At 35.9% G+C, this 143,720-nt stretch overlaps 8 protein-coding genes across 10 annotated transcripts in view; 4 read left to right on the top strand and 4 right to left on the bottom strand.

The window, feature by feature from the left end:
• The first annotated feature begins 3,337 nt into the window (after nt 1-3,337).
• Nucleotides 3,338-7,711, top strand: LOC146139033 (uncharacterized). Its single transcript, XM_083391999.1, has 3 exons — nt 3,338-4,461; nt 4,990-5,069; nt 5,618-7,711. The coding sequence occupies exons 1-3, from the start codon at nt 3,784-3,786 to the stop codon at nt 7,218-7,220; spliced, it is 2,361 nt and encodes a 786-aa protein (XP_083248125.1). The 5' UTR covers nt 3,338-3,783; the 3' UTR covers nt 7,221-7,711.
• Nucleotides 7,712-23,235: 15,524 nt separating this feature from the next.
• Nucleotides 23,236-24,491, bottom strand: LOC146139032 (aspartate dehydrogenase domain-containing protein-like). Its single transcript, XM_083392123.1, has one exon. The coding sequence runs from the start codon at nt 24,485-24,487 to the stop codon at nt 23,657-23,659; it is 831 nt and encodes a 276-aa protein (XP_083248249.1). The 5' UTR covers nt 24,488-24,491; the 3' UTR covers nt 23,236-23,656.
• Nucleotides 24,492-26,080: 1,589 nt separating this feature from the next.
• On the top strand, nt 26,081-62,326 carry LOC146139031 (unconventional myosin-XVIIIa-like). Its single transcript, XM_083391591.1, has 43 exons — nt 26,081-26,262; nt 27,127-27,211; nt 27,981-28,194; nt 28,834-28,946; nt 29,975-30,086; nt 30,486-30,687; nt 31,291-31,345; nt 33,687-33,728; nt 34,185-34,919; nt 35,735-35,870; nt 36,525-36,625; nt 37,243-37,428; nt 38,020-38,233; nt 38,978-39,120; nt 39,544-39,644; nt 40,251-40,459; nt 40,794-41,008; nt 41,322-41,419; nt 42,110-42,287; nt 42,897-43,092; nt 43,525-43,684; nt 44,017-44,197; nt 44,999-45,152; nt 46,171-46,355; nt 47,298-47,426; nt 47,920-48,063; nt 48,693-48,782; nt 49,665-49,776; nt 50,784-50,906; nt 51,469-51,596; nt 52,303-52,457; nt 53,196-53,319; nt 53,762-53,860; nt 54,865-55,077; nt 55,654-55,908; nt 56,600-56,713; nt 57,110-57,310; nt 58,031-58,111; nt 58,180-58,236; nt 58,630-58,815; nt 59,547-59,633; nt 60,189-60,337; nt 60,880-62,326. The coding sequence occupies exons 1-43, from the start codon at nt 26,141-26,143 to the stop codon at nt 62,324-62,326; spliced, it is 8,031 nt and encodes a 2,676-aa protein (XP_083247717.1). The 5' UTR covers nt 26,081-26,140.
• A 9,489-nt stretch (nt 62,327-71,815) lies between these two features.
• LOC146139030 (uncharacterized) lies at nt 71,816-81,793 on the bottom strand. Its single transcript, XM_083392208.1, has 6 exons — nt 81,669-81,793; nt 80,685-80,878; nt 74,685-74,791; nt 74,096-74,238; nt 73,178-73,381; nt 71,816-72,300 (listed from the first exon to the last, which is right to left on the bottom strand). Exons 1-6 carry the CDS (start codon nt 81,739-81,741, stop codon nt 72,239-72,241), a joined length of 783 nt encoding a protein of 260 aa, XP_083248334.1. The 5' UTR covers nt 81,742-81,793; the 3' UTR covers nt 71,816-72,238.
• A 1,205-nt stretch (nt 81,794-82,998) lies between these two features.
• LOC146139029 (14-3-3 protein epsilon-like) lies at nt 82,999-85,800 on the bottom strand. 2 transcript variants are annotated; one of them, XM_083392237.1, is made up of 6 exons: nt 85,640-85,800; nt 85,096-85,295; nt 84,818-84,924; nt 84,374-84,516; nt 84,064-84,267; nt 82,999-83,461 (listed from the first exon to the last, which is right to left on the bottom strand). In XM_083392237.1, the coding sequence occupies exons 1-6, from the start codon at nt 85,698-85,700 to the stop codon at nt 83,400-83,402; spliced, it is 777 nt and encodes a 258-aa protein (XP_083248363.1). In that variant the 5' UTR covers nt 85,701-85,800; the 3' UTR covers nt 82,999-83,399. The 2 variants fall into 2 exon arrangements, with proteins under 2 accessions (XP_083248363.1, XP_083248364.1); XM_083392238.1 differs by having other exon boundaries at nt 82,999-83,458.
• A 4,163-nt stretch (nt 85,801-89,963) lies between these two features.
• LOC146139028 (UTP--glucose-1-phosphate uridylyltransferase-like) lies at nt 89,964-104,850 on the top strand. Of its 2 annotated transcripts, none has more exons than XM_083392977.1 (12): nt 89,964-90,215; nt 96,669-96,871; nt 97,209-97,316; nt 97,627-97,812; nt 98,212-98,345; nt 98,890-99,089; nt 99,427-99,518; nt 100,368-100,565; nt 101,014-101,092; nt 101,655-101,821; nt 102,358-102,462; nt 104,023-104,850. In XM_083392977.1, exons 1-12 carry the CDS (start codon nt 90,152-90,154, stop codon nt 104,128-104,130), a joined length of 1,644 nt encoding a protein of 547 aa, XP_083249103.1. In that variant the 5' UTR covers nt 89,964-90,151; the 3' UTR covers nt 104,131-104,850. The 2 variants fall into 2 exon arrangements, with proteins under 2 accessions (XP_083249103.1, XP_083249104.1); XM_083392978.1 differs by lacking the exon at nt 89,964-90,215 and adding an exon at nt 93,710-93,779.
• Nucleotides 104,851-105,175: 325 nt separating this feature from the next.
• Nucleotides 105,176-138,455, bottom strand: LOC146139027 (girdin-like). Its single transcript, XM_083391072.1, has 36 exons — nt 138,315-138,455; nt 137,724-137,806; nt 137,327-137,435; nt 136,811-136,939; nt 136,352-136,435; nt 135,472-135,612; nt 134,931-135,091; nt 134,054-134,135; nt 133,407-133,585; nt 132,376-132,502; nt 131,843-131,978; nt 124,111-124,247; nt 123,800-123,877; nt 123,187-123,408; nt 122,760-122,885; nt 122,283-122,404; nt 121,763-121,871; nt 121,348-121,485; nt 120,321-120,440; nt 120,029-120,181; nt 119,675-119,838; nt 119,015-119,170; nt 118,132-118,270; nt 117,422-117,565; nt 116,798-116,959; nt 116,048-116,305; nt 115,579-115,703; nt 115,116-115,248; nt 113,613-113,812; nt 112,228-112,325; nt 110,949-111,149; nt 110,180-110,272; nt 108,959-109,075; nt 108,402-108,479; nt 107,825-107,928; nt 105,176-107,060 (listed from the first exon to the last, which is right to left on the bottom strand). Exons 1-36 carry the CDS (start codon nt 138,378-138,380, stop codon nt 106,482-106,484), a joined length of 5,253 nt encoding a protein of 1,750 aa, XP_083247198.1. The 5' UTR covers nt 138,381-138,455; the 3' UTR covers nt 105,176-106,481.
• Nucleotides 138,456-140,860: 2,405 nt separating this feature from the next.
• The window catches only part of LOC146139026 (tetraspanin-18-like), a 3,808-nt gene continuing 948 nt past the window's right edge, over nt 140,861-143,720 (top strand). Inside the window, exons 1-4 of the mRNA XM_083391590.1 lie at nt 140,861-140,887; nt 141,926-142,135; nt 142,430-142,504; nt 142,899-143,006. Coding sequence (XP_083247716.1) covers nt 140,861-140,887; nt 141,926-142,135; nt 142,430-142,504; nt 142,899-143,006 — 420 coding nt within the window. The remainder of the gene's footprint in view (nt 140,888-141,925; nt 142,136-142,429; nt 142,505-142,898; nt 143,007-143,720) is intronic.

Here is a 143,720-nt window from a genome sequence, read left to right as displayed (position 1 = left end):
CTGCGCTTTAAACATTTTTTGCAAACAACTTGCAAATTGCAAGTTTTCGTTTCTGCTGAGCTAATATTTTGGTGGAAATTGGTTTTTGCCTTTTCAAAGTATTATTTATAAAATCACAAACTTAAGATAAATTGTGCTTTTAGGCTGGTTTTATATTGCACAATGCACATAGATCAGGGGTTCTTAACCTCATTTTACCCACAAAGGAAGAATTTGACGATTAAAATAATGGGCAATGGTTTTATAGATGCTACTAATGAACGCTGAAAAACAAAAAAGTGGTATTATCAACCCTTTTTTGTATATTTTTTGCAAATATTTAGACAATTACAATGTTGTTTACCCATTAATTGATTGCAAGAGGACATTACAACGTTTTAATTTAAATCCACTAAGTTATTGCGCTTAAAAGCTTATGAACAACTAACATAGATCTGGTCACTTTAGCAATTGTCGCGAATGTGTGGATATTGAACGCAGAGGAGCCATTACGAATTCTGGTAATCCATAAACTACAGGGGCAAGCCACACAGCAGTGGGTGTGGGGGTGGTCCGATGATGTTAATATTTAACCGGTGAAGATTTGCAGGATGTCGGGTTTGTACGGCCGACCGAAATGTCAACACAACTTGTGCCGTAGCAAGAGTTAAACCATTAATTTAAGTATTTGCTTTGCGCACTTCGTTAAATTTTACAAGCTTACCAGCTAACATCCCTCTGCACTGAAGGTTTTGTGCTACAACATTATAACAGCAAGTATAAGCACCTACAGTAGGCTACACCAAACACACAAAGTGCTTTCAAAGTTCTGCTATGTTTCTTCAGTGGGCAACCGGGCATGTATGTTGGACACAAAACACGGTTTTGCAGCAATTTTAATACAAACATAAAAATCAGAACATTTGATAAAAGTCCACATATTTCTCTTTAAAACATTTCCGCAAAAATTACGCTTGAAAAACGTTGCTGTGACTTTTGTTGTTTTAATAGACGAAATATGTATAGTCTGTATACAACATATATATATGCTTATCGTTACATTTTAAATGTATTAAACAATCCACAATCCAATCATTTTAAAGGAATAAACAAAAAAATCGTACTTCAGGGTTTAGTCTTACGAGGATAACAACCCTATCATCTGTAGCAGTTTAATTGTACAAATTGCATTATGTTTTATAATTGAGTTGGTTATATTGGGATTCTTAAATAGTCCAAGATTTTCACCAAACATACCCACTCGTGTCGTAAACGTGCAAAAACATGTTGTTTCAGTTTCACTCACTTCACTCAATACAAGATCAGATTATCGCTAGTAAGTCTGAACTCGCGAAGCCCATTGTGATTTCATACTTGTTTTTATGACGTCACTTTAGAATGAAACGTAAGCTCGTCGTTTGAACCGCCAAAGGCAAAATAACGACAAATTCAAGTTGTAAATATTGAAGAAAATGTTTGAATGTTTTTGCGCTTAACGAAACTTAATGAAATGTCGTAAACCAATGTTTTGACACGTCTTGACTTTAGTGACTGGTAAAAATGAGAAAAAGTTGGTTTTAAAGTTTAGTTTTAAGAAAGTATTAAGTTTAAATTCGCGGCATTATTATTATAGAAGGTTAATTTTTGTTGGTGAATTCGTCAGCTTTTCGAAACATCTTTATTTATAATTTCACGTGGAAAAACGTGCAGGTTAAAACTAAATAACCGCGCAGTAAGAGACAAGTACGAGATCTTGCACGGGTATGTATTATTACTCAACTAGTCGAGTTTTGTGAGTTTTTGCTGCGCATATCCTAATGATATCTCAAATAGCATTTCACAATAAGAACGTAGGGCTGTTCAAAAGAACTGTGCATTAATACCTTTAGTGAATAACCAGCTTGCAGAGAAAAACAAGGAGACATATCATAACATTGGATTGTTAGTTGGCGGATCTAGGAAAAATTTCTTATCTAGGAAAAATTCCATCCTTTAAAGTTTAACATTTAAAGTAAACTTGTGAGAGTTTCAAAGTTAAATACAACTTCAGCATCAAGCACAACAACAATAGTCAGAAATCAATCAATCTCTTCAAGTTATATCTAAGCGCCCATAAATGAACGACTAATGCCAACTTTAGTCCAAACATGAATACAACTTCAGCATTAAACATCCCGTATATATGAACATCGAAGTTGCACCTATATGAGAAAATCATAATTAGACTCTTTATCGTCCATAAGAGAAACAGATAGAGTCCCAACATAAAATACACCTTGAACATCCAACACCCTTGTAAGGTCCGCCATCTTGTTACGTCACATCCACTGACGTCATACCTTCCCCTAGCTTCCCACAAACGCACGAAGCTCCCCCGGTAAGTGGTTTCTCCACACGGGAGTGTTTGGGGCAAAACATCACGTTCACAACTTGCAGAAGTGCAACAACAAAGTGGATTAGCGACCTTATAATGTTTGTGTGATGTTACTTGCAGGAAACTACTAGGCCAAACCAAAAGCCGATTATATTTTACCAAATTTTAAATTAATCTTTATCCCTTAAAAGGTTTGGACTTTTAAATTATTTCCTCATAATACCAGACTTTTTAGGGTTTAATTCGAAATCCCATGCAACAATATGAAGCATTTTGAACGTTTCGAAAATATCATTATTCATTATTCATGTTTTTCGAAACGTTCAAAATGCTACTTACTTTTATGTGGGTTTTAAAATTCTTACTACGTCTAACTAAAATCACCATTCAAAATGTTTTAAGAAATGCCAGGTTAAACATTAATTATGTTACGAAATATTGCACTGTTCAATGCGGACATACTGATATCAAAATTACCATTTCTAGTTATCTAAATTGGTAAAAAAGTTTCGGAAATAAAAAATCTTGCTTTTGTGTGGCAATGCTAACTTATCATGGGTGCAATTAAAATTAATCGGATAATTAGCAAATATTCAGCTTCTTAATCCACGAAATTATAAATGCCGCAAGCCACGGGTTTGTAAATAGTTGTAAAGCGCAATATACAAAACGTTATCTTCATCATTATATCAAAATAGAAGCGCAGAGTAATCCTGGCGTCTTAGTAGCATTGATGCGTTTTCCAGGCTTAGAAGAATGACGTTATACTTCACTTTGGGCTGCGCGGTTTAAGCCAAGCCGCTTTTTTATCGACACCGTCGTTTTTTCGTATTTTTCCCTTAAACGTGTTGCCTTACAAAAAGCTCGGCCTTTTTCGGTTCGTTTGCGCGCGCATGCACACACACTCACCTGAGCTGCGCGTCGTCAGATCTGCGCTACTTAAATAAGAAGCCAGACTGGAAAGCAAGCATCAGTTGTAACTAATCCACCAGTGGTTGAGCTCAATACAAGCCCCTAACTTTACTGCAAGGGTTCAGTTAAAATGTAAAAGTTTTGATTTAAGCAAGCTTAGCATATGTTTATTATTAAGTTCAATTTTATTTTAAAGTTTTTAGGTAAAAATTTATGCAAAAATCAGTGGATGTTTGAATTTGGTAATTTAGCGGTTTTCAGCATTTTGTGTATTGTTTATTATTGTTTATATTAACTATAACAAAAGAGCATTTTTCGAACAATAACTAAGTTGCCCTGAGCAGTAGGATAATGCAAATCAATGCATATATTATAATTAAAAAAAAACGTATCTATTTAATGTCACGCCCTTATGAGAAATTGAAATTAATTCGAATTATTTGTGTTTTAGATCAAAACGTTTTTTAGTAAGCGAATTGAGCTTTACCACGAACCATCAAGCCACTTGCAGTTTGGGCATGTCAGTTTGCCTCGGAAACGCTTCGAAACTAGCTGCAATGAACAACGAAATGGCGATTCTCAGCGGAATCTGTGCGAACGGGCTTCTATCTAACCAAACAAACACCAGCAACTTGTGCAACAACTCCTGGCAGGATCTGTCACCCATGTCCCCTGACAAGCGCTACCCTGGTGCAAATGCGCAGAGAAACGAACAAAACTTGTTCCAATTCTCCAAGAAATCGAGCGACGAGGAAAACTACACTTCAGATTCCATGTCATTGTCAAGCCCTTTGTCACCGACAATGAAACATTCAAATAACAACAACAACAAGCCAATCAGCGCACAGCAAGATAACAGCACCACTAATGAGAACTTCGCAGTAGAGAGCCTTTGCACCGTTAAATCAGCAGTTGCAGTCGCGAAAGCAGCCGCTACTTTGCTGGGAGCCGGTGACGAACAAGCTCAGCAGGATTCCAACAGCGATGTGTCGAATAAAGAGGAATGGAACTCAGATAAAGAGTCAAACTCCGAGAAAGAGGGAGATGATATGTCGAAAGATATAAAGGACGCCGTGAGTCAAGTTCTCAAGGGTTATGATTGGACGCTGGTTCCCATGCCCGTGAGAATGAACGGTTCACAGAAGATGAAACCTCACGTGAAACGACCCATGAATGCTTTCATGGTTTGGGCTCAGGTAAAAATCATCCCTGCTTAAAGCTTACACGATATTAGGGGTTTTCTGCTAGTCTGTTCCGCTGAAGCGTATATTAACAATCAAACTCAAACGTTTAAAAACCCAAGTAAAATACAAGAGCAAATATTAGTTTAGCCGTGTTTTTTTAATTTTAAACTTGTTTTATAACGCCAATATAGCCAATAATTCTAGAGTATTCCTAGACCGGTAGAAACTTACGTTTAAATAAGCTAAAAAACCTTTCTTAAAAGTGGTTAATACTCGAACGTTGGCTTGACAAACAAATCCACTTTAAAATCAAACTTTGCCCAAAACTCGTCGCACAGATTAGAGAGAAATAAATAAACAGATTGCTTTGTATTGATAAACACGCCGACACATTCAATCCCGATTATCTGCTCGACTAATCCTAGAATGACGTCATGGTTAAAGTTGAATGACTTAAAACTTTCTAGTTTTAAGATGCGTCACTTGAAGGTGACTGTTGCGCAGTTATTCACAAGTTTTAACAAGTTATTTTGTTTACAGGCTGCCCGCAGAAAGCTGGCCGACCAATATCCACATCTGCACAACGCTGAACTTAGCAAGACGCTTGGAAAACTTTGGAGGTAGATTGGATTTATACTTGACACCGTTACGTTATGTTGTGCACACATATGAAGCAATAACCCTAGTAAATAAATATTAACCTGCCAGTTGTGCTTTTAACGGCCCTCCCTACAAACCAATGAAGCTGTTCAGACGATGGTTAAACAAAGCAACGTTGTAGCGAATAAATTCACAACACTTTAATGTTTGATAAAAATAAATTAATTTCGTATGAAAAGAACGTAAAAATACAAACTAAATGATGCAAGCGATTATAAAAAAAGTTGTTTCTAAGTAAGGAGGACCAGGTAATTGATAGTTTTTATTTACAAAGTGGATTTCAACCCTTTTTAGTTACAACAACCAAATCTTTGTGGTTTAGCTTTATTTCAAACTTTTGTCAAATAAATTGTAAGGTTAGGGCTGCAACTTAATAAATCACTGAAAAAGCGAACGAGCGATAAGCGTGGGTTCAAAACCTCGCGCAAGTTTATTAACACGGGCGAACAAACAGAAGTGACTTGCTGTTCAAATACAAGCAGCCGCTAATCCCTTATTCTACCTTCAGGTTGCTCAGCGAAATCGAGAAAAAGCCCTTCATCGACGAAGCGGAACGGCTGCGCATCAAGCACAAGAAGGATCACCCAGGGTACAAGTACCAACCCAGGCGCAGGAAAAGCAGCAAGACAAACCAAGCGGAACCTGGGCAAGCGGTCGGTGGCAAACAGCAGGGCAATAAATCGAAGAAGGTTGAGGCCAGTGTGAGTGAAGTTGCGCCTTCAATGCAACAAAGCTTGGTTGCAAACCCTATAAAGCAACAAGCTCGCGGTGCGACTTCACCCAAGCATAACAACATGCACCTCCCCACAAACCTGCCGTTTGAAGCGATGCAAGAACACATCAACTTCCAATCCTCACCTGACGCTCTGGTGCCGACCTCCCCGGCTTCAAGGTCATTGGCGGATGAACATTGCGCGCGCGAAGCCACGATTCACTCCGCGGTGGTGAACGGTATGTTAGGCCACAATGAAGTCGAACACACAGACGCCAACATGCTTCCCACCTACCCTTACACAGCGAGTAGCGAGCAGCAGAGCATCCCAGCAGCTACTTACACCGAGTCAGACTTCCACAGTTACGTCTCCCCGCAAAGCAAGAGTCCTGGGAACAGCAGTAGTAGGGTTGAGGAGGCTTACACTTACGACATCTCGCACAAGAAAAGCGACGCTGGCGATTCTTACAAGGGCAGTGAGCCTTCTGTCAGCCCCATTGATTACTCCAACCAGGGCGCAGTGTTTTCCCCGCATAGCACGCCCAGCAGTGTTAGTTACATGCAGCGAAACTGGATTGAACAAACCGACCAAGTCCCTCCAATAACTTCACCTTCAGAAGCCAATCGCCAGCTCCAGCATTTCAACAACACACAGCACCCTCGCTTCGCCTGCGGTGGGATTCGAAGCGGCAACCCCGGGGAGTTTTCACCGAGCCACGCGCAGCAGAAGCCGGTTAAGAAGGAACAGATGTCGCCGATCCAACGCCACTTTATGGCACAACACAACCAGGAAGGTTACTGTGAAGCTCTGGCTCAAGGAGCAGCTCACTTATCAGTACAGGGAGCAAGCTATAGGGCCTACACACCTCAGGAGATGAACAACCACGCAGCACAAGTGCAACAGCAGGTACAACAACAAGCACAGCAGCAGCAGCAACAGGTTGAAGACAGCTTCCCAGGCTTCGAGTGCCCTACTTTCCCCTCTCCCGTCCAGTTCGAGCAATGTGCGACCAAGAGTGGGATAATGACGAGTGTGGAGAGCAACGTTCAAGTGACAAGATGCGCTTCCGACTCGAACCTCACATTCGACGAACCACCAGCAGCTGTATACAACCACCAGGCACTTTCACGGCGCGTCTCCCTTCCCATATCTACCCACTACCACCGTCACCACCCCTACAACCGCCCCTACATGGACGAGGGTAACCCCCTGGGCGCCCCAGACCACCCCTCCCCTGTCCCGTACCCCCCCAAACACACCGACGAACAGGGGGGTATGTACGACTTCGCCTATATGCAATCCATGCAGCCGCAAGTCTACCACGACCCACAACACTACCACGCCAACCCGTGCTGGCCGACTGTGACGTCATCAAACGGCATTTTCACGTCACAGTAGTTGTTGTTGTTGTTACGTAACAGTTTTGTTTTGTTTGTAGAAGTTCCGACGATTTAGAGCGAATTTTGTGCGAAAGTATTTATTTTGCGAATCGTTTTTTCTCGCCACTATTTATTGTTGTAAGTTTGTCGGAATTACTTTTCACGAATCGAACTTCCGCTGCCTTTCGAAAGAACTCGCGTAATTTATTGGTTTGCTCATAAAACCATGTTTTTCTTTTCTTGTCGATATTTATTCTTGCTCTCTGCTGCAATGTCAGTGTCGCAAAAAACTTGTTTCTGTGAATTTTAATTTTATATATTTTTATATCATTGAGTTTTATTTAATTACTTTTTGCTTCTTTTGCTTGTTGATCCCTTATCTTTAACGCCTTTCGCATTTTTTATTTTTAAGTTTCTTTTTATAATTCTATGTATCATGTAAAATAATTGTATTTTGAAATGTTTCATTCCATATTTATATAATTAAGCTTGCAATTAAAAAATGCAACAAACATATCAACTTTGTGATTCATGACTTTATGTTAAACCCATACAAAAGTAGGCAATCGCTTTGTTTGAACATTTTAAGCGAACTTTATTGGTGCGTTAAGCTTTTGTGAAGGTGGCCCAGAGTAGCAAGGTTAAGCTTTAAACATTTACAGCCAGTTCGTGTTAAATATTAATTAATCTTCACTGAAAAGAACAAATATTGTTAAACTTCGCAATTGTAAGGCTTTAAAGTGATTTCCAATAAAACCTTATCAGCGTTTTAAACTTAGGCAAAAAGCTGTAAAAATAGCAACTTTGGCGAAAAAACGTCCAGTAAAGTTTGCTTCTGGGCAAAGCACTGCTTCGTTCATAATGACTGGTTTGGCGCAATACGTCAACAGTCACGGTAGACGCAGCGAAGCGTGGCCATGCGTGTCATGACATCAGCGCCAGAAATAAACCGCCAGCTCACCGAGCTACAGCTTAAAGCCGCTTATAACCTGAGGCTCTAATTACCTGTAAACGGCCGGGTTAAATCGGCCGGCACTCTTTATTAAACTACTTCTTGGCCACTTTTTCGATCCACTTTAGAAGCAAAGGTTTAGTTTTATCTGCTTCTTTGTGGTGGTTTGATTTCTGATCTTTGTCGAACAAATTGTGTTCGTATCACGAAAACGAGTTTTACTGGGGATTTAGATTTTACTGATGTGTTTGGAAGATTGTAATGCTTCGGTTTTTCTGTTTTGTTTAAACCTTTGTGTTTTTATTCAAAAGCTAAACAAGAATCCTGTGGGTTCTGAAACAACCACAATCCTGTTAAATAAGGGGAACCAACTGAGACCAATAATAATTCACTTTTTGATGTTTTAACAAAAAAAGTGTCACGACAAATTTATCTACAGAAGATAAACAATTTTACTCCGCAACAAAAACGAAACACTTTAATGAACGTCAACCCTATCTCGCCGCTAATCTAAATAGGAAAAACAAAAGGCACTTTCCAATAAGGACCAAGCGTAAAAAGGTGGTTAAAACAAAATGTGAACATCGTAAGTGAACATCTAAATATACAAGGACATGAATTCCTGGTCCTTCAAACTATCGCCGTTACACTTAACTTATCACGGGGATAAACAGCGCTTACAAACGAATGTTAGCTGGGAAACCTTACAAGTAAAAACATGGTAGTTATAAACGATATTAGCTCCGCATTAAAATATAAGGGCTACTTTTTCTGCCAAACTGGCTTTATGTCGACGAATTAAAAATGGAAAACCGTGATCTTAATCATGAAAAAATATTGGGTGAAATGTGAAGCATATGTGGTCGTGGAGATATTGCAGGTCGGATTAGTTAAAAAATAGGGTAAAAAGATACTAAAATTATTACAAATTGATAGAAAATAGCTTTTTGAGCTGCATCATATTTCGCCTCAATGGTGAGAAAGTGGTTAAAATAAATAAAAATGTTTTAAAAATGCCCACTCTTAGCGTAAAGTGACCAAGGGGTTAAAAAGTGCAAAAAGCTGCTTTTATTTACTTTGCTGGCCCAGAGTCACTTTGAAGGGTCATTAGTTTCCAAAACCGTGTGAAATTGACGCTCGACAAAAAACTGGCTGAAATCATTCGTCCGAGCAATTTGCCAGTTGAAACTCGCCTAATTATCAGCTGTGAACTTTTAGTGAAAGGCACAGAGTTATACAATTGTAGGTTTGGCGTAATTGCAGACCTTTCCATTGTGTGAGGTGTGTATCAGCCGGATTTACCGATCAATATTCGCCGATAATTTGCGCTTTGGGGCAAATATCCAGGCATTTAAGCTTGGACGAGTGAAAAGATTGCCAATCTAGCGTCGGAGATCATTGTTTTAGCGATAATAATTAACGTGGCGCTGTTTTGATGATGTTTGTGATTGGAAAGTAAACGTGCTTTCACGTTTGTGACAATTACAATTAATTTGTGATGATTACCGTCGATTAAAATGTAATTCTCGCACTTTTGGGTGATTACTTTTCCTTTAGAACGGGTGCATATCATCTGGTTAATTCTCGTAACTTCGAGCATTTTTTACATAAACCTAGTTACAGTTAAATTTGTGTTCTAAATAAAAAAATAATATTCAAATAAATAAACAGAAAACCACATAGAAAATAGGATTTTAACAAAAATGTATAAAGTTTTCTGTCTGTTTGCAAAAACTAATAAAAAGCAATGATTGCCTTCGATTTTTGCCAATTGTCGGATCGCATTTCAAAATCCTAGCACCTTTTGTACCAGGGTGTGAAATTAATATTGACAATAAATAGCTAATAGTTTAAAAAAAGCTACTGGTAATAATATTTTATAACAAAATTATTTGCCATTTCGTCAGTCTGAAAAAAATCAGGATTAGCCAAAATCCTTGGATCAATTTTCAGGGTAACTTTCAAAATCGTTTCAAGTAAAAAAAACGGTCACTTTTAACCGGGGCTACGTCATTTGGACGAAAAAAGATAATGCCGATAAAACGTGGAGCGTGGCGAGCGCTCGATACGCATGGCTGACCACAGCCTTCTTTCCCGCCAGCGAGCAGCGATTCTGACCAATAGGAACGCGAGAAAATTACGTCATATCTAAAAATAGCGCATGAGGCGTCGGAGTTGGTTGGTTTACGTTACTCGGGCCTGGGATGACTGGAGGCCGCAGTTCTGGGCCGAAATAAGGTTTAGAGGCGCAGATTTAAAGATGGCTGTAATCAAGATAATAATCGGCTCCGATAAGGTTCGTGTGGACGCGACAGAAAAGTAAAAACAAATAATTACGACGCGAGTTTTAATCTCTCCTGGTTCGGATCACTTGCGTTGCGGAAATAAACCTGAGGCGAACATAAAACATCCGGCGACTTATCACCAGCAACTTGAATCACGCCTCGTCACTTTAAGCTGCTGCCAGCAAATACACACAAACATTGAGAGGAATTATTACAAAGCCTACATTAGGGAACCTTTATTACTGGAATGAACACAATAAATAAAACTACTTTGTGGTAACGGAGAGATTTGAGGTTTAAAATTTAATGAAATAAAGAATGTAATAGGTTATATTTTTTTCTTGGATGGAAAATTTTAAGACATTGTATAAAAATACACCCCAAAAATAAAACAAAACAAAGTAAAAATAAGATTGTGTAGTTTAATAATTATTTTTAAAATAAACCTTGGGTAAAATTACTTCGACAAATCGCTTTGGCTCGGTATTATATAAAAGTGCGGGTGAAATTAAGTTTAGGTTCACGAAACTACAGCAAAAAACGTGACCAATTTGTGCGAGTTGCTTGTCATGTAGCTTATTGTAGCCGCGGTATTATAGCGGGCTTAGCATGGTTGGCTCAATGTTGGCACCAAACGCGTCCCAACAGCACCTGCACAAATCGGCCGCTTTTACAGGCCAGCATAGAACCGGCCGGCACTCTTTACAACAGGTTTAAACGCCGATATCCAATCATACTTAACTTTAAAGTAATAAGAAAAAATGTGGGGTGATATTTTAAATAATATTTAAAAAATGTGTAAAGGTGGGTGAGAAAAAAAAGGTTTAAAATATGGCCAAAAGCGGTTCCGGCCGATTTAAAACAGCCCCAAAATGCGGCCAATGATATTGGCTTCCAGGAAATTGTCACTTTACTTGCGAGGGCCGGAGGCAAAAGCGAAGATGAGCGTTGTGACATATCAGATCGAATTTTACAGCGGCTCGAGAAGCTCTTTGCCCGGCTCAGCTTGTCGGCACACATCGCGCGCGCTTGTATTATGACGACATAAACATGGAAGTAACATTTGGCGATCCACTACAGGTAACTATTGGAACATCCTAGAATGTTTGTTTAGAATTTCCTGGAACTTAAAAGCATCGATTAGGCTTTTGAACAAACACTTTAGAGGAGCAAGGTTTAACGCGATAATTGCACTTTTTACATTCGTTAGCTTAAGTGATAATGTCCGGTACAATTCCTGTTGTTTTAACATGTTTTGTGAAAAAAACTATTCCAGATTAAACACAAAGAACCAAGGTATTTTTGCATTTTAAAGTGGAGGCGGATTAACAACTTTCACAATTGCATTTTTTAATTGCATTAAGTAGGTAGCATTTTTAGCGTTTGGAATAACTCTTTTTTCATTTTCAACAGAATAAAGAGATTATATTCAAACGGTTAAAATGCTACCTACTCTGTATGGGCTTTGATATTCTTATTACGTCTTACTAGAACCTCCAACCATTATGCTCCAAAGTTAATAACAACTGTTTTGAATAGCAAGATACAACGAGCAGAAAGTTAAACTTACAACATGAATTAATAATGCTACATGAACTCCGATATTTTCTAAATACTAAAGAAACTAGTTGCCTCTAGAAAAATCCACTTAAATACTGCAATGGTTAATTACCACCAAATAAACATAAGGCCTATTGTTTGTAGTTAATCGCCAAACAGTTGTGGCTAAAAATACCGGATCTGTGCCGATCTTAAACTTCTTATCACAACCTCGGTCCGATATTATCGAAGCCTGTCCGTGCGCTAATGCTGGAATTGTTTGAAACGTATTCAAGGCGACAAGTGCTGCATTTTGTGAAGTTTAAAAGTGGGTTGGGTATGAAACACGTTTAAATTAAACTTAAGCAGCTAATATCGCTTTTCCACTATTGAATTTTTCAGGTGTGAAGAAAATAATTTTATAACCGGACGCATGGGTATTGTTAACGATGACGTCACTAAGTTACGTCATAGCAGGACTTAATAAAACAAGGTATCTTAAGAAACCCGAGGTTTTGTTCGATCTCGTGTTTGACAAATCGGTCAAAATATATTAAATATGATTGCAACACAATTGGCAACAGAATAATTATATGGGATTTAAACACACACGACCTCTTTATCGTTCCACACTTATTTTCACCACCGTGTGTTGGATACTGCTGTTGCGACACGCAGGGGTTTTCTAATTGTCAAATCGCACCAACAAAGTGAATACATCCCTCAAAATAAATGTTGGGTTGAGATCTAACATTAGGTGACTTTTTATTATACGCATTTTCCAAATAAATATCCGAACAATTTTAGATATATATTCTGCCAATGCAAAGTCACTTGGGGTGTGGTAGCCCGTTATAAAAGCCTATTTTAAACCTGGGATTCCAATTTAATTGCTTTTATTACCGTATCGAGCCTTTCAGTGAAAACAAACATGTCAGACATGATGTCTACATTATCGGCCGCCAGCTAAATTTAAGTTGTGTGTTGCTACATAAGATAATTCGGATTACAACAAGCACGGTATGTATATTTTAAATACAACTTTAGCCCAGTGCTCTCCAACGGGTTTGCTGCATACCAAGTCTATACCAGATCAAAGCTATGCTATGCAACTGACAAAAGCTATAAAACGGTAAGCATATTAGGATTTGCATATTAGGTATGGATTACTGCGCGTTGAAACTGGAAGTGAACATTTGTTAAACCTTTTTGAATGTTATGAAGAAAGCATCATGAGTCATGACCAGGGCGATTATTTTTTGACTTGTCAAAAAAAGTCTAGTCATGACCAATGGGATATCACTCTGTACTTTTGAGTCAAGACCAATATAAACACTTTGCCAGATAACTATCGAATCCTTTTTATTTACTTTTTGAGGTATATAAAGTTCTGAACAATTTGTAAAAGATGTATCACGGAAAAAAGGTCGAGTAGGACTGTTTAATTTAGGCTAACACGCCCGATCAAGATATGCGCAGAGATAACTTAAGCCTTGCGCTCTAAGCCGGAGATTTAGGGGATTGTTAAAGTTTTTTATCTTGGTTTTAAGGGAATGTTGACCAATTTAAGGGCATTAAAAGAATCAACTAAGACAAAAAGGTTAAAACCACCGACTTAAGTGATATACTTAAAAACTATTTTTAACTTAATAATTCTACATCATTTTCGTATTGAGTTGTACGGTTTTCGCAAATTAGTTGGAGAGTCGCACAATGAACCGCTGGAAAATAAATCACCAAAGTTTTTTGTAGCTCGTGCTCCTTGGAGTAAGGTCTGGGTGTGATGATTCTACAGTCGGTCAGAATGTTATGTTGGGGCCAGTAACTAAAATTACACAAAATAACGAAAGTGCAATTTATTTTTGTTTCACTTCCAGTCAAAACGTGCATTTTTAAAGGTTATCTCATTTTTTTAGATTATCTTTCATTAATGTTTAACTAAAACTTATACAATAAAAAATATAGGACATCAAATTAAAAGATGGCGGAAGAAAGAAGAAAAAGGCCGGTTGTGTTCCGCGCTGGGCACCGCCGCGTTTTGATTGTTACGAAATCATCGCAAAAGTTTATAAAGCTTCCAAAAACCACCTTCGAGTCATTCAAGTTGCTTTAAAGCGACAAAGTTGACATTGACCAATATTTCCCCACGTGTTTGTTACGTCAGAGCAACCATTGTGTGCGCAAGAATGAGAAATGCGCGGTTCGATTGTGCGCAGTTAAAATTCTCGAACACTTCCGAGACAGAATCGCGCGAATCGGCGACAAAGGGTTATTGTTGCGTCACAAGTAACAGCGGCGGTAGAATTCCACTGGGGAGTAAATAATTAGCCAGGGTTGGTTGGTGGAGGGAGCTTATTGGTGGTCCGCAATCATTTCCAGTAAAACACCCCCTCTAAGCAGCTGGGTTAATTTTTAACCTGGTCCTTTCAAGTGTAGACTCGATTGCTGAACCAACAAATGTCGAGACACAAAAGCAAACCAAACAGCATTCTTTATCAAACGTCAATCATAAGTTTTTGAGAAAAAATACGCTGCTACAGTTACTGCTGCAAACTGAAAACTAAAATTTATGTTCGTTTTCTATTTTTTTATTTATTTTAAGTTTTTTGCTCCTGTATTTTACGCCAATAAAAAACGCGGCTAGGGTTGTTGCCGCAAAGCGCAACTTCGTTAGCTTTCATTTTTTCTTTTATTTTAGTCCTTAAGCTGTTTTTTTTTTGACACAATGAATGGTTATTTAATCCTAATGCGTCAGTTAAAATTCTTGTTGAAAAATATGCGTCAAAGTGTTGAGTTGACGTCGATTAAAACCAAGTTGCTGAGGTGTTAAGTTTGTCAGATTGAATTCCAAGCCATTGTATTTTGCTGATATGTTTGTAATGGGACTCGTAGTTTACATGACGCCACCACACAGTGGAACCCACTATCTGACTATCTTTGAGCAAAGGCTTTACAATCCGCCTTAAGCAAAGCAGTGGCCAAAAACTACAACATTTTCTTTATCATGTGAAATCTTTGGAAATTTATTTTAAACAAATGTTTGTTACGTGTATGTCAGCAATTTTTCAGCCAATTTTATGCAGAACACTTAAAATAAAGGGGGTTTTAATGATAACATGGAAAGCCCAACTATTAAATACCAACTCACATGGCTTTCCAGTTTCCAATTTGACGCTTATTGTAAACTTAACGCACTGTTCTAACAGGTTTATATTGACCAATAAACTGTGTTAATCAACAACTAATTCGACCTTCAAAGCAAGGCCAAGGTCACCAGCAACACACACCTGCTTTAATTAGCGAAAGTTGAACAACAGCGCACTCTAGCGGTTACCTTTTAGATATTTGTTGTCCGCGTGGTGCCGCTAGATACCCGTTGGTTGTCTTTAATGTGGAGGTTGTTCAGCATTTTAGCGGCGGCGTGGTTGTAGGAAACGAATGGCTGTGGATGAAAGAAAAAGAGCAAGTGTCCGAAATGTTGCAGAGTCTTTCAAACTATTTCTCTTAAGATACAAAGTTTGCAATCCGACAATTGATGGCAAATTTATGACTCTTTAGCCAAAACAAGTATTCGCTAATACATACGCACGATTCTTTTCTTTTTTCAGTATCGAGGAAAAAAATACATTGCTTTTAATGGGTTCGTGACTAAAAGTTTTTCGTTTAAAATATGAATATATATATTTCATATTTCACGTTGCGTATTTGAGGGAAGTAGCTTTCGACTTGTTAAAACAAAAATAGACATCCACACAGAATGAGCGCTTTTAATACATTTTAAATGCCTTTGGTACAAAGTCGCCTTATTGGCACCAACATCGTTTATTTATTATTATAAAGGTCTTACAAGTGACACAGATAATACGTAAATCTTATGGACATCAAACCCGCCTAATATTCCTTATGACATCACAAACGTCATCTCGCGAGCAAATACTTGTGTTTTAACAGTGCTAACTTTTCGCTAGGAGTTGTTATTCACCCCACAATCGCTCGTTCTGTGAATCAAGTGTTTGCTTAAAAAGGCGAACCTTAATTTGTTTTGACCACTGGGAAGATTTGTACGGGGCGCGAAACTGAGTGTTTTGCTTTCCTTCAAACTTATTTTGTTTCGGAGTAAACACTGACAATAAATATTATTTATTCGCGCGGGTATTTGAGCCTTTTTGTGCCGACGAATTTGCAACACAATGATTACTTGTGCGTTAGTGGTCTGAAATTTGAGCTAATACAACAATAAATCAATAGATGTCCATTTCTTCAGCACTCTACTTAGTTTGAAGAATACAAAAGAAAAGGCCAAAAAACGCAATCGTTTTTCTCACAAAGTTTATCAATCTAGTTTATAAGCGTCCGCGGTTGTAAACTCATGGCCATTAACGTCGTGAGTTAAATCGTAGCATAAAAGTTCCCGCACTATGCGTTAAAATCACTCTTAAATTGCAGATTGTTGGAATAAAGCTGTTATGAGGAGAAGCTACTAACAATTAAAGTACGTAACACCCGAATAATTATTTCGTTAATTTATTAGGAACGGTAAACTTCTAAGTTTATACTCAAAACTAGTTCCACATTTAATGTGCGTTATGATAAATATACCACTCAAGTCTAAAGAATAACCTAAATTTTCAATTGTACAAAATCAACAGCGATTTTGGCGCTGGTCTAGAATCCTACCACATTCTTGTCCGGGGGGTTTATATTGCTAATATTACTTGGGTTAAGGCGCGAGTTAGCGTTTGGGTTCGGGTGGATCAAGTATTATCATAGTTATTCTCCCATATTTATTTATTTCTTGCAATTTTAATTTTGACAACGCGTTTCGTTTTCGTCAAAAAGTGGTAGGATTCTAGACCAGCGCCGCAATTTGTGTTAGCGGCCGCTCTGCATATCCACAATTCAACGATCTTTTATTAAGCAAATAAAAACCAACCGTCATTACTCCTCGGCGATTGAGTCAAAATCCAAGATGTTTTTTAATCCTTTTAAGTTTCTGAAGTTTGCATATATCCAGGTTTTGGCGTTTCTTTTTAACCAAATTCCTTGAAAATACTGATCTTATTCTTTGGCCAATTTTTGGCCCTTTACTGCTATTAAAAAACGGGAAATGCCACTAATACTGTTTTTACCGATCTACAACCTTGCACGAAAGAATTTTTATTAAACACATACAAAAGTTTAAGTCGTCATAATACAAAAGCAATGCTCTTTGTCTAAAACGAATATATTCATTGTTAGAACTCGCATTCAAATTTCACCGTCAACAATTTACGAAAATAAACATTTTCAAGAAAGAACTAATTACCTTCGCATGATGTAATTTCGCGAACTTTTTTGTGTTAGCAAAACACCACCTCAAAACAGTAAAACTCTTATGTCAAAACAGTTTAGCTTCTGAACAGATAAGCAAATGTTTAATTAACTCGTCACAATACAAAAAACAATGCTCTTCGTCTAAAACAAATGTCGAATATATTCATCGTTATACAATGATATTCAAATTTTGACGATAATAATTTAGGAAATCTTTTAATAACGAAAATATTCTTTTACGAACTTTTGTTGTGATAGACATAACACAACCTAAATACAGTGGTGCTTTACGAAAACCAAGAAACAGCATGGTTAGCTGAGTGCATGTTGTCCAGCTTAACACCGGGTAAAACCTTCCCGAATGTTAATTTCCCATCTATTCATATTTCTCATTATTGTCATTAAACCTCTATATTTCTAATTCAACCAAATACAGCCAATTTAACCCTCTTTCTAAGTCAAAGTTTTAAACATTTCAGCTCAACTTTTTTAACCTCTACAATTTCACTTGTCTGTATCTCACTTATCCAGAGCACCTCAGTCGAAGCATTTGAGAGAATAATTGAGAGAGCCGATAAACATGTTTTTAAAGCTTCACCGTTTCTCTGAAAGGGATCAAGGTTCGAAATGTTCGCGTGCGAATAATGTTTGCTCAAGGCCCATTGATCGGCCGTCGGCCCGGGTTTGGGCCAGGGACAGCGCTCTGCTTATTTTAGCCATTAGATCAAGTCAAGTAGCAGCCACAGCGCGGTGACAATGCACTTTCATTATTCGCTTTCTGATCACTGAGGCAGCAATGTGGTCAACAGCTGGCCTTGGACTTTTAAGGAGGCTGAATAAAGTTTATTGCTTTTAGTTTTGATATCGCAGTGAATTTTATTTTTTTATAAAAACCTTGGGATGTGCTTTTTTTTAAATGACTTTTAAGACTTATTTAAATGACTTTAACTTTTATAGTTAAATTTATTCCGCAAATCACTCAACTTGGACTTGAGTGATTGTAAAATAACTTGTTATTTTATTTACTATTGGGTTTGCTTATATTTGGGGTTTAAAAATAATACAATTAAAACCTGAAATAATTTGAACAGTTTCGAAATTTAATTGTAAATCTCTATGTCCTATTAACTCATTTACAAGCATTTGTTTCTATTTTGTTACAACACTCAACGTCATTCACGTTGACAATAAAACAGTTTGTTACCCCTGCATGAGTTAAAAAAACCTTGAAATTATCAATAGATTTACACGAATTATCGGGATTTCAAACGTTCCACATCAATTCTTAGTTTTTTGAACAAAACCCAACGACCTTTTTCGGATATTTAAGACTATATCTTTTCAGGCCATAGTAGTTCTATTTTATTATTATTTTTCTCGCTTTTAAACAAGTAAAACGCTCCTGTCCTTGACTTGGGCCCACATTTTTCCTGTTTCTCTGTGCATCACTTCACCCACCGTTCTTTTGGTTGTATGTTGCTCAATGCGGATAAACCAAGATAATAAAAAGATCATGCACACACCAACGGAATGGCAGCAAACAAATACCTTGACTCAAAAATATAAACTATCAGCAAAAGATAACCATTTCTTAACACAGATTTGTAATCTATGTACATATTCGCGAAATAATCATCACCATCTCAATTCATTACCATTTTTTTAGTATTTGTAAATCAAATTTTCTTTGACCCAAATCGGCCAAAAAAAATCAAATTATGTTACATTTCAAATATAACATATTTAGACTAACCAAAGGTGTAAAAACAATTGTAGCCTAGCTCCAAGTTATAAAACACACGAAAATTTCCAAGCTGGTCAGTCGATTAAGGGCGATCTTTTATCATGTTAAACGGATGCCAAGCTCCGAATTACGTGTGCTTCTGATATAAAATGGACCCTGAACTTTCGGACGCACAACAATGCGTGAGAAGACTTCCTTCTATCTTGGTAAATATTTGTTCACGACACACAAAGACATTAACCACAGAAAGCCGCTGGAAACCAAATAACAGTTGCTTTCAGTCGCTGTGGTGAGTTTATCATCCACCAAATGACAAAACCCAATAAAACCAAGACGTAAAAAGGTTCTGACATTTTTTGCGTGGCTTTATATTGCTTGGCGTAAAAGAAATGGTTTTAAATGGCCGGAATAAAGGCGCCGGCCTTCTTCCAAGCGGCCAGAGAAGTGGGCCAGTTGAAAGCGAGTAAATGGTTTCCATTGTCTGATGCCCGTTTATATTTCTCGTCGTGTTTTTTACGATTAGGTCACTGTCCTTGGAAGCACTGAGCTGCGATTTAGAGGTTTATTGCGGCAGTCTTGAGGTCAAAAGTAGTTCACTATAAAAATCGTGAAAAATTGTGATAATATTTTGTAGAACATCATAGGCCGTTTTTCTGTTTTATGTTATGGATAAAGTGGGCTACGAACCAAAAATAATCACCCAATTACGTTATAATTAAATTTATTTTACGCAAAATAGCTTTTTCTTAATAAAAAATTAACAAAAATTTAGTAGAAAAAATATTTATTGTTTTAGAATTCAAAAATAAACTTTCGGTTCAAATTTATTCCGTTTTTTTAGCAGACCCTTGTATAGTAAAATGATATTCGTTAAAGTTTTAGTAAAATTAGGAAAGTATTTTTAAATGCACGGGACTAAACAGCAGGAAATTGAAAGTGTCTTGACACACTCTCCTAACTATTTTGCGATCCAATAAAGTGGTCGAATAAAAACAGGGGAAGGCAGTGAGGAAATGTAATGACACTATTTGCACAAAATTTGCGAACACTGCTGCGCTGGGAGGTTAATAACTCCAAATACTGATTTTTGCCCATTTAAATCCAAAAAATAACTAAGCATAAAAATAACTCCATTGATTATCTTCAAAAATACCACAAGTTGTCAAACGTAAGTATAAACCCTAAATTTAACCATTTTCACTCTCCAATGCTTAACCGCATCATTATTTCAAACCTCAGATCAATCACTCATCACATTAAAAGTGATCATACACCTTAAATTTATTTTTTTAACTTCGATACCGAGCCCCTCCCCCCACACACCCCACAGCCGGTTCCAACACAGAGAGCTTTTCACATTGCGTCAAGGCACCGAAGGTAGTGTATACGTGATCCCCGTCACACACTTTTACCACAGCCTTGTTGATTCAGACCGAGCCATGCAGAGTCCATTTTTGGGAAGTTTATTGAGAGCTGCAATTTAAGTCGCCAAACATAAGCCTTACGTAATACCTAGTGATGTAACATGTTGTTTTATTATCAAAGTGCTGGTAAACTCGCTTGGAGTTTATTTATTTATAGGATTTTTGAAAGATGTTGGTTGCTTAACCTACAAAATGCACGTTTTCCGTTGTTTACGTATTTCGTGTTAATTGTGACCAATTAAAAACCAAAACAATTATTTCCATTATTTAAAAGGCAAATTACCATTTATAACTGCAATATATTCTTTACAGAGCTTCGAAATCATGAAAGATTGCAGGCCAATGTATATAGTGACGCAATCATGACGTAATAAGGATTGCGAAATTTCCGACAACGCACGTTTCGCTTTTCGTCACGTAATTCCAACTCGTGCGACAACTAGCGGTAAATAATTTCCCCGTTATTCTGGTTTGTGTAAAGTCAATAATGCAGCGTTTTAAGGGAACCACAATTAGATGTTGGAGCTCATGGGGAAAATTTTAAAGCGGAAGGCTAAGTGCATTCTATAGAGGGAAGGGCCGTTTGGGAGGAAAAGCTAAATACCAAATCAATTCGTAATTGTTTAATCGGAAATTCGTACAAAATTTCTAAATTTTGGATTTTTTCGCAAAAGGTCAACATAAGTGGTAAAAGGCTAGTTGCAAAATTGCATTTAGGCAACCCACACTTATTCGTTCGTCTCTTGAATTTTCCGAAAGTATTTCACTTTTCCGTCAGTAGCTGATTTTTAACCGCGCGCGACATCTAGCGTAACTCTTTTGTTTGTTTTAAGTCTGTGATATTGAACTTGTGCCAATCAAAATGTGTTAAAATGCTTACCTGGAAAACCCGCCAGAAGAGAATGAGCTTTTTTTTGGGGGGGGGGGGGGGGGGGGGGGCGCCTTTTTCAGAGGTAAATATTCAAAAAGACCCCATAATTTGGCTCCTTTGGCTTAATAATCACAGGTCCGTAATTATTTAAAGGAAAATTCGTTTCTAAAATATTTTTAGGTGTCACTCTGTAAAATATTATGATTCATTCAGCTTCATTGGAACGTGATGTTGTAGCAATAGTTGGGTGTTGTTGTAAGATTGCGTTATACCCTGAAAGGCAACCTGTAATGTGCTCACGTTAACGCACAGTGTATTTTCCCGGTTCCCCATGACCTAAAACACATCAGACGTGCATACTTCAACAAGTGGATATTTACCACTGTGCATCTAACCCTACTACACAAATCTGCCCGGCATTTCAAAGTGCTATTGTCAGGTCGCTAGGTTTATTGTAGATTTGAAAAAAATAACAAAATTTCTGCTTTCAACAAATACAGCGCGACAAAAACTCGTCGTGAAATTCTTACAATAGATTAGTTACGGCTTGAAGCAGAGGTTTTGTCTAAACACGTTAAATCAATTATAGTTGCTCGGTCACATCGCGCTTCCATAAGATAATGTGACTGAAATGTTTTGGCTGTTTGCGCTGTGTGTGCGTATTTTACGACATGTCTAGTTCTTGCCAAGCATTGAAAGTTGATCGGATGTATTATGCGACTTACTGCCGCCATCTACCGGCACTTTTAATAAATTATGAATTTTGCGACTTTAATTTAACGCTTCACGTTGATCTTTAAATCATTCTTGCAATCGGGTACTTTGAGTGAAAATTACTTTGTTTAAGAAAATCATAATTTTGTGATAAATATAGCTAAGAGGTAATTTGTAACAATTGCAGGTGTACAGAAAAGCATGGGACTTTTAAATGGTTTGAATTAGGGATGTCCAACCTTTTAGCAGAATGAGCCGCATTTCCACTTTAAAAATTTCGATGGGCCGCAAAACCTCTCAAATTAAAGGGGTGACGTCATAATTTACGTCATATCGTGACGTCATAAGACAACTTAACTTATAAACACCCGCTCTTCTAGAGCAAACTCGTGCGCAAATATGAAAGTAATCTCGACCTTATTTAATTTTTTTATTATGGCAAAGCGCAACAATTTGAGTTTTTGCATGTTTGATACATTTCCTTAAAACGGTCCGGGAACATACACATTTAGAAAAACACCCATCTTGCTTAGCAATGGTGTGTGCACAAAGTTTTTGATGGATGTTGAAATGCGACATTAGACTCGATTATAGTCTTAGAAAAAACATAAGATTAGGCCTACATCAAATACTGTGCGTTCTACACGCTTGGATGATAGTCGGAACAATTGTTTTAATGAAGGCTTCTGAAAGTGTCAATAAGTGGTGGGCCGCACGTAAACATCAGGCGGGCCGCAATGTGGCCCGCAGGTTGGACATCCCTGGTTTAAATGAATTAAAAATATTTCAACTAATTTTTTTTTATTTAGTAGGCCGGAAACATACATTTTCGCGCTTCAATGTGATGAATTTAGTTTGATTAACCATATTATTTACGCCTTTCGAACCGTATGATCTATTCTATAATACCGTATTAGCGGTTTTGCGATAAAACACGAATTATCAAACATCGGAAAGTTGTTAAAGATGCACACAAACACGTGTACAACAACTGTGTCTTGCCCTTCCGGAGTGGTTGTTTGATCAACGGCTAACATATTTAGCTGTAGCCTGCCTGAGGCCATTTGCCTTAATATTTGAGCTATTTAGAAAAACATTTATGTATTGTCAATTGCAAAACTTTTTCCAAAACAGGACTCTATCTTTATTTTTTGCACATCTTTATTAAACTAAATAAAGTGAATTTTCCAGCAGATTCTACAAAACCCAATAGTTGCTTGTTTAAAAATGTCATGCTTAACACAATCCAAACTCAGTTTGTTGAATATAATACTTTTAATAAATAAATGTACAACTTTTAATACTTGGCATGTTAAGACAAAATGGTTTGTTTCGATATCACAAATGATGTATTGTAAGAAGATATATTTACTTTAAACACAAAAATATTTTCAATACCCAGCACTTAACCAACCTTATAAGTGTTTTAACACATAATATAGTAGCAGTCACAATTATAGCTTTTTGGAACTTAAATTTTAGTAAATGAAGATTAATCAAAACCACAGTTGATTTTAAAATCAATACATTGCATACAAGAATTCTGACTCTTTTTAAAAGGCATAATAAAATAATTACTATCACCTATTGCACAAAAAATACGTAGGAAGTTATTAGCACATATGCACACCAGCACCACAATTTCTGGCAAGCAAAATACTCGCACAAAACGCATTGTAAGTCGCACTTCCGGTTACTTTGCCTGGACTTGCAGGATTTTTACGGGAAGTTGACACAGAAAAACAGTTTCCATTGGCCATAGGCTTTCCCTTGGTTTCAATCTCAATTATATGCCAGTTTAAAAGGTTTGGGTCGGAAACAATTTGTCCGATAACTTCGTCGAAACCCAAGTTATGAGCAGCTATTGAAGCAGCAGCCATCGTGTTGACATTATTCGGTGCAATTTTACATAAATCGCGAACAGGGCCATCGTATAACACCACAGCATCATTTTTAACAGTGTCGTTAAGTGCTTTAAGTTCACCAACCAGCCGGAAAGCTGACGGATGTTTTTTCATCGTAACTTTGAGTGATTTAAGTGATCCACAATCAGCCATCTTTTTCAAATCTTGCGCTCCCCAAAAAGCTCCACTTGGAATATAAATACCTCGCTTAAAAGTAACGGCAGCCTTTCTCAACAAAATTTCAACTCCTTTGTCTGCAAATGCAGTTGGGGATCCAATAAAATAATCACAAACAGAAACAAATGTTTCACCAAAGTCTTTTGTGATATCTGGGTGAGCTACTTCTACAATCAAATCTGGATTCCACTTCGAAACATCTTTTAAATCTGTAACTATTTTGTCGGCTGCAATTTCCACCAACTTGTCTTTATTTCGATTCCAAACAAAAGCCAGTTCAAGGTCATGAAGGTGACCTTGGGTTAAAATGAAGTCAACCAAATGTTGACCCAAACTACCAAAACCAACAACACCTACTCTCATGTTTTTTAAATCTAAAAAACACATAAAAATGGTTTAAAAAACACTAAAATTAACACAAAGAGTTTAATTTTTTTATATATTCAATTAAATTGAACATAAATAACAAATTCTTCTTTTCTCATGCCAAACAAAAAATGTTTTTAATGAAATAATTGTACTTCAAAGGTTAGGGACTGTTAATATTATTTGCAAATGTTAGGCACTACTATCATTTGTTGTATTACATAAAATGGTTGAATCGTAATTAGTAAATAGTTTATTCAATCAGTTTACATCTTATGCATACAAAATAGATTAGCAAGCAATAATAAGTAGGTAACTTTAAGAACCATAAAACTGCAAAGTTTGCAAAATCTCACGTGTGTTTTATAATAACAACACAAAACGTAGAAAGAACATGGAATTATTCCGTGAAAGGTAAATTAATGAATTCAACTAGATTACTGAGACTGTTTTGCAATTAAGAAAAGTAGCTTAAAATTGGAAATTAAATTAATAAAAGCATGTTATCTATTAAGTGATGTTTATTAAAAATGGGCTTTTAAAACAAAATGTAATTTTGAATTTTTGTCCGCAAACAAAATTCCGCAATTTACAAAAATCGTCTTCCGTCATAGAAATCTTACTTCCACCATAGAATAGTTAAACGCGGGTGGGTGATGTTTTTAAATATTTAATGCAAAGCTTAACAACTTCCGTTACTTAAGCTTTAAGCCTTACACGACTTGCTAAGCCTCGATACCTTAATGGTAAACACGCATGATGCATGTGCAGTAAACTCGCTTTGTTGCGTTTAAACAATCCATGGTAATTTCAGTTCCTTAACAATATAAACGCTCTGTTTAATTTTCAAACGATCTTAAAATAAACGTTAATTAGATTATGATTTACTTCTTAACTTGTAGATTAGGAAAACGTTATTCATCAATTAACATATTTCTAAGCCGTGGCTTTGTGGATAAGAACCACAAACTTTTGAGTTTAGGTAATTAATTAAACATATAAAAATAACGTGGTAGAAATTTAAAAACATTTTTACGAGATTACATTTATTGTATTTAGTCAAAAAGCCATACTTAACGTGCATTTGTTACGGCATACGCGATAAACATTGTTACGTCATTAGATTGGTGCAATGCAAATATTGACTTAATTTGTCACGAAAACCCTTCAATGAATCAAGTACTTTATTTCGAAATACACCGTACATTACTGGGCCGCCTGTTAATCTAACGTATCTGTTGTTATTTTACTAAAAGTAGAAGTGTTAATACACCACATGTTATAAATATTAGGAAAACATTCTTAACAATTCTTGAAAATGTGAACACCTCTAATTCAAACTAAAAAACATGTCTGTTTTGTCAATAATTTAGTATTAACAAGATATATTTAACTTTCAGCATAATTTAATATTATGGGTAATGTTATAGCTTGTGGTTTGTTAGTTTGACAGGTTTTAGTTTATTTTGTTGTTCTATTTGGTTCAAATAAAATAAGGCATTTAATTCATTCGATCTATAACTGAAATTAATGACTTCTGCATAAAATAACTCAATTGTCATTAATATTTAAAACAGGATATCTGTATGATCTGCAATGTAGCAACTTTTATAATTTACTTGTTAAATAAAGTACAACCATAAACCCACAATGTTCGGTCGCAAGAAAAACAAGGAGGACAAGAACAAGAAGAGACATAAACATGGAATGACTCCGGCCGAGATATCAAAGCTTGAAGAAGTCGGAATACGAAGAGGTTTTTTCAGTAAAAAGTAAGTAGTGTTTTTAAAACAAAATCTAATTAAATCTACACATATTTGGAAGTAATGCTTTGTGTCAATATTACTGTGATACATTTTTCTTTCTTACAACATAAAATAACTTATTAGATTCTATTTGAATAAGTTTTTAGCAGAACTGGTCGTTCCCATTCTGTATTTTAATAAAATTGTTTCAGGTCTTTTCTAACCATTGTAGTTATTTTGGATCTTATGGCACTGTCAAAAAATCAGCAGCATGCAGTGTTGGAAAAGGCAGTTCAAGAAAGTACTAGCATTAATATATTTTAACCTTTATTAAACTTTTAAACCATCATCGAGTTTTAGATGTATGTGGTATTCAAGTACAGTAGATTACAGTGCTATAGAGTGGGCAAATAACCAATAGACAATTTCTAATGCTATTTACCCAGATATCAAAGTAACTTTAATCAATTGGTAAATAAATCATAAATCGGATATTAAATTGTTTTACCACCGCACAGTCTGCATTTCATGGTACTTTTTATCAAAATCTCAGGTGTGCAGTGCTAAATTTTTAAGGTGTGCAATTTTGCAACTAAGGCTTTATGCACACTTAAAGGTAGACGTATGACAACTGATTTTTTTTTCAAAATTGAAGTGTGTGTTTCATTAATTTATGTGTGCACACAATTACTTTAAAAAAATGCACCTCCATTACCCAAATTAATGTGTATCAATGATGGTTGTAAAAACCTTAGAAATTGATGCGGACAAATAGTCACTTCCAAATTCCTATTAGGGACATAAGAAATAAGCAAGAAAGTTGTCATAGAATGTCAACTTCATTTCATTTATTTACAAATTTTTATCCAACTTGTTTTTGTTGTTCACCAGATCACTCCAGAAACGCGAGAAAGAAGAAGCAAAAGGTGCAACACCTCCCTCTAGTGGTGCTGATCAACAAAGCGAAGAATTTCAGGTGGGAAACTAAATGTGTAAATGTATAATCAGTATATATATAGAAAATGATAAACAATCCTGTAATGAAAGCTACACACATATGTGGCTTAACCACTGTGATCTAGCCATTCTGAAGCTGCTTTTTGACCAACGATTATTGCTTACGTATCAAAAGTACACTGAAAGCCATTGCAGACTCACTCAATCTGTCGATCAATAATGCGTGAACTTTTAATATTAATTTATATAGGTTGTGTGAAAGTTACTAATGACGCAACTTCAAAAAAAAAAACTCACGCTTATGTTCGTATATAAAATACATACTATTATAAATGATCAGCATGCATTTTGGCTAGTGGAGCCTTGGTTTGGCAGGAGTAGTTCATGCTTGTTAATTCAGCCAGTTACTAACGGTCACTCTTACTCTTCTTAGGCACAATATGGTTTCACAAATGTGCTCGTACTAAAATGAACCAGCTCATTTCCTGTAATTTGTTTAAAACATTGGTAACAAGTGATTTAACTATGAAGTTATCGGGTTATAAGACTGTCAATTGATTGTTGTTTAATTAATACTTAATAACATCAACAAATAAAAATAAACTAGAGTAGTTCTACCTATACATAGGTTTTATGATTATAGAAATGTAGCAGCAAATATAATGTGATTTTTTATATGGTTACATGTGATTTAATAGAGCAACTGATAGGATTTCTAATTCATTTTTAAAAGAAATAGTAAAACCTTGGGTTTGTGACCAGTTAATACACTGCTATTTGTTTGGTAGGCTTCCAGTGTATTAGAACGTGCCACAAATTTTGGAGCCACTGTACAACGTAAAACCTCAACGTCACGATTTCCCCTGGTAAATCCCCCACCCACCGACAGCCCCGATCACCCCACTCATTCCACCAACTACAAACACCCAATCCCTCCGGCACGAAGAAAGTCATCACAGACCTCGGTAGATCATCATCCATACGACGTTCCTAAATCCACTGGTATGTTTGATTACTGAGAAGTAAAAGATAATTATGTGTTGTGTGCTTACTTATAGCTTTACTAGGCAGATTTATCAACCTGCGCTTTATCCTAACTTTGATATATCTAATCCAAATCAAAAAATTATGTTTGTCATGATTTATTTGGAAAGTGGCAAACATTGAAACCTGTTGTCACTAAAAAGTTTAGTGGTGATTAAAGTTGTATTTTAGTTTTCTTTCTAAAGTTAACAAAATAAAATTAATTATCATTTGAAAATATTATTTGTAAACATTATATGTTTTTTTATTATTTTTCTCTTATTTCATTTAATATCTTATATAAATGTGTTTTACCAAGCATGTTTTTTGCTTTTTTAAATATATATGCTGTAAATTAGTAAGGTCATCTACTGTAGTAAAGTGTCATTTATTTCTGATTGTAGAAGTTGATAAAAACTTAAGATAATTTTCTAATCCTTATTAATTTATGTGTTTAAATAAAGAAATAAACTTTTTCATTGTGTTTTTCGTTGTGCTTATTGTTTAAATAAAAATAAACCTTTTTTTTTAATAAAGAAATAAACTTTTTCCTACTATGAAATATTGTTAGTGATGTCGATTGCAATCCATTTATTTGAGGTTTATGTTATATTCCAGTCAGGAAGAGCCATGTTTACGACACTCCGCACTCATGGGGAGACGGGGACAGTATTTCGAGGGACGGAAGTTCTGAAAGTTCACCTGTGCGACTCGACGGACCCTTCCGCCAGGTTGGTGTTAAAGCTTGTGTTAGAATAATGTTGTTTTGTTTAGATCAGGTGAAACCCATAACCTGCTTGTTTGTTAAATGTGGCCAGCTTTAAAAAAATAATTGAAACTTTTATCTACAAACATTCTTTCGAGTTGACTTAAGCATATTTGTGATTTTTATTTAAATTCATTCAAATTAAGAAATGCCAACTATGTCTTTGCTGGCGAAATATACATATTTATATTATAAGATATTTTAATAGTGTCTGACCTGAATAGCTAGAGTGTTTGTCTGTTATATTCAACTTTTCACACTCAACATTATATCGATGTTAAAATTCCCTAAAAATTGTCACACATTCACATCGCTATTTTGCAGCTTAACACATTTTGTCTGCTTTAGCTGAAGAACCAATGTTAAAACGAAATTATTTTTTATGCAAAAGTTTTGTGTTGAATATTAGAAGCATGTCAGACATTGCGAGTTCATGGATGTCAATAATCCTAACTCAATCAGCTTATGCTTAACACACTAGTTGCATTGAATGGATCAGCAAATTCCACCTTTAAATCGGCTACATATGCACCTCATGTATTGAAACACTTATATAGATGTCTTACAACAACTCAATAATTTGCCAGTTTAATATTTTTAAATATTTTCAGTATGCATTGTGTATAACAAGACCATAGTAGGTATGTTACTATAAACATTACAAAACCCCAAAAATGTAACATTTGAGTGAATATTTAAGCAGTAATTTAAAAAGCATTTATGTCAATTAATGTACATTTCTACTTCGGAAGTAAATGACTTAAAAACTCTTCTATATGGTCGTTGTATTTCTATTAACTCTTATATTTGTTTGGATTTTGATGCTGTTATTGAAGTTTTGTAGCAATTAGTAAAATTTTGTACATGACAAAAACATTTTGAGTAATTCTTTATTAATTTAAACTTTTACTTATAGCCAAGCACAGAAGTATTGAATTTTGTGTAAACCTTTGTAGAAATTCAAATTAATTTTCAATGTTGTTTTTTATCCAGGTTCTTCTTGTGAAGCGATCTTCCGGTGACTTTGGAGTTTCTTTAAGAAGATCCGTCGTCCCGAGTAAAAACAACAAAGATGAGAAAAAAGTCATCTATTTTGCTGAACCCGGTAAGTAAGGAGACTAATTAAATAATTTAATAAAAATAACATAATATTTGATTTTACTTCATTTACTTTTGTTTTAGTTAGAGATAAAGTGATTTTAGGGGAAATAGCGCAAAAAAACTGTTTTTGCGAACTCATGTGTTTTTTTTATTTAGCTATACGAGGAACTTTAAATAGCTATCAAATATAATTTGATACAATAGATATAATATTTTTGAGTTCTTTTTTGCCATTTTTTTAAGTTTATTTAAGTAAATGAAATATATTTTAAAATTAATCACACTTCTTTTACCACCTGTTTTAGTTTGGTTTTTCATTGTTTGTATTTTTACATAATAGTGACCGGACTATTTCATAAAAAATCCTTTTAACGGTTGATATTTTTACTTGTTTTCTCCTTAGGAGCTGCAATGTTGGCCGATGTTTACAGCGCTGGGGATTCAAGGTCTCGATTATATCCAGGCGACCGACTCATAGAAATCGACGGTGTTAATGTGGAAAATGCATCGAGGGAAGAAATCGTCCATAAAATAAAAAATGCTGGCGATAGAGTCACGTTTATGGTTCAAACTATGGCTGATAAACTTCACAAGCAATCCGACAGGTATTTATGTTGTATTAATGTTGTGGTTTTCAAACTTTTTCCTGCTGGCACCTTTGCTTCCATAAAAATAATGAAGGACCCCTAAAATGTTTAAAGCAGGGATGTCCAACCTTTTTTGCAAATGGCCGCATTGCAACTTCAAATATTTGAATGTGCCGCACAACCTATGAAATTATATTTCACGAAAAATGGTTAGTAGAGCAAACGGGCCTTTATAATTATATATATATTATTTTTACATGTACTATACTGTTACTGCCCCCTAAAAGCTGATTGTTATATTTTTAATTAGGCTAAGATTCAAAGTTCAAAATACTACGCACAAAAATTTCAGGTGGGCCGCCCTGTGGCCCGCGGCCCGCGGGTTGGACATCCCTGGTTTAAAGCAATATATATTGCAAAATAACTGTACTAAAGATGTGTATGCTTTATGGGTAGGCGCCACACAAAACTCATTTATAAAGTACAATGATACAATACGTAAAACATGCAATTGGATGCACTTGACTAATATGCCACATTATGACGATTCTTGTAATATTCAATTGTCATATTTCATTGATTAACAAAATCTACTACAAATAAATATATTTTTTTTTTCAGCAATTGGAGTTCAGAGGAAACTTTAAAGAACAACGTTAACGGAATCACCGATCATGTAAGAACCTAATATTTAATATATTATAGTTAAAGCAATAATTTTTTGAAATGTTAACAGTTGTTTTTTGGAAAAAAAGTTTGCAAACAATGATTCCTTCAGATTTAAGGGCCTAGCTGTCCATTGTTGATCACAATAGGCATTCAGATTGTGGAATTTTCATTATTACTCAACAGTAAACAGCTTATTAAGCAAATTTGTTTGGATAACTTACTGTTTAGTGTAGTTCATAATCTTTAAATGCACTAAGCAATGCTGAATTGTTGTTATTGGAAAGAGTAACACTTTAAAAATAACACAGGAAACAATTATTTTGAAACCAAACATACAACTTATTAAGAAAACAGTTAGTATGTTGTTATACTCTGTCAGGAATGTTTGGTACAATGGTAGTATTAAAAGTTGGTTGTTGTTATAAAATGGAATACACAGCAAACTATTTAACAACGCAAAACCAGCATATTCTTGACTTCTAGTGCTTACAGTGAGGGGTATGTGAAGTGTTCAATTAATTTAGGCGCAGTAAGAATTTGCACTGGTTAAAAATTATGCTCCTATTTAAGTGTTGAATTTGTTTATCTGTATGGTTTTAGTGAGTTAGTGCTTTATATTTTATAAAAGTAGTGAGTTATTGATTGGAGTACAATTTACATTTACTTTAAAATGGCAAAGTCATTGCTTACATTATCACAAAGCTGACCTGATAATGCAAAAGCTTTTTCAAAACTCCCAACTATTGTTCAAGTAATTCTTGATTGTTTAACAAGGAAGTAAGGCAAGTATAGATTAGAAGGAAATTGATGAAAGTTTGAAACCCTGAGACTTACACAAGCTATTTGAAGGTTTTGTACTTACGACAGGAAAAAGTTTCATGTGTCTTTTGTGTTGTGTGTTTTGTAAATAAGTGCTGTGGTGTTACAATGATTATAGTGTTATTTATTATAGCTAACCACTTGCATGTGTAGTTACACAAACACATTAATGGACATGCATTCAGTGAGCCTAATCATATGACCAGCCCTTACATATAACTCTACATTAATGGTATAAACCTTTAATAAAAGCAAGGTAAATGGGGTGTCCTATTTAAACTTAACCAACAAAAATATGATGTTGTTACAGAAAAATACCAGTGTAAGGTTTAGTTAGACAACCAAATGCTTGCAATCTAAAAATGGTTAGAAATTTAAATTGTATAAAAAATATGTAAAAAATGCAAAACTTATGCAGGGTACCATTATAACTTGCATTGAAAAGCCTGGCTGTAATTTTGCATATATTGGCTGATTATTGGGATTACTAATGAGTTGCTGATGGCTGGCAGCCAGACCCATGCATAAGCACAACTGATAATGTGTCTGTCACACACTTCACACCAACCAGGGAAGTTTGAGTGTGATGTGATACTGGGACAGATCCCAGTTGTCATTTCTTGTCACTTCAAGGCAAAAGGAATGAGTTTGTGCAGTTCTTCAGTTGTTGTTGGACAAACCCGGTCTCCTTATTTGCAATAACTGAGCTGACAGTTAGAACATTATTGTTTGAGGTTCTAGTTACATGTAAAAGACAGTAAAATATTATTTTCAGAGGTATAATTTAATCTTAAGTTATAGGTGAAATTTTATTTTTTGCCCTGTCTTGTATCTGTAAAACTATAGTTGTATTTTTTTCAGTTACTTTAAATCCAACTTATAACTTTAGCTTAAGACAAAATGCCTTATAAATCGTGTTACTGTTGCTTAGTTAACTATAATTTGTTTTTTGAAAATATGTTTTACAAGGTTTAAAGAGCCAGATTTTGGTTTTCATTTGCTTAGAAATAGTTGCCAATGCATAAGAGTTTATTTGCGCCAGAACTCAGTTAAATTTTTGAGCTTCTATTTTGTATTAAGTTTATTTGAAACAAAAAGTTTTAACTTTTATGTTTGCAGAATTTTTACGTAATTGTTTGAAGTAAATGTTTTGAGACCACACATAGTTTTTGCTGATTTATTTCTTTGCCAGTATGTTTGGAAGTAGGTTTTCATTTTGGGAAAAGAAGGTATATCTATATAATGTACAAATATAATTAAAAACTATTTTGAATGTTATAACTTTTAAAATTTCATGTTCATGTTTTTTAGATTTTTTGATTTAAAAAAATCGGGTTCCCATTTATTAAATGTTAAAATTCGTTGTGTTGAAAACAAATTTTAAACATAATATATTTACGAAAAATGCGTATAGGGTGTAAAAAATGTTAATGTAGTTCTGGGGATGTTTTTATACCATAAGTTCATCAATCTACTTCACAGACTTTATTTACTTTTATATTTAAAGGAAATTATTTATTGCATTTCAGGCAAAAGATGACACAGTGCCAAAACTACCTGCAACCAAAAAGGTAAACAATTAATGTTTTATTTTTTTATTTTGAAAATAAATTTACAAAAAAGCCTGTAAACAGTGTTAAGTTAAGTTTAATAATAGCATATACATTTTAGTTATAACATTAGTAGCTTATTGCACCAAATCAAGGTTAAGTTTTCAAAATATCGTGATGTTTTGTGAATTTTTAATTTAGTAATCATGAAAATCTAGCTAAAAATATTGTTTTTTTTAAGTTATTTGACGTGTGACCATTTAAAAAATGATTTACTGTTAAATTTTTGCAAGTAGTGTTTCAAAAACACTGATCTTTTGAATATTTTGTTTATAGATTTTAACATTTAAAATAATTACATCCACAGTTGACAAAAAACAACCAATTAACTAAATTTCTTTATTCATTTATCTTTTCAACTTTTCTTTACTAACTTCATTCCTTCTCTTCCTTTTTAAAAATCTCAAAAATAAGAAGTCCAGTGATCCTAAGAACCGAAAAACATCAATTTTTGGAGAATCGGCAAACAACATCAGCAGAAGTAGCAGCATCTCGGAAAGTTTGACCACAGAAGAAGCGAGATTTCAAGTGGATGACGATGATTCGTTCGGTGACGCACTTGCTGTTAAATCGATTAGCGAGGTTTCTCCGAACGAGCTTCACGCAAGCGCGACTCATGACGAAGAATTGAGCCAAAAAGCTGATTTGTCGACTTTTGAAGAAAAGGAATTTGAAGATGCGCTTAATTCTTTACAAGCTGGAATCGACCGAAAAGAGGCAAATCATGATGAAGCATCAGGCGAAATAAAAGTTGAAACAAAACCATCTCATGCTGTTGTAAATCAAGACATAGCTCCGATTGTTCCTGGTAAACCTAAAACACCTGAAGTTCGGACCAAACCACCGATTGCAAAAACTCAAATGTCCGATAAAAAACCAAACGACCAAATCCGTAGGAAAAGTAAGACTCCTGAAATAAAGACCAAAACCGTTGAACTTTTTCCACCAAAGACTCCAAAGAGTAAGACACCAGTTGAACCTGAAGCTAAAACATCACAAGATTCAAATAAAGTTGCAAATATAGAAACAGAAAAAGTTGTTCTTCCAGCAGTTGCTAACGGCAACAGCAATCATGTCGGGGAAGTACCCTCTAGTGAGAATCAAGGAATAAATTCTTTGGAAAATAAAAACGAAAACTTTTCTGACGACCAGGTTTGTTCTTGCACCTTTTCATCGTTTCTTACTTTTCATTTTTGAACTTTCCATTTGTTTCCATTTTGTGTTCAAAAACATCTCTTCTCCATTTAAAAGTTACCTTTGTTTTACTTTATCTCAGAATCCACATCTTCATCTAATTTTTTTATTTCACACCACGAATACTGCTTCAATCTAAATGTTTTTTTTGTATATTTTATCTAATGAACACCTTAATCTAATATTTCTTAAATGCTAATATTTCTACATTTTCCATTTCCACGGGTTTTTATTTAATATCTCTGTCAAAAACATCTCTTCGTCCATGTTTGGTTCCGTTTCACTTGTTTCTTTGCATTTTGACCTCACATGCATTTCAAGAAAATTTCATGTAACTTCAAAAAAACACCAACCACTCTACATATCAAGTCATCCCGGTTTATTCACTAATGTCATTTCATGGCGTGTTTTATTTTCTACCATTTTTATTAGAAAATATTAATAAAGTAAGTTTGCATATGTTGGAAATTGGAATTCAAGGATTTTAGTAAACCACTTTATTCAAGCTAACTACTTTTTTTCACATTTTTTTTTCACGCCCGGCAATATTTGACTTGGGTCCTACAAACAGCTTTGTTATTATTTTTTATTTTGAAAAAAGGTTGTTAAATGCTATTAACATTTGAACAAAAATTGTTTAGTTAGATGGCAAATTTTAATTGGATCGAAAATATGTGTTATAAAATCATAATTAATAGAAAATTCAATGATTCCATTCCCTTTCTAATCACTCATCTTTATCATGTTTACAACTCTTCCCTTAAAATCAGCAGGTTAAAGAAGACGACAGCAACAAGTTGTTTCTCCCGATGACTTCGGTTGAAGGTTTGAAGTGGGTTGATAAGCAGAAAGTCTGGATGATTAATGAGCGCAAGTTGTGCTCGGGAAACATCATCGAGCTTGAAGGACGTAAGTCATGTTTCTTCATCTGTAAGTTGCTGGGCTTTCAGTAAACAACTTCTGTTGCCAGAGTAATGTAAAAATGAGTCCAACAAGTGTTCAAAATGTTGTAAACAATGTTTTGTTTTCAATTCTAAATGCTAGTTTTAAAACTTTAAATAAAATATAAGTTTATGTTTTTGTGGTGCAAACCAACTGTTGACGACAAACGCTGAAGTACCAACAACAGAATAATTCAGAATAATTAATTTCTGTTACTTTGTTTAGTTAGGGACTATCAATGGAATTGAATCCAATGAATGACAAAAGTGTTATATTGACTTAATTTTGGGGTACACTATGCACGGATCTTTAATGTAGCTTATTAATGAATTTCAAAGCCAAAAAGGTCGAGTAAATCGACAGCATCTTAATAAAGACATTAACTAGAGATACTACAAGTTCATATTAAAACGTTTTTTTCAAGATGGTGTTGATTTACTCGACCTTTTTGGCTTTGAAATTTATCAAGCTAATATTTTTTACTTTTAAATACTTACAAGTTTAAAATACTGAGAAAAACATATGCTTTTAATTTAGAAGATTTTTTTATGGCTTAAAATTAAAGTCATTTTCACCAAAACAAGAACAAAAATTAACAATTTTGGTTTAAAATATTTGTAGAATCGCCATCACACAGCCCTCATATTGTTGAGGGCAGGAAAGCTGTACGACTCGAAGATTCAAAAGATGTTGTGCTCGTTTTGGAAGACAAAGTTGATCTGGTGAGTAGAAAGTGTTAAAAACACCTCAGTATTTGTTATAGAATTTTTTTGGAGCATAATAGCTTTCAGGTTGTGCTTAGACATAGAATGAATATCAAAACCCATACAGAAGTAGGTAGCATTTTGTGCACGTTTCTAATATCTCTTTTTCAATATAGTCTATGATGAAAAAAGTTTCATAATTATTTACAAAATATGCCTAATTTTGTATGGACTTTGATATTTTTACCATATTTTGCGTTTTGTGTTTTTATACAAAAATGATTTTTTTCTAACCACAAATAAATCTTCAAACAGGGGTTCCCAGCCTTTTTACGGTCTCGTACCACTTGGACGCTCTGTAGTGTCACGCGTACCACTTCTTGCAGAACAACTAACTTGATTGAATCTTATTTTTATGTATTTTTAGCTTACAATATTCAACGCTATTTGTAGCTTAAGCTATTAAACAGTATAAAAAAAAAAAAAAATGGAAGCTACTCGCGTACCACCCGAAAAACCTATGCGTACCACAGGTTGGGAAACCCTGCCTTAAAACATTTAACAAAATTACAAAAAATGAAACTATTTAAAAATTTTATTTTAAATATGACATAAAATAATTTGTATCTTTTCAGGCGAATGAGTCCCAGTACGCCCGATCGAGCGACATCTCCACACTTCGTCACCTCAATGACTGCAGTATGATCCACACACTTACCCACCGCTTCGAAGGGGGGCTTAACCAAACATTCGTGGGCCCCCATCTTGTATCAACCGTGCTGCAACATACTTTACCACAACAAACCAACTTCTCCAAGAAGGTTTGAACATAAATTACATAGAACTGCAAAGATATGAATCACTACTTGCAAGCAGTTTCGATCTAATGTAGAGTTTGGAAAAATTGAGGAAAGTAGATTTATTTTGCATTTTTGCAAATTATTTCCCATTTTTTGCAATATTAAAACTATCAATAACCAAAAGTTATTTATGTTATCTGGATTGGGTTAAAAAAAAATCTACGATGCCACTTAAACTGTGTCTATGTACATAGTACATTGTACAGCTATGTTTGGAACAACAGCAGGTTACATCCCATTAGTGATTTTTACAGAAAACAAGTACGTTTCCAAAGGGCTTGATGGAACGCACATATACAACATTCCTGGATTGAGTATATTTTGTTGTAAGAAAATATTTAAGTTTAAAAAGCATCGATATAAACTGAAGAATCCGTCGAATATAAACTGAAGAATCTATTCTTAGTGTAACATGTATTTTTACCAAAATTAAGCTTTTGCACACTTCTAGTATTTTGGGCTTTTTAAACTAATTTTCTGACTGTAAAAATCTGTCAAGCAAATTCTTGAATAAAAGCATTTTTTACCAAAAATCCCCTTAACCTTTTCCAGATAATGGAAACATACAAGGGTAGCAGATTAGGGGATGCCCCTCCGCACATATACGCCATGGCCCAGCAGGCCCACCAGAGAATGATGGCCAGCGGAACCGACCAGTGCTTGTTGAACCTGGGCCACTCCGGCGCCGGTAAGACCTTCGCTTGCAAGCAAATCCTCAACTACCTTGCATCGACGACCATCAGCTCAAACAACAGCATTCTGTCAGGTTTGTAGTTTGCTGTTGTTGGCATTTGTTTGATTGCTTGGCTTAAATTAGTTACCTTTATTTATATGGTAAAATATCAAGAGGGTTAGTGAGCGATTTTCAAACAAAAAATTAGGGTTAGTGAGTGGTTCTCAAACCTTTTTCCTTGTGCCGCTTTTTTTAAAAAGTTTGTTAGACTTCGGATGCTCCCAGCGATAATAATTTTACTAATTTTTATTAAAATTGTACAATGTTTTTTTTTACTTTGGATCACAAAATCATAACTTTAAGAATTTGGTTACCATAATAAAATTTAGGTACAAAACATTGTGAAGCAAAATCTCTGGCCCACCTTAATTTTAACAGGATGATTAATTTATGCGGTAAAATAGAGCTTAATTTATGGACGTGTTCAACATTTTTTTCTGCTTTAAAGTATATTATGTCATTGGGAAGATGTGTTGCTTCAATAAACCTCAGTTTTTTGTTATGCTAATTCTGTAGTTTTGTGGTAAAATATAAATTTTACTAATGCGCAAGGTTTTTATTTTTTTCTGCTTTCGTATTTTGATTTGGTTGATAAATGACTAAATCTAATATAAAAATAAACTTGGCTGGCACTTTTAGCCCTTTCTAATTTATTTGTGACAAGGGTATCTTTTGAATTATCAACACAAGAAAAGAAAAAATCTTTATTTGTTCAGTAAAGTTAATAAAGTTACCAATATTAGTTCAATGATTTATTTATATTGTTTTAATTTGCAGTTGACAAACTCCAATCAGCGATGCAGATCGTCGATTCGTTTGGATCAGCCTCCACTAATGGGTGCTATAGCGCCTCCCGATGTGTGGGTTTGTACAACCTCGACTTCGATCGAACCGGGCAAATGGTGTCCGCATCCGTTCAGGTGAGTGGAGATTAAGTTGAAACTAAACACAGCCTAGTTTGCTGTTAAACTTGCATATTTTGTCATTCTTTGGAAACCTAAACCACTAAACCTTATGGGAATAGCTGCTAGACTTCTTTTTGAATGGAATTTTTTTTTTTCATTTTGAAATTTTGTTTTAATTCAAAACATTGCAGATTTTTTTTAAGGAATTCTGTTGTCATATTAACTACTTGGCTACATAAACATGTAGGAAAGTGTTTCCAAAATAAAAATAATTTCATTTATAGTTCTGTTGATAAAACTAGAAAAATATTTTTTGAGTTGTTTTACTTTGCGTGGTGTTGGCGTAACGACAGATAAAAAAAATAAGAAATTGCTGGAAGAGCTTTATTACTAGAAACATTTGCATACTATCTTTGCATTAATGCAAAATATTTGCAGTCAATGTTGCTTGAACGAACTCGTCTTTACTCACGGCCTGAAGGTGAAGGAAGTTTCAACATATTCTACCAACTTTTGTGCGGAGCAAGCACTTCACTCAGGTATCCTTGCGTTTATTGCTTGCCATATTAGGCTGTAGCTTAACACAACCAGTGCAGTGGTTCTAATCAGGCATTAATTGAGCTTCAAGGGGTACATATAAAAAGTTTGGGAAATAATGTAGCATTTATGTTTACGCTTTTTTTATTTTAAATTAAATATTGCATTTAAATTTGTCTCCTGTTGATAATTGTAGCCATAGTTTTGATTCATGCTTACAACAGTAAATTTTGCCTGATTTACAAAGTAAGTTTTAGAAGCAGCACAAATTAAGCTGCGCAAACTTGGTGAATATTTTACAAAAAGAAAACAATTTCCTTTATGTTCGAATTTAGCTTCAAAACTGCTTCAAATTTATATTTCAATTAGTTTAAAATATTTTGAAAGTATTTAAAGCGAAATATTTTACGAAGCTCGGGGTTTAATAATAAAAATGACCGAGGTTATAATTTAGGATCAGGATGCAGCAGTGACACTTATCACGACATTTCATGAAAAGTTAATTACCGTTGTTCGAATAAAAAAAAGAACTAGCGACATTTAGGTGAAACTTTAAACATATTTTTCTCATTTTTAAGTAAAATAACCACAAAACTAAATGTTTGTAGAAAGGAGATGTTTTTTCTTGATCTGGAGCAAGAAAACAACCCAGTCCTGCGTAAAACTTCATCGATCGATGAAAGTGAGAACTTCGCTAAAGGTTTCACAAACTTGCAACTAAGCATGGAAACTCTGGGGTTTAAACCAGACGAGGTCAAAGCAGTTCTTCATGTGGCAGCAGCTTGTATGCATTTGGGGGTCGCTGGTGCAGAAAAAGGTAATATTTTGGGTTCAATGACTTTATTGCTTTGTATAATAATGCAATTTTTTATATTGTTATTGAATTCTACAAAATTTTTAGATTTGTAAGTGCAATTTTTTTTTTTGGCAAAACAGTTTTAATAAAATTAAGTTATTTTTTTGCCAATTCAATTAAATGGTTCGTTTTTTTGCAACTGTGATAAGTTATGATTTATTGATGTATACTTGGGGGTTACCTTTTCATCTCCATACGTGTTTTTTTTTACATGAAACTTTTTGATTGATAAACCGTCTAGTTTTCAAATAAAACCATTCTTAGTTGTTTTTTAACTTTTTCTCTTAATTTTTAGTTTCATCTGATCGGTTCCAATTTGCGAACGCCGATTCGGCCCAAAAAGCTGCTTCTTTACTCGGAGTTACGGTCGAAAAGTTGTCCAAGATGATATTCCAGCAATCTCGGGGCCAACACAAAGGAACGATGCCACGAACCGGTTCAATATCGAGGACTGGGTCCGTGTCGTCGCTAAAAGGATCGCTATCACCAAACATTGCAACCAAAAACATGGTTAGAATTTGTGAACATTTTTTAGTAATTTGTATAGTATATTTAATCCTGTTTATTTTAATATAAATTAGTGTTATTTTTTTACATAGGAAGTATTATGGACACATTTTAGAAATAATTAGCTTATGTTTTTTCCACTAAAAGTCGACTGTGTACAAAAATAATTGTTACATAAGAAAAACTATGTTACCTTAACATTGTAGATGTTTTGTAAATTAATCTTTTCTTAGGATTGGTTTTCAAGTAAAAAAACAAAACTAAAAACCAGTAAAACCACACATCTTTTGTTAAATATTTATTTTTATTTCCACAGAGCAACATGAAATCTGTTTCTTGCGAGCTTCTTCTGCAAGCTTTTGTGATGTCACTATACGCAGAGCTATTCACTTCAGTCACCACTCTCATCAACAGGTAAGTTAAAATGCTTAAGATTTTATGAAAATAAAGTCTTTACAAACAATAGACAGTTGACTGCAAGTGGTTTATTCGTTCAGATACGATATTATGTTTTCTAATGTAGCGCAATCAAATATAACATTGACTGAAGTAATTGTGCCTGGCTAGTGCAAAAACAAATGATAAATTAATGTTTACGTAATGTTTGACGTTTAAAATGTGCTTATGGCTACACTCGTTTTTAGACGAAGTAACTCGTTTTGTTGGATACAGCATGACACTTTTGCTAATTTATGTGTTATAAAAGTTTGCATAATTTTACTGGAAAAATTGAAACCCCTATTATAGCATCTGCAACAAACACCAAACCTGGTATATATGTATTTATAAATATATATATTATGCTGGAATTACATTGTTCGATACATCTTTTTAACCTTGTAGTCGATAAATACAGACACCACCAAATTTTTCAATCAAAGTTCTAACTACATTATTTGCTTTTATTCAAGTAATATCGTCATGTTGAGTTTACTAGCTTCATATTTTTATAGGGTTTTCCATTGTTTTAGGTATTATCTTGTCGTTGATAAACTTTGTAAACTTCACTTTTTGGCCTATATTTTTGTATATTTCTTACAAAGCAAAAATGTGTTATGTTGAGTTACTTCATATTTGGACTAAATTTTCTCTTTACCGCCTCAGATCCCTTTCATCGACGCACCACGCTCAGAACACAATCCACCTCCTTGATGCGCCCGGATACCAGCAACCACTAGGGGGCAGCACATTCTACGAGCTGGTGTACAATCACTTGCAAGACTCACTTCATGTTCTGCTCCACAATGTAGCTTTCGTTTCACCAAGGGACAGATATGAACAGGTGCGATTTTATTAAGATTAATTGGCGATGTAAAGTTTATTTAAAAAACAGTTTGAAGTTTTTTGTAATTATGATTTGTTATTATAAACAGTTTTTTTTTTTAAGTTCATTTGTGTTTGAAAAAAAAAGAATTCCATTTATCGCAAGAACTGTATTTTTTGTGTTGTGAATTAGGGCTAAATTCAAAAAAAAAATTTGTTTATTTTTTAATATTTTTGTAAATGTACCGACGTTTCCAAAACCTATGCAGGAAAACTTCATATTGCAAATATTGCCGGAAGAACAATTTTGCAATTGATACAATGCGTGACAGGAACAGTATATTCATTGACATTTTAACTAACCCTGCAATTTGATAAAATTTTTACTTAATATAAATCCATTTTCCATTTTTAACAACTAGTTAAGTATTTTTTCAGTTTTCTGTCATCACATTGCATTTAAGATCCGGATTCATCCAATTTTTCATTAAATCCAGTCAAATATTGTTAATTTTTTTACAATTTTAGTAAGGATTTAACAACGAGACTTTTCTATCACTTTAAATTCAAGATCCATTTTCTGTCCCAAATTTGCTTAGAACAAAATATTTTTCTTTTTTTACTTTAGGAAGGAATTGACAACGATATATTTATCCCCGACGAAAGTTATTCCCCTTCTGCTGACGTCATCGACAAGCCCCCTGTGATTGGGTCGAGCGGGGGCAAGGGGCTGCTGTGGGTCCTCGATGAAGAATCCTCTGCACCTGGCTCTTCCGATGAAACTTTCATCGAGCGAATGTTGCTCAGCGCGAGCGAAATAAGTGGTCGGTCGACATTGTGTGTTTTTAAAATATTTTTAAATAATTCGTTTTTTTTCCTTATTTGGAAGTAATATATTTATTTGTAACATTTTTTTTAATGCTGTATGTTTTAAAATAGCTTTATTTTAATTTTGTAACATTCATTCCGTTCTGTAGCATTAAAATGATGTCTAGTTTTCTTTCTAGTATTAAGGTTTTTCAACTGACGACGCTGACGTATTTCATAATCGCCTAAAACGTTTTTTATCTTTTTATTTATTTTTTATGAAGTTGACTTATTATTACAATCCAACAATCTATAAAACCAGAGGAGAGGAAATAGTTCAACGAGTTTTATTTTATTTATAATTAGTCAACATTCTTAACAACAATCACTGCAGCTAATAAGTGAGCATTTTTAGTCTCGGTTAAAAATAATATACCTTGAACTTCTAGACGCGTCAGTCGTACAAGGAACTCCCGACAAACTGCACTTCACAATTCTGCACCAAGGAGGCCACACGAAGGTGGAATATAACGTCAGGGATTGGGTCAACTTCGCCAAGTTCAAATCCATGGACGCGGTTGCCATAGAAACAATGCACGAGTCGAAAAAGTAGGTTTTATTGATGAAGCAATGCAGTTTTGTTTTATAAAGCTTTTTTATATGGGCAAAGGTAATTTATTTTCAAGTCTTAAGAAGGACTTAAAATCGATGCACAATATCAACAATTTGTTTGGTAGAGAATTTGTTATATTTACCAAAAAAATACTCATCAAGTTTTTAATATTTAATTTTTCCATCAAACACTATTTATTATAAAGAAATTGCTAAAAAATTTATAAAATTAACAGAAATAGGAATGTACAGAATCACAAATATGGTTGTCAAAATGTAAGTATTGCAAGAAACACTCACTGTCTAACCCCTTACCTTTATATTCCCAGGAAGCACATGCAGGAATTGTTCGGTGGAGGTGAGTTATCTTACGGTTCAGTTGCCGGTATGAGACTAGACGCGGGGAATACCCTAAGACGAGCCACCAGCTTCCGCAACGCATGGGCGCCATCTGGTGGTGGTGTCGCTGCAGCAAAGAAGTCCTCGTGCATGATTATAAAGCGACAAGTTGTAAGTGGGGTGATAGATACAAACGGTTACTGATAATTATGTAACGTTTCTCTAAACCAGGGGTTCTTAAACTGGGGTCCATGGACCCTTTGGGGTCCGTGAACTAATTTTAGGGGGTCCATGAAGGCCAAATTGAAATATTAGTGTATATTTAAGTAATCAGTTTTTCAAAAAAGAGTTTAAGAAGAATAAAACAATTTACCACTAAATGTATTTAGACTGTATTTTACTTAAATCATCAGCATTTTTTGAAAGTCTATTTGATTGTGACGTCAATTTATGACGTCATATTTGAAAATTTGTTGCCTACCGGGGTCGCAAAGCCAAAACAAATTTTAGGGGTCCGCAGTAAAAAAGTTTAAGAACCCTGCTATAAACGAAATTATAAATTTTGTCGAATCTAGCAAAAACCCTTTTTTGCGTTGTGTTGCTTAATATTTATTTTCATAAATTAAATCATAGAGGCTCCAAAACCTTTTGTAAAGCGCACCCCCAAAATATTTTTGGGTTCGCGTCATGGAATTTTGACACCAACTTGCTGATTTAATTTCATAAAAAGTAGCTGTTTTTATTCCAAATGATTCGAAACTTATCATGTTTAAGTGCATTTAAGAAAAAGGCCTTAAATTGTTTTTTCAAATAAACTATTTTTCTTTTGAAAAAACATTCTATTATTTTAATAATATACCAAGGAGTTTCTTAATTAAACACCCACCACTTATCAACCGAATCCAAATTTAATCAAAGAAGTTCCTAGCAACAAACAGCAAGATTCCACTTACCAACCTCTGTTTGTTGCAGGATGCTCTCCTTGATCTTGTGAAGCGATCTCATCCCAACTTCATCCTCTCCTGCTCCCTCCAGCATCTTCATCCAAGCATCATCGATTGTTCCGCTCTGCATCAACAACTGCAAGGATTCCAACTCCTCCACGTCGCAAGATCAATCAAGCAAGGTCGGATGAGTGGATAGGTTTTATCGGAACTTAATGATTCTCAAATGTATCATAAAAAGGCCTGAATGACCAAAATACCGCCTAAGCTGTAGGTAGGAGGTATGGGACGATCGGGGGCCATAGGTCTGGTATCGGCCGTTTTAGGGATTAGTTTCGGACGCCCTAGTTTGAGTTAGTAATCACAAGATCGAAGATCAATCATGCAAGGTTAGATTAAAATGCTGGGGTCATGTGAAATTAGTTAATTGTGTGTTAGAAAACGTCAAAATATTGTTTGGTAATATTACACACTTAAACCGAGGTCGTGAGTTCGAACCTCAACACAGACTAGTTGCTTTCTTGCGTTGCTTACACTACAATCCTCAACAACCAACTGGTTTGGGTTAGCCTTACTGAAGGCATACAGTGTACTATATATGTGTAACGGTAAATTTAATCAGTACGGCTCCAGAAGGGCTTGATCACCAAATACTCACATGTGTATCGTTAACATGTAAATACATGTCAACCTTTAACAGTGTTGTGTTTTCAATCACGTTTGCGCCTTGCTTCTTTACAGAGTCCAAATAAGCACAGTTTGTTGTAACTTAAGTTGTATTCAGTCGAAATCAGTAAAAAGGAATGGTAACGTAGTAGTAAGTGAACAGCCTTTTATAGGCTCACGAAGTAATTACAAACACACCAATTACATTCCTGCAGTAGGCACAAATCAAGCGCGTACACACAAACATTTTCAAATAAATCACGCACGAGCATTTCAAATAAATCACGTACGAAATACAGACATGTGTATAACCCATAGTTCAGTCGTAAAATACATGTTAACCCTCCAAATAAATTACGTTAAATTGCTAATTGGTCAACTACCTGCAGGTTACCCCGAGAACCTTGTGCTGTTCAACCATGATGTTTGTGCCGCTTTCCTTGGCCAGTAGGAATCCAGAAGGATTGGATCATAGAATACACATGTGTATCACCCATAGTTAAGTTGTAACCCTTCACTAACCCCCACCCGCAGGTTACCCCGAGAACATGGTGTTGTTCGACTTCCGCACCCGCTTCGACGTTTTGTTGCGCAACTTTTCGTCAGACCTTCCCACCAACTCCACGTCTGTTGCTTTGCTCGAGGATCGAGAGGCTGCGGAGAAGATCGTGCAGATATTAGATCTCAGTAGATCGCAATATCGCATCGGCAACTCACAGGTAAGATTAAATATAAACAAACTAAAAACTCCGGTAACATTGAATGTATAATAATATAAAATCAAACCTAAAAAGTCCGGCTAACCGACACGAACGAAATTTAGCGGTGCCACAATTTTTGTCTTGGAGGTGTTGTCTAATAAATCTAAATATGATCAAATGTATTAGCAAAGCTATTTATGAACAACCGATTACAGTCATTTAAAGGTGATCTACAAACTTTACATATAATACAAAAAAAATGGATTTGCTGACTAATTCCGCACCGGGAACTCAATGATGACATTAAAAATATAAAATTATACCTAAAAAGTAAGATTAAATATTGAAACCTGATCGAAATAACAGGTGGAATTAAATATAAGCAAGCGAACTGATCATGGACAAAAATTGTGCGAACGGTGTTATATATATTCTGCTTTCTAAAGTTGACCAAAACGTCACGCTTTTAACATTGCACAAAATTTCTTGATTTACTGACTAATTACGATTGAAAGGTATGAAGTGTGTAGGTGCCGAATCCTATGAATTTTGTGACTTTATTTGATCATTAAAAAGGAAAGGGACTTATTAGTTCATTATTTGGAAATCATGTTGAAATATACTTTATATAAGAAATTGTAGCCAAATTTAGTACTTGAACCAATTAATACGTGCCCGTTGTGCCAAGTTACAAAATACGCCAAGTTACAAAATACACCAAGTTACAAAATACGCCAAGTTACAAAATACGCCAAGTTACAAAATACGCCAAGTTACAAAATACGCCAAGTTACAGAATACACCAAGTTACAGAATACACCAAGTTACAAAATACGCCAAGTTACAAAATACGCCAAGTTACAAAATACGCCAAGTTACAAAATACGCCAAGTTACAAAACACCTATGTACTCATACACACACTTACACCAACCTTAACCAGCACTTATTGTCGTTGCAGGTGTTTTTCCGCCTTGGTGTGTTGAACCGGATCGAGGACAAACGAAACGAGAAGGTTTCTGCAGTCATCACATTGTTCCAAGCAAATATAAGAGGTTACCTTGCGAGGAGGAAGCTGGAACGTAGGAAGGTGGGTTGGCATTATGCAGTTTGAACGCGTTAAAGGTTATCTCGATCACTAGAAATATGAAAAAGCTGTTTGAATTTTTTTATGTTTTCTCATTTTATATTACTGTAGGATGTTTTACCCCCAAGATGCCTTAACTTTTACGCAATCTTCCATAAGTTCTACAAGTACTCCTCTCATACTTGTGCCTAACATAGATCCAAGACGTGACAATTCGCTTGTCCATTTATTAAAGTGTTCATCAGCTGATTGGCTATGTTGAGGTCCAGGAAGTAACAGTCCATTACGTCCATTAGTGCATAGGCGCAGAATAAAATACATAGGCGCAGGAATAAAATTTGCGTATTTATTGAAAAGTTTGTCGAATTCCAGGGCGTTTTGGCAAAAATTCAGGAAAACGCTCTGCACACCACCCACGCTCGGCGCCTATCAATACGGAAATGTTATGTAGTTACAGGTCGACTATTAAATGCTTATCCCATATATATTATATTAGGTCCAGGACGTAGCGGTCCGTTGCATCCAGCGCAACATCCGCAAGTTTATGGCGATTCGCCAGTGGCCTTGGTGGAAGCTACTCACAAAAGTACTCCCTCTAGTGGAAGTTGTGAGGACCGAAGAAGAACTCCACGAAATACAGGTGGGGCTAAAGTGGGGATGGGTGGGGCTAAAGTTGGGTGGGTGGGGCTAAAGTGGGGGTGGGTGGGGCTAAAGTGGGCGTGGGTGGGGCTAAAGTGGGGGTGGGTGGGGCTAAAGTGGGGGTGGGTGGGGTAAATATGTGAGGAGTTTAAAGTAACTTATATTAAGATAGCGGGGTCGGACTATATCGGGAAATTAGGTTTAATTGGGTGAATTAGGTTGGAAATATAATAATGAGTTAAAAGCTAATATTGGGCTAATATCGGTAAAACAGTAAAAATGAGACTGAATATGACACCGGGGTTGTACGAAGGATCAAGTGGAAACTGTATTGAATTTTATTTAAAAAGGACAAAAAAATATTTCATTTTTTTAACATTTTTAACCACAAAACCAAGTTTATAACTGCTTTTAAATAATATAAAACGGGAAAGGTGCTAATTCACTTTAAGCTGCGTTGAAGATATTGGATTACAGATCACATTTTGTGCCTCATATACAGAAAAAGATTTAAAAAAACTTGCGTTTTCATTATAAATGTATAGATTTGACATCTGGTGGTTTTGATGTGAAATGACAAATAAACTAAGAAGAGAAACTGCAATAATTTTATGTTTTTTTTTTCACCAGGCGGAACTTTCGAACTTGAAGGAGAAATACGATCGTGTTGTCGCTGAAAATGATGATTACAAAACAGCCAACGCAAAATATGAGACAAAAGTGAGTGAATTTTGGGTTTGATAGCAATGAATACTAGCCGTGGCAAAACTCGGGAGGGTTTGTTCCTAGAGAAACTCTGTTGTTGTAAAAATCTATTAAAAATTCTACAAGGGAAAAATCCCACTAAACCTACCAATCATAAAATTGTTGCTTTAAAAACATAATATTTTGTGATACAGTTGTTAGACGCATTGTCACATTATAAACTTGCTCATTTATTTGTTCAATAAATATAAAGGTAATAAACCTGCAACAAACTTTAGAGAGATGCGAAATGTTGTGCAATAAGTACAACAAACCTTTGATTAGATCTTTGCACTAATCTAGGGACCACCAAACTTTTTACAATAAAGGCCGGACAATTTTTTTATCAAACTCAACAAACTTACTTATCGTTACACGACGGAAATCGATAGAATTATGCAAAAACAACTGTGGGGAGTTTTAATAAACTGTCGTACCGTTTAAAATTTCATCAAAATTTAGTTTTGAAATGAATTCAAAAACGGTTTAACTGTACTTTATCTTCATTAATGAAATAAGCCGCGGACCGGTAGAATTAACCCATTTAACAAAGCGGGAGAATTAACTCTACCGGCCGTAGTTTGGTGACTTTGTAAACCAGGGGTCGCATCTCTACAGGGGTATTTCAGTGATCGCGTGTGGAACTAAACAAATGTTACAAAAAGTGCCTCCAACCCTTTATCTTCATAAATCGCACTTTTTTCCATATAATAGAATTAACTTTTTTTTCTGGGCCTGTAGTCTGGTGGCCTCTGTACCAACCCACTAATTACATTGTTCCTCATATTGTTCTTATTATTCCAACCATACTAGTTATTCCGATTGTTTCCACTATTCTCTTTGTTCTTACTCCTCCAGATGCAGGAGATGTTGATCCACCTTGATGAGGAGAGATCTTCGTGTCTCCACGCCACGCAACTTCTCGAGCACGAGAACAAGGAGAAGAATAGGTTGGAGAAGATCGTCAAAGGTTGGAATCACTGTTTGTCGCGTATATTTAGTTCGGGCAACTTCTATTAACCATGTGATGTGTTATATTGGTTGAACTCCACTATTTGTCGAACAAACCAAATATTGGAGCAATTCAACTAACACCCACCATGCGACCAGTAGAAATAAAACGCTAGTAATGAATGGTTTTATTTTCATTACTATGCCCAGCCGGATCTAGGTTTGTGTTTGGGAGACTATGCATTTTTTGTCGGGTATTACGTCATAAGTTACGTCATAAGGTGACCTGGTATTGAAGTAACTTTAATTTATTTTATTTAGGTTGTAGTTTTTTTAAAAACTACATTCAAAGGATTTTTCGCTTTTATAAAGGCATGGCTATGTGCCTTTGCTGGATCCGCCCTGGAAGTATGTTTCGACAACTTAATCCAACTGTGTAAAATATAAAAAGTCGTAAAACATACAAACGCGCAACGCACAGTTCATGTTTAAACGAGGTTAAGTAGCAATTTTTGTAAAATTAAACTAGTCGAATTTCAAAATCCTCGGATATTTACTCCTTACACGTATATCACGCACCACATTCAAACGCGATATAGCATCGATTCTGTCTCCGTTACTGCCACTTTATATCACACCCACTTTGAGATAGGCTATAACAGTGTTTCTTGATCAGGTGAATGGTTCACCCCAGGGTGAATAATTTTTTTCCAGGGGTAAATAAGGGTGAACTGTCAGAAATGGATGATAGTCCATTGTTTTTCAAACTTTGTGACTGTGTTTTGTGCTTTCGTAGCTTTATATTCCTGGACTCGAGAAATTATAGATTTACAATGGTATAACTTAGCTTGAGTTGATCTTAACAAAAATCGAAACAAACTAAGTCATTTTGTTCCGTTATATATAAACGAGATAGTTTTATCATAACATGAGACAAGGGTGAATGAAATCTTGAGATATATGCTAGGGGTGAACAAAACTAAAAAATTCTAGGAAGCACTGGCTTAGCATGTGTTCTCCGCACAGAGTCCCAGATGCATGAGAGCTCGCTCCAGAAGCAGGTTGAGTCGATGGAAGTTGAACTTGCTGAGAAGCGGCTCCTCTACGCAGACCACCACATCACCACCGACTCTGATGAAGACATGGAAGGTGGGAACGCTATTCCTATGGGTGCCTTAACACTTGTGTTGTAGAAGCTTGTACCAGTGGTTTTAGTCTCATCACCTACTTGCTAAATGAATTGAAAGTAATCCGGAGCCCGGGGTTTCACTTGAACTTGTTTTAGGTTCTGCACGTCACTAAAAATCTCTATTTGTAACAAGCCATGCCCTTTTTCACTTGTCCAGCCCGCCATCTCCTTAAATGTATTTAAACTTGAAAAAAACATTTTGAATAAACTTAACACCAATAAACAGCACATTAGCTTTTCAAATAAACCACGCATGTACAGTAGCATCCATACACGGCACATTTAAGAAGTTCTACCGGTTCCGTCGTTTAGGCTACCTACACAGGATGCCTTCATCAGAGAATGCAACAGCACCTGCAAATTAAATTATACAAAAACGTTCCCCGATAAAGGCATCCTGTATATTAGGCCGGAACGTTGAAGAAAATAAATAAGTACCAGAAGAACTTCTTTTTAATATATGCCATTCCTGGTAGCAACAGCATATTCACTGTACATTAAAGTTGCGACTAAACGTTGCAGACATCGAGTACAAAGCCAAGTACGAACGAGCTTGTCGTGAGTTCAAGTTCGACGCGAAGCAGAAGAAGCAGGAATACGAGGATTCGCTGGAGGAATGGAAAGCTAAGAACAAGATGCTGGACAAGAAGGTCGGTGGGGAATTAGGGGATTCCCGGTGCCAAGCGATAGTATCGCTACTCAGTGGCGTAGCCAGCCGAAAATTTTTTTTAGGGGGGGCAAAAAGTTTGAACTTTTTTGTTTAGCTTTTGTCATTGTATTAACTTCTGTAACGAACACAAAAACAATGCTAGCAAACCGTATCGAGCAGCAACTGACTGAGTGTTAACGCAATACTCAAAAACCATTCAAAGAGTAAAAAATTATCTAAAAGTAGTTGAACTACAATATAAAGTATAGCAAACGTAACATTTGCTACATCGTTTGTATTTAATGTTACATCGTTTGACGTAACAATGCATGACAATTGAAGGGTTGGCATGCCTGTGATCGACTGTTGTGGTAGGCTACTGCTCATAAACGCTAAAAAAAATTATTAAGAGTAAAATATTTATAAATTTTGGGGGGCCCCCCACCCTTGCCCTCAATATTAAAATATATGGCTTCGTAAAGTCGTTATTTGGCTTAATGCTTGATTTATCTGAACAAATATAAATATTATTACAAATTTCTGGGATTAATTTTACAGAAATGTTAGTAGAAGCACCACCTAATATTTGTAAAACCAAAACCTACTGCAATTTAAATGAAAATAATATTTTTGTCAGCTAACACCAAACTTCTATTAAGTGGCAAAAAACATTCCTTAATTATTGTGACGTAAACAATACATTTCAGTTGTCACAAGCGCTGGAAGAAGTTGACGAACAGCGCCGCCTAGAGGCGCAAGTGCGCAAGAAGCTCCACCGCACGGTGGCGGAGTTGAGCGACGCTCGGATCCATTTGGAAGAAACTTCGAACAAGAACCACGACTTGGAGAAAAAACAGAGGAGGTGAGTAGAAAACAGATTTCACAAATAGTTGATTAAATCAATCTTTGTAAATGGCCATATTTGTCTAATTTTAAATAGAGGAATCAGGTGGCACTGTATAAAGGCAAAGTGTATTGAGTTATCGACAACTTTCGCACAACCGTGCTTTATCGGGTCAAAGTATCAAGTTTGTTCTGATAAAGCACGGTTGTGCGAAAGCTTGTCGAGAACCATTACAATTTGTCTTTATACACTGCCACATGATTACCCTTTAAATTAGTAGGGTTTGCTTGTTCTAGCTTTTTAGTTAAATTTTTTTTTTAAAGATATCATAGTATAAAAAAGGTATTTTGCTCATGTAGTATAGCTAAAGTCAAATGTATATTAAGAAAAAACGAAAACTGCAAAACGTTTACGCCTATTATATCTGGGAAAAGCTAAAATATCATGCTTTAAACCGATTTTAAAAGTTGGAAATGTATAAAAAGGGGATTAGGAGAAGAATTAAATATTTGAACTCGAACTCTAAGTGAAAGATCAACATAATTTAAAAATCCCGCTACTGTGCTTGAATATGTGACTTTGCTAAACTAAAACCCTCCATATTTTGTTTAATTGCATCTTTATGGGAGAATACAAGCTAAAATACAATACTAAAACTGTATTTAAGCCACAACAATCGCCGCGTTCTAGAACTGCTACGAGCGGCTGTGACGTCACAGTTGTGTTGTTTCGTCACAAGTGTTGTTATTGTTGCAGGTTCGACAGTGAGTTGTACGCTCTGCAGGCAGATGTGACCGACCTTAAGGTCGTAAAGGACCGGGTTTTGAGGGAGAAAGACATGCTCCAGATGGAAAAGAAATCGGTGGAGAATGAAATCATGGTAAAAAGTTGTTGGAAGTTGATTTAATGTGGTCTACTTAGAACATGGTACAAAGTTGTTGGCAGATTGTAGCTGTTATTTAATATGGTCTACTCAGTGCTGTTTTTGTTACTTTATTGCAATTGAGAGAAAGTGAATTGCAGTACATTCTGATCATTAGCTTATATTATGTCAGTTATATTGAGTTTTTGGCTCAAAAATCACTTCTTTGCTTAAAAATTAGTTTTTCAGTTTTAAAAATGAGTTGATTTTAAATGAAGCGTTAGTTGATTAACAATTTACTTTTTTTATTTGAATAATGACTTTATTACGAAAAATTAAAGCGGTGCAAAATAAAGGATTTATTAATAAAAACGTAGGTAATTAAAAAATACCGCGAATTATTTGGTGATTTCCCAAAATATTGTTTCTTCACCTGAAACAGTGAGTTACTTATTGTTAGGAACGCGATGATGAGATCGATTCGTTGAAGTTGAAAATTGAAAGATTAGAAGAAGAGTTGGAAGATGTTGGTGGAAAGGATTCCGACGATCGACAACAGGTGAAATAACCTTACTTGTGAACAATTTGCCTCAACATTTAACACTTTTTGGTAAAGAGGCCATTTATCTTTGCCAAAAACGCCAAAGTTTAATGTGTCAAAATTCCCACAACTATTACATTTTTGGTGGTTTTTAGGGCTAGTTCCTTGAAGATTTTGCAAAAAGCTCACATTTTATTTATTTTTACTGACAATTACTAATTTCCCCATCACTATATTATTTGATGTTTTTAACGGCAATAGCTAATTTTTTTTTTATATGCTCAGATATAGGACCCAAGCTTACATTTTGTTTTCGTTCCAATTTACATTTTTATTTTTTAGCTTTTTGTTTAAATCTTACTTTTAAATTATGATTTATCTCAAGTTTGTTTTATTTGGTTTCTGCAACTTACTTAGTTTTTGGCAAAAAACACAGATTTCATTCGTTTTTACCGACAATTACAATTTTTTTCATTTTTCTTGTTTTACTCCTTGTATAAAAAATTTTCTTTTATTCATTTTCGGCCAAAGTTTTTTTTTTATTTACATTTTTTTGACTAGTATTTTTAGTTTTGTGCAGGAATCTAATGTTTTTGTTTTTTAACTGTTACAATTTTTTCTCTGTGCTTTTATTTATTTTGCCATTAACTTCCAACCACTACTTCAATGTTTTTATTTATTTATTTTTTTTTTTTGTCCCAAAACCCAATACATCGTTTTTTGTACAATTTCTTTGATTCTTGGGCAACAATTTAATTGTTTTAATCTATAGTTAATAATTTGGATCATTGTACGCTATTTCTTGTACAAAAACTTGTTTTTTATTCGCTATCGGCAACTTCCTTATTTTTTGCAAAATCTCAAATTTTATTCGTTTTTACCGACAATTACTAGTTTTCCTATCTTCTCTTTTTGCTTTTATTTTGTTTTTTCAAATATTCAGATTTCATCGATTTTCTTCTAAAATCACTTTATTTTCGCAAAATGTAACTCCAACCCACCACTATTTCCATGTTGTTCAGGTGAACGCTCTGAAGCGTCAGATCCGCGAGCTTGACTCAAAGGTTCGCGACCAAGAAGAAGAGTTGGAGGAGCAGGCGACCAGCATCCACCATCTGGAACAAACCAGGGATCGACTCGAGATGTCGGGAGAACAAGCTCGCCAGCAGAGGGCGCGGGAAGTGGAGAGCAAGGAAGACGAGTTGGAGGAAATGAGATCTTCCTATCAGAAGAAGGTTTGTGTAATTAACAATTACATTTGGATGTAATATATTCCGGTCAAAAAAGCCAATTTTGTTAATTTTTTTAAAAACTTTTCTATATAGGTGCAGTTTTTATCGTTTTGAAAAATATTTGTTACTAGGTTTCCGTTTCAATGGAAAATGTTATTTATAGCAGAATATATAATTTGCCTCTATTCAATTAAATTTACTGGTTTTCGACCAAAAGTGAGTTTAAAAACACATGTTTAATTGAATCTAAGATGAGTTGGAGGAAATAAGATCTTCCATCATTTGGCCCACACACAGCAGTTACACAGGCAGTAGCAAAGTTAAACCAAACAACTCGGTTTTCCAGTTGGTTTCGGGATGTTTATATTTGGACAAACCGTAGTTTGTGACCTTTGCGTAAAATAAGGCGACCTTTACTTCCCTTCACTCCGTTTTTAAAAACTGGTTTTCCCCAGATCAAGCAACTTGAGTTCCAAATTGGTTCCGGAATAATTAACCGCGATTCTGTCTTCATTTGGCACAAAGTAGTTTGAGAACTCTGCATTAGAACTTATTCCTGTAAATACTTGTTTCCTCCAGATCAAGCAGCTTGAGTTCCAGTTGGATGAGTTGGAAGAAGAGCGCTCAAGCATGTCGAAACACCGCCACGAGGTGGAGCAAGAGCTCGACGCACTCAAGCGTGACGCCAGTGGAGGTCATGACCCCGAGAGTGTGAGGCGGTTGCGTCGCGATTTGAAGCGCTACAAGGCATTGTTGTCGGACGCTCAAACAATGATCGAACACCTTAAGGCGGATGTTGTCAGCAAACAACAGATGAGGCAACTGAAGGCGCAGGTGAAACTAGTTTGATGTTTTTGCTCATGTTGTATTGTTTTATTGTTCTAATGATGTTTTACCGTGTTCTTTAAAAGTATACATCTAAAGGCGCTGGTTAAACTAGTTTTCTGTTTCGCACAACTCATATTGTATTGATGTAATAGTGTTTCTGAAATTTAAATTGCATCAGCATCAACATATTACAGAATATAATTTCGCAATAGCTTACACATCTAAAGGCGCGAAACTCCACTATTTTGGTATTTTAGTACCTGTTGTAATTATTGCTTTAGTCAGATTCGAACTCACGTCCGCAGGAATGTTTAAAATTAAATGTGAAGATGTTGTTGTTTATTTCCGTGAAAACACTGTATTATTTTCAACCTGTTTCCATTTCTTATAATGCGTTAATGCGACCATTTTAATGGTTTATATTCTGGCAATTGCGTTATTTTCTCTCATAACCTGCTTTATTATTTCCACCCCTTTAAAGTAACATTTCCTCCCCAGGCTCACGTAATGTTTATATAAGACTAAACTCGTTTGCTTGTATTATTTTAACCCTAATTTTGCAAGGTTTTCCTACTTTTACCGAGCTATTTCCTTTTATTTTCATCCCCATATTCCTTTTAACTTTCTCGAAACAATAGTGGTGTTAGCAACGGTGATATTATAAGGTTGACATTAATCCCCGAAACACTTGCTTTAGCTCGAGGAGAGCGATTATACTTGCGGAGCGGCTGTCAAGGCAAAGAAGTCGATAGAACTTGAACTTGAAGATGTCCAGAGCCAGCTGGATGAAGTATCCACGGCCAAGCAAGATGTAAGTTCAATAAATCGTGATCTGAACATTCATTTCTAACATATTATTTACGATTTCAATGTTTTTTTTAAGCTCTAATGACCTTTAGAAGGAGACTACTAACAGATAGATTTAGAAAACCTTTTGAACTTCGAAACTATTGTGAAATAGAACTTATTTTATTTATCACATGTAAAAATGTTTTCTTTTTTACCGCCATGTTTAACCAAACTATGACGCCTGTAGTTTTAGTGTGAAACATAAGCAGACAACAAAAGGAGTTTTCAGTTCCATAACACGCCTTAAACAAAAGTTTTAAGAGACCTCGCGTTTTGTGTGGCGCATTAAGTAAAAACTATCGTTACCAAATACTCACCCACTACCTCACTTATGACGTCATATTGTCTATTGTTGAAGGCTGAGTCCCGTGTGAGCGCCCTCCAGCGGGAAGTGTACGACCTGCGTTCGAAGATGGAGGAAGATTCGGAGGATTCCCAGGAGACGATCCGCAAGTATCGGACGCTTGTGTCGATACACTCCGATCAGCAATCTGCGCTCACCGAAACCAACACTTCACTCGAGGAACTCAAGGCTGAGAGGGCTACACTCAATGATAAGGTGACGTCAGTAAGCGGCAAGGTGACGTCAGTAGATGGAAGGTGACGTCAGTAGGTGGAAGGTGACGTCAGTAGGTGGAAGGTGACGTCAGTAGGTGGTAAAGTGACGTCAGTAGGTGATAAGGTGACGTCAGTGGATGATAAGGTTACGTCAGTAGGTGATAAGGTGACGTCAGTAAGCGGTAAGGTGACGTCAGTAGATGATAAGGTTACGTCAGTAGGTGATAAGGTGACGTCAGTAAGCGGTAAGGTGACGTCAGTAGACGGTTAGGTGACGTCAGTAGATGGTAATTGACGTCAGTAGATGATAAGGTTACGTCAGTAGGTGATAAGGTGACGTCAGTACATGGTAAGGTGACGTCAGTAGATGGTAATTGACGTCAGTAGATGGTAATTGACGTCAGTAGATGGTAATTGACGTCAGTAGATGGTAAGGTAACATCAGTAGATGGTAAGGTGACGTCAGTAGATGGTAAGGTGACGTCAGTAGATGATAAGGTGAGGTCAGTGGATGACATTGTGTGTGACGTCAGGAGATCTTGGTGTGACGTCAGGGCCACACCTTAGTGAGTCATTGCCATGTCTCTCTATAAATTGAAGCTTCTCGGAAAAAAAACTTTTTGAATTATTGATTTAAAGCAAAACAAATAGTCTATTATGACGTCATCATGATCTTTTGTTTAATTTCAAACATCAACAAAGTTATGATTTATGTTTCCAGGTCGCTTCACTTCAAAGTCAGCTTGAATACTTGGAGCAGAACACTGTGGATAAAGCGACCGCACAGAGGCTTGACAACAAGGTAGGCTGCCTTATTGCGTCACTATGTATGACGTCACCACTATATTACGTCACCACTGTGCTTTGCAGGCAAAGGATTTGGAGACGAAGTTGGAATTCCAGAAGACAGCCAACCGTAGGCTCGAGGTTTGTGAAATTCGATGTTTAAGATTCGAAAATAATTACTAAGACTGTTCAAATATTTCTAACACACAGAAAAATGCAATTTTCCTGAAAATTAAGTTTTTTAGATTTGTTTAACCCTTTTTATTTGTTTTAAATAATAACCGCTTTTAAATGCTAAGCCTTTGAATTCGTCATTTACTTAAAATATGTAAAAATATGTAATATGTACTGATTACTTGGAAACTTTAAAGTACACCGATGTTTTTGCAACACGGAAAATAAATCAGAAAATTTTATAAAAAACTTTAATTTCAATTTATTTTCATAGATAAACGAAATCAACTTCAAGATTTAAATCACACTTTATAAGACAACTTCGAGTTACACCAGGGGAATCCCCGTGTTTGTGCGCAGGTGCAAGTGAATCGATTGAAGGAGAACAATGAGAAGACAATGGGAGAGCGCGATTGTCACAAACAAGGAGAACAAAGGGAGAAAGAACAAGCGAAACAATTCCAGCGACAACTGAGGGACTCGAAGAATGAACAAGCGGATATGCTCAAGCGCGAACAAGAAGCTCTTAAGAAAAAACACGAGCTGGTAAACATTACAGTACCTAATGTCACCTTATGTCCGGTAACACGATACTTATTTCATATTCGCGACACATTTTGCATAAAATATCTGGTGTCGTCAGCGCAGTTAAGTACCCGTATAAGACATCGTTGCAGTTGTGCGTTGTCAGTGGCCCACTCGATTATTTTAGCTTTTTGTAAGCTTAAAGTAAACAAAGCACAAAAATAGCAATAGCATTCATAAATTCAAATTTGATTATTGTGGCAACGGCTTCGCACTGCTTCCGCAATTTTGTTAAATTCTAAAGAAATCTTGCTCAGAACTAATTTCAATAAATAAACTCCCTCATTCAGCCGAACCGAACCGAACGGTCACCCGGTTTTGGTTTGCGGCCCATGGGCAAGAAACACTCCAACAAACGATACTTTGGAACACTATACACGGATCTGTTCATAAGTTTAATGGTGAAAATAACGGCCCAAATAGACGTTTATCATTCCTTGGTGCGACTAAAGTGTATATAAACGGGTGTAACTGATGTGGTCTTCATATCACTGATGATGACATGAGCATTTGCCGAAACGTTTGAATAATAAGCATGTCGCTTTTTACGTCTATTTGGGCCGTTATTTTCGCCATTAAACGATACTTGCTATCCGAAAAACCATGCCTAATATTTGATGCTTGATTGTTTATCTTAGCTTGCCAAACTTGTTTTTTTAATGTATTGAGTAAACATCTTTGTGAACTTTCAGCAAATGGAGTTGGAAGAAAGTGAGAAGCAACTTGCTTGTTTGCAATCTGACCTTAAACTGGCATTCAAGCGCATCAGCCATCTGCAGGTAAGACCATGAAGTGTGTTCAACTTGCAGGATTATTAAGCCATAAACACAAACAGGATAACATGCTTTTATAAACTATATTCGCAATTCTGGCGAGTAGAGTTTGAACATTTTAGCCGATTAACGACAAATATATAGACTTTAGGAACTTGTAATTTTCAACTTATTAAAAAGAGAAAATCAGACGATTTCGTCGAACAAAGTTTGTGAAAATAAACGAGTATTGGCCAGAACTCGTTGTTTGGCCGACTCAGCTTTAGTACAATTTAAATCAACAAACAAATTACCGCGATCACACCTAAACCAGGGCCGCGGAATATTTCCTTCATATAAATAGAGTACAGCTGAAATGTTGCCGGGAGTAATGTAAAACTAAATTTTAGTGAAATTTTAAACCAAATAACAATTTATTAAAGCTCACGTCAGTTTTGAAACATTGTTATTTATATTTTCTTCGTTTAACGATAACCAAGTTCCACATTTATCCGCCCTTTGAGAAAATGTTGCGTGGTCTCTGATATAAAACAACATGGAAGACTTTATTTGATCTTGCAGCTCTCCCTCGAGGAAGTTGAGGACTCTGATGCGAGTGATGAGGATTTGTCAGGGAGCAGTGAGAGCGAAGAAGACGATCTCTTCCTCGGATCAAGATCTTCATGGAGAGGAAGACTCAGCACAGCTGGCAGCAGGACTTCATCTTCCAGGTAAGAAAATGTTCTTTGAAGTGGATTTTAAATTTGTGAAGGTATTTATTGAGTTTTGTAAACACGAAAAAATTATTTTTTAAAACATGTCTGAGTTCTTTGTCTTTTGATTCTAACTTTTTTTAGATCCATTTCTCTAATTTTTTTTAAATCCATTTCTATATTTTCTCATAACTTATTTTATCTCGCACATATTTTTTAACTCACCTCGTACCAGTATCTTTCCTACTTTTCGTCATTCATTTTCTTGATGTAAAGTCAAACAATTCTTTCAAATCACTTAAAAGGGCTTTGTCGTAACTTATTAGTTAATCACTTCTTGTTCTTCACACAGACAAACAATATTTAATCCAACTTTGAACACAATATTCCACTTTTTATCTGTTTGCTCCAGACTTTAAACTAAAATTCCCATGATTTTACTTTTACTCTTCTCATTGACTGCAATCACTTAAAGCTCCAACTTTATTTGTTTATTTTTGCTTCTCTCACTTTTTGCTCCTCTCACCTTCCTCCCACTTTTCTCTCTTTTTCCTCTTTAGACTCGACGATCAGGGACTTCCCCCTCCGGGAGATTCCCGCCTTTCAAAACCCTCCAAAAAAATGTCGAGAAAGAATCGCAAGAAGCGAGCGGAAGTCAAGGAAGACGAAGACCAGGATTTATCTCCGCTTAAGGACTCGATGTCGGAGGCAGGTCGCGCTTTGTTCAATGACATCGAGCGTTCCGACAGCGTCCAATCAAAGTTTGTTGAGTCGCGAAGTTCTCCGCTTAAGATTCCTCCTAGTCGTGAGTTGGACTCGGTGAGCAGCCAACTCGCTGATGAGAATCCGTCGGTGATTCTCTACGGAGGAGCGAAGAACATTGCCAAAAGCCTCGGACTCGCGAGCTCCCGATCGTTCCAAGCGCTCAACGAGAACCTCCGCGTCGTCAAGAGTCGACAAAATCTCTCCGAGCCGCAGAAAGCGAGAGCGGCTCTCGACAAAAAGATCCAGAAGCAAATTTCGCAGATGCGAAGTCGCGCGCGCAGCGTAACCGCCAGTGACGTCAGCGATGATGACGTCATGAGCGGGATCGAGACCTCGTTCTCGGATGCGGACTTTTGTTTGAACAATCGTGACGAGGATTCTGAAGCGGGAAGCGAAACAAACAATGGGAAGAAGAAAGCGTTCAAGTCAAGGTTTCTGAGCTCGGTTCAACACAAAGCGAAGATCCGAGCCGCTGAGAAAGCGGAGAAGATGCGCAAGATGCGGGAGGTCGGGAGGACAAAGGAGTCCGACAGCTCGTACTCGGAGGAGAGATCGGTGGAAGATTGGAGCGAAGACGACGAAGATGTGAGTTTGAGTCGCTTCGGAGTTCCGTCGTCGAGCTGGAGTTTGCACGAAGATCGATACGAAGACTCGCGATCCTGCTACGATGAAGCGCCCATGAAACATTGGAGCAAATCACGGATGCGGAAGTTGCAAGGATCGCAATACGACCAGGAGAACAATGCTCGGTCGCGGAGCAGATCTCGGATGAGAGAAGAGAACAATGAGCGCAGTTTGTCCCGGAGCAAATCAAGGATGCGAGAATCCTACGATCCGGAGGTTCGGAGTGTTTCGCGTTCCAGTGTTCGGAGCAGGAATCGATCGCAACTGGAGGAAGAAGATGATCATCGGAGCAGATCTCGGATGAGAGAAGAGAACAATGGGCGCAGTTTGTCGCGCTCCAGTGTCCGGAGCAACAGAGAAGCGAACAACTTCCACAATCCGAAGATCGACCAAAGAAGTTTATCGCTGAGCAGAGATCATGGTCGGGATTATGCGTCGGCAAAATGGAGCGGAGATAAAAAGATCTTCTCAAACTTCAACAGTTCCGGGGAAAGTTCTTCGGAAGATTTCTTGGACGAAGATTTCAAAAACTTGAGCGATGACCAGCTCTGTGCTGTCCCTAGTGGGGAGAACAGCTCGCTCGACAGCATCATCAGCAAATATTTGTACAGGAAATAAATTCATGCTTTACTTGCTTTTCTCAACAACTTTTCCACTTTTATACGCAAATGTCGCATCTTGATCAAGTGAAGGCAAATTGACCGAATCTTTTTATGTTTTTATCAGTTTTTATTACTTTAATCATGTTTTAACCCAGTGGTTTCCAACGTTATTGGCTCACGGCACCTACATGAAATGTAAATAGTCCGATATTATCGTGCTCATCATTATTAATGTTTTGATGGAATTGCTTCAGGTCTTTCGCGGATCGAAGAAGATCTGGAACAAACAGCGCAAGTTCCGAAGCTGCTTTAAGTAACCCTGGAACTCCTCGGTAGCTAAACTACACAATCCGCTCCACTTGAAACTTTGTAAAGTCCACACCAGGGTGAAAGTCTGTGGTTTGTCGTTTCTAAACGCATTTAAGAAATCGTTACTTTGGTCAAAACCACAAATATTTCAAAAGGAATGGGTCGTTAAAACTAAATGGTTAATTTGCGCTTTAAGTTTTACGATTTTATTCCATTAAATCGACTTTTAAAAAATCTTGCCAATTGATTTATGACTAATACTATGAATAACATGATCGAAAAACGAATTAAGCACAACAATTTTTTGTTTAATATGAAGAAACCTACTTTGCTCCAATCTGATGTGATTTATTAAGCCGTTAAATTCGAGCCATCTTTGCTGGATATCGCGTTATTTCCATTGTTCATTGTTTGTGACGCACAACCGCTAAATGACGTAACTATTGATAAAAATATTTGTAACATTTCAAGCTCTTCTAAGGAAGTTTAAAAGATCCTGATTTCAACGAGCAATAATGCTCTTGTTATTCGCCGAAATTTGGCCAAAGATCCTATAATTCTTTCTTTATTTAAATATTTAAATGAATAAGCTCAAGAAAATGTTAATTTAATATAAAAATATAACATAGGGGTAAAAATATCCTGAAAAAAAATTTAAGTAAAACAAATTGATTGTGATTTTTTGCGTTGGATTTCTAATTCGCTTAAAACTCGAAGCCACTGATTTAAAGACATTTATTTTTACGCTGCCACTAAACTGTTTAAAGTAGGTCTGTAGATTGTTTAGTTGAATAATTCTCGTAATTTGGTTTCAACACATGACTATCCTATTCATAATAAGTTGTTCTAGAATAGCATAATTTTGTACATCGACTAATTTCATTGTGAATTGAATCTGTCAAAGGCATCGCATGTTTTCTTACTTTTTACCAAACTTTCTTGTACATTTGAAGAATTTGTTTTATAAAATGTTTCGTCCAGAGCTATATATTTAACTTCTTGCTTGTTTGTCTTAATTTTGTTCCAGCATTGTTTCTTTAATTGGTTCTTGGCACAAATTATTTTCACGTTGTACTTTGTACAACTTATTCGAGGTTTCGAAATATTTGGAACTATTGCGCAATATCTTGCTGAAGTAACTGATTGTCTGTAAAGTAATAAAATTGCCCAATAATTTTGCAAAAGCGATTTAATTTGTTGTAAATGTTGCACACGCTTGATTTTATTTGTGTAACGGCGTAATGCTTGATTATATTTGTGTAACGGCGTATATGGCACGCTTTTGTGCAAATTAATATAATCTATGAGGTTCTATATTGTGTGTCGGTGTTTTTAGAATATGATATTTTACTTCTAAGTTTGTAGTCGGGCATAAATATGGTTACTTTTGTCCGATAACCGATATTTTGGTAAAAGTTTCGGCCGATACGATACTAAATGGGGTATTTCTAGGAAAAATGATCATAAACCTGAGATATAAAACTACTTTAATATTTGTATTTAGTTCTAAATTTATTTAACAGTGAAGATTAAAATTGTTTCTTTCAGTTGAAAAGACTATTTGTAAACTAAAATATGGCCGTACTAGCTTTTATCAACCAACTGACAAACTAGGCTTGTTTTGAAACAGAACAAAATGTTAAGAATTAATGGTGTTGTAAATAACCTAGACAAATACGCAGTAACACACAAGTTAGTTGATGTTAGTCCTGCAAATTAATTTCCAAACATTCTAGCTTACCGCAAGAATTTCATTATACAAAATACTCTGTTTGACGCCGCCCGCCACTTTTTCCAGATTCGATTTTTATCATTTAAAATAAAACTAAATTTCATGTGAAATTTACCAGATTTTTTTAGAGCAACCACTAAGAACCACCTCAAACTGGTTTCAACCAGAATTTGAATCAATTTGGAGCACAAAAGCTTTTAGTGAAGTTTGAAATTTTGGCAAGGCTATAGCCTTTCCCTTTTTTAGATTCATTTTTCAAAAAAGGTAAAATTTATTGGAATCTACTGGATTTTTGATTTCTAACCAGTAAGAACCACCTCAAACTGGTTTTAACCAGAATTTGAATCAATTTGGAGCACAAAAGTTTTTAGTGAAAATTCAAATTTTGGCAAGGCTATAGCCTTTTCCTTTTTTAGATTTTTATCATTTTTTAAAAAAGGTAAAATTTATTGGAATTTACTGGATTTTTGATTTCTAACCAGTAAGAACCACCTCAAACTGGTTTTAACCAGAATTTGAATCAATTTGGAACACAAAAGTTTTTAGTGAAAATTCAAATTTTGGCAAGGCTATAGCCTTTCCCTTTTTTAGATTTTTATCATTTTTTAAAAAGATAAAATTTATGGGAATTTACAGGATTTTTCTTTTCTAACCAGTAAGAACCACCTCAAACTGGTTTTAACCAGAATTTGAATCAATTTGGAGCACAAAAGTTTTTAGTGAAAATTCAAATTTTGGCATAGCCTTTCCCTTTTTTAGATTTTTACCATTTTTTAAAAAGATAAAATTTATGGGAATTTACAGGATTTTTCTTTTCTAACCAGTAAGAACCACCTCAAACTGGTTTTAACCAGAATTTGAATCAATTTGGAGCACAAAAGTTTTTAGTGAAAATTCAAATTTTGGCAAGGCTATAGCCTTTCCCTTTTTTAGATTTTTATCCTTTTTTGAAAAAGGTAAAATTTATTGGAATTTACTGGATTTTTTATTTCTAACCAGTAAGAACCACCTCAAACTGGTTTTAACCAGAATTTGAATCAACTTGGAGCACAAAAGTTTTTAGTGAAAATTTAAATTTTGGCATAGCCTTTCCCTTTTTTAGATTTTCATCATTTTTTTTCAAATATGAAATTTTAGGGGGAATTTACTGGATTTTTCATTTCCAACCAGTAAGAACCACCTCAAACTGGTTTTAACCAGAATTTGAATCGATTTGGAGCACAAAAGTTTTTAGTGAAAATTCAAATTTTGGCAAGGCAGCCTTTCCCTTTTTTAGATTTTTATCATTTTTTAAAAAAGGTAAAATTTATGGGAATTTATAAAATTTTTCTTTTCTAACCAGTAAGAACCACCTCAAACTGGTTTTAACCAGAATTTTAATCAATTTGGAGCACAAAAGTTTTTAGTGAAAATTCAAATTTTGGCATAGCCTTTCCCTTTTTTAGATTTTTACCATTTTTTAAAAAAGGTAAAATTTATGGGAATTTACTGGAATTTTCTTTTCTAACCAGTAAGAACTACTTCAAACTGGTTTCAACCAGAATTTGAATCAATTTGGAGCACAAAAGTTTTTAGTGAAAATTCAAATTTTGGCATAGCCTTTCCCTTTTTTAGATTTTTATCATTTTTTAACAAAGGTAAAATTTATGGGAATTTACTGGATTTTTCTTTTCTAGCCAGTAAGAACCACCTCAAACTGGTTTCAACCAGAATTTGAATCAATTTGGAGCACAAAAGTTTTTAGTGAAATTTGAAATTTTGGCAAGGCTATAGCCTTTCCCTTTTTTAGATTTTTATCATTTTTTAAAAAGGTAAAATTTATTGGAATTTACTGGATTTTTTATTTCTAACCAGTAAGAACCACCTCAAACTGGTTTTAACCAGAATTTGAATCAATTTGGAGCACAAAAGTTTTTAGTGAAAATTCAAATTTTGGCAGACTGTCCCTTTTTTAGATTTTTATCAATCTTTAAAAAAAGGTAAAATTTATTGGAATTTACTGGATTTTTCTTTTCTAACCAGTAAGAACCACTTCAAACTGGTTTCAACCAGAATTTGAATCAATTTGGAGCACAAAAGTTTTTAGTGAAAATTTAAATTTTGGCATAGCCTTTCCCTTTTTTAGATTTTCATCATTTTTTTTCAAATATGAAATTTTACGGGGAATTTACTGGATTTTTCATTTGTAACCAGTAAGAACCACCCCAAACTGGTTTTAACCAGAATTTGAATCGATTTGGAGCACAAAAGTTTTTAGTGAAAACACAAATTTTGGCAAGGCTATGGCCTTTCCATTTTTTCGATTTTTATCATTTTTTAAAAAAGGTAAAATTTATGGGAATTTACTGGATTTTTCTTTTCTAACCATTAAGAACCACCTCAAACTGGTTTTAACCAGAATTTGAATCAATTTGGAGCACAAAAGTTTTTAGTGAAAATTCAAATTTTGGCATAGCCTTTCCCTTTTTTAGATTTTTACCAATTTTTAAAAAAGGTAAAATTTATGAGAATTTACTGGAATTTTCTTTTCTAACCAGTAAGAACTACTTCAAACTGGTTTTAACTAGAATTTAAATCAATTTGGAACACAAAAGTTTTTAGTGAAACTTCCAATTTTGGCATGGCTATAGCCTTTCCCGTTTTTAGATTTTTATCATTTTTTTTAAACATGAAAATTTATGTGAAATTTACTGGATTTTTCTTTTCTAGCCAGTAAAAACCACCTCAAACTGGTTTCAACCAGAATTTGAATCAATTTGGAGCACAAAAGTTTTTAGTGAAATTTGAACTTTTGGCAAGGCAATAGACTTTCCCTTTTTTAGATTTTTATCATTTTTTTCAAATATGAAAATTTATGGGAATTTACTGGATTTTTTATTTCCAACCAGTAAGAACCACCTCAAACTGGTTTCAACCAGAATTTGAATCAATTTGGAGCACAAAAGTTTTTAGTGAAATTTGAACTTTTGGCATAGACTTTCCCGTTTTTAGATTTTTATCATTTTTTTTAAACATGAAAATTTATGTGAAATTTACTGGATTTTTCTTTTCTAACCAGTAAGAACCACCTCAAACCGGTTTCAACCAGAATTTGAATCAATTTGGAGCACAAAAGTTTTTAGTGAAATTTGAACTTTTGGCAAGGCAATAGACTTTCCCTTTTTTAGATTTTTATCATTTTTTTCAAATATGAAAATTTATGGGAATTTACTGGATTTTTTATTTCCAACCAGTAAGAACCACCTCAAACTGGTTTCAACCAGAATTTGAATCAATTTGGAGCACAAAAGTTTTTAGTGAAATTTGAACTTTTGGCATAGCCTTTCCCTTTTTTAGATTTTTATCATTTTTTTTAATATGAAAATTTAAAGTAATTTACTGGATTTTTCATTTCTAACCAGTAAGAACCACCTCAAACTGGTTTTAACCAGAATTTGAATCAATTTGGAGCACAAAAGTTTTTAGAGAAAATTCAAATTTTGGCAAGGCTATATAGCCTTTCCCTTTTTCAAATTTTAACCAATTTTTAAAAAGGTAAAATTTATTGGAATTTACTGGATTTTTCATTTCTAACCAGTAAGAACCACCTCAAACTGGTTTTAACCAGAATTTGAATCGATTTAGAGCACAAAAGTTTTCAGTGAAAATTCAAATTTTGGCAAGGCTATATAGCCTTGCCCTTTTTTAGATTTTTATCATTTTTTTATAAAAGGTAAAATTTATGGGAATTTACTGGATTTTTGATTTCTAACCAGTAAGAACCACCTCAAACTGGTTTTAACCAGAATTTGAATCGATTTAGAGCACAAAAGTTTTCAGTGAAAATTCAAATTTTGGCAAGGCTATATAGCCTTGCCCTTTTTTAGATTTTAACCAATTTTTAAAAAGGTAAAATTTATTGGAATTTACTGGATTTTTCATTTCTAACCAGTAAGAACCACCTCAAACTGGTTTCAACCAGAATTTAAATCGATTTGGAGCACCAAAGTTTTTAGTGAAATTTGAAATTTTGGTAAGGCTATAGCCTTTCCCTTTTTTAGATTTTTATCATTTTTTTTAAATATGAAAATTTAAGGTAATTTACTGGATTTTTCATTTCTAACCAGTAAGAACCACCTCAAACTGGTTTTAACCAGAATTTGAATCAATTTGGAGCACAAAAGTTTTTTAGTGAAAATTCAAATTTTGGCAAGGCTACAGCCTTTCCATTTTTTAGATTTTTATCATTTTTTTTAAATCTGAAAATTTATGGGGAATTTACTGGATTTTTCATTTCTAACCAGTAAGAACCACCTCAAACTGGTTTCAACCAGAATTTAAATCAATTTGGAGCACAAAAGTTTTTAGTGAAAATTCAAATTTTGGCATAGACTTACCTTTTTTTGGATTTTCATCATTTTTTAAAAAAGGTAAAATTTATGGGGAATTTACTGGATTTTTCATTTCTAACCAGTAAGAACCACCTCAAACTGGTTTTAACCAGAATTTGTATCAATTTAGAGCACAAAATTTTTTAGTGAAAATTCAAATTTTGGCAAGGCTACAGCCTTTCCATTTTTTAGATTTTTATCATTTTTTAACAAAGGTAAAATTTATTGTAATTTACTGGATTTTTCTTTTCTAATCAGTTAGAACCACCTCAAACTGGTTTCAACCAGAATTTGAATCGATTTGGAGCACAAAAGTTTTTAGTGAAAATTAAAATTTTGGCAAGGCTACAGCCTTTCCATTTTTTAGATTTTTATCCTTTTTTTTTAAATATGAAAATTTAGGGGAATTTACAAAAAAATTTATTTCTAACCAGTAAGAACCACCTCAAACTGGTTTTAACCAGTATTTAAATCAATTTGGAGCACAAAAGTTTTCAGTGAAAATTCAAATTTTTGCAAGTCTATAGCCTTTCCATTTTTTAGATTTTTATCCTTTTTTTTAAATATGAAAATTTATGGGGAATTTACTGGATTTTTCTTTTCTAACCAGTAAGAACCACCTCAAACTGGTTTTAACCAGAATTTGAATCAATTTAGAGCACAAAATTTTTAATGAAATTTGAAATTTTGCCAAGGCTATGGCCTTTCCCTTTTTTAGATTTTTATCCTTTTTTTTAAATATGAAAATTTATGGGGAATTTACTGGATTTTTCTTTTCTAACCAGTAAGAACCACCTCAAACTGGTTTTAACCAGAATTTAAATCAATTTGAAGCACAAAAGTTTTTAGTGAAAAGTCAAATTGTGACAAGGCTATGGCCTTTCCCTTTTTTAGATTTTTATCCTTTTTTTAAATATGAAAATTTATGGGGAATTTACTGGATTTTTCATTTCTAACCAGTAAGAACCACCTTAAACTGGTTTTAACCAGTATTTGAATCAATTTGGAGCACAAAAGTTTTTAGTGAAGTTTGAAATTTTGGCAAGGCTATAGCCTTTCCCTTTTTTAGATTTTTATCATTTTTTTTAAATATGAAATTTATGGGGAATTTACTGGATTTTTCATTTCTAACCAGTAAGAACCACCTCAAACTGGTTTTAACCAGAATTTGAATCAATTTGGAGCACAAAAGTTTTTAGTGAAATTCAAATTTTGGCAAGGCTATAGCCTTTCCCTTTTTTAGATTTTTATCATTATTTAAAAAGGTAAAATCTATTGGAATTTACTGGATTTTTCTTTTCTAACCAGTAAGAACCACCTCAAACTGGTTTTAACCAGAATTTAAATCAATTTGGAGCACAAAAGTTTTTTGTGAAGTTTGAAATTTTGGCAAGCCTATAGCCTTTCCCTTTTTTGGATTTTTATCATTTTTTAAAAAAGGTAAAATTTATTGGAATTTACTGGATTTTTCATTTCTAACCAGTAAGAATCACCTCAAACTGGTTTTAACCAGAATTTTAATCAATTTGGAGCACAAAAGTTTTTAGTGAAAATTCAAATTTTGGCAAGGCTATAGCCTTTCCCTTTTTCAGATTTTAACCAATTTTCAAAAAGGTAAAATTTATGGGGAATTTACTGGATTTTTCATTTCTAACCAGTAAGAACCACCTCAAACTGGTTTAAACCAGAATTTGAATCAATTTGAAGCACAAAAGTTTTTAGTGAAAATTCAAATTTTGGCAAGGCTATAGCCTTTCCCTTTTTTAGATTTTTATCATTTTTTTTAAATATGAAAATTTGAAGTAATATAATGGAGTTTTCTTTTCTAACCAGTAAGAACCACCTCAAACTGGTTTTAACCAGAATTTGAATCAATTTAGAGCACAAAAGTTTTTAGTGAAGTTTGAAATTTTGGCAAGCCTATAGCCTTTCCCTTTTTTAGATTCATTTTTCAAAAAAGGTAAAATTTATTGGAATTTACTAGATTTTTCTTTTCTAACCAGTTAGAACTACCTCAAACTGGTTTCAACCAGAATTTGTATCAATTTGGAGCACAAAAGTTTTTAGAGAAACTTCCAATTTTGGCAAGGCTATATAGCCTTTCCCTTTTTTAGATTTTTATCATGTTTTTTAAATATGAAAATTTATTGGGAATTTACTGGATTTTTCATTTCTAACCAGTAAGAACCACCTCAAACTGGTTTTAACCAGAATTTGAATCAATTTGAAGCACAAACGTTTTTAGTGAAAATTCAAATTTTTGGCAAGGCTTTAGCCTTTCCCTTTTTCAAATTTTAACAAATTTTAAAAAGGTAAAATTTATTGGAATTTACTAGATTTTTCTTTTCTAACCAGCAAGAACCACCTCAAACTGGTTTTAACCAGAATTTAAATCAATTTGGAGCACAAAAGTTTTTAGTGAAGTTTGAAATTTTGGCATAGACTTTCCCTTTTTTAGATTTTTATCATTTTTTTAAAAAGAGAAAAATTATGGGAATTTACTGGATTTTTGATTTCTAACCAGTAAGAACCACCTCAAACTGGTTTCAACCAGAATTTAAATCGATTTGGAGCACAAAAGTTTTTAGTGAAACTTCCAATTTTGGCAAGGCTATAGCCTTTCCCTTTTTTAGATTTTTATCATTTTTTAAAAAAGGTAAAAATTTATTGGAATTTACTGGATTTTTCAATTCTAAAAAGTTAGAACCACCTCAAACTGGTTTTAACCAGAATTTGAATCAATTTGGAGCACAAAAGTTTTTAGAGAAATTTGAAATTTTGGCATAGACTTTCCCTTTTTTAGATTTTTATCATTTTTTTTAAACATGAAAATTTAAGGTAATTTACTGGATTTTTCTTTTCTAACGTGTTTGCCTTATGGCGAAGTAAAGTTTTTTCTCTAATACGGCGACCCCAGGTTGGGAACCACCTCGATAAATTTTTGGGTCAAGGCCTGTACTTTATTTAGTATTTATAATTTTCATTTCATGAAATAATTACAACTGTTTTTAACAGTGAAACCAATCACGAAATTCATAGCGCTTCATTCTTCAAAATTACTGTTTCTATTAACAGTAACCCACATTCATTTACAATTCAGTGTTTTTATTTCTAACATTCAAACATTTTCCAAAACTAGTAATTACAAATTCAATACTTTTAAAAGTAACTTGTTGGAAAACTACACAACTAAAAATGCACCACAAAATTATATATACTGTGCTGCTTTGATTACTGCCGAACTATTTTACTTTTTTTGCTGCTTAAGTAAATTTAACAAAAATAGGGTGGTTGAAATCTAAAATCATTTTTATCCAGTTATTTTAAGTTACAGTTAAGCCGCTAAAAACAAGTCCATGAAAAAAATGCTGCAAAACCAAATTTCAAATGCTGACAATCTTTAAGAAAAGTGAACCTAGAATTAAAATCGCAGGGTTACATGGAGATTATATGAAATCTAGCTTCAGTTCAACATCATTCCATGAAATTGTGCACAATTTAAAAGTTGAGAAACTTGTTAATTTGCTGCTTCGTCAGCGTCCTCTAAATCTTGCACCTGTTCTTCTTGTTGTGGGCTGTCTGTTAAAAAAGTAAGAATTTTACATATTTTAATCATTTTATAGATAAAAAAGGTTACAGCTTTGTTGGTTAAAGATTTGGGAAATTACTTTAAATTGAAATAGACATTTGTCGATAAACACATCACTTTTATAACACGAGGTGTTCATTACATTTATCAGTGAAGCAAAATTCTAAAATAAATCCAGTTATATTGAAAATAACTTGGCTAGAAATTAAAAAAGGGAACTTTTAGATGAAAATAATTTATAGAAGTCAAGTGTCAACTTTAAACACCCAAAGGTTGGTTTTAAAGTTATTTTCTTTGTCTCCTGCTGCTTTGTTAAGTTATATTCTGTGTCGGAAATCCTGATTAAAATTGTGAATCTCTCATTTTACTTAACGCTGTGCATAACTTTTTGTTAGCTTCTCGTAGATTTTAATGTAAATTCTTCGAAGTGTACACTATTGAGCTATTAGTAACAGGTTGTTCCTTTTTAAACCGTTTGTTACTTGTATATGGTTTCACGAAAAAAGGTTTTCTTTAGTCAGAACACTGCCGTCGACTGTCGTTAAACCAGTAAAGAGAAACCTTAACCGAGTGGCAAGTTTACATTCATTTGAATAATCTAAAATTTTTTTTTAAACTAGAGTCCTCACAATCGACGGGGAGGCGGGGAGACGTGGAAAAAGTCGTAGGGCTATAATCTTGGTGCGTAATTTAAAAGGAACAACTTTTGGAAAAGTATAGTGTTTAATTGTAGTTAGAATATCAAAGCCCATACAGAAATACTTACCATTCTATGTCTAACTACAACCTCAGCCACTGTCTCAAGATTTATTTGAAACGTTTAAAATGCTTCCTACTTCTGTATGGGAAATTATCAAAAAGTTTTACCTTGCTCTCCCTGCATATCGGAAGTCCACAGTGTGAGGTTGTCTCGTAACAACTGCATAATCAGGGTTGAGTCTTTATACGATTCCTCCGATAATGTGTCGAGCTCCGCAATTGCTTCGTCAAAAGCTTGTTTAGCCAATCGGCACGCTCGATCAGGAGAGTTCAAGATCTCGTAGTAGAACACTGAGAAGTTGAGAGCCAAACCTGGAAAGAAATACATAAACTTAAGCTACAAGACCAACAAGTTTTGTCACATATTCATGTTTAGACTTTAAAAAAACCTGGTAACGAGGAATTGTGATTGTAAGTTATAGTGTTGGGCGGGCCCAGGACACAAGACTCAGCAGAGGTTCTTTATCTGGATGTTCGGATGGAGTAAGAACCAGAGATCAACCATTTAAATAAAAGTTTGAAACGGATAAGGTTTGGTGAGTTACATCACACCTCTGTAAGTGGATTGCAGTATATCCAGCTTATTTCAATGACCTAAATTAGTCAGACGACGACCAACTTTATTTTGTTGTTTTAACCAACTCCTGGTTTAAACAATTAGGAATCTGATATTACTATTTTACTATCAAGCAGTCAAACATATTTAGGAAAATTGTAACTATAAGCTTGAGAGCGTCTCTTTCATTTGGGGTTGTATCTAGTTTGAAATAGACTGTTTAGTGGACAGGTGGAACTCATGGTTGTGGAGTCGGACTTGAGTTTGTTTCCAAAATACTTTTAAGCCATCTCACAGAACAGAATTGCGTTTCAAATTTCAAAGAGTTTCTGAAAGCTTAGAGGTGGGTGAAGGGGTGAAAATGGGGTGGAAAAGGTTGGAAATGTGGCAAAATAGATAAAAAAAGGTTGGAAAATTAATTTAAAGTTCTGTAGTGGATAGTAAGTTATTTCTGGTTTACAATGTCTCACCTAGTCTAATGGGGTGAGTAGTGGGTAGGTTTTTCGAAGCAGTATCCAGTGCTGCTTCGTAAGCTACCAAACTTGCATCAGCCGCTCCCCTTCTTTTATCACCAGTCTCGAATTCAGCCAGGTAACGGTAGTAATCTCCTTGCCTGCAGAAAACATTGTTTTCTACAATCCGATATGACATAGCTTTAGACACAATATATATATACATGAAAATTGAATTGCGGCCAATACCCAATCCAAAGTGGTAGTACCGCTATGGCCTTATACTAGTGTGGTATTGCTACTCTTATTTGGTTTGCGTAGACCCTGCATGAAATTTTTTAGACATGACATCATGAAATAAAAATAATTAATAAACTTGTTGTTTTTTGTCAACTGACACTCAAATATATAACTGAAAATGAGTCAAAACAGATTTAAGAATTGTTTAGACCTCATTTCATTTGAAAAATTGATTTATTTTTTAAACTATACCTTAAGATTTCAATTAGACATTCGCAGTTCTTAAAATCTGGTTGACCAACTTTCAATGGGGGTTGGAATTAGTTAAAGAACAACTACTTTAAAATTTTATGCACAACGTACTCACATCTTGTGATAAAACACCTTTGATTCACCGGATTCTGCGTGTGGGATCAGGTTTGTATCAAGAAGTTTCAGAATGTCGTTGGAAATCTGGTTCAATTCGTCCTCAATCTGAAAACATCACCAGTATTTTAATTCAGACTGGCTTCACTAAATAAGGTGAATCAATATTCCACTCCTGGCAGGGGCGTATAAAGAAAAAACCTAGGGATTAACTATTTTTCATATGAGGGTAATGAATAATGACCTCATAAAATAGCGATCGTGAAGATTGAAGATGTCATAAAAAAATAATCAGACACAGCCAATTAACGTCCAGCTAAAGCGAACCTGTGCAACGAAACCACTAAGTGTGCAATCATTAACTTCAAGCAAAAAAACAAATCAAAACTGTGAAATGTATGAGTGGTATTGGTAGAATTATGTTTAGACTATCAGCAGCAGATTTTCAAAAAGTTTCCATGCAGGGACTGCGCTAAATTGCAAGCACGGCCTTTCACCACCTGCAATACTAAACGAAGATCGGTTTTCCCGGGTGCTATTATGCCACTATCAGCGCAACATTTGCGCCGAGCTGTGTGCCAAGTCAGCAAAATACAAGCTGTGGTTGAGGGAAAATAAGTTGCGTCACTGGTACACTAAAACTTGGTCTTGGGATAACCGTATATAGAACAATTTTGACATAACTATCATTACTTTAAAGGCGAATTTGAAAAATCACAGTTAGACTACCTTTTAAGCGAATCTGCTTGAGTTAAACAATAACGTTGTTACAACAACACCGGATATTAGCACAGAAAGCGAAAACATTTGCTGCGCTTAACTCTATGTTTTTAGCAAGAAAAAAATGAAATGTTTGAGTTAGCATTGTCATTTGTCCAATACACACTTGCTAATAAGCCAAAGGCAAGAGAGAAAAAATATCCTGTATTTACGGTTGACCAAACAAGAGACAAAAAACGATGTTGTGCGTTTGATTTTGGTTTCGCATTAGCTTAAGACGCGTGACCCAATTACACTGAAAAAAACATGCAGGTTCGGACGGTGAGTTAAACCCTGACAAAAACAAACAAAAAACAGTAATATCACCAACTAAAAGGGAGGTGGTCCGAACCACCAACCACCACCCCCCTGGATACGCCACTGACCCTGGCAATATATCGGTATTTGTAAATATTGGCCAACATTTCACTATAAAAATATTATATGGAGTTTCTCTACAAACAAATTTACATTTTTTTGAAATTCCAATTGTGTTACTTAAAGCTTTAATTTTCAAGACTGGTTAATTCACCAGGCTCCCTAGTATGTAAACGAATATGCAAAACAGGACTTGGATGATTAAATAGGTAAATAAACTGAATGCAATTTCCAGTAAATGTTCAATTAATTAAAGTCATTACTGTGTCCACCTAGAGTGATACAACAAACATGCTGATTTTATCAGTATTCTTTCTTCCGTTTATTTTGTTTAGTATGATTTAATGCAGGGGTCTGCAACCTATGGCCAGCGTGCCGGATCCGGCCCACCAATGCAATTCATCCGGCACACAGACTCTTTGACAAACTAGACACGAGTACATTTTACGCTTTGCGTCAAATACTTTACTGTCGCCTTAAATGTAATTAAACACGTTTATAGGTGCATAAAAAAATGCGACGCCAGCCTGAATCACAGTTGTTGTAACATTTTGTTAACACAAGTCTCAGTTAACATTTTGTGCGGCCCGCAGAGACCATTCTGAGTTTGGTTTTAGCCCGCGACCGGTTGCCAACCCCTGATTAAATGAGTAGATAAACTAATTTGCATTATTACTCGATTTAACATACTTGGTTCTGTAACTCAGGCACAGGGGCCGTAAAGCGAATGTGCAGAATGTTTTAAAAACACCCTGGATTTCTGGCAGGGTGTTAAATTGCCCTGAAATTTGGCCAAGTTACGTATGCGAATTATGGTGCGCAAGTCACCTCTAATATTAATATATATTTATTGAGATTTGTCAGTAAGTTTGGAGTCGATCGTTGGGGTGTTTGCAAGGCGCTAGAAACCTTAAAAAAAAAACAAGGGGAAAAGGTTTATCCCGTGCCATAGCGAGCTCCAAAATAATATAAAGATAGAGGTTTATTCCAGAGTAACAGGAAAATAAATGTAAACACGTTATAATGACGTCATCAATATTCCTTATAGGCTCAAAATTTAAAGTGCTTCTAGACAATCGCTATTGGTTTAAAATTAAAGAATAAATTATTGTTGACAAAAAAGTCATTTGGGTATAATTGATAAATCAACTTATGGTGTCATTAAAGAGTGTAAGAAAAAAATCATGTAATTGAAGTAAAATTTGATTAATTTGGGCACTTTTTTGTTTTAAAACGATTAAATAAAACTAGTTTTAGCATTTATTTTTCCGTACGTAGCTCCAACAAAAGTATTCCATACCTGGCGCAAATTAAACTAATGTGGGCACTTTTTCAAAACTTTGGTAAGCAAAATGGGGTACTTAAGGTATTATGGACTCCAGCCATAAGACCGAGAAAAGAACAACACCAACGTCAGAATAAAACACAATTCGGAATAAGGCCAAAATATGACTAATGCTATTAGTACAGTCTAAATCGGAATAAGTCCTAAATCCGTCGGAATAAGACCTAAAAGGTCAGAATCAGGCCTAAACAACACTTTACCTAACCCCAAACCCCACCCATAAGTACATCACTAACTCCCCTTATAATTTTAACACTAACCCTTTTTGTAACCCCACCTATTACCCACCAATAACCCCAAACAGGACCAAAAAAACGGTGCCAAAACAGGGGCGCCCTGACGGCGTCGGTCAGACTAGGGCGTCCAAACTTAGTCAGTAAAACGGCCGATGCAAGACCGATGGCCCCTGAACGTCCCATACCCTCTACCCACAGGTTCAGGGGGTATTTTAACTATTTTGACCTTCTTCCGATGAATTTAGGCCTTATATCGGTGGATTTAGGCCTTATTCGGATGAATTTAGGCCTTATTCCGATAAATTTTGGCCTTATTCCGATAAATTTAGGACTAATTCCAATAAATTTAGGCCTTATTTCAATAATTTTTAGCCTTATTCCGATGAATTTAGGCCTTATTCAGACAGATTTAGGTCTTATTCAGATGATTTTGTTTTTATGCTGTACTGAATATTACTGCGTATTTGGCTGTAATATGTCGTTGGTCTTAATACTATGGTTCTATAGTTTATTCTGCTTTAGGTTTTGTTGCTTTTTAGGTCTTATTGTGTGTTCCCGGCAGGCACGTAGCGTGACCGTTTCAAAGGGGGGTGTTCCGAATTTTCAACCTAGGGAATTCCCCTATCTTCGGTCTGACGTTAATGAGCAATGACGTCATAAAACAGTGACGGGTGTAACGTCATAAAATAGTGATTGTAATGACGTCATAAAACATTCTAATCAGAAACAACTAACGTCCAGCAAATGCGAACAGGTGGGTCATCAACACTCCTGCCAGGCGAAAAACTAAACCAATACCGTAAAATATGTGTGATTGATTTTGGAAGAATCCTAAACTATCAACAGCGCAGTTTCCTAAGTTCCACGTACGGGACTAGCGCTAAATTACAGGCACGCCACGTGGACTAGCGTTAAATTGCAAGCACGTCTTTCGCCACGTGCAATACTAAACAAAGATCGTTTTTCCCGGGTGTTATTATGTCACAATTAGCACAACATCTGCGCCGAGCTGTGTGCCAAGTCAGCTAAAATACAAGCTGCGGTTGAGGGGAAATAAGTTGTGTCAACTGCACACAAAAACACGTGGTCTTAGACTTAGAATATGCTTATAGAGAATAATTTTGTTAACTAACATAACTAAAAAATGGGCGACTTTGAAATGCGCATGACAGTCATCATTATAACACCTTTTAAGAATCTGTTTCCAAAAAAAAATCTGTTGTTAACTAATATCGAATATTAAAGCAGACAGCGAACAGCGAGGAACATTAGCTGCGCCTAACTTTGATGTTTTGGCGAGAAAAAAGAAAGACGGTTTGTCTTAGCGTTGTTAATTGTCTAATTTACACTTGATAATATAATCAGCCAACCTAAACAAATAACGAAAGAGAAAAACTTTGTTTTTGTCTTTTTTTGGTCGACCGTAAAACGCAGTATGTTTTACGGTCGACCAAAAAAAGACAAAAACAAAGTTTTGCGTTTGACGAAGTTTTGCGCATTAGCTTAAGACGCGTGACCCAAATACATTAAGAACATTGCCGCTTCGGCCGGTTTGTTTAACCCTGACCAAAACGAACAACAAACAATAATATTATTCACAAAAAGGGGGGTAGCAAACCCCGGCCCCCTGGATACGCCACTGTGTAACATGATCAGTTACCAAAATCACCTATAGGGGGTCTGGGGAGATGTGTTATAAACACCCCTAGAGGGTATGGGCGGAGCCCGAAAAAAATTACTATTCGTGTATTCTAGACGCTAAAAATGGCGATTAGTTATAATGAGCTTACGATAGAAAATTTACAACACCTCGTATTTAAGTCCGATTGTCAAGTGATTTTAATTACGCGCGAAACGCTATGGAATTGCGGTGTCTGCCGATGGTATGAAGCGTGGCTTTAAAATCGCCCTTTTTGAACTCTCCGCTGAAACTGTGCAAGAAAAACATAAACGTGGCTTATTACTGAAGTTAAGACGGCGATTTATTATCAGTTTATCGGGAAATAGTTCGTCGACGTTTTATTCGAAGTTTCAAAATGCGACGATCAAGCGCTCCTTTTAGAGATTTAGGCTAATAAAAACATTCAATAGAGCGACCTGCGGTGAAGACGTTTGCTGTAGCTTGCACGCCGGTTTTCTCTACGTGTTTGAGAAGACGGTTCATTTTATTAATAAAATATATATTCGTTAACAGGCCTGCTTGAGATTACTTGAGTTGGTGACAGGCCACTGCTAAATGAAACAACGATAACGAGCGTGATTAGGCGTTGGCGGCGATAAGCACCGACGACTAACATGTTTTTAATGCCAGGTGCAATGTGTCCGATGTAAAAAAATGTTACCGATGTAACATTGCAGCAATCACGGTTTTAGTTTTGTGATAATTGTTTACTGAGATTTCAAAGGGGGGTGTCCAGACTCCTAAATACCCCCCCACGCTACGCCCCTGGTTCCCGGTATTATATTTAATAATCCTAGCAAAATAGTGATAATTTGGGCTTAAGAAGACAACTGGAGATCAAATGTTTAACTTAATTTTTCTTTTTCTCACGCACTTTGGTGTGATGCCCAAACATTTTTTGCATTTTTGCATAATTTTGCATAAATGAGAAAAAATAAGCGGGAACAGTGTTCAGGTTTATAACAGTGTTCAGGTTTATTAGTACTAGTAGTCAACAGATCAATTAACATGGGCTATGTTACGACCTATTTGTCATTCATGCAGGCATAAAGCTCTAATAAAAGTGAAGGTTAATTTATTGAAGAACCAAAACTTGCGAAAAGGGTGTCTGCAATTTGCCGGGTTAATTTTATCTGTTCACAAACTCATATTCACTTGTTTACTAATATAAGATAAAATCAAAAACCTGATGGCAAGTTGAAGGTAAAAAAATTATTAAACCAATATTTAAGGATAACTATGCTTCTCCTAATGCTAAATTATATTGGCTAAAGCACCTTGGATATTTTCTTTGCATATTTTAAACAACAGTTGATTATAGTCACAATTGGCATTTGGATTGAAATGCAGCAACAAAATTGTTGTGATTAAATATAAAGCTACAAAATTTCACAATTTCTGATCAAAAATTTTTGATTGCGTTTTTCCATATTTCTCAAATGTAAAAGAAAACACCGATTCCAATGTATTTAAATATTTAAGCCATGACTTGGGATTCAACACATTGCTTTAACCTTTAAAACTTGTATAATTTATACTTTTTGTTCACAATAGCAGAATGTATGGTATATATTGTAATATCCAGTCTAGGTTTAGTATCACCTTGCATCGGTACTTCTTAATCAGCTCAACTTTATCAGGATCAGAATCTTGTTTTTGCTCCGAACTGCTGATTATTCTCCAAGAGGCTCGACGCGCTCCGATTACATTCTTGAAAGCAACCGACAGAAGGTTTCTTTCTTCCACCGATAATTCCACATTTAACTGTGCAACTTTTTTCATGGAGTCCACCATTTCTAAAACAATAAATTTTAATTAAATAAAAGCTCTTCAAAAAGACCCTGCATTTTCCTCTGCCTGGCTACATTCCACAATTTGTGGATAAATTCTGCAATCAAAACACCAGAAAGACTATTTTTTATTGCACACTGCGATATTTTATGCCAAACAACGTCACCAGCATGGTTTTGGTCAGAATTCTACACCAAAGATCCGGGAATATCCGACTCAACCATTTTTTTATAAATTAATTAAACTGTTTTCACAAACATCTTTCTAATACATACTTAACTAGAAAAATACAGCCCAAAATTTTCCAGGTTTATAAATATTTTGGGCAGCGGATAAAAGATTCAAAGGAAGAGGCTGTTTACACGGACAACAAGGTAGCTAAATCGATACACAATCAACTATAAGTGTATGTGTATCCCAGCAAGCCGGGGAAAACAACCACTTGCAAATTAAAATACTTGATTGAAAGGAAATTCTATAAAATTTAGGACGATCTGTCCACATTATATTTGCAAAGAATAACATAAAAATGTTTGGCGCTGGTCTAGAATCCTACCACAACGAAACACCATTTGGGTTAGGGTTAGCGTTTGGGTTAAGGTGGGTCAAGTATTATTATTAAACAAAGAATATAATAATACTTGACCCACCCATACCCGAACGCTAACCCGCACCCTAACTAAAATTGTGTGCGTTGATTTTAGAACTGTGGTAGGATTCTAGACCAGCGCCAAATGTTTTGTGTCATCTAAAAAAACTTTCAAACATTGTCAAATAGCATTAATAAACACTTACCATCGTAACGTTCAGCTTGTTCGGCCAATTTTGCATGGTAGACAAAGGAATCTCTTTCCGCCTTTTCAGCCATTTTGTTGAAAATGATTTATCAAAAAAATACAGTTAGTTGTATCGTAAAATACCTGAAATAATACAAGTAGTTGTTTAACAGCTGAAAGGCCTAATAATTACGAAAGAAGAACTAAAAAGTACGAACCATTTACAAGGAATCGACAAAAAGGGCGTAAGTTGTTCTTTCATGGAAATCTACTTTCAAGGTACGGTAGCAAAATAACCCATTTTTTAAACACTTTCATAAAAGCATAAAACATCTTTTAATATTAGGGGGTTCAAAGTTTCTCATATTTTTAACCAGATGAAATTTTTTAAAGATGATAAAAAAACTAATTACAAAAGGTTTATTGATTTGGGATAGATTTACAATAATAATTTGTTTTGCTGCTGTACCTTCTTTATCGATCGCCATGTTTAAACATTTTTAGTTTTCTTGACCTTAACGCTGAAAATAACTATTTTCCTCCTGTACAAAATGTTAACAACTTCAGAGATTTAATGAATTATATTTAACGAATTTAAATTGTAACCAGCTAAATAAAAAACTTACTGGAGTCTTGTAAGATAGTACTGCTCCCTCCTTAAATTAAATCACGAGTTACTAGTCACACAAAACCCGGCTATTTGAGGATTATTCTTTTCGTTTTTTAATGCTCAAATCGGGTTTTTCACCAATTCGATCGCTACTGGTTTGATTTCAGTCGTAAGTGAAATAATTTGTTATCGTTAATATTGTGGTCAAGGTGCTGTGTGTTGGATAGTTCCTAAAAAATTTACAGGTTTAATGGCGCAAAGTGGAACAAAGCACGATTTTTACATAACCTAAAATGTATTATTTTTTTTCGTAATAGTTTGTTATCTTTATTCCATCTTCAAATATGTTTTTGCATTTTGAAACGTTTTAAATAAATGTGTGATTATAACTTAATGTTGTGTGAAGAAATATAATCATGGGTTTTCCTTTTAATTAAAAAAAGGAAAATTAGTTTTTGTCAACATGTCCAGCAACTAATTTTATTCATCCATTAATTTTGACGAGGTTATTTCCTTCATTTAAAGGGTTTAAAAACAAAATATTAATTTCTAAAAATAAGACATCAAAGTCGTTTTGCACTAAAATGTTTAGGAAAGAGAAGACTTCTTCAATCCTGAAAAACAGCCCTCTAGTAATTTTCAACTTTTCTTGTCTGACAACAACTTCTGGATTATTATTGAACTTAACAAAAAAATTGGTTTCACACTAAAATACCATGTTACTTTCAAATAAAACCAATTAAAATTACTAAATTGTTTTATTGACAACGTTTATATACAATTCAGTGTATTTATTTCTAATATTGGAAAACTATCCAAAATTAGAAACCGAAATATCTTTCACTTCAAAATGAAAAAAACATGTATTTGTGAAAAAACTTATTATGCTGGGTAACATTGACAGCACATTATACCAGCTTTTGATGCTGTTGTAATAAGAAAACTATGCCGTTTAAAGAATACATTTTCCATGCTGAGTTTTTAAATGCAAAGAGAGGGTTTGAGTGCAAAGTGAAACAAATTGAACCTATGGTTAAAATCGCGGCGTTCTTAGGACGTAACATGGACAATATATGAAATCTAGCTTCAGTTCAACATCATTCCATGAAATTGTGCACAATTTAAAAGTTGAGAAACTTGTTAATTTGCTGCTTCGTCAGCGTCCTCTAAATCTTGCACCTGTTCTTCTGGTTGTTGGCCTTCTGGTAAAAAAAGTAAGAATTAATTACAAAGACCAAAATATCACTCAATTTAGCTGCTAACATTGTGTAGAACAAAAGTTTCCTTAAATATATCAAAGCAATTTGTCCAATCTAATGGGTTCCTCTAGTTTTTCGTTCTTTATTGGCGGTTAAATATTAAACATACATTGACCAATGTGTAATAACAAAAGCCATAAGAGTTCTATGTAAACTCTGTGTCACATAACAACCAGAGATAGACCGATATATCGGTGAGTACTTGGGCCGCTATTTTAGAACGAAACTATGATATAATTTTTTCTGTACAACAAACAACTTTTTGGATGAAATATATTTGAGTTTTAGCATTACACCAAGTTAATATGCAAAATAATAGTTTATTAATCGATGCAGGTATATAATCTAAAACATATTAGGATTTTGTTTTTAATTAATTCAAGTTTTTAACATTTGCAGGTATATAAAAAAATTAGTATTGGCTCTAGTAACAACTACATAATAAGGCTTTTTTATAGGATTCCTCTGATAATTTGTTGAGCAAATTACCATTCATGAAATGCTTCCTACTTTTGTATGGGCTTTCATATTATCAAAGTGTTTACCTTCATCTCCCTGCATATCGGAAGTCCACAGTGTGAGGTTGTCTCGTAACAACTGCATAATCAGGGTTGAGTCTTTATACGATTCCTCCGATAATGTGTCGAGCTCCGCAATTGCTTCGTCAAAAGCAGTTTTAGCCAATCGGCACGCTCGATCAGGAGAGTTCAAGATCTCGTAGTAGAACACTGAGAAGTTGAGAGCCAAACCTGGAAAGAAAGTTCTTTACCAACAGAAAAACCTAACCAATAAAAATCTATTCAAAATTTAAAACTTTTTTATTTAAATTTTTTCAATATATTTTGTGGATGTTACCTAGTCGAATGGGGTGTGTTGGCTGAAGTTCTTTACCGGCTTGTTCGGAAGCCTCTTTGTACGCCTTGAGACTTTCCTCGGCTGCCTCCTTTCTTTCTGTGCCAGTTTCAAACTCTGCCAGGTATCGGTGGTAATCTCCCTTCCTAAAAAACAACAACAATGTGTTTGTTCATTATCATAGCTATTAAACTTTAAAAACGTAGTAAAAACCAGACATTGGCTTACACAAATACTTTAAAATTACTGTAATTAACTTTGTAAAAGCAAAATTTTTCACGAAGTAAGTTAAGTCCATTAACAACACCATAAGCATAAACAAAATAAATCAACATAAAACTTACAAATATTTTTTACTTTACCAATAATAACTTGAAAACATATTTTTTTAATTCTAATATATTTACAATTAAAAAACAAGATTTATTATTAAAATCTTAAACCTACATTTTGTAGTAAAACACTTTTGATTCTCCGCTATCTGCATGGCTAATAAGGTTCTTATCCAAAACCTCCAAGATGTCGTGACAGATATTTTTCAACTCCTTTTCAACCTTCAATAAACATAACATATATATGAATTTTTAAAATTGTATTTCTCAAAACATTTGCGAGTGTCTATCAATAAGAGCTTTTAAGTCTTATTTTTGGAAAGCTATAAGTTGTGAATTGTCATTTTATGTGAAACATGACATTAAAATATAATCAACTTAACTACGACATACGTCATTCCTGTAATTCTTTATCTGCTCAAGTTTTTCGGGGCTGTCTTTAGCATCTTCTTTTTGCTCCAGACTAGTGATAATTCTCCAAGAGGCTCGACGTGCTCCAATCACATTCTTATAGGCAACTGAGAGAAGGTTTCTTTCTTCCACCGATAATTCAATGTCCAATTGTGCGACTTTTTTCATGGACTCCACCATTTCTAATTAAAAATAAATAAATAATTTAAAGAAAAGGCTATTTTCTAGGCTCGTATAAGTACAAATACACCCATTAGTGTTTATACATTGATTTAAGTTTGGTAGAGGGGGCCTATATTATTTAGATTTCAGTTTCGCATTTTCAACTATTTCTACAATTTATTTTGTAATCAAAATACTTGTTAGTTTGGTAAATACACACACACATTAATTTTAACTACTTTCGTTTTATATAAATAGCCTCCTTCCAATTTAAATCACACAACTATTTCCATATTTGATTGTATAGATTATTTTTTGGGTCTTTTCCATAGAATTTTTGAACACAAGACTTTCGAACACTTACCATCGTAACGCTCGGCTTGTTCAGCAAGCTTTGCAGAGTAAACGTTACTTTCTCGATCCATTTCTGTTGTACGCGTTAATAAATATTACAGCTATGAATCGCAGTGATCTGAAAATATGGCAATTTAGGATTTAGACTTACTTAAAATATTACAGATTTAATGAAGCAAACGCTCTTCAACAAATTTCCTGTTAGAAGTTAAATTCAAGATGTTTGTCCAGAAATCTTTAACATATTCAATTGCTTAAGAAACAATTATTAAAATCTCACCAAAACACATAAAGTATCAGGGCTTCATACTTTTCAGCAACTACTTGTTGGGGCTGATTTGCGTTTTAGCAACGCAAGCTTTTTTGGGGGCACTAGGGTTATTTCGACAAAACAGCGAATTCCAGTTGTTTTTTTAACATGCAAAATATCTTAGGTACTGAATTAGTAGCATAATAAATCGGATCTGACCCTTTTAGGCAAAACTTTTCGGCGCTGGTTTAGAATCCTATCACAGCGTTGAAACAAATATTAAAGCAACGCACATTATTTGAGTTAACGTGTCGGTTAGTGTTTGGGTAGGTTAAGTATTATTATTTAATAATATTATTAACCCACCAAACCCAAATAATGTTGTGGATTTTAGACCAGCGCCAAAACTTTTCTTGACTCACGTTAAAATGACTTGCTCAATAAATAAAGCTTAAACATAAAACACTAACGAATCAAACTAGAGTTTAACATAACTAAAAATGGACGTATCGTTAATGTTAGACATTTCCTGCAAGTCTATCCCTTAAAACTTTATTGCAATGATCTATTTGGAAAAGCTTCGCTCAGTTCCGATTTAAAATAACGACCAAGTGAAAACCTTCTTTCACTTTCTTTCGTTGTGATCTTATTAAACCCTTCATATCCGTTAACAAATTCGCACAAAGCTTGGAAAATATACAAAACAAATTAGTTAGGTTAGAATATTACAATTGCGTGAAGACTTTTTGGTTAAAGTTTATTGTTTTAACGATTAATTTCGATAAAATTTTCTCACAATTTAAAAAAAGCGCGGAGGAATACCATTCTTGTCGGCGGGTTCATGTTAAACGCATTGGGCTTAAATAGATCGCCATTTTGTATCTGCTTCTCTGTGGTGATTTTTGACTTTTTTAATAAATTCAGTTTTTCCACCATAGTTTTCAACACGAATACCCCAACTAATTGCTAAATAAGCAACAATGTATGTTATACTGTAAAACAAATTCAATAAACATTTTAAATTGATTTCACTCATATCTAAGTGTTGTAATTGCTTTCACGGCTGTCAAGAATTGACTAGACTTTTTTGAGTAATACTTCACGTAAAGTTTTATAAGTGCTATAATAACTTGATTTGTTATTTGTTGAAAATTTCCTGACTCGAACCCAAAGTATTTGGCAAGTGACTTGGCTGGGACTTGAGTAATTGTTTTAAGCTTCACTTTTACTTTAAACCGTAAGTTCTGCAAATAATATACGAACACCAAGTAAATTACCACTTAAAATATTTTTAGTTATTTAAACTTTCTTGTTTAAACGAGGACGTGAATAAATGTACGATTGGTGACCAGTGCAGGATTCAGGACTTTGTTTGGAGAAAGGGCCACGAAATTTTAAGAATGATGCCATGAAGTTGCGTTATACTAACTCACCTGCTGTTCTAATCTAGAGTGAGCTCGTCTGTAAATATGAATCTGCAATTCAGTCTAATCGCGTGAAAAGATGCTCATATTTAGTTTAAGTTGGCACATTTAGACAGAATAATCTATGATACCATAGAACCAGTGGTGAAATTCAACAGATGCGCATCAGTTCTATAGAACCGACGCAAGAAATTTTATGAGATCAGCGAACCGGTTAGCATTACTGGTTACTATCAATGGACTTTTGCATCTTATCCAACACACCGGTTTTATGTACTTAGTGTGCTATTCGTCACTGTAACTGTTTTATCTTTCCATTGCCCCGTCTTCTATTTATCTTCGTAAAACAAGTTCTGCAGTAATAAAAAAATGTAATCAGTTTTATTTGCTGAAAAATATGACTTTTGTGATAGAACCGGCTGACAAAAAATTTGAATCCCACCACTGGATAGGACCAAGTCAACCAAAATACCAAGTAACATCTACGACAGAATACCTAAACAAGTCTATTCTGATTACATCCTAAATTCATCTGAATAACTCGAAATGTCCAAAATAACGCCTGGAACTGTAGGGAGAGGGTCTGGGACGATCAGACGTTTGCGCGCCCTAGATCGACAAGGCGCAGCTGTCTAGCACCCGGCTATTTCCCCCTGTTTGGTGGGAGTCTAAACGAGCTAGAATATACTTTTATTTTATTCAAGAAAATAAAAATTGAATATTGTTGGAAGAAAGAATGACAACAAAGTAGCTTTGGACTTATCTACGATTTTTTTATAATAACAATATTTTCTTGCAATTTATCCAAGACGAGTAATTTCTCGCTCAGTAAAGTTAATGAAACAAAAAATCTGTGTTTTGGTAAGCATTTGCGATCTCACTAGGGGGAAAGCCCCTTGTTGTCAGTTCAAAACAAACTGTTTCACTTTATATTCTTTTACAAGGAATCCGTGATGTAAACTTTGTAAAGCCCTTTTAAAATGACTCAAGGCCAAGTGGAGCCTTTTAAGGAAATACAAGTCAAGCCCTAGTCCAAGTAATTAAGATAAAAATGAAACGTTAAGCTATTAAAATTAGTAAACTCGTCCAAATATAGGTAAAAACTGAATTAAAAAATAACGTAAACCCAATATACAGCAAAAAATAAAAAAAGCACATAATTTTGACCCAAGACATTTGACTTGCTCAAAGTCCAGATAGGCTATTTAAAGAAATGTCAAATAAGGTCATTTGAAAACGGTGACTTAATTCATTACAACACCTTAAGGAATGTATATTAGGCAAACTTGAATATTACAGCGATATACTGAGGCGAAAACCTTCTCCACGATTCTGTAATGCTGGAGCACAGGATTATAACGATCTAACGTCTTGACCAGCTGTACGAACTGCCAATCTGCTTAACCGAATCATAATACAATCCACATATATCCGGTTCGTCTATTCGATCGTTCTGCGCACATTTCAATGCTGTTCTATTTCTTCAGTTGTGACATAAACATAAATCGGCAGAAAATATCTGCAGGTTTGTAAACTTGAAAGGTTAGGTAAGTGGCCGATGGAGTAATATCAATATCGTGTAACTTGTGGTTTGCGAGAGTTTTTGTGACATAAACTTTATAAAATAGTTTTCTTGATTGCATATTTTAATAGAACAGTGCCATTGTTGTCGTAATAATGGTGATTGTGGAAATAAGTTATTGTGTGACGTATAACCAGTTCACGTCGCTATTTGCGCATTGTAATAATGGAATGCAGACATAATTCAACGTTTTATGGGTCTATTTATTCAACGTGTTACTCCAACTACAATTATGACGTAGATAATACTCTTTGTTGTACTGGAATATTGTTACAATGGTTTCTACTTGTATGTGCATTCATGTTTATTAAAGTGTGTCTTTGGCAATGTTTTTTCACTCATAGGCAGCGAACCAGAATAGGGCGATGTTTGGTTTGTTTGTTGCCGTCGACCAGGGTTTTTTTTAAGGTTTGGTTTGGGTGACCGCTAAGTAGTTTTAAGAGAAAGTGTTTCATTTAAATACCAAAAAGTTGAAGTCCAAAATTTGGGAAACCGCTGGAGAAATTTTCCAAAACACCCCTTTAAAAAAACACTGCCATCGACTGAGGCAGTTCACATGGCTAGGTTCGTTAAGATTGGTTTTGAGCAAGATTTGCTCAAAATATGAAAAAAATGCGGAAGAAAAAACAGTTCAGTTGAGTCGCTAAATACTTATACACTTAATATTTGGGTCACCACGAAAAAGTTTAAGAAAACTAGCCTGTACACTGTACAGGATTTTTTTAAAACATTAGAAAAAAAAGTAATACCAGTTCAGTGGAGAGACTTGGGTTACTAAAAGCTTCGCCGTTATGCCTAAACACTTATTAGTGCCTCGGTAGCCTCAAAAATGGTTGAGAAACACTAGCCTATACCTTATATAATAATGTTATATAAGCTGGCTAACGCATTCTCGTTTTAATTATTAACCCTGATGAGGTCAGCTGGTATCTGCTGGAGAAACGTCGCTTTATACTTCGTTTACACCAGAAGAATGATTTCTAAATACCGGAAAGACCTTTCCCACACGTTCCAACGAGGTGGTATTTCAGTGCGGCGTTAAATTCCTTCAGTTTGAGCAAGGGGCGACTTGTTATTTGCACAAGTTTCTCATCACCCCGTATTCTGCTTACATTCCAGGCGTTGCCGCAAAATAAAGGGCCACAAAATCTGGCGACGCCCGAAGTTTGGCTGGAGCGAAGCACCTTTGTGAAGCTCCTGCCACAAGGAACCACTGCTTGTAACCGACTCACGACGACTGCTGCTGCTTAATCGCTGATTTGAGGAATGAGGGAGATTCAAGCTGATTCGAACGGACCTCAGAAAAACGGAGTTTTGGAACTGGAAGAAGGTAAGTTATGGTGATTAAAAGTACAAGGTATAAGTTATTTTTGTTAATTATCCTGTATCGATCCTATGGTCCTAAATTATTGGACATTCATAACATTGCTTCGTTAGTTTTAAACAGTGTTTTGTAACCTATGGGTCCTTCGTTTGATTCGGTCGTTTGATATGCTTGCCTCGCCGGCTGTAGTAGTTTGAAGTTAGATTTATTAAGATTGGTTCTGAGCAAGATTCCAACATTTTTTATAACGCAGTAAAGTAAGCAGCGTTAGCATTTGACATTCGAACCAAGCGTGTCGTAAAAACACGCCCTTGTATACTTAACCCTTCTTTCGTAGCAAGTGTACAGATGAATTTAAAAGCCAAGACATGATGGCGTAGATATTGACCTTCACTAAGGAACTACGAACGACGCTACGTTCTTGTTTTTCGTCGTTTCGCACAGTTTGCTAAATTGTTGACATATTTTGACGGCCTTAGTCACTTCTTTATTATGTCAACAATAGCGCATCGCGACGTCGTTTGTTGACCTTGTTGTGGGCGCTATTGTTTGAACAATCGAGAGGAAATAAAGGTAATTATTTGATCCAAACTCAGTGCGAAAACGTTAATTTAGTGTTAATTTTTTTAAGTTGATGAGACGTAAAGTGAAACTTATAAGTCTGTTTCTACTGATAGTTTTTCAAGTTACTGTTTGAGCTGGCTAATGTTGAAATATAGCTTATTCCCAAACTATCGGTACAATGCCAGCTTTTAAATGTTCAGCCTATATATTGGGAGGGGTAAGTTATTAAACAGGTGTTTGTTAGGAACAAAGTTATTGAAAATATGTTTATGCGGAACAAACAGGTACAGAGAGAAAAGTCAAATTGTGACTAGTTACGTTTAAAAACGTTTTATATCGCTATGATGTATTTGTCTGGCCAATGATTTTTGGTTTATTATTCAGCTCCTGTGTAACATAAAGTGCGCATAATTACTAGAGAAGCAACCTTTTGATTAATAATATTTCTGGTAACCACAAATTATAATATAAGGTATATAGGTTTAGTACTGTGCAGGGGTCTTCCCCTGCCAAACATTTGGACAACGTTTTTTGTCCAGCTTTTTTGGCCCGCGAACTAATAGTCAGCTTTGCTTCAATCTAGCAAGATCACTTCAATTTTTGTTTTTTAATATTTTGGTGTTGAAATTATTTCATAACTACCGTAACTGAACAAAGGTATACATTCCATAAAGTTAGTATATACGCCATAGACTATGTATAATTTGCCAGCAATAAGCCTAAGAATCGCTATTTAAAAACATTGGCCCGCAAGATAAAATAAACCTTGTTTTTGGCCCGCGATGAAAAGAAGTTGGACCACGCTGAACTAGCTATTTATCACTTTTTAAAACAATGCATACCACAACGAGTAGTACATTATTGGGTTGTTTATTACGTCACATCAGCCCGTATAGATCCTGTATTGCGTCACAGCGACGTTATAATGAATGGAAGGTGTTTTCCCAAGCCCTGTTTTATCAACGAAGTCACGTGATTGATTGTACAAAGGTCATTTTATGCGCAAAGTTCTGTATGGTTCAAAGAGTTTGCTGAATTTATGTTGTTGTGACGTTTTAGGGGGTGCAAATGTTTGGGGGTGTGGCAGGTTCTCTTTAACATACGCTTCACCATGCAGACTTAGCAAATAGATTCATATAAATCACATTCCTGGTAAAAATTATAAATCCAAATTTCGAAAATCGCCTTATTTTGTGCAAAATCCAAAGTTTACAACAATTTATAATCTTATTTAGTTAAAGTTTGAATCGGATTAAGTTGATCGTATTTAGTCGATCGTATTAAGTCCGGATGTTTGTGATGGGATTATTTTAACTCGTGACTAAAGTTGATTGGATCGCGCGGTTGGACTCTCTTGCTATGAGCTCACAATGCAATCATTCTATAGATTCATTGTTGTGGGGATGGCGTGGAGTTTGAACTTGTTGGGGTTAACTTGTTACATGTAACAGTGTTGTGAACGTTTATTTTGTAAACAAATATAAGATTTGTCTGTGAAGAAACAATGCTGCAGTCTGTAGAAACCGTTCGTTCGCGTTTCTTGTTATTGTGTAGGATTCCTAGAAATTAAACCCACTAAAAATATTCTTTATACCAGGAGTTCTTAAACTGGGTTTATGCGAGAGAATTTCGGGGGTAGGCGATCAAGTTTGTTTTACTGTTTTTTTTTAGCTAAGTTTTTTGTAACAATATATTAAAGCTAACTAACTCTAAACTTTATGATAAAATGACGACGATGCATGCCTACATGGCTTGCTGCTACAGAATACTCAGTGTTTTACCCAATCTTTATTTTTTATATTTTTCTTGCCCTTAAAAGTCATTAATGTATGATTCGACTAACGAGCTCAGTATTTTTAGTGAAATTTAGATTATCTTTTGATGTGCTGGTAATAATGTAAGCCAAGGTTCTTTGGGGAAATTTTGCACGCGCTGATTGACGGAGTTGAACTTAGGTTTAATTAAGTTTATACTTATTGCACATATAGGCCAGAGGTATATTATCAGACCCTAAAAACTCATGTTTTGTTGTTAATGGGCGCGCCTACGTCCAGATAATTCTACTAAAGGGTACGCTTTTAAATATTAATAACAAATTCCAGTGTGTAAGTTGTATGGTTCAATTGCGACACAAGTCAATTAATTTGAAACAAGTTAAGTTTTGTGTTTATGAACTTACATATTAACTGGTTTAACCTGTAGCTTCTTAAACCTTAAATTACAACCTTGGGATTGAAAGGAAACAATTATATCAGGGACAACGCCAGCTCGTTAACCAATCAGCGTCAAGCACGATTACAATGACGATTATGGCGCAGCGAGGTTTGATGCCAATCAGGTTTTTCCAGTTTCCCGCCATTCCTAGAGGCCTGGTTATGAACAGTTTTTGCCAAACTTGTAAAATTTGTTGATGTTTGTCAACAACTGCTCATTGCAACGGTCGCAAACACGTGGTTCTGTCAAAGTTCCTGCAAAACCAGTTATTTTTGTGTCGTTGTCGTGGGGAGAGCGATTGTTCTTGCCCCCCCCAGGCGATTTAAAACTTGTCGGCTGGTTGTGCGGTTATAAGCGAGCAAAAACTTTCGTCCACTTCGTATTTCAATAATCCACGAAGCAGGTTTACGCTGAAACTATATGCGCGACAATTAACACGATTTCAGGATGCGCTGATTGTTACGTTTATTCAGTAAAATTACCAAGTTCAATGTTACTTTTACGATAAATAGAGTAAATAGGAAAAGTTAAAAGCTGTAGATTTATTTTTCTGTTAGTTTGTAGGACATCGAAAATGTTTAAATGCAATGTTAGTGATCGAACTGTCTGTGTAAGCTTATATTTTTTTCGGATCTTCCTAAAAACATTAATTCAAATTAGTTTGCTTAATTGTGTTATTAGCAAGAAATTGGTTCAGCATTATTTTAAGAAATGTTTTTCCAGACAGGTGTAAGGTCATAAACTATCGTTTTCTGTTTTAAAGTACATCGTGGAAATTAACAAAAATGTTGGGTAAGTTTAATGTTGAAATGTAAAATTTGTTGATTCATTTAAAACAACAAAAAATACAAACTAAAGCTGCTTCAACGTTTTTATCAAGTTTTTCTCGTTTTTCGTAAAGGTTTATTCTGTTAAACTGTGGCTTAAAATCATTAGACCCAATAGATTTTACAGACGTAAAACTGTTTTATTAAAAATATTCCTAATAAAAAACTTTAAATCGACATAGTTTTACTTCGAACTTACTGTTTGGAAAACGTAAATCTTTGGAATCCCACATTTTATTTTATTTTTCGGTTTAATAAGAGCTACAAAGCATGCAAGTTTTTCGTAAAAATATGTTATTTCTTCTAGTATTGCTACATGTAATGAGGCACTAAATATTTGTTATGTTGCTAATATTATCCGCTAATTACAAACCAAGTTTGGCAGAAAATGTGTAAAGCGAACACTTTTTAAAAGTTGAAGTGTGTTGTTGCATTATTTGCACCGACATCGAGTTTATTTGACTTTTCAAGCTGGCTGGGTGAATGTTCTGGATCAACTCTAAAATAAATACGAATTAAGCATAAAACTAAAAGTTTAGTGACATTATCAGCGTATAGTAACCAATGATTAGCAAAATCTGGCACAAAACTCTAAGCTATAGGCGTGTATTTAACTAAATCCCCTCCGGCTAAACGATAAAACGTTTGCTTGGCTGTTTTGTTCACTCAAACGTACAAGTATGAAGGCTTTTAATATGTTTGCGCCTTCTAGAAACATGAAAAACACTTTATGAATAATGTTCAGTTTTATATCCTCTAATTAGTGTTATTTAGCCTTTGACAGAAAAGTACTAAGTAATAATTTTGCATTTATATAGCCATTAAAACCCTAGTTGCCCTGTAAATTTCCTCCCCCTGCATATAGACATTAATGTCTGTAGCTGTGTCTAAGTAAAATGCTTGTTTGTATTTATTGAAACATACTATTTTTACGTTTTTTAATTCTAAATATACGTCTTTCAAAAATTTACAGTTTCTAAAATTTGTCAAAAATATGCCTAAATTAGTAAAACAAACAAATTTATGTTATATTTAAAGACTCACTGCATCTCACTAGCAGGATTTTTATTTCAATTATCAAGTATATGACGTCTTAACAGTTAATTGTATTGATTAGTAATTTGACTTTACTCAATAGAAACGAGTAACAAAACAATTTATTGTGGTCTGAGCGTAAACTCTGCGACTATGTAATGAAAACAATCGGATATGACGTCATAAAGTTACGGCATAACTTGACGTCACAAATTTACCTTAAAACGTCATGCCACTAAGTTTCTTCTAAACGTCAGAAAAAAATAATCCTAAGAGGACCAAGTAGTCCTCCTTGACAAATATTTCGTGCGAAAAATGCTTTAACTTTGTTTCGGTTCAAATGCGATACACGGCACCTTTGGACTGAAATACTTTTGTTGGAAGCTAATATAAAACTGAAAAAACATACCCGAGACATTTAAACTGCCAACAAGTTTTTGCTGTTACAACCTTGCCTTGGAATGTGTATTTTTTTATTTCGGTTCCTACCAAGATATTTTTTCACAAACGAAATAAAAAATAGCAGCATTTTGTGGTTTATTTCGGGTTGCCTCACATATATCAATTTAAAATCTAAATCAATCTCGAGTTTGTTTTAAACCTTCGGCCAAAAAGTCGATTCATAGAATACTTGCCGGTGCTATGGTCGCGCTTGACTGCACACAAGTGACGCAGTTTCTTAAAATAAAAAGTCAAAGAGAAAAAAAATCAGGTTTAACCTCAGGGACCAAGTCACGTAGAAGATATTGAGCAGATTTGATTTAAACAGGCTTAAATGAACAGATTAATCCGTATTTATTAAAAAGTCCTCATCAAATGCCACATTGGTAGCTTTAGCTTAGCGGACTTGTCAGTTATGCAAAACATTTTAACGAAAGCGTACACCTCAAATAATGGGGTCCATGGGGTCGATAAAGGGGATAAATATGGGTTAACTTATTTGGTAAACATCATTTCACATTATTTATTACTAGGCTAACTTATGACTTTAACTGTTCACCAAATGTTTACAAAATCTGGTTAAACTTAGTAACTCGTGGTATTTTTGTTGACCTTAAACACGAGGTTATCGCGTGATAAGACGGAAGGTGTTTGTGATGTAATAAGAGCTGCAAAGTGACGTCACATTGAATTGTGAAGTAAAATAGCTTAGTAAGGCATGAAGATAAATAAGATGACTTGCAGAACATTTTTACAATGTTAAAGTTAGGGTCATAAGTTGAAGCCAAGTTTATATTGCTTGTCTAGAATCCTACCAGTTTTTTTTAGATTAACAAAATGGGTTAATACTTGACCCACCCGGACCCGAACGCTAACTTTCACCCTAACCCAAATAATGTGGCGCTCTTTCACTATTGTACGTGAAAAGTTATGCAAAAAAAAAAATTAATAATACCGCATACCACAACGCACATTGTTTGGGTTAGCGTTTGGGTAAGGGTGGGTCAAGTAATATTTTGTTTATTATTAATAATAACTTGACCCACCCTAACCCAAACAATATGTGTTGTTGTATGCGGCATTTTAAGAAATTTTTTATTTATTAATTTTTACGTACAATAGTGAAAGAGCGCCAATAATGTTAGCAATATAAAAAACACCGAAAGAAAATGTGTTGGGATTCTAGACCAGCGACGATAATTTGGAAAGTTTAAGAAAATTAAACCGGCCAAGTGTTATAAATTTTAAATGAGGATAAAACAGATTTTATAAAACAGATTCAGTCAGAATTTAATGATACTTGCAAATTGCAATCAGCAGAGTTTAAGGTTTGTTTTTCGAAATAAATGTTCATAAATCATAATATTTATTTTCTTAGGAATTAAGCGTCAATCTTCTACGAACTACGTGGACTGGGAATTACTTTTCTCGGACCCCCAAGTGCCGTCAAGTCGTGGGGCATTAATGCAAAGAACGCAGAGCATCATGGAATTTCAGCAACTCATGAAAAACGACGCAAAGTCGGCGCTCAAGTCTGAACTGGACAAACTTGGAAAAACGGCCGACACTGAAAAAAGAGATGTGAGTTTCTGAGCAATTATGTATGTTTAACAAGATTAGTTTCAGAACTTGTCGCTGGCCTAGAATTCTACCTAATTTTAGTCAGGGGGTTATTTTGCTAACGTTATTTGGGTTAGGGTGCAAGTTAGCGATTGGATTTGGGTGGGTATTCTTATATTTATTTTTCTATATTTAATTATTCTTTGCAATTTCAATTTTGACAACTCGTTTTGTTTATGTAAAAAAAGTGGTTGGATTGTAAACCAGCGTCTAGAAATGTTTTTGGTTTTTGAAATCTGCTGAGAGTTTTTTTTTTTTTTTTTAAACATTGTTCAATAAATTGCTTTTAAATTCGCAGGGCGTGAAAAGGGACTTTGAGAATTTTGAGAAGTTGTTCAAGAGGTTTTTGTTGAAAGCCGGACCCTCGATCGATTGGACCAAGATCCAGTCACCACCAGATGGCTACGTGAGCAACCCTTACTTCTCAATAAAATATAAATTTAACATCATAAATCAATTGTTGTTTTGGTAAAACTTGTTTTTAAAAAAAAAAAAAAAAAAACAATATGTGAAGTATAATTGTTAGAATATTGTATTAAAAAAATCAAAATCTGTTACATTTTACAAATTAAGGGTGTCTCTGATCTCAAGATGAGTCAAATTTAATTATATGACAAAAATATTCTCAAATGTGTTCCAATTTTTCTTAGATACATAAAAACCTTTCAAAAAATATCAGTTTAAATGAAATAATTATTACACTTTGTGTACTTTAGGTCAAAGCTTACAGTAAACTTTCTGCCGAGCCGTTGCATTGCACGGAGAAGGAATTGTTGAGTAAACTTGTCGTTGTGAAACTGAACGGAGGGCTTGGCACGAGCATGGGGTGCGTCGGACCAAAAAGTCTCATCTCTGTCAGAAGCGGACTCACCTTTCTAGATCTAACCGTTCAACAGATTGAGGTAAATTTTATGAAAACAGCGAAGTGTTTTCAGATTTTTATTTTTGTATTAAAAAAATTTTTTTTTGTAAATTAAAAAATATATTTTTATTTAAATATTGAAACTTTTCATGTCCATGAAGAAGTAACACAAATTAGTTTCTAATAATAAGGTTTTATATAAATTAATACTCTTTTTGATAAAAGTTTAGGTTTCTTAAATATAAGTTTTAATATGTTCTTTCCCGGTTTGAATGTGTATAATACGCTGTAACTAGTAGGTAAAATTTATACACCAAATAATAATTCAGGTTTTTTCCAGCGTTAGTTATTAAAAAGTAGCATGAAAAGCTGTTTTTTTCACAACATAATAATCGCTGTTTGTATTAGTATTTATATAATTTTTTTGTACTTGTGTTAGTCGTTGAACAAGCGATACGAAGCTGAAGTTCCACTCGTACTTATGAACTCCTTCAACACCCACGACGACACGAACATGATTCTGAGGAAATATGCGTCGTGCCACATCAAAATACACACCTTTAACCAGAACAGGTGAGATACGCAGCTGTTACACTTCATTTGTGTTGCTTTATAATGCTACCACTGCTTTACACTTTGACAGTTGCTTTGTTGCGTAACACATAAAAGTGATTTTTTACCAAACTGCAGCATTTGTGTTGTTTCACTTATAAGTCGTAGAAGGTGCATTTATGGTGTAGCTTGTTACAGCACCTTTAAGCTGAAAAGATTTCATTGGAATCGGCATAACGTATCATTAAATAAAACAAAGGTAATTGCATTTGCACACAATTAAAAATATAGTTTGTGAATTCCATGGCCTCCTACCTACATGGTAATTCAGGAAAGTTCCTAAAACGCTTTTGGTAAACCAAGACTGTGCTAGAGAAATTAGTTTTGAACATTAATTGAAAACTTGGTCAAATTCCAGAGTGTTTTGATAACTCCCTACGCCCACGTTGGAAGTTACAGATTTCCTGGAGTTTTCAAGCTTAACTTAATCCAGTCGTTTTACTTTTATTATTATAATATTTAACCCCCCACCCAGCTACATTATTTACCCCTCTTTTTTACCCAGGTACCCCCGCATCAACAAGGAGACGCTGCTTCCGATTGCGCAATCGTGTGATGACGTATTGGAGGCTTGGTACCCCCCAGGCCACGGTGACGTGTACGAGTGCATCGTAAAGTCGGGTTTGCTGGAGAAGTTCGTCAAGGAGGGAAGGGAATACATGTTTATGTCAAACATCGACAACCTCGGCGCTACCGTAGACCTCAGTATCCTTTATGACGTGGTTATGAGGTCACAGAGCGTATTATGACGCGGGTTGTGAATAGGTGTGTACGGTAATATCGGGTCGAATCAAATTATCCTAAAAAAAATCACGACACTTTTCTCCAAATTATCGGGGATTGATGTCTTTAATATCGATTTATGCAACATTAATATCTACACTTTATCAAATCGAAACACTTTAGGCAAATATTTGTGCTGCATAATCAATGCTCTTCTGCGCCTAATAAATCAACTTAATAAATCTAGTTCCAAGTCTGACGCCACCTCCAGCTTTAACTTATGAGTCCCTGGGTATTTTTTCTTAACTCGCCGCTTTAGATATCCTGAACATGCTGGTGAATCCCCCAAACAAGGACAAGCCTTGTGACTTTGTGATGGAAGTGACCGACAAAACGAGAGCTGACGTTAAGGTGGGTTTGCAATGTAGTTTACTAAATGAGTAGAACTGTGTATAGCTGTGCGTTGTGGAGTATTAGCATGACGTTAAGGTTGTTTTATTCTGTATTATTTGTACGCTGCTTTGCCACAGCGGGAGAAGCAAGCTTATAGGTTACTGTTCAATACATTTGTGGAATCAAGGAACAATATAAAATGTTTGAGCTAGAAACAATTGATTTAAAACAAAGGAAGACCTGATTAAGGTGTTCGTGATGGGTTCAGTTTACATGTTGAAAGAGAAGTTTATCAGCCCATGTTTATTGTTCTGTGGCACAACAGAAAACTTTAAAACTATTGTGTCGTATTGGTAGAGTTTACGCAGTACATTGCCTTGGCTTTTTAACATTATATGGACCCTGAATTACTACAAAGTGGCTAAAAACATTGCACAAAAATAACATATTTTTTGGTTTCACGACCGTTTTGACAAAGTTTAAAAAATATCGAACCAGGCGCGGATCTAGGGATTTGTTTGAAAGGTCATGAATTTATTTCAAGATAGTCAAAAAGTTGTGTCATAACATGGCGTTATAGAGAAGTTAAAGCGTAAACTAGATGTGCGCAAAGCGGCGAAAATAGACAAAAATGCAGTTTTAGGGGCCATGTCCCCCCTGTATCCGCCCTCCATTCAACTACTTATTTACCCCAGGGCGGAACGTTGATCTAAAATTAAAGCTATTGCGATTTTAAAGCAGTACTCTGCAATCTTTGTTACTTACGAGTTACGCCACACGCACAGAGCCAAAAAAAACTACAAAATATGCTTAAATATAAAACGAAGGAAAAGTTTTAGTTTCTCTCCAACTGATTGTTCATTGCAGGGAGGAACGTTGATCGACTACGAAGGCAAGTTGAGGTTGCTCGAGATCGCACAAGTTCCAAAGGAGAGGGTTGACGAGTTTAAAAGTGTGTCTAAGTTCAAGATATTCAACACCAACAACTTGTGGATGCACATGCCGTCTGTGGATCGCTTGGTTAAAGCTGGCAAGATGGACATGGAGGTCATCGTTAACAACAAGGTAACAACTCGCTCCAACATATGGGAGTTAGGTGTATTTGAATTACGACGGTGTCAATTTAATTAGAGCGTTTGAAATAGAGAAATACGAGTTATAACTTTTAGTGCCACTTTTTCTGAAAATAATCAAATTATGGAAAAGTTTGTAGCTTTTTGCAAAATGTTACAACTTTTACATAACTTTTTATTCAAGTTATTAAAAAAAAACTTAAAATTGAACAAAAAATGAGTTGTTTTTTCCAATTTGTTTCTCTCTTGAACTATAGACAAATACGAATTTCCAGACCTGCTTAACATTTTTGATTTTTTACCGTTAAATATCTTCGTAATTTACAAGAACTTTACACAAGAGTAGGATTTTGTAAAACAACGATCGTAAGTCCCCAATTTTTCTCGAAATATTCATTTTTTTATTACAGTTTTATTAATATATTAACTTTTACTTTTAGCGGCTTCAGAACGGGACGAATGTGATCCAGCTTGAAACTGCTTGTGGAGCCGGAATCGAAAACTTCTCAAATGCAGTCGGTCAGTTAATGTTTTAAATGTTTAAATTATTATTTGTGACTTGTGAGTTAAATAAACAGCTCCATGGAAATACGCAACTGAATAACTTCATTGACGTAAAAAAATCTAAACCAACCTTTTGGATTTTTTTGAAATCCAAAACCTTCAAGCAGCCTGATAAAAGTAATTAGTGTTTTTCTTAATATTTCCGGACAAGTTCTCAGCTGGTTTCAGCAAACCCAAAGATGAAAGTAAATTCCAACCATTTGACTAAGATAATAAACTTTTTTGATGAAAATAATTAACACAAAATGGGCGACACTTTTATTTGATCGATCAAAGTTTAATTTTGTTCATTAAATTTATATTTGGTACAATCTACATCAGGAATGACGAATTTTTAGTCTTTCACTCAATAAAATTGTCCCTTTAGTTTATTAAAGAGATTAAATTTATCCATTTAAGTTTTAAAATGATAAAAAAAAGAATTACATTAAATTTTTTTGTCAAAAAAAAACTGAAATTAGAACCCAGGTCTCCAGAAGTTCTATATGTCAATAATGTTATTCGTTGTGTCCCGCAGGCATCAACGTTCCCCGCAGCAGGTTCCTCCCGGTGAAGAAGACCTCCGACCTCCTGCTTGTGATGAGCAACCTCTACGAGCTCCAGAGCGGTTCGATGAAAATGAGCGAGAAGCGACAGTTCCCAACAACTCCGCTCATCAAACTTGGAGACGAACACTTCTCAAAGGTAACAACATGCTTACTGCGAGTTTGTATACTATTTACCATTGTTAAACGCCTTGTCAACTTAGTTCATTTTTTTTGTTCAAGATTCCGGTCAACCTTTACGGGTCTGTTGTGTTTAACAGCGCAAGTTTTTATCCTAAATTTAACATTTTACCTTTGTTGTTTATACTTTTTTACCCTTTTAGTTGATTTGTTAACATTTCAAACTACCATTCATCGTTTAACAACATTTATTTTTATTTTTATTAGTTTTCGGTGTTAAGCACGCTATGCTCGGTTCTGTAATGTAACTTTATAAGAAATGTCAAACCAACTAGGTCGAGTGAATCGACCTGATCTTGATGAAGACGTTATCTGAAGATGATACAAGTGCGTATGGAAATGTCTTTATCAAGATGATGTCGATCTACTCGACCTTTTTGGCTTTGCAATTCATTATCAATTTTATTCCTCATTTTTATCCCGAGGTCAAAGCGCGTAAGTCAAATCTCACAACCAGCTTAATAAGTTTGTTGTAATGCAACTTGTCGTCCACAGATCCACAAGTTCATGGGCAGGTTCGCCAACATCCCGGATATGCTTGAGCTTGATCACCTCACCGTAAGTGGTGACGTCACGTTTGGCAAGGACGTCACTCTCAAGGTAAGTCACCTTCACGTGACCTTCAACTTATCTATCGTTTTGTTAACTTCACAAACTTGCAACTCGTTGTTGTACGGTGCGGAAGTTAATGTTCGCTTAAACAGGATGTGACGTGTTTATGTGGCGAATTATTCAACAAGTTTTCAGGAAACTTTCACTAAGCTTCCACCAACATACGTCATATCCGGTTGACCAACCAGCCCCAAAACACTTGTTTTCTATTTAAACGTATTTTCGTACGATTTTTCATTTAACTAAACTAAAAGCATTTTATTTGAGGAAACTGTTTTATTTTATAAAAAAGCTGAACATTAAAACCTCCTTTTAAATGCTCAATATTGGGCTTGATTTGTCAAATATTTCATTAGGTAACAGTCTAAAGCCAAACAACCTAATTAATGTGTTTTTCTATAAACCTTGGCAAGATATATGAAACTTTTAATCAAATGCCAGCAATCTAGTTTTTGAGTTCTATGCTTGGATTTATAGATTAAGCAGGATTTCGTGTTCCACCCTACAAGCAAAATGTAATATCCGTTAAACACGTGTCAGTATCACTGAGCAAATATAACATCTCTCTGTGAATCCACTAACCACAGCTTACGTGGCTAAATGTTCCCTGATTACAACTCATACAATTATTGCACCTACACCCTTATACTTGGTCTCATCGAGTGTTCTTTAACTATAGCAGTGTTTATCAAATACTAAACATAGACACAGCAGCGAAGCTTGGGCGACACAATTCTATTTACTGAACTTTAAGTCTTTCATCACTGATTCAATAAGCATAAAATCCACTTAATGTTAAAGTACTACTTATACTTACCTCACACAGATTGCGAGTGAAAACGTTGCTTTGCATTTACTTCAACCTTGTGTAATTTGTGGGTCCAGTGATAAAAGTAAAGTTGAGTGACTTTACCTAGAGTTCAAGAAGTTATGGACAGTTATTTTAGCGGCCTGCTCTTTGGAGTTAGATTTTAACATTTAACGTGTAAGACATTTAGACAATAGACAACCGTCGGTTCGCGCCTACTTACCTGTAGCTGCCAACATTTCTAAATACATAATATAAAATCTAGTTGCAACTTTTGCGTCTCCTGTAAGCCCACGGTTGCGTTTCATTGGTGCTCGGGTTTAGCGTTTGTTAGAAATAAACTGAAGTTGTAGTTGCGTTAAGACTTTAACTCGAAAAACTTGTTTGACTTCTGGAACGCAGCCAAGCGCGATATTTCCCTCTTCCTTTAACATCGATAATGAGTGACGACAAATGCTTCACAAAACCATACCTAGACCAGTATTGAAATGTTAACGAATGGTAAATCGAGAGGTTTTTACAGGAACCTTATGTTACCTCGTAACACCTATCCGCTAAACTTCATATGAACTGTTGCTTCTAGGCATAATATACCATGACCTTTATTAAGCAGGGCACACTTTATAATAAAGCGTTACTTAACTTTTATTATTACATAAATCAAAATCACTTAAAACATTGTCATCTTATTAAGTGCTTAACACCTAATCATTAAATAAACTTACCCTTACATTCCACAGGGCACGGTGATAATAATCGCCAACCACGGTGAGCGGATTGACATCCCTTCGGGAGCTTTCCTCGAGAACAAGATCGTTTCTGGAAACCTCCGGATCCTCGATCACTGATCATTTCCGCTTCTTCCGTTTCCAGCATTTCCTTCGACCGACGGTGATTTCCCACAACCAATCCCCGGTGCTTCCCCAACTATTACGTCATTACGTCGCCCTTTCAACTTTAATTCCCCAATTGCGTCAGAATACCCGCCCCTGTGACGTAACAATACTGTACTTATGACGCCGATCTAAAACCACGATGCAAAGTGTATTAGTTTTTAAACCGTTCTTGGTTCAGCTGTTCCAAACGATTTAACCTCACCGACCAACTTTAAAGCCATCAATTTTGATCAAAGGCAATTTACAAAATACGAACTTTTTTCCAGCATTTTAACTATCTCTGTAAAAAACGCTCCCAAACTTTCACACCAACCAAGTTGTAGAACCACTGTGTCACAAAAATCGATGGTTTTGAACAAATTGCTGGGTATTCCCCTCATAAAAACCAGGGCGCGTTCACTTGGGTGGTGGGGGGACCCCTTAACTCCCACATAAAACCCCTGGACAACAAACCCAACGCATAAATATTTAAAGCGCTCCCTGCGAATTATTTATCTCCGTTCACTTTTGTGTTTATTTCTAGAGATATTTATGAAAGGTTTATGCAAATTTTAGATTCTTATTTAAGCCAAAATCTTATCGCGGTTGTAGCATCATGTCACTTCATAACGTTTGTCGGATTTGTTTGAAAATTGTTAATTTTTCGTAACAATTCAAAATAAATTAGAAGCAAGCTAATTGTTGAGTTTTTTCTATCTGGACTAATTTAATTCAAGATTTTTGTAAAATCCTGCTACTCCGCAGTTTTCGTTGTTCGTTGGCAGTTTCAGTTTTTAAAATTTATTGAAATTAATTGTTTTTGTTTAAAAGATAAAAATGTCTTGCTAAAACCTCGAACTTAACTTGTCCAACCCTCTGCTATTGAGTAACTAGTTCTTGCCACACTTATCAGAGTTTGATTAAATTTTTGAATACATTAAATATCCCAGCTGCACCTTTCGCACAAACACTTAAGTGCTATAAACAGCTGATCTCATTTAAAACGACAGGCGCTTAAAAAGCTATTTGTTCAATTGTATTTCGGCCGATCTAATAACACTACCGGGCGACACACAGTGACACCATAACAGTTAGTACCGCACAGCGCAAACATCACTTGTTCGCCACAAACCAACGACATTAAACGATGGTCGTGGACAATATATCGGGGTTTTGCAGAAATTGCGACAAATATTATCAAAAATACATTAAACTGACACTTTTAAAAGCAGGATGATAGTTTAGCAAAGAGTTTAACAATTCCAGGCAACTCAGGGTTATTTCAGTATTTAGCGAATAACGTTTTGAGAGGAAATAGCACAATTAGTTATATAAGTGCAACAAAGCCACAAAGTTAATAGATTGGAATTACAGGGTTCGAAATAAGCTGAGCCTGCTATTTTTTATATTTCGAACCAGGCCATTTCATGAATCAGCACTATTTCGAACTCAGTTACATTTATGACTCAGCAAATTGGTGTTCTGCTAGAAACTAAAAAACCTAAGCTTTTGTGATTGAAAGATTAAAATTATTTAGTGCAAGTTTAAGTGTAGGCGTTAAACTATTAACTAGGTGTTTAAGTATTATTTAGTCGCATATCGACTTCGTAGAAATATATAAAAAGTTAAACAGTACGATAAAGTCAGTAAACATGGAAGATGGTAAAAATCTTATGTTGATTTAAACATTTAACAAGTTCAAGCACAATTTAAAATACGAGGTTGCGGAATGTAAGGCACAAAATAATTTAGAAAAGTTAAAATATTCTGATTTAAACGTGAGCGCAACTAATAGTTGATCGAACTTAATGTAAAAATCAGGAAAGCTCGATTAATTATTATCGACCGGTGTCCGATAGAAATGTCTTAGCAACATATTAACGACTTTAGCAACAATAACCAACACGAGCTAAAAAACACAATTGTAAGACTAGGGATGTGCCCGATACTTGGGGTGTTATTCCGATAAACGATAATCTTGACCAAAAATTATCGCGATCCGATACCAATGACGTCATTACTAAGCTCAAACAATCAAATTTATTCAAATTGCGCAACGATGTTGATGTTCAGGTTATTCCGCTTGCATTAGCCTTAGAACCGAGTATCGGACGAGCAGCGATACTACAACTTTGTATCGGTTATCGGCCCCGATACGATACTATCGGGCATCCCTAATCAAAATATAATAAAAAAACTTTTTTTGAGGGAATACATTTATTTTAATTTCACCACAAAGTTGAAACTTTTGACCAAATTTCCTTCGAATATAAATCACAATGTAAGTACAAACCGGGGGGGACATCCAGGGGTGCATTGTAGCCTCACACGCAGCCGTACTCGTACCACTGCGTGCTTTTGTCCGAATCCTCGTCGGGCGTTATAGCGCCACCTGGTGGTGACCTCTGCTGCTGCAAGTGGTCGGACTTGTTCAAGGTCGATTCAAGGTCAGGGGGGACGTCCCTTCTTATGGGGCTCTGTGCGTGGGTGGCCGGAGGGGTCGGGGGGACATCCCTTCGCTGGGGGGGTTTACCGATGACGTCAGGGGAGGGTGATAGGGGGATTCCCCGTCGGTCCTCGCTCACAGGGGTCGAGGTTAGGTCACGGTTGTAGGGGGAATTCCCCCCGAAGGGTGAGGGGGCCAACCTTGACCTTCTGTTGGCCCTGGGGGGAACCACCTTGCTTACGTCACGGGGACTCCCCACCAGGCTGTCTAGCCTCTGCACAGCCGCGCTTGTGACGTCATTGTGTCGTCTTGTAACAACGCTGTCTGTCTTACCCCGGGGGGTTGTGTCGGGGGCCCGGGGGGGTGTGGCCCGGGGGGAACCAAGGTCGCTGTGGACGCTCCGGGGCCGCTCTCTCAGGTGAGGGGCTTTCCGCATCAGCACCTTGGGCGCTTCAGGCTGTCAATCAAAGTTTTTTATTAGTTGAATATATATGGAAGTGTGTATGACACAAACGCTGTGGGGTGGGAGCGAGCCACTTCGTAAGTTCCACTGGTGAAGTTTAGAGGCAAATAAAACATGTGCAAATTATGCATAGAGGGATTAAGTTGATTGGTTTGAACTAAGGATCCAACGAACCCCGTATAAAGAGAATATGCAATCGTTGGTCGGTGTTACTTCGGCAGAGCTGATCACATACCGATCGTTTCACGGATTAAAGTGCTTCCCAACATGAAAATTTTGAGAAGTTTTTTTTAAGATGTCAAGATGGCATTATAACTCATTCGCCCGTTGTTGGTCAAACTTGGGCGTGCCAAATACTTAACACAAAAATTAGGTTTTATTAACAAAACGTTTCATTTCGATCGAGGTTTTGAGGACAAAGCACAAGTACTCGCACATTTCTCAATGTAATGCCACTTAACAAGCTCTTGATGAATTTTTAAAAGACTCCAGCGATTAAAGACGCAGCAAACCGAAATAAGATTGTCGGTTATAGGTAAGTAGATTTTTTAGAAGAATCCAGTTTTGTAAATATTTTTTAACAACCCAGACCCAGCCAAACCATTTTGTTTATATTGAATTGCAACAAATTTATCATATTTTGCAAACTAGGTGAGCCAGACATGCTGTCAAGTTATTTTTACTTTGTTTTGATCGCGCGCATGAAAACTTCATGAATCCCGAAACACCCCAACTATTATTACGTCACACACACTTACCGACTCAGCCTCCCTAGCGGAAGTGACGTCATTCCTCGCAGGTGAGCTCCTCGCCTCACTGCTGCCACCCAGCGACGACTGCTCGAGCGGATCAACCACGTGACCTGTGACGTCAGAGAAGGTTAAACGAGTTCACGAAGCGAAAAAGGGCGAAAATTATAAATGGGTATTTATGGGGTTGAAACGGACAACCTCGCATATTAAAGACTTGCTTCAAACTTTAATTAAAGAGAAAATGTAGACGCAGCACTGTTTTGACAATATTATCATTTAAGAATTTCTCAGAACTTAAGGTTAAATGGTAATTTGTTGCTGAATATGTGGGGATAAATAGTGGCGGAAAGGGGTTTATTGGTACTTAAGGTAGCTTTGTGGTGTTTAGCAAAAGCAAGCTGTATATTATTTTTGTGGGATATTTCGCTTCTTGATTTCAGGTTGTTTCGTCCCTATTTCACAAGTTTCACAACAAATATGGAATTTGATCCTTTACAGCAAAGTAACAAGTCAATAAAGCACATTTATCCACACCAACTTTCTAACTTTGAACAAAAGATGGACAAATATAAGTTGTTGGAACCTTGAAGCGAAATGTCGCTGGAAGATTTGATGTTTCCTTCATTCCGGTAGAGGGAGCTACGGAACGAAGTGCTCGAACCTGGAAAAAAAAAACTTTAAGTTGTAAATTACTGGTGGGGAACAACAAGCGTCTGGATAAGCTAAAGAGGCGTTCTAGAATCGAATTTGGCTTTATTATGTCAATGGTCTTAATACCATAGTTTTATAGATTTTTCTACTTTAGATATTGTTGTATGTCTTATTGCAGTGGTTGTTAACTGGGGTGCCATTTCGAATGCCCAAGGGTGCCGAGAGATATTTAAGAATCTGCTTTTTTGTTAAATTAGAGTGGAATAAATCCAATTAAAACTTCCTACGTTGTGTATGGTTGATGTGTGTTGACCAGTTCCGTTTATTGTGACATTCTAGTGAATTACCTACGGAAAAATCTTGTAGAAGTGCCGCAATCTATTTATTATTTCTGACGGGTGCCGCTGGCCATAAAAGGTTGAGAGCCACTGTCTTATTGCGTGTTCCCGTATATTTATCACTTATTGTGGATTATCCTTGTATTTTCACCTGTATATGGCTTGACGTTGTTCTTCCCCGGTGGAGTGTTGACAGATAATGAGTGGAGAGCGTTGGTTGAGTAAGCTAGGGAGGCCCCCAACTTACTTCGTCGCTTCTCTTGTTGGTCTGACCTCCCATCGTTCACTAAACAACACACGTGGCATGTGAGGATTGTGAGGATTGTGAGGATTGTGAGGATACATCAGCGCACGGGTATTAGGGAAAACCTCAACATTAAAACAACCTCAGTTCAAGGAGGTTGGATTTAAACGTTCATTTGCTTTAAGAGTTGCTTTAATTTCATTAATGTCATCGAGCTTAACGAATTGTATTTTGTCATTTCAATAAAATAAAGCACTAATGTACAAAACATACGTGTTGGTTTTGTAAATCAGGAAAAAAAAGTTGCTTACAAATTCACAAATCGCCAAGATTCTACGATTAGTCGGGACTTTTATTAAAATCAAAATGTTTTATAGAAAAGTATGGCTTTGGTGCATAATGTCAGAAGTCAGGCTATATGGGAAATTTAGCTAAACAAACTGGTTGAAGGAAGTTGTTATAAAGTAATTTAAATAATTTTTGCGAACAAACTTAAAGATATCAAAGGGAAATAAAAAGCACCTGGTTCCTCAATAATAATGAACGCGTGCAAATGTTTAATGAAACTGCAAGCAACACCTCAAGCACATGCAACACCAATCAACCACTAGCTGTTGTAAATCATATACTCTACATGCTTAGATGGAGCATGAAGTAAAGTTTGACTCAAAGTTTAAAAACCATCAGCCTCTTGTCAAACGGAAGATATTATGCCTAAAACGAAAAGTATTTAAAGTAAAACCATTTACAATATAACATGTGGTTTCAAACGTTGTGGAGTCGCCAATTTATTATAAATCCGCAACTTCCGAGCGATTAAAGTTAATATAATGGTCATGGTCAGATTTCAATCACTGAGTTAGAGCAAAGAGTTTTGTGACATTTGGTATAAGTAAAAAAATAGGCACTAAAAAAAATAAGAAACTTTAGGCGTAAAAACAATAATGAAAAACTGATGAAATTTTGACCTCCTTAGCATGAAAATAAGCTTGTAGCGCCACCATAAAAGAACTAAATAAACCGAAATTTCTCTCGTAAATATTGCTAAATGAAAGCAAATGTTAAATAACCGCTTGTAGCCCCACCAAACCCCTTTCACCCCCTTCACCCCTATCATCACCCAAGCACCCTCCTTACATGCGTACGACCCCTTTCTCTGGGCAGGATAAATCCTCTGTAGTTGGTTAAACAAACTCATATTCCTTCGCATTCTTCGCTTCTCTGAGCCAACAACATTTTACAACAAACTGATTAATTGACACAAACAATTAACCGGTGAATTATTCACAAACATATTCCACGATTGCAACTCGCAATGTTGGGACATAACAACAAGGCTATGTGTAACAAATATAATTAAACAAAGTATTAAAAACAGGATAAATTTATACTTAAACCAAATATCAAGTGATAAATAAAATTAGAAATTAAATCAATCTTGGTTTAGTTTAAACATTTATACCACTGAAGAAATTTTACTCCTAAAAAATTAGTAACAACTTGTCCGCTACTGCAGCATCGGCCCCGATAATAGTTTATTGGTTTTCTTATATTATTATGGTTGAGAACATATGACCGGTAATAGAAATGGAGTATTTAGCAATTCTTAAGTTTATGGGAGTCTGGTAACTGGGAATATCGATACCAGGTAGACGATAAAAACTGGCAAGATTTTGGTGAAAAACGCACAATTAAGGGGAAATGTTGTCAAAAATAACAAAAAATAACCCAATAAAAAAGTGTAAAGTATAAAAAAAATAATCCGAAAAACAAAAAACCTATATTAAAATACAAAAAACAAGATTACAAAAAATACATAAATAAATCAAAATCAAACGATTACAATATGTAATCTAATTGCTTTAACGTAAAAGGTTCTAATCTGTTGCGGACTTACTGCCGTCTTTCTTCGTTCCATCCTGGATTCTCTCATTTGATGTTGATTCGACGGACTCCTGTGGAAGACTGTGAGTGGACAGGGAGGAGCTGTTGTGGAAGGATCCCTCCAAGTTGGAAGAGGAGGGGAGTCCATCCCTCTTCCGACGACTCTCGCTCGTCTTTAAGTTCTGCCAAGTCTTCTTCAGCGTCGCTCCAAGTCCTAAACATCATGTCAAAGGAAGTTTAGTTAAACTTGTGTTTCTCCATCATTGGGTGGCGACCGCAATAGTGTCTATGTTCAATTTGTTATGGTCGCCGACTGCAGGAGTTTTATAAGGTTGGGTTTATTATAACGGCTTCAATAGGTCAAAGGAATCGATGAAGCAATACCAGGACGTGGATAATATGAATTTAAAAGTCCTCAGCATTACGAGGTTAAAGGTCAATTAGACTTGTGTTTCGTAACACAGGAGCCGCGGCTTTAATTGTGGTCGTTTGATTTTATTGGGTCACGAAGACATTTAATTGAAATTCCTGAACACCAAGAGGTTAAAGTAAACCTTGGCTACTATATTCGCCGGGTTCAAGAGAGGTTAAATTGCTTGAAGTTTGCCAACTTAGGCTGTGTTTCTCAACCTATGGCCGCGACCCAAACACTGTGTTACCGTTTGATTTGTTGGGCCGCCGACTGCAGTTGTGCATAATTGTTAGATTCATTGATATTGCTTCAAAAAAGGAATAACATCAATACGAAGATATGAATCGTATTATTTAGCCTTGAACATCAGTAGGTTGAATATTAAAGTAAACTTCGGTTGTTCGCTGGGTTGAGCGAAAGCTTAGATTTGCTCGAAGAAAAGCTCCTCGGGTTTGACAAACGCAAGGAAGTTGACCCTTTGCTGATTTATGTAAGTTGAGTAGGTGGTAGCCTATATGCACGAATATGTAATGAAGCTTGATAATAAATGTCAAAGCCAAAAATGCCACTAAATCGACATCATCCCAATAAGACGTTCCGATCGAACTTGTATCATCGTCGATTAACATTAACCTTATTGGTTTTGAGATTCGTTATCAAGATATCTCAGCTGTTTTAACACAAGGAATCCACTTCACTCTATGCACAATCATTCTGGTTTATCGGATTTTACAACTTTGTGAATTTGTTGCAAATTGTTGTAAATGTTCAAATAAATCAATGTCAACTCTTAATAATAAAACATTAAATATAAAAAGTTTTCCCAACCCTGGAATGCATCACTTGCCAACATGATTGAACACCCCATATGTTATCTCACCTTTCCTCTTGGACGGCGAGTGGCCCGGGGTTCGATACAAATCCATGATCTTCTCCTCCAACTTTTCCTTCTGACGTCGAATCTCCTGCATACGCTCCCTAAGCACAAAAACAAACACATTACAAGCATAATGCAAATACATACAAGCACAACAACATATAAATAACAAACACATAAACATATTACAAACAAACACATTACAAGCATAATGTTTAGATTATCCCTGTTGTTCAAACTTCCTTTTAGATCAAGGGTCTCAAACACGCGGCCCGCGAGAACATTTTGGATTTCCAAGTATTTAACAATATTTAAGTGCCACATATCTTTTTTTATCAGATTTAAAAGTTAAAATTCACTCTAAAATTGCTTCAAAAAACTGAAACTATACTCACCAAACTTCACTGTCATATCACTTTCAAATGCTACCAATTATGCGGTAAAAGATCTACTATTACGTCACATTTCCTATTCAACTCTGTACAGTTGTCACAATAACGCTGGAAAATGCGTCAGTCAGGTGTTAGTGTAATTTGTCATCTCATAATGTATAAATTGATTGTCGAGTTGTAGGCTTTGATTGTTCTAGCCTAGTATTGGAATAAATTTCTATAGCTTAAAAAGCTAAATTACACTTGTCTTTTGCTTCAAAAATGAGAAAAATCACAGACGAAAGAAAAGTTTTTCAAGATAAGTGGGAGGAGTTATATTTTGTCACCGCGGTCAGAGGTACTAGTTATTGCCTTATTTGCCGGCAGAAGATCTCTGTTATGAAGAAGTATAACAAGGGTTTGCACTTCGAAACAATGCACCGCGATAAATAATATGCTTACCAGGGTAAAGTAAAAAAATAAAAAGTTAAACCAGCACTTTGCAAAAAAAGAAGTTTCTTTGTTAATATTAGGCAGTCCACATCTGCAAGTAACTCTAAGATTTGTTTCTGCTGACAATTTGAAGCCTAATATCGAGATTCTTGTCCTTGAAAAACGCTGCCAGTAAAGTAGCCAGAACAAATAACTATAGCCTAAAATCAGCCTACATGTGTTTATATTTTGTGGTGTTCTTATTTATTGTGAATTGCGGCCCTTGGGCATTTGACACGTCCTCATTTGGCCCTCAGAGCAATTTGAGTTTGAGACCCTTGTTTTAGATAATTATGTCATGGCCGACCAAACTTTTTTTTTACCAATAGAAATCTTTTTTATACATTTTATTTTTTTTTAATTTTCAAAGGCAGACAATTTAACTAATCAGTGGAAATTTGTGGGTTTCCAAAATGTTTTCTATTTCAACCAATTTTACCAATTTTATTCACATTTTAAACGATGTATTATTCCTGGGAATCGCGCTATTGCCACACAATAAAACTAGTGTGACGTCACACTCACGTGTATTGTTTCTGCTCGGAGTAGATCTGATCTTTACTTTCCAGGGTTTGCGAAAGAAGTTCTTCGTTCTGTGACATGAGTCGGCTTATTTGCTCGAGAAGATGCCGATTCTCCTCCTCAAGGTTAACTTTGAGCTGCATCAGAACTTCACATCGACTGTTCAACTTCGTCGCAGTCAGGTCTAACTGCTGGTTGTGGTCCTGAACCAAAAAACACCATAACTGGTCCTGGACCAAAAAAACACCACTACTGTGGTCCTGGACCATTAACACCATAACTGGCCCTGAACCAAAAATCACCATTACTGTGGTCCTGGACCAAAAAACACCATAACTGGCCCTGAACCAAAAAACACCATTACTGGTCGTGGTCCTGAACCAAAAAACACCATTACTGGTCGTGGTCCTGAACCCAAAAACACCATTACTGGTCGTGGTCCTGAACCAAAAAACATCATTACTGGTCGTAGTCCTGAACCAAAAAGCACCATTACTGGTCGTAGTCCTGAACCAAAAAGCACCATTACTGGTCGTTGCCCTGACCCAAATAACACCATTACTGGTCATGGTCCTGAACCAAAAACACCATTACTGGTCATGGTCCTGAACCAAAAAACACCATTACTGGTCGTGGTCCTGAACCAAAAAATACCATTACTGGTCGTGGCCCTGACCCACACCATTACTGGTCGTGGTCCTGAACCAAAAAACACCATTACTGGTCGTGGTCCTGAACCAAAAATCACCATTACTGGTCGTAGTCCTGAACCAAAAAACACCATTACTGGTCGTGGTCCTGAACCAATAAACACCATTACTGGCCGTGGTCCTGAACCAAAAAACACCATTACTGGTCGTAGTCGTGAACCAAAAAACACCATTACTGGTCGTAGTCGTGAACCAAAAAACACCATTACTGGTCGTGGTCCTGAACCAAAAAACACCATTACTGGTCGTGGTCCTGAACCAAAAAGCACCATTACTGGTCGTGGTCCTGAACCAAAAAACACCATTACTGGTCGTGGTCCTAAACCAAAAAACACCATTACTGGTCGTGGTCCTGAACCAAAAAACACCATTACTGGTCGTGGTCCTGAACCAAAAAACACCATTACTGGTCGTGGTCCTGAACCAAAAACACCATTACTGGTCGTGGTCCTGAACCAAAAAACACCATTACTGGTCGTGGTCCTGAACCAAAAAACACCATTACTGGTCGTGGTCCTGAACCAAAAACACCATTACTGGTCGTGGTCCTGAACCAAAAAACACCATTACTGGTCGTGGTCCTGAACCAAAAAACACCATTACTAGTAACTAAAATCACCATTACTGTGGTCCTTAACCAAAATTAAGTATCACTCATTAATCCTAACTTAGTGTTTTAATTTAAAGATGGCGACTAAAATAATTCACCGAAAGGTTGGTTAACAAATGTTAATACCAGATGAACTACGTACATTGATTATACCATGGAATACAACCACAGTATACCGCAACTCACCCTTATATCTGAGCTCTCAGCCTCGAGTTTTGCGTACTCCAGCTTGGTTTGGTTCAAAGTTGTCTTTATAGTTGAGTAATTTGATTGGAGTTCCTCGTATTCGAGGTTCAGCGTCTTGTAAGACTTGTTCAATCTAAAAAGCGATACCAAATGCTTTAAAACGGAATGGTTAACCTTAAAATGTTATGAAGTTATTATCAACCACGGCTAAATGGCATTCCACAAATTTATTTTGCTCTGACGGACAAGATGCTCGGTATAAATCATATAGAAAGAGGGTTGTTTAAATAGCGTAATATGCCTATTGTTAGCTCTGGGAATGAAAAAAATAATTTACGTTGAACCAAAACATGCAAAACAGTGATAATTAGCTTCAATATAACTGTGATAAGCTTTTGGGATAGTGCTAGCATTATAAACAACAGCGGCCACAGTTTAATGACAACGCTCCTCTATAACCCACTTGTCGTGCGCTTCCTTGAGCGCCTCAAAGTTGTCGGAGACGTTTGCGGATTCCGATTTCCTCAAATGTTGATCCTGACTCGATTGTCGGATCACAGACTCAAGTCGATCCTCTAAAGATTTTTTCTGAATAAAACACGAAAATTTAGCCTGGATTAAATTACTATGGTTTAGTAACAACTAAAACATCAGAACAAATAGGCTTCCTATGATTTGATCCACTAAATAATTTCAACTCGTCCAAGTGTCAGGAGCGAAATGACCATGTTTTTCTTAATAATACGTTTAACCCTTTTAACTGCGGCGGACCCATAGATGGGCCCATCGACCACCAGCCATTCTTACTGCCATAAAAGAATACATTTTAACTCGACGTTATCGAGTAGGTGATGACGTCAGCAAATAATTCAATATTATGTTTAGAATGCACCCAACAAACCCTTATATTCCCCGCACGTGTACCGACTCACATCGTTTCTAACTTCCCTCAGCTGCTGCTTAAGTTTCTGCTGATTCTGCATCAAGTTCTCCAGCTCCACGGTCTGCTGCTCATGCAGAACGGTCATGTCCTCGTGGTCACGCTCGAGTTGTTCCCGCTCTTTCCTCATTTCCTCCAACCTCCTCATGGCTCCCACTCGTTCCGCATCAGCGCTCGCTTGTGACGAGCTGGCGTGTGCGTTTTGTGACATCAGGGAGCCGCACTGCGATTGTAAGGTCGAGTTCTCGACCTGCAGACAAATGGGGAGTTTTGCTCATTTGGATTTACTTACACTATTTGTCGTTAAATCGATAAAAAAATAATAATTATAACAAAGTATTTTGCCCGTTATACAAATTGGTACTTGTTATTTGACAGTTCATAGTGCAGCAAAAAAATTGGAATGGGATATATAAACTGTTGCTACCAGGCATATTACTAATAAAGAAACACAGCTCCTATGGTAATTATATTTCTTCTATAATAGAAAGTTTTATTTCCTTAGGAAGGCGACTCAAATAAGTCACCAAAAGGCTGGAGAAATATAATGGCCAGGAGCGGTTTTTTGAATAAAAGAAAAATAGCAATTTGAGTTAAAACAAAAATTATTGGTATTTTGCAAAAATACCAATAAAAAACATATTTTAATTCATTTAAAAAAATTAAAGATGATTTTTAATAAAAATTATTTTAATATAAATGCAGCACTATTAAGTTTCCCCAGATTTTGTTGAACAAACACCTGTAGTTTGGCGAGTTCCCGCTGCAATGTTGCGTTCGTGTCCTGCGATTTGTCGAACTGACGCTGACTCTTGTCCACTTGAGATTTGAGACTTTTCAGTCGGTCGGAAGTTTCCTGCGAAGCTGATTTCAGCGCAGCGTTCTCAGCAATCAGGGTCGCGTTCTAACAACAATAAAATAACAAAAATAGTGTTTACTATTGTAACAACAATAAGAACATTTTACTATAGCAAGAACAAGAACAGATTGATGATCAGTCCTACAATATCAGAAGTATCATTGTTTCAACGTTTCAATACAACTAAGCGCTTTTTTAAATAAAAAAATTATTAGTACACACTTAAGCAAAACACATGTGAATTTACCACTAAACATGGCACAAGCAGAGGTCAAATTAAGTCAAACTATGACGTCATAATCGCTTCAGATATAAACAGAGAGACTTTCCTAAATTCGGCAACAACGCACTGGAAACAGTACAAGTTAACAACTTTGAAAATACAACTTTGAAAATACAGTTTTACTTTTGTAAGAACAACAAGCTGGTTTTACTAAGAATAAGGGCGATTATAAAAATCGTAATTAAAATGGTTCCGGTCAAAATCACCACCAACTTGTGACGAACCTTTCGCTCGGTAGAAATCAAATGATCCTTCATCTTGAAGATCTCAGAAGTGGGACTACCCCTCAGCTTGGACGACTTGGGGTCTAATGACGTCATTTCCTCTTGATGACGTTGCAGCAGCGAGTCGTAATCGTGCTTAAGGCTCTGGGGTGTCGATGTTCGTAAATAAGGAGAGTTGAAAAGGGTATTTTATATGTTTCTTACTTTCTTTGATGCTAAAAGTTTTTAAAATTGCTAAAGGCTACTTTTAACAAAATTCTGACATTTTGACTTAATTTTTTTGACTTCAAATAGCTGTGATTTTGATAAAAAGCGATATGAATAATTGAGAAGCAATACTGAAAAAGTCACCTATTCGCTAAATATACAGCTGTAACAGTTAAACGAAGTTAACAAACGTTAATTATCAACAAAACGAAAAATTTGGTCAATGTTTAAACAACGTTAGCGAACCATTTCCATTAGCATTTTGCAGATAAAAGCTTTTCTAAAAGTTGGAAAACACGCTTTTAAAACTATTTTCTTTTCAATCTGTGTTCCTAATTATTATTGATTTAAAAGATGTTTTAATTTTGATGGAAGCCAAAATGGAAAAAATGAAAATTAAATTGGGTAAAAACGTTACAGCAATGTAATTTGGTGATGAATATTGCAAAGTGGCCAATTGTCACATTAACAACAAATAGTGCTATCAACTTTACCAGACCAACCTTGAAATCCTGGCGCAGTTTGTTGTTGAGGTTTGCGCTTTCCTGAAGTCTCGACTCGAGCGAACTTATCTTTGCTTCTTTCGATTCGAGCGACTCCTTGAACGTCGATTCAAAGCGGGATTCAAGCGCAGTGAAGCGACTGGGAAGATCGTATTGTTGGGGTTAAAAGGGTTTGTGATATGAACGAGGTGTTTAAGCCTCAGATGATCTTGGTTTAACAAGGCGCTCTTAATGCATAACTTTTTATAATGAGGCATAAAAAACATATTTTCACTGAACTATAATTTCTTGCAAGAGAGCCTTTACATCAACACTAAATGTTGTTGACCAGAAATAAGAAGTGTGAAAATAAAGTTGATAACAGCAGACGTTTCATGTGTAAAGTTTCCTTTTTTACGAAATAATAGAACCACTAGCCCAGTTCAAACAAACTTTTTTTTTGTCTTGTTGCAACACAACTTGTCTACTTAAAGTTTCAACATAGCTTAGTCAGGGATGTCCAACATTTTATTATAGTGGGCCGCATTGACACTTGAAATAATTTAATGGGCCGCAGAACCTATTACGTTTCAAGATTAAGTATTGCTCTTTAGAGTTATATATATATTTTTTACCCATACTATACTGTTAGTGCGCCCCTAAAAGCTGAGTGGAACATTTAAATTAGGCTAATACTGAACGTTTAAAATACTACTTGGGAGTGAAAATGACTAGCGGGCCGCACAAAAATTTCAGACGGGCCGCAGGTTGGACATCCCTGGCTTAAATGCTAAGGTTTTAGAAATAACACAATAAATAATTAGGTCTATGACCGCAAAATACCACAACAGTTGCCCCCCAGCTTACTTTAACCCCCATTTTAACCCACAACCCTTTCACATACGCCCCACTGTCGCTGTCAGCTGCGATCCTCTTGAGTTCATCGCTGCTCAGCCCCGACCCGTTCAACTCCTGCTTGAACCTCTCCAACTCGGTTTGTTTCTGCTTCACGTTCAACTTCTCGCAAACCAACTCCTCACGAAGCTCGCTCAGCGTCGCCCTGGGTGCACGACAAGTTACGGGGGCGGAGAAACTGGGTGCACGGCAAGTTACGGGAGCGGAGAAACTGGGTGCACGACAAGTTACGGGGGCGGAGAAACTGGGTGCACAACAAGTTACGGGAGCGGAGAAACTGGGTGCACGACAAGTTACTGGGACGGAGAAACTGGGTGCACGGCAAGTTACGGGAGCGGAGAAACTGGGTGCACGACAAGTTACGAGAGCGGAGAAACTGGGTGCAAGACAAGTTACGGGGGCGGAGAAACTGGGTGCACGACAAGTTACGGGGGCGGAGAAACTGGGTGCACGGCAAGTTACGGGAGCGGAGAAACTGGGTGCACAACAAGTTACGGGAGCGGAGAAACTGGGTGCACGACAAGTTACGGGGGCGGAGAAACTGGGTGCACGGCAAGTTACTGGGGCGGAAAAACATTAAAATTACGGAAACGGAGAAACATTAAGGGTAAGATATGCAGACTGGTAAAGCTCATTAGTTGACACTCACTTGTCGATTGCTTGCTGCTTTTGCATCCGCTTAACATCGGCTTCAGCTTGCATCAGTTGAGAACTTGTGATCTCTCGCTCATTCTCCGAAGATGCAAGAATCTTGTTCCGCCGCGTCGCATCTTCAAGCTCGATCTGAACTCGCTCCAACTCAGAATCACGAATCTAACAACGTTCAAGGTCAAATAAATATCAGGAACGAATATATGCCAATTAAAGGTCAAGGTCATATATGTGATAAGGTCAATTAACGGTCAAGGTCATATATGTGCAAGGTCAATTAACGGCCAAGGTCGTATATATGTCAAGGTCATGTGCCAAGGTAAAATAATTGTCAAGGTCACATTAAACTTACTTCTAGTTGTTTCTTGAGCTTTACGACCTCGTTAGTTGATTTATTGTGACTTGACCGGAGAGTTGCAGCTTCTTCGCTCAAACTTAAGTTTTCTTTCTCAACTTTCTCCATTCGCTTCATTCTCGTCGTGAAACGTTCGAGCTCAGCGTTCATCTGGAAGTGGTTTGAAAAAAACAAATTGCCGAATGGTAAAATCAAAACAATGTAAACGTAACCAGGGTGTTAAAACAAAAAACGTCAAAAGGGTGGGATTTTAATCAACCCAAGGTCATGATTTTGCGATCAAGGTCACCTTATCGTTCTTTCGTTCCAATTGTTGAAGTTCTTCTTCTCGGGAGCTCAACCTCCGCTTGGTGGCGTCCAAGTGCGATCGGAGACGTTCAAGTTCATTCTCAAGTTCAACTTGGACCATCTGCAATAGAGATCGAACGACATAACTTTTTTGACCGATACGATACCCAGGTTTCTTACAATTTTGTCAACCGATGACGATATTTTTTATATACCTGGGAAATGTTCAAAGCTTGAATAAATTGAAAATAAAATCCAAATAATGTTTTAGTTTAGTCACCTTTATTAATTATTAAACTACTATTTTGCATATTAACTTGGCGGGATGCTAAATCTCAAATATTTTGATTAAAAAATGGTAAGTTGTTTGTTGTACATGAAAAATTATATCATATTTTTGTACTAAAATATCGGCAAAAGTATCAGGCTACATTTACCGATACCGATATTTCGGTAAAAGTCAAATATCGGCCGATATTATCGGTAAACCGATATATCGGTCTATCTCTAGTCTGCAACATTCAGTGCGTTTAGATAAGCAGTAAGTACGCATATGCAGGTTTTTTTAAGGTTTGGTTTGGGTGACCGCTAAGTAGTTTTAAGAGACCGCAAGTGTTTCATTTAAATACCAAAAAGTTGCAAGTCCAAAATCTTTCGCACAATCGTGGTTTTATACTTTGACCTGATGAAGCACGGTTGCGCCTTAACGAATGACGATTGGCAGAAGAAACGCAAAATAAAAAATATTGTCGTATGAAGAGTTAAAAATTCATCTGAACGTTAAGAGAATTTGTCCTAAAAACAGTCAACAAAAGCAGAAAGCCGAAGAGTCGCGCGGAGCGATAATTTTTTTTGCAGTTTCAATGTTAAAATGTTTCCATGACTCACTGGCCGAGAACCGCTGCATTAGAAAAAAAACTATTGCGAATGGCAGTATTTATTATAAATAAAACATTGGAAGCTTGGAGAAGGCTAACTGAACATGTAATCATATGTTAAAATAGTCAAGCATCTATAAGGTTGTTGACCTCTAGTTTCTCAGAGTGCTTAGCGGACGCGTTCCTGGTGTCGAGAGTTTGTTGCAATCGTTGCGCAAGTTTCTCAGCTTCAAGCTTGTCTTGCTCCAACCGAGTCATCTCCTTGCAAGCTTTCTTCAACGACTCAACCTGGGGTCAAACATGGGTCAAACACTAGACGAGCGCACAATTGCTGGCAGGAGATTTTATCATTTTTGTTAATAAGAGAACAGTTTTCCCAGCTTAAAATATTGGTTGAGGAACAGATTTGGAAGATTTTCACAGGGATAATATCAAACAATGACAGGCCGTGTTATTAGCGGCTTTGCTGGAACAGCATTAGTAATATTTTCAAGCTTGTAGCTACCAAATGTCCCACACAGAGCTAATTTCTTAAGTTACATATGACGAGCATATTGTCAATTACCTGCCGCTTGAGTCGGTTCGATTCTTGTTCAGTGACCGATTTGTCATCTTCCAAGACTTGGAGTTGTTCTGTAAGTTCCTCCAAGTGCTTTACCTTCTTCTTAAGTTGCCTGAAACATTAAATAAGAAACAGTTTAAGTAAAAAAATGTCGCTTTCTACAAGCCAAAACAATTTGTAACCCTTTGTAAAACAAATAAAATTTTTTGACCACATTACTTGTAATAACAAGTTATTGATTTGTTGAGAAATGGTCTATTTATTTTTTTTAAGATTGTTGACCCAACAGATAAAAACTAAACTTAAAAAAAACTTGAGAAATACGATCAACTTTTTATTAAAAATCAAAGCTTTATAGGCGAACTAAAAAAAGTGACAAGATTAGATTTGAATGTGACATGTAAATGATATGGTTATCTTAATTTTTGTTTATCATTCGCTGTAACATATTTATTGTAATGCCAAATACGCCAATAGGTTCTGCACAAGAACCACCAAGTTTTGCTTAACCGCATGTCTTCACCTGTTCTCAACATCAAGGTCGGCCACGTTTTGTTCCATCGCAGCAACATTTCCACAAGTTATCTCCAGTTGACGAACACTCTTCTGCAAACTCACATTCTGCTTCTCAAGTTTCGCGTTTTCCTAAATAAAAAAATGTTCACAAAAATGTCACGATATAAACTCACAATAGTTGCCTAAAATATCTATTAATTTTGTTAATATTTTCAAGGTGGTGAGTTCGAACCTCACCGCAGGTTACTTTTGTTAGCCTGGCCTTACTAACATGAAAATTCTTTCCAGTCACTTAGGTCCACTTTAAAGGTTAGAGTGACACCAGAAACGTTCAACTTAATATGATAATAATGCCCTAATATTACATCGTTTAACCAAAGTTAAAAGCATGTGCGACTTCGTGCCTGCACGTTATTTATATTTTAGTGTTAAACCCAAGCGGAAACATGTCCATTTTATTCTTTATAAGTTGATAACAACCGACCTTTTCAACAGCTTCTGCGGTCGCAACGTTGTCCTTCATTTCAACAACTTTCTTGTCCAGTTGTTTTTGCTCGTATTGACTTTTGTGAAGTTTTGCGCTCACGTCTTTGACCAGCTCAGATAACACCTGGACACAAGGTACGGGTTTAGTATAGAACGGAAGTTAATACCCTCGGTGCAAAACAAATGCTAAAATACAGTAAATTAGTCTTGCAACAGCCATGACAGCCACACAAAAACATTGCGCTCATTCAAAGTTGCATTTTTTTTGCTTAAATAAGTTAATCTGCATAGGTAATCAAAACATAGATACTCATGACAATCTAAGTCAGGAGAAGCCAACATTTCTAAGACTTTTACAAGATGTTAAGAGTACCAATTATAATTGATACTGTATGTTTGCTGCAGTAAACGTTAAAACCCTGCACCTTGTTTTCTTTCTCGATTGCTTTCAGCTTAGCGTTGTCGCTGATCTGCGCTCTGCTGCGAAGCGACTCAATCGTTTTGTTCAGCTGTTGGTTCTCCGCGTCGAGTTCCTCCAAACGTCGGTTCGCAGAATCTTGCGTCGTTTTAACAATCATTTCGAGTCGGTGTCGCTCCGATGTGAGGTCGTTTGAAAGTTGCTCGAAGTCAAGCACAGATTGTTTCTCCTGGGAATTACATTAATATATTTCAATTTTCAACATAACAAAAATTAGTCTTCATAAAAAGGAAGAAATCTTTGGAATAAATAGTCCCCTCAAGTATTTTTATTTAGGTAATTTTTTTGACAATATGTCACGCAGCACGCTTATAGTAATCCTTATCCATTTAAAAAGTTTTCCTAAAAATAAATTTCAAAATTAATTTTTACAATTACATGGCAACTTAGTTACTCAGACTTAAGTTAAAAACCAGCCAACACAGTTAACCAATAAGAATAGATCTATGTGTAAGAGTTTCTTTTTATCAAAATAAAAACATATAAAACTTACTGCACTTCTGGGTGCAAGATTTTACAAAACACCACAAATTTTACTGCACGTAGCTAGACTTTGCTACCTTTGAAATGACTTCTTGCAGCTGAACAACTTTGTTGCTCAATCTTCGGTTTTCTTTTTCCATTTGAGCCAAACTTGCCTAAAAACAATAAAGAACATTTTATAATAACTATGTTAATTAAAAAGTAAATTATTACCAGAAAAAACACATTTATAAGTTAAATCGATGAAAACGTTACAGGTTTATTTACTTCAAACAGAAAAAACTACACGGAAAAATATTTTAACAGTTGGACAACTAATAACCAATAAATTAAATATATATAAATATCAATATACATATATATGTCTGTGTGTCACTAGCTACTTTACCTCAGACAGGTCGGTACTTTTAATGGTGTCTTTGTACGAGTTGATGATCGTCTGGAGTTGTTTGTTTTCTTTCTCGAGTCTCAGAGCTTTGGTGTGAACCGACTCCTCGGATTCCAACAAGATCGACTTACGATCCGCTGAGATAAATATAATGTCAGCTTTATAAACATATTAGGGATCAAGAGTGTCTGCTGGTTCGCGGCCCATGTTAAGCATAATAGGTAGCCACAACTTTTTAACACAAATCCTTTTATAAACTTCCAATTCTGATGCTAATCATTGCATTAAGAAAGATAACCAGACCCGGCAATGGAAGAATCCCAAACTAACCCCACCAACTTACACTAGGGTGGAGTGAAAAAAATAAAAATCACTAATTTAAAAAAAGTCCCCTCTCAATAGTTGCCTTTGGTCCTAAAACTAAGTTTAAAAATGTTTTTTGGAAGTTGCCTTGAATACTCGGGTGACAACCCTGACGCAAAGGTCACGTAGGGGTCAAATCCCATAAAAATGTCATAACTCTTTAACCTGTGGTGCTAGAGAGTTAGTTTTGATGCCAAAAGAAGCAGAATGTGCACTTTCCTATCTGTCCTAAAAGAACTATTTGTCCTAATTTAATTAGATATATGGTTATTTTCATAAAATGTCATTTTTGGTTGAAATATGAATAAGACATAGGATTATGCACAGTTTTACATCACAATAACATAATCACAACACAATAAATCAGCATAATGAGTACAAAATATCTCTAACCAATGAAACATACATTTGAGAGGTTTTAGATAAAGCACCAGCACAGGATGGTAACAGCAAACAAATACAAAATTGGGTTTCATAATATTAAATTAGCGTAGACGTTCTGCCAGTTTTATGCAGGGAGAAAATGGCATCAGCAGGAGGACCTAAGATTGGAATTGATTTTTGGTATTGTATCCAGGGCTGGGGAGCCACCGTAAAATAGCATTAGCTCCCGCTCCAGCTCCGGAGCCATCAGGCACTTATTAAATGGCTCCGGCTCCAGTTCCGGAGTAGTAAAACTCATATCCTTTGGCTCCAGCTCCGGCTCCATATCCGGTGCCACCAGTCACTTATTCAATGACAAGTTTTAAAAATTGCTTTTGGCTAACCAACGTTGGAGATGGAACAAAATATAATTTCTTAGCTTTAGCACCACAAATTGAAAAATGGCTCCAGCTCCACAAAAATGGCTCCCGCTCCAGTTCCACAAAAGTAATAAAAATGGCTCTGGCTCCAGAAAAAATGCTTAGCTCCGGGCTCCAGCTCCGGCTCCCCAGCCCTGATTGTATCGCTTCATCAGTTTTCGTGACCGAATCTTTAGCCTGGTCAGGCCGTCACGTCTTTCGAAGCCAGCTATTGCTGATTAAGATTCGGTTACAAGCTTCAAAACTTTTTCATGCTAAATCTTACTACAAACTTGTGGACTTAAATTCTGACCAAACCAATGAACCAGCAATTCGACACCTGACCAACCTTGACGTTGAAAAAATCAGAGAAGAAAGGCTCATTATGTGCCACCCATGCCACAATCAAGATGTGGAGCGCCACATAAAGCTTGTTACCGAAGCTTCATCAGCAGTAGCTGGCTTCGACATACGTGACGGCCTGACCAGGCTAAAGATTCGTTCACGAAAACTGATGAAGCGATAAAATACTAAAAATCAATTCCAATCTTAGGTCCTCATGCTGATGCCATTTTCTCCCTGCATAAAACTGGCAGAACGTCTATGCCGGTCATGTTCAAATGGCGGATCGCGATCCGGTTCCGGATCTTTTCAGCGTTTTGTGCGGATCTTCTAATGTAGTCTTAAAAAACAAACTTTCCACAGTGTTTTTATGTGAACCAATTGTCAGTGTTAATGAATTTTGCAAAAAATCAGCATAGAAAGAAACTCCCAAATGCTAATCTTTGTAAGCGTTTGAGGATATCAGTCAGCAACAGAAAATCCAAATTCGATGCTATTGTAAGACATAAAATGTCTGAAACAGGGGTTGGCAACCTACGACCAGCGGGCCGGATGCGACCCCCAATTGAATTCATTCGACCCGCCGCCTCTTTGACAAACTAGATACGAGTTCATTTCAAATACTTTTTGACTATTTTAACTACGTAAGTGCGAAAAAATTTCCAGCTTCGCGCGAATCATCTCTCTACGAGTCTACGCCCGGTTTGTTTTCGTTTTGATGCGGTCTTTTGAACTAAATCAGCGCTTCGTTACCGTTAATGGAAAACTTATTCAAAAATATTGGACATATGTATTTTTTAACATTTTGTATTTCTGTCAATGCAATAAAAACTTGAAAGAAATTTAAAAGAAATGCAGGTATACCTAAAAACAATCGCGCTCGGTTCGCTCGCCCTGACTTAGAAAGGTTAACAAACACTAAACGAGATTAAGTATTAAAGTTATCGCGTTTACATAAATAAAGCACCATAAAATTAAAGCGTGTCCAATATGTTTACTATTCCTATTTGGTGGATCATCATGTTGTCAGGTTTGGCTGTGTTGGATCATGGCAGAAATCATTTGAACACCCCTGGTCTACACTATTTTAATATTATGAAACCCAATTTTATATTTGTTTGCGGTTACCATCCTGTGCTGGTGCTTCATCTAAAACCTCTCAAATGTGTGTTTCATTTGTTAGAGATATTTTGTACTCATTATGCTGATTTATTGTGTTGTGATTATGTTATTGTGATGTAAAACGGTGCATAATCCTATGTCTTATTCATATTTGAACCAAAAATGACATTTTATGAAAATAACCATATATCTAATTAAATTAGGACAAATAGTTCTTTTAGGACAGATAGGAAAGTGCACATTCTGCTTCTTTTGGCATCAAAACTAACTCTCTAGCACCACAGGTTAAAGAGTTATGGCATTTTTCTGGGATTTGACCCCTGCATGACCTTTGCGTCAGGGTTGTCACCTGAGTATTCGAGGCAACTTCCCAAAAATATTTTTAAACTTAGTTTTGGGACCAAAGGCAACTATTGAGAGGGGACTTTTTTTGAATTAGTGATTTTTATTTTTTTCACTCCACCCTAACTTACACCCAGCGTTCTCTCCAAGTGACCCCTAATAACCCAACCAACTTACACCCAGCGTTCTCTCGTGCTTGTTCGAGTTGGTAAGTGACCCCTAATAACCCAACCAACTTACACCCAGCGTTCTCTCGTGCTTGTTCGAGTTGGTAAGTGACCCCTAATAACCCCACCAACTTACACCCAGTGTTCTCTCGTGCTTGTTCGAGTTGGTAAGTGACCCCTAATAACCCCCCCAACTTACACCCAGCGTTCTCTCGTGCTTGTTCGAGTTGGTAAGTGACCCCTAATAACCCCACCAACTTACACCCAGCGTTCTCTCGTGCTGGTTCGAGTTGGTAAGTGACCCCTAATAACCCCACCAATTTACACCCAGCGTTCTCTCGTGCTTGTTCGAGTTGGTAAGTGACCCCTAATAACCCCACCAACTTACACCCAGCGTTCTCTCCAAGTGACCCCTGATAACCCCACCAACTTACACCCAGCGTTCTCTCGTGCTTGTTCGAGTTGGTAAGTGACCCCTAATAACCCCACTAACTTACACCCAGCGTTCTCTCGTGCTTGTTCGAGTTGGTAAGTGACCCCTAATAACCCCACCAACTTACACCCAGCGTTCTCTCCAAGTGACCCCTGATAACCCCACCAACTTACACCCAGCGTTCTCTCGTGCTGGTTCGAGTTGGTAAGTGACCCCTAATAACCCCACCAACTTACACCCAGCGTTCTCTCGTGCTTGTTCGAGTTGGTAAGTGACCCCTAATAACCCCACCAACTTACACCCAGTGTTCTCTCGTGCTTGTTCGAGTTGGTAAGTGACCCCTAATAACCCCCCCAACTTACACCCAGCGTTCTCTCGTGCTTGTTCGAGTTGGTAAGTGACCCCTAATAACCCCACCAACTTACACCCAGCGTTCTCTCGTGCTGGTTCGAGTTGGTAAGTGACCCCTAATAACCCCACCAACTTACACCCAGCGTTCTCTCGTGCTTGTTCGAGTTGGTAAGTGACCCCTAATAACCCCACCAACTTACACCCAGCGTTCTCTCCAAGTGACCCCTGATAACCCCACCAACTTACACCCAGCGTTCTCTCGTGCTTGTTCGAGTTGGTAAGTGACCCCTAATAACCCCACTAACTTACACCCAGCGTTCTCTCGTGCTTGTTCGAGTTGGTAAGTGACCCCTAATAACCCCACTAACTTACACCCAGCGTTCTCTCCAAGTGACCCCTGATAACCCCACCAACTTACACCCAGCGTTCTCTCGTGCTTGTTCGAGTTGGTAAGTGACCCCTAATAACCCCACTAACTTACACCCAGCGTTCTATCGTGCTTGTTCGAGTTGGTAAGTGACCCCTAATAACCCCACCAACTTACACCCAGCGTTCTCTCCAAGTGACCCCTGATAACCCCACCAACTTACACCCAGCGTTCTCTCGTGCTGGTTCGAGTTGGTAAGTGACCCCTAATAACCCCACCAACTTACACCCAGCGTTCTCTCCAAGTGACCCCTGATAACCCCACCAACTTACACCCAGCGTTCTCTCGTGCTTGTTCGAGTTGGTAAGTGACCCCTAATGACCCAACCAACTTACACCCAGCGTTCTCTCGTGCTTGTTCGAGTTGGTAAGTGACCCCTAATAACCCCACCAACTTACACCCAGCGTTCTCTCGTGCTTGTTCGAGTTGGTAAGTGACCCCTAATAACCCCACCAACTTACACCCAGCGTTCTCTCGTGCTTGTTCGAGTTGGTAAGTGACCCCTAATAACCCCACCAACTTACACCCAGCGTTCTCTCGTGCTGGTTCGAGTTGGTAAGTGACCCCTAATAACCCCACCAACTTACACCCAGCGTTCTCTCAAGTGACCCCTAATAACCCCACCAACTTACACCCAGTGTTCTCTCGTGCTTGTTCGAGTTGGTAAGTGACCCCTAATAACCCCACCAACTTACACCCAGCGTTCTCTCGTGCTGGTTCGAGTTGGTAAGTGACCCCTAATAACCCCACCAACTTACACCCAGCGTTCTCTCGTGCTTGTTCGAGTTGGTAAAGGACCCCTAATAACCCCACCAACTTACACCCAGCGTTCTCTCGTGCTTGTTCGAGTTGGTAAGTGACCTCTAATAACCCCACCAACTTACACCCAGCGTTCTCTCGTGCTTGTTCGAGTTGGTAAGTGACCCCTAATAACCCCACCAACTTACACCCAGCGTTCTCTCGTGCTTGTTCGAGTTGGTAAGTGACCCCTAATAACCCCACCAACTTACACCCAGCGTTCTCTCGTGCTTGTTCGAGTTGGTAAAGGACCCCTAATAACCCCACCAACTTACACCCAGCGTTCTCTCGTGCTTGTTCGAGTTGTAAGTGACCCCTAATAACCCCACCAACTTACACCCAGCGTTCTCTCGTGCTTGTTCGAGTTGGTAAGTGACCCCTAATGACCCAACCAACTTACACCCAGCGTTCTCTCGTGCTTGTTCGAGTTGGTAAGTGACCCCTAATAACCCCACCAACTTACACCCAGCGTTCTCTCGTGCTTGTTCGAGTTGGTAAGTGACCCCTAATAACCCCACCAACTTACACCCAGCGTTCTCTCGTGCTTGTTCGAGTTGGTAAGTGACCCCTAATAACCCCACCAACTTACACCCAGCGTTCTCTCGTGCTTGTTCGAGTTGGTAAGTGACCCCTAATAACCCCACCAACTTACACCCAGCGTTCTCTCGTGCTTGTTTGAGTTGGTAAGTGACCCCTAATAACCCCACCAACTTACACCCAGCGTTCTCTTGTGCTTGTTCGAGTTGGTAAGTGACCCCTAATAACCCCACCAACTTACACCCAGCGTTCTCTCGTGCTTGTTCGAGTTAGTAAGTGACCCCTAATGACCCAACCAACTTACACCCAGCGTTCTCTCGTGCTTGTTCGAGTTAGTAAGTGACCCCTAATGACCCAACCAACTTACACCCAGCGTTCTCTCGTGCTTGTTCGAGTTGGTAAGTGACCCCTAATAACCCCACCAACTTACACCCAGCGTTCTCTCGTGCTTGTTCGAGTTGGTAAGTGACCCCTAATAAACCCACCAACTTACACCCAGCGTTCTCTCGTGCTTGTTCGAGTTGGTAAGTGACCCCTAATAAACCCACCAACTTACACCCAGCGTTCTCTCGTGCTTGTTCGAGTTGGTAAGTGACCCCTAATAACCCCAACAACTTACACCCAGCGTTCTCTTGTGCTTGTTTGAGTTGGTAAGTGACCCCTAATAACCACACCAACTTACACCCAGCGTTCTCTCGTGCTTGTTCGAGTTGGTAAGTGACCCCTAATAACCCCACCAACTTACACCCAGCGTTCTCTCGTGCTTGTTCGAGTTGGTAAGTGACCCCTAATAACCCCACCAACTTACACCCAGCGTTCTCTCGTGCTTGTTCGAGTTGGTAAGTGACCCCTAATAACCCCACCAACTTACACCCAGCGTTCTCTCGTGCTTGTTCGAGTTGGTAAGTGACCCCTAATAACCCCACCAACTTACACCCAGCGTTCTCTCGTGCTTGTTCGAGTTGGTAAGTGACCCCTAATAACCCAACCAACTTACACCCAGCGTTCTCTCGTGCTTGTTCGAGTTGGTAAGTGACCCCTAATAACCCAACCAACTTACACCCAGCGTTCTCTCGTGCTTGTTCGAGTTGGTAAGTGACCCCTAATAACCCCACCAACTTACACCCAGCGTTCTCTCGTGCTTGTTCGAGTTGGTAAGTGACCCCTAATAACCCCACCAACTTACACCCAGCGTTCTCTCGTGCTTGTTCGAGTTGGTAAGTGACCCCTAATAACCCCAACAACTTACACCCAGCGTTCTCTCGTGCTTGTTTGAGTTGGTAAGTGACCCCTAATAACCCCACCAACTTACACCCAGCGTTCTCTCGTGCTTGTTCGAGTTGGTAAGTGACCCCTAATAACCCAACCAACTTACACCCAGCGTTCTCTCGTGCTTGTTCGAGTTGGTAAGTGACCCCTAATAACCCCACCAACTTACACCCAGCGTTCTCTCGTGCTTGTTCGAGTTGGTAAGTGACCCCTAATAACCCCACCAACTTACACCCAGCGTTCTCTCGTGCTTGTTCGAGTTGGTAAGTGACCCCTAATAACCCCACCAACTTACACCCAGCGTTCTCTCGTGCTTGTTTGAGTTGGTAAGTGACCCCTAATAACCCCACCAACTTACACCCAGCGTTCTCTCGTGCTTGTTCGAGTTGGTAAGTGACCCCTAATAACCCAACCAACTTACACCCAGCGTTCTCTCGTGCTTGTTCGAGTTGGTAAGTGACCCCTAATAACCCAACCAACTTACACCCAGCGTTCTCTCGTGCTTGTTCGAGTTGGTAAGTGACCCCTAATAACCCCACCAACTTACACCCAGCGTTCTCTCGTGCTTGTTCGAGTTGGTAAGTGACCCCTAATAACCCCACCAACTTACACCCAGCGTTCTCTCGTGTTTGTTCGAGTTGGTAAGTGACCCCTAATAACCCCACCAACTTACACCCAGCGATCTCTCGTGCTTGTTCGAGTTGGTAAGTGACCCCTAATAACCCAACCAACTTACACCCAGCGTTCTCTCGTGCTTGTTCGAGTTGGTAAGTGACCCCTAATAACCCCACCAACTTACACCCAGCGTTCTCTCGTGCTTGTTCGAGTTGGTAGGCTAGCGACCCCGATTCGTTCATGCTCTGCATCTTGTCGAATTGCAGGTTCGAGTTGGTCTCCATTAATTCCTGGATGCTCAGCTTATCTTTCTCCCTCTCCTGAGAGGATCAAACAAATTAATTAAAAGTTAAAACAAAAGTCTTTGTACTAAAAACTAATAAACAGACAGATTGATCGAAGCGATAAAAAATGCAAGTGAATCAATCTGAACAAGGGGCTTAGCCGCATTCCTAGAAATACTGTGTTGGCATTGTGCAATTTGACATAGAAATGCATCTTCAGAGAAGACTTGAGAAGCAAGACAAAACAAAAACTATAGTTATCTCCTGCATTTTCATACAACTTATTCAAGTTTCAAGTTTAATTTAATTGCTCAGCTTTAAATTTACAGGAGTTCCTGGTTATTCGGTGAAATTAATTCAACAACAGTTAATTGGCCAAAGAAGGGCGACCCTGAAACCTGCTAGTTAGTGTTACCACTCAACATCCCCTCACTTGTGTTAATTCGTGTATTTGTTGTTTCTGCTCGATAATTTTTTTCTCAGCATCGACGAGCCCGTCCAATCGAGTTCGAGTCGACTCCAGCTGTTCCTCGAGCAAGTTCTTCGTGTCGTGGAGGATTCTAAACAAAAATAGAAAAACAATAAAATAAATAAAGTTAAAGGCTGTCAGCTCTGTTTGTGTGAAACTTTAGTTTGACAGAATATGATGTTTTTTTCGTTTTAATTTTTATATGATGGTTTTTTCGTTTAATTATTACAATTCTAACTAATTATGAACGGCACATGCTGATAAAAAACAACAACATGAGAAATAGAAAAGATGTGTAAAAATAAGATGCTTAACAAGTAAATGATTGTTTTGATATCTTCTTATATTTGTTTTTGTTGTTGCTTGTAAGCATATTTGCATTGAATTGTTATTTTTCACGAAATTCAAAAAGTATAACCTGTTCCTAACGCACTTTTAAGTTTTTGTACAAGTCACTGTCTGTATATAGTGAAGCTGGTTTTATGACCTAACCACATATTAGTATGAAACATCTTCCATTCTGTTTGACTATGTAATAAACCAACAAATTATTTTTAAAATAATTTCACATTACGTATATAGTGACACACAATCCTATGGTTGTCCAGTTGTTGTTTTTTCAGTATATAGTTAAGTAGTGATAAGCTGTTAAATTTAAACTTATTCTTATTAAAACAACATATCTGACAAACATGACACTGTGAAACAACTTAAGCAAGAAAACATCAATACCAATGTGAAAACATACAAACATAGACATCTTACTTTCTCTTTAATCCAAGTTTAGCATAAAACATATAAGTAGTATATTTCAAAAGTGTAAAACTATATGTTGATGTTTAACTTTAATTTCTACAAAGTTTTTGTTACAATAAAAAGAGTTTAAGTAATTTGATTTTATCAAATGTTGGAATTTTTTTGAAAACTCCTACATTATGTTCCAAGCTATATATTTTAATTTTATCCTATATATTGGCATTGGAAATGCTTCCAACCTGTTATCTTCTCTTATCTCTTCGACTCGCTGACGGAAAAAGTCGATGTCTTTCAACTTTTCCTTCAACATTTCTGTTTCAAACTCAAGTCTCGAAGCTTTCGCCGCTTTATCTTTGAGAATGTCGTTTTCGTCACGAAGAGTCCGAGCTCCACGGGCGTCGTTCATAAGATCTGTGTTCTACAGAAACAATAGTTAAATGTAAGAAATTAAATGAAAAAAATTGAATAATTAAACAAAAAGGAGAAAAATGAGAGATACAAAATATTTTTTTAGAAAAATATTGATACCCCCAAAAGAAACACTTTTAGCAGATAAACTCGGTGACAAATTACAACAAGTTGCGCACAATTAACTCAGGAAGCGATTCGATGTTTAAAGTTGAAAAATAATGCACAAGGACACAATGTATAAACCAAAATAAGCTGTAGGTTGTGGATTGATGCTTACAAGATGCCAAAAAATATATATATATTTCAAAAGCCTTATGTGCAATATTATTTTAGAAAAGTGAACACAGCTGAATGTATTGAGAGATTTAAAAGCACCAAAAGTCATAGCAAAATCCGCACTTATTTTGTTTGTCATTTAGTGACATACTAATGGTTCTGGTGCAGCATAACAGGCAAGTAGATTTACATAACCGACCTGCTGCTTGAGTTCCCTCATTGTGTTTTGCAGGTTTTTCAATTCTTGCTTGAAATCTGTGTTCTCCTCAACTTTCTCATCTCTGTTAAACAAAACAAGTTGAAGGAATTATATATTTTAAACGACTCTAAAAAACAGGTTTTGTGTAAACGAGGTCAAGTTTTAGGAGGGATTGCAAATAGGCACAATAAAGAGGATCATTGTAAAGTTTAGCGTCGTTAGTTGTTTTTAATTCACATTTTTAACAACTGGCTTCAACTAGTTTCATTTTGTGAAAGCCAAGAAACTACAACTATCCTTGAAGAAAGTTATAAAATCACTCACAAAACAAGCTTCTAAAGTTTTGTTATTCAATAAAATTTGTAGCAAATATTTAAAAACTAGTAGGTTGCTACATCTCTACGAGCTTTATTTCTACTGATACTTTTATAAATAACAAAAACATATATTTGACACAGTCAAAACAGAAAACTTATTTTTATTATAAACCAGTATGTTTTTAAATTTAGATTTGAAAAATAGACGAAACATAATTCTTTATAGAGCTTACAAGAATAGTAACAAAATGTATTTTGATTTATTGCAGCTTCACTTTAAAGTGCATTAAATCCTCAAAAAACAGGATCACATTTCTCTAAGTGTTGTAATTCAATGAAGTTAAAAATGTTCAAACAACATTATTTACAACCATTTCAGCGTAAATATTAAGTTGAAAAAAAATAAAATCATGACAAAACAAGGTAAAAAGTTATGTCTTCAAATGTGAGTTATAAGTATGTTTTTATAATCGGGTTAAAGGAGATAAAAATATTTATCCACAGAGCCATTGTAATAGTAATAACAATTTGTTATTTGAAAGTGTAATGCCCTAACTCACAATTCCTGTCTGGTTTTCCTGAGTCTTGATTTAACCTCGTTTAGTTCGACAATGAGATGTTGTTTGCTTGCGGGAGAGTTTAAACCGTCGCGGTGCTTGGGAGATCCGTCGGTAGTCTGCACCGAGAGGTAATCTCGCTCCAGACACAGTTGGTTGTTTGCCTGAGTGAAACAATCAGCTATTTGCACAAAACTCACCAAACGATTCAAACACTTCCTCACTACACGTATATATGTGGGAAAAATACTACTTCATGTTAAATTTTATCCCAATGTGAACTTAAGTCACACTTATTTCAACAAAAAATATAATTTTTATTTTAGCAAAATAACTAAAATCCACTTTTGTGTGAAATGTTGGAAAAAGAGTTTACAATTGATTTAAATCAAAGTTATGTTATTTTGAAACTTCAGGTAGATAATAACCGTTTATCTACTGTATGAATATGAAATGATCCATGGTGATACTTTTTATACACAATAAATATTTACTGTAAAAAACATACAAACATATTTATGACAATAAGCCTATTTGTAGTTACCAAGATAGATTTGTCCCTTTCTGCAACGAGGTTGTGAACATGAGCCGACATTCGTTGAAGCATCGACTTTAATTCCTCGCTCGAAATCTCGTTTATTTCGTCCCATTGAAGGTTCAACACATTGTTGGCGTTTTCTGTGATCTGAATTTACAAAATGTTAAATTTGAAATTACTGTACAAGTGTTTAACATCACACAAATAAAAACAACTATACTAGGCTGTAAATCTACATTTAAACCTGTTTTAATTTAAAAAAAAATCACATCAAAACTTTAAACAAACCATTGTTTAAAGTTTTGATGTGATTTTACAAAGGGCTTCCCACAAGACGAATTGGCTGATTGAATGATTTATGAAAGGTTAAATATTTGCAAAAACAAATTACACATTGAAAAAGTGAGAGGGTAGCATAAGTGAAAACACTTCCATTGCTGTATTTCACGATTAATAAATCAGAGTAAGATTTGCGGTTTGAATAGCAAGTAAATCACATAATTTAAAAATAAAAATGGGATAACTTAAAGCAGATTTCTCCCGTAGCTCAAATGGTGTTTGTGTGGCCAAAAACATCTTTGCAATTACTATAATTTCACACAAAAGAAATTGTCGGTGAATGTTGTTTTTGTGTTAGCTGTGGAATGTTGGTCAACACAATTGGGATAAAACATCAAAGTCTTCAACCACACATGACTTAAAACCTTTTAACACTGAATATAAAGACCTTCAAGTATCTTGTATATTATTGTGGGGGAATGTTAATTGGATATCACTAAAATATTGAATTGAATTTACATTTTGTGTTTACATCATATATATGTTTTATTAATTACTAAAGACTGAAGTAATGTATAAAACTCAACATTTATTTTGTTCAACTTACGTTTTTTATGTGGTTCATCATAACTTCCATCCCTTCGTACGTAAGTTGTTTCATCTTTTCAACAAATGTTTCACGATGTTCGCACTAAAATTCACAAAAATGTGTATTTTTGATATCAATGTCTTAATTTAAAATTTAGGCAATGCATCAACAGACAAACAAAAGTAATTCAACATTTAAATGTCCAATATGTAAATCAAATGTAAAAACGTGAAGTGAAAAATAAAAGGATACTAAAATTTAATAAATATTTGTGTTCAGTGTAATATATTATAACAAGTAACATAGTTCTAGAAGTTTTTGAATTGCCACAAAACTTGATACTATTCAAACTTTTAGTAAAAAATATAAATATTTAAAAATTAGCAAATATATTGAAACTTTGAACACATTTGTTTGGTATATCTTTATTTAACATTAATAATTCCAACATAAGATGTTGTTTTGCAAAGTTGTTACCTGCACAGCACAGCCAAGCACAAGCAGAAGTATCTTTTCCATCTCGGCAAGCCCTTCTGTGGTTTTGTAATTATTCAACAGGAAATGTAATCTTGGAAGCGACATTACGACCACTTGTTTCTGCACCTCCTGCAATAACAAGCAACATTTATATAATAACATGCAGGATAACAAGAAACCCTTGCAACTACATGCAGGATAACAAGTTTTGGGATGGAAAAATGTAGTTTAGTCTATTAAGCTGTTTTCTAATCACATTTTCTTAGTCAATTTTTTTAAAGCATTTTTCGTTCTAAAGTGAATTTAAATCAATAAAGTTTAAATTAAATTTAAATGCATACCAGTAAAAACAAATTAGTACATTTTTAAAACAATTTGGATCAAAGTGTAGAATAATAAATGTTCAATAGAATTTGTTAATTTCTATTGCAGAAATTCACACACACTTAACAGAATGTTTTGCCAAAAACCTCATATTAGGACTTTGTGTAAGTTTACAAAACGCTATTGTCATACCTCGTAATAGGACTTAATATGCTGGATAAGTATGGTTAGGTTTTGCAGTTTCACATTCACATCATTTCCAGAATTTTTTATTGCTTTGGCGTTCTTAGGTCTTGGATCTCTGCAAAAAAAATCATGTTACTACAAATATAATTTTGACAAATTAAGATATTAACTTTCATCTACAAAATAATTATTGAAGACAATGAATCAAAAAATGTTGCACAGATTTTGGGTTTGGCTCATGACTGCTAAGAATGTTGACAACAACTATTTTATCTTAATATGAAAAAAACATAATAGCTCATTAACAGAATAGGGCTAAGATTGTTTTAATGTCTAAAAACCCGCTGTTTGATATTATGGCCAGTTGTAAACTTTACAAGCAAATATGTTTTGTGGAACATACATTTGTAGCATGATGTCGTTTAGTTGGACCCCTTCAATTAGATCTTCAATTTCCATTGCATCGCGTTTCAGCAAGAGTTGAACCTACAATACAAATCTCACCTCAATATAAAGTCATATTAAGGACATATTGGTTTAATAGCCCAACTATTGCATTGTACATAGAATAATGCTAAGTAAAATTTAATTGATTTTATTAAGGAAGGTTTATCATTAAGGATATTACGCTATAGCTATGATGTCATAAAAAACAGACTTCCTTAATCACTATTTAATGGTAAGTATGACGTTATTACAAGAAAAATGTTGAATTAAGTGACTGTTTGTATGTCACATAAATACAGTTGTAACCTTCTTTTTAAAAGTTTTTACATTATCTTATTAACAAAGTTTAAACATAAAACTCAATTGTAAACAGCAAGGCTTGGTACAACACTAGATGTTGAGTACTACAGACTTGGCTGACGAGCAAATTTAAATGTAACAAATATATTTGCACAGAAGATTTACAACAACAACAAGTTGTTTTAGGGCAGTCATACAATATAAGGGGACTACCTTACTATATGACTTAAATATACAAAGTACTGACCCATTGAACGAGGGGTGAAGCCATAAACGCCGCCACTGGATCCTGCTTCGCGTCTTGTAACGTCATCGTGCCTCAAAAGTTATTTACAATTAATAAGTCACATTTGGCTAAAATTAGAGGGAAATAATAAATCAGTTAAGCTAAATAAGAAGAATAACATAGCTTGGAATTCATGTTTATCAACACTGTTGTATGTTTTGTTTAAAACACTTTCTACCAAGTAACAACAAACTAAAAACATTTTAGAAGCAAACAATTGTCTGCTGCATTATGTCTCTAAAACATTTTGTTTTGCAATAGAAATGCAGCAACTTTCATGATACTTCCTTTTTCAATACATAGACTGTTTGCTGCCCAGGCATTGTAATAAGCTCACATTTTTCTTTATATATTCCAGGGTGTTCCTACATTGTCGGTACCTAAGCCACAATAATATTGGCAAAATTTACACGACCACACAAAAGGCTATGAACTCTTGTGAAGATATTAGTTTCAATATTCGCCTAATTTGTAATACTATTTAGAGGATATTTTTGGTTTGCAGGATGAAGTTGTTATGCAACATTGTCTGAAACAACTTAACAGTAAAAGAACAAAACCTCAAGACATCAATAAATAAACAATAATTGTGGTCCACTCAACTGAGTCACTTACAACTTAAGTGACACTTGTAAACTGTTTGTGTTTTACAAATGCAACTGTGGTAAGTAATTAGGTTTAAAAATGTGTATTACCAAAAAACGCCTCAATATAGTTCTAAATAAAACCAGATTATTTTGTTATAATGTAGCTTTGATTGGAATTGACACAACTTGCGTGACACAATAATATAAGTGATATGTGTTGGTGTGTAGATGTGTGTGGGTTACATAAATCACACAAACCAACAGCTTTAGTTTTACTCGAAGTGTTAAAGTGGGTTACACAAGTGGTTGGCTATCAAAACATGTTCAAAGACCAGCGTATGCATCAGCTGAGCAGCAACCAACATAAAGAACATGTTTTTACCTAATTGTTTTAATCCACAAAACTTTTGTTTGTAAATGCAACTTATGAAGCTTCATATTGAAAGCCAGCATAGTTTTTGTAACTAAACTACAAAATTATGTTTACAAATTACAATGCACTACAATGTTTTCTAAAGCAAGATATCAACAAAAATCTTTGTAAAATAACAAGCACATATTTGTTTTAGCTGCTTCCAGATAAGAAATGCAAAAGATCATTGCTACAAACACATGGTCAACATTGTGTATTGGTAATATGGCAACTTAAACAAATATAATTTGGTGTCAATATATGCTAACCTTGATTTTATAAATTGATTTAATCTACTTTTCAGTCTACATTTAATGACACTTTTTGCGAAAACCTCGGGTGTGAAGCGTCAATATTTTCAGAGTACAATTAAGAACTTTTGCACATCCGAGGTACGGAATCTTATTACTCTTAAATTTAGGTCACAGATTGCTTTAAAAAATTACCGGGTGTGCACCCCACAGAATTCACGATGAGTGTTATCGTGGATACCTATCATGATTATATGTTGCTAACAATATTTAGGTTAGGCTAAGAGTTGGCGTTTGGGTGGATCAAGTGTTATTATTATATTTATTATAACTTATTTATAAATGCCTTCCTTGCAATTTTAATTTCGACAACTCATTTCGCAAGTGCTAAAACAAATGTGGTAGGATTCTGGACCAGCGCCAAACAATACCCAAGTGTGTAAAGTATGCCAAACCCCAACCTAAAATATGCACCTTGATTTTCTATACGTTATACTAGGGGTGGAATTGACCTTTGGTGAACCCCGTCACCATGTTTTTTCGGCCATGACAACGCTAGACCTTATCACAAACTTAACTTTGCATATGCAATGTTATCATCAAATTCTGTGGTTTATAAACTTTTTCAGATCAACGCGTACTTAGAAAACAAAAGACGGAAACAGCAAGCTTATACTGAAATTTTTCGTTGCCAAGCACAGTTGTATTTCATCGTAAATTCCAAGAAATATCTCTTGTTTGTAGTTTATGTCCAAGCACAAAATCCATATTTATAGATCCAAGAAGAATTGAATAGATTATTCTTCAAAATAACAAAAATTTCCGCGTCACACTTAAGAATCTATCACGGCAACAACACTCACTTGTTTGGCTCATGATCCTAAAAGAATAAACGCCTTAAAGCAAAGAATGGAGATTAATGTTTTCTATGTTATTAACAATGCAATAATTGTATCATCTTGCTAAAATGTCCAATTTTTGCAAATTAAAGCCAGTTATAACCAAGTTTCTATAGACAACAAATAACGTTTGTAAGTGGCTCGTAGATTTAACATCTTTATTAAACAAAACTTTTTACAAGTTTTAATGATAAACGTGAACGCCCAAATAATAACAAACTTGCGAAATAAAATATTGTCATAAAACCTAACCTTTCCGCCATTACAACGTAATTTTGATAACACACTGTCGTAACAATGCCTTTATCGGAAAATAAACGATAAAACAATCGATGTTTCGCCCCAAAACAATCGAACAATGGAGATTGATATCAAACAATCGAACGTAACAATCGAATTCCAAACAAAACTGTCCAAAGCAACAGGTGGTATCCGGCCGTAACCGGTGGTTCATAGAATACTTATCACAAAGAAATCACAATGTTTTTACTATTTTATATTTTGAACCCGAACCGCAATTTGAACATATTTCTCTTGATAGGAAAATGCTGTATGGCGATTATTTTATAATTTATTTAATATTCATAGTTTTGGAAATTTACATTTTGAATTATTATCACATAACAAAGGCTATTATTTTCACATAAACTAGCCCCAAAACTAATTTCACTTTAATTTGTAAAAAACAAAGTTGTATTTGGGAATAAGAAGTGATCAATTCGTTTGTTAAAAGTGAAGTCCTCGATGGCAAAATCTGAAGGATTTATTAATTGTGCAAGATATGCACTTGTGGTTTTAAATGTTCTATTTTTCGTAAGTACAGGTGTTTTTTTCTAAGTTTTTCGGTGTTTAGCAAAATTGTGCCCCTTTACTGCGATAAATAACTTTATGTGAAATAGTTTCCTATTTTATTTTGCTGTAATGAATTTTTTAGGACGAAAATATGTTGTGAGTTTCAAGTTGAATAGTTTTGTTTAAGTTTAGTCGGTTTAACGTGTGAACCCTTTTACGCCACCGTGCGGATAGTATTCAATAAATATTTTGTCGCTAGAGGCACCCGATTCCCGGGTTATTGGCTCATTCAGTCGGGGATAATAAACATTTTAAAACACAAGAAGCTAAGCCTCTAATAAACATTCCAACTCAACAGTGGTTGTGAGTTGTGACAAATATAAACGGGTGAATGTTTTCATAATTGTATACAACGGGTTTCTTGAGAAGTTCTACCAGAAAGTTTTGTTTGCCTAATCAAGATTGCAAGCATGGCAGGGTTTGAAAGCCTCCAATCATCCGTGGTTGATTTAAATTTTATGCATATCCAATAAATTGGATCGGGGCGTTACCCCTTGTCAAGCGATAGCATCTGTTGTTCGATACAAAGCTATCAGAAGAGAACTCACTTGTGAACCAACTTCTTTCGCAGGTGTTTGGAATATTTCTTCTCTGCCTCGGAGCTTGGTTGCGTTGGATTCCCGCCAACAAAAGTCTCCTCTTAATCGCTGCAACTTCCACCACTAGAGGGCACATCGACGTGACGTCAGCGTTCATGCTTCCAGCAGGGGGCGCCACAGTGTTGCTTGCTGTGATTGGTTGTTGTGGGGCGATCTCCAACAGCAAGTACGTGCTGGGGATGGTGAGTACGAAATATGTACGATAATGTAGGATCGGGACCGATACCCCATGTTAAGTGGTATCGGTTCTCGTCCGATACTAGAAAAATATTGGTTATTTAATAAATTTATTATTACTAAAAACGGTATTTCTAAAGTGATTTGCTTCCAACGAAACTATTCTACATCGAAAAGCAACTTTATCAAAAAGTTGTTTAACAATAGAACATAACTTATCTTCTTAAGTTTTATCTTGAATGTTAAGTTTGCGGTGACGGCAACTTTACTTCCGGGTAACACAATAGTGTTTCTTTCAGTTTTCCTTGTTCCTGCTCGTTCTTCTGGTGCTTCTCGCAGTTGTGTTCGGCCTCAACGTATGGCTCAACTACAAGGTCAGTAGAGAAATGTTTTAAAGGACAAAAATCTTATTTACCATTACCGGAAGCTGGAAACTTCATTTCTATAGTTAATATCACAAGCGACCCAAGGGAATAATGTTTCCATACCATTTTGACGTGTAACAGTGTCAGGTGATACATTAACTGACGTGATTAGTTCCTGAAATTTCACCTACATGTAGTTAAGAGCTTTGTTTTCTGCCTCAAACTTGATAATCCCAATGTTTGAGATGCGAGTTATGACGCAACTTCCAAACGTCATCTCCTAAAATTTTCATGCTAAAAAAAATTATTCTACTTTCCTCCTGGTTTAAAAGCAACTTCCCTCGAATATTTTGCTTCAATAATTGCGACTCCATTTTGTGTCAAACTTTTCCATCATCTTCAGGTGAAAGCGGATGTGACGCACCAACTCACCACAACTTTCGTCCAGTCCTTTGCTGGAAGTGACGCAAATGACGTCATTTCACGAAGTTGGAACCAAATACAGCGAGACGTGAGCGACATCTAGCGGTGGTTGTTTAGAGAAACTATAACCACTCGATGTCGCTCGAGTGCCAACGTGGATTTTCGCACATAACGAGAATCTGCTTAAACTTTCCAGTAGATTTAAGGAATAGAACGATTAAAAATGCTAATTATTAATATTTAGCGAGACCTGGGACTGACATTGTTAATAAAGCTAACATTAAGTTAGGATTGTTTTTTTATTTTTTTCAGCTGAAATGCTGCGGGATTCGGACCAAAAATGGCGATCTTGATTATTCAACCGCTGATGGAAGTTTGACACAAAATGGAGTCGCAATTATCGGTGCGAAATATTGGAGAGAAACAAATGGTGAATGATTTGTATTAAGCAGTAAAGCAAAATTATTTTACGGTTAAATTGCTGCAAAGGTTTAGTTTGTGCTTAAGTCAGTCGCTTTTAAAGTACGATAAAAGTTGAGTTTACTTTCCAGAATGATGAAAAGTTTCGGAGATGGTTTGTAAATTACGTCATATAGTTAACATAGATTTAAAGAGATGGCGGGATTATTTTAAACGTTTTTTTTCAGCGCCATCTTGGCCGGTGAGTTGTTGCGTGAGAAACGCATCGAATGACGTCATAGATGTGACGTCATGCAGGTTTTACAAGGAACAAAACCATGCGAGATATTCGACGGTGGGTAGCGATGTTTGTGATCGACTCACGCTTTGGTTGTTTGTTTAA

This window comes from Ascidiella aspersa, chromosome 6 (genome assembly GCF_963924565.1).
Source record: "Ascidiella aspersa chromosome 6, kaAscAspe10.2, whole genome shotgun sequence".
Classification (NCBI taxonomy): domain Eukaryota; kingdom Metazoa; phylum Chordata; class Ascidiacea; order Phlebobranchia; family Ascidiidae; genus Ascidiella; species Ascidiella aspersa.
Note: the sequence above shows the minus strand (reverse complement) of the source record. Positions and strands in the feature narration are given on the sequence as shown.

What these genes read in the sequence shown, in the direction of transcription:
- LOC146139033 (XM_083391999.1), top strand. Translation starts at nt 3,784, where the DNA reads ATGTCAGTTTGCCTCGGAAACGCTTCGAAACTAGCTGCAATGAACAAC. An exon ending in CTTTCATGGTTTGGGCTCAG is followed by an intron (nt 4,462 to 4,989) that starts GTAAAAATCATC and finishes TTTTGTTTACAG; the next exon opens with GCTGCCCGCAGAAAGCTGGC. An exon ending in ACGCTTGGAAAACTTTGGAG is followed by an intron (nt 5,070 to 5,617) that starts GTAGATTGGATT and finishes TTCTACCTTCAG; the next exon opens with GTTGCTCAGCGAAATCGAGA.
- LOC146139032 (XM_083392123.1), bottom strand. Translation starts at nt 24,487, where the DNA reads ATGAGAGTAGGTGTTGTTGGTTTTGGTAGTTTGGGTCAACATTTGGTT.
- LOC146139031 (XM_083391591.1), top strand. Translation starts at nt 26,141, where the DNA reads ATGTTCGGTCGCAAGAAAAACAAGGAGGACAAGAACAAGAAGAGACAT. An exon ending in AGAGGTTTTTTCAGTAAAAA is followed by an intron (nt 26,263 to 27,126) that starts GTAAGTAGTGTT and finishes GTTGTTCACCAG; the next exon opens with ATCACTCCAGAAACGCGAGA. An exon ending in TGGAAGACAAAGTTGATCTG is followed by an intron (nt 36,626 to 37,242) that starts GTGAGTAGAAAG and finishes GTATCTTTTCAG; the next exon opens with GCGAATGAGTCCCAGTACGC.
- LOC146139030 (XM_083392208.1), bottom strand. Translation starts at nt 81,741, where the DNA reads ATGGCTGAAAAGGCGGAAAGAGATTCCTTTGTCTACCATGCAAAATTG. An exon ending in AAGGTGTTTTATCACAAGAT is followed by an intron (nt 74,239 to 74,684) that starts GTGAGTACGTTG and finishes TGTTTTCTGCAG; the next exon opens with GCAAGGAGATTACTACCGTT. An exon ending in TACTCACCCCATTAGACTAG is followed by an intron (nt 73,382 to 74,095) that starts GTGAGACATTGT and finishes ATTTCTTTCCAG; the next exon opens with GTTTGGCTCTCAACTTCTCA.
- LOC146139029 (XM_083392237.1), bottom strand. Translation starts at nt 85,700, where the DNA reads ATGGATCGAGAAAGTAACGTTTACTCTGCAAAGCTTGCTGAACAAGCC. An exon ending in TAAAGAATTACAGGAATGAC is followed by an intron (nt 84,925 to 85,095) that starts GTATGTCGTAGT and finishes TGTTTATTGAAG; the next exon opens with GTTGAAAAGGAGTTGAAAAA. An exon ending in AACACACCCCATTCGACTAG is followed by an intron (nt 84,268 to 84,373) that starts GTAACATCCACA and finishes CTTTCTTTCCAG; the next exon opens with GTTTGGCTCTCAACTTCTCA.
- LOC146139028 (XM_083392977.1), top strand. Translation starts at nt 90,152, where the DNA reads ATGAGGGAGATTCAAGCTGATTCGAACGGACCTCAGAAAAACGGAGTT. An exon ending in CCGACACTGAAAAAAGAGAT is followed by an intron (nt 96,872 to 97,208) that starts GTGAGTTTCTGA and finishes TTAAATTCGCAG; the next exon opens with GGCGTGAAAAGGGACTTTGA. An exon ending in AGTCACCACCAGATGGCTAC is followed by an intron (nt 97,317 to 97,626) that starts GTGAGCAACCCT and finishes TGTGTACTTTAG; the next exon opens with GTCAAAGCTTACAGTAAACT.
- LOC146139027 (XM_083391072.1), bottom strand. Translation starts at nt 138,380, where the DNA reads ATGACGTTACAAGACGCGAAGCAGGATCCAGTGGCGGCGTTTATGGCT. An exon ending in AGCTCAAGAAACAACTAGAA is followed by an intron (nt 119,839 to 120,028) that starts GTAAGTTTAATG and finishes GAACGTTGTTAG; the next exon opens with ATTCGTGATTCTGAGTTGGA. An exon ending in TGGAACGAAGAAAGACGGCA is followed by an intron (nt 110,273 to 110,948) that starts GTAAGTCCGCAA and finishes TTGTTGGCTCAG; the next exon opens with AGAAGCGAAGAATGCGAAGG.